Genomic DNA, 128,615 nt, shown 5'->3' on the forward strand with positions numbered 1-128,615 from the left:
ATATTCAAGCCACAGCATGTCTGCCCCTTCAGACTGACAAGGGAAAGGACTCTGCCACCCAGCCGTTTTCTGTTGAGGTTGTGGCTGCTGGATGATGTCCATTTTTTACCCATTGATATCTTGGGCGTGGACAGCTGTTTTCCAGTATTATACACAGAGGACCCTTTTGAATTTGGGCTCAGATACATGCAAGAGTACAAATCTTTAAATGTGAGAATTTAATGTAGCTTGCATGTTCCCTTCCTATGGTTACTCCATATGATAACACACTAAAATTACAGACTCCCAGCCCTAGCCAGTGAGTGAAACTTAAACTAAATTAACATGTGTCCTGTCAGCTGATTTTTACTGTAATGGTGTGGTGTCATATGTCCTGCAGTTGAGCAGTTTAAGTCTGGTAGCATGGCTCAGCGCTTAAGATAAATCTGGTAACTCTCGTCCTGCTTGATGTTAATGTGAGCATATGTGGTTTTAGTTTAACAAGTTATTTCAGAGATATCTTAAGTTTAGTCTGTGTTCTCTTCTCTTGGGAGCTCTTTCTCCTGCCAAAACCCTCTGTGATAAAAAGGAAGATAAGACGAGATAAGAACCCAAATGTAGAGCAGCCTTAGGATGTGAAACCAGACAAGAGAAAAAAATGTGAGGAATTGCATCAAGGGTAACACAAGAGAAAATTAAAATCTGTTGTGTCTTAATATTTTGCCTGTTGTGCCCCTTATAATAGAATAGCGGGCCATATTAGATGTCCCAAAAGTCATAACAAAAATCTCAAGGAAAGGATGAACATGCTGATGTCCAAAGGTTTAAAAGCCATAAAATATGCAGAATAAGTAGGCTTTCAAAAAAAAAGTTGGAGAGCAACTGGGTAAGGGGACAAATGGCTTTGTAAGCATGCGCATGTTTGTTTGACACAAACAATTATAATTTTCACATTGACGATTGTTTTAGCTCAAATGTTTACCCTATTTAATTGTTTAATGCAATGCTTCATTAGAACTTCAGCATTTGAGGACACATCAATATTCTGCTTCAGTGCTGCATTCATGTTCATGTACTAGCTGTGAAGATTTTAGTTTTTTATGGCTTAACCTTGAAACCCTTAAACCTTTTATAGGTTTATGGCTTTAATCTTAAAAGCATGAGCTTAAATTTACTAAAGCATAAGTTGTATGATACTGATGGTCAGAGTGGTTGTTACTAAAATATAATTTAAGACATTCTAAAGCTGTGAGTAGACTGACATTTACATGTTTAAAAGAATACATATTTTTAAAATTTTTGCAAGAAGCATTAATGGATTTGTTTTTAATGCAAACTCAAATGGAGATCATAAATTATTACACAATCCTGGCTACCAAGGAAATGCCCGTACACCCCCTTGTGGTGCAACCATAGCACTTTGTTGTCGTAGCCACTAATCAAGGCACGCCCAGTAGTTTTAATTATTTAGGTTTTACTAAATGAAATGTTACTTTGAAATATATATAAATAAAATAGAAGTTAGAAAAGTTAGAAATTCTAAAAGAAAACGCAAAACAGTTTGAATTATTTGAATGGCATAAAGCATTCATATGAAGTAGACTTAAAAAATACGGATGGAAAAATAATAATAATAATAATAATAATAACAAAAAGAGAAATAAGATCCCGATATGTTAAATATCTATAGACCCTTGTTATAGATTTCTTGAAAATTTACAAGGGGCACTTGAAGGCAACAATCAGCGCGCCGCCGCGGTTGCCACGTTCAATGTGACGTAGCAGGAGGTGTCGTCCGGTGGGAGGAGCCGTGAGTAACCAGCGTAAGGAATCACACAGCTACAGGCATTGATGGTCATAACCCCAAGAAGACCCCATCGAGAGGTAAGAGTTCAATAATTCTTTAATTTTATCTGAATTGTTATCACTGAGCCAACAGTTTTCCCCACAGTCTGCCAGATAGCAGCTAAATGTGCCGCTCGGATGTTGGGTCGCTTCCTGACGGTCGCGTGCCACTTCTGCTGAATACAGATACTAAAAACACGGATTGATAAATGAAACTTACACATTTAGCGCGATTGTAGCAAACAACGGGGCTTTATAGTCGTTTTCTGTGCTGTTGGTGAGCTTTCCTGTCCTGTGCGTGAAGCGAGGCACCTTGCTATTTTTTGATGAAGCCAAATTCACATCCCGTCAAAACACTTGACACGTCCTCTAGGACACGTCAAATTTAAAAGTTTCATGAATAAATGAGGTCACCTTTATATGATATGTATGACTGACAGCTAAGTGATGTATTGTGGTAAAATAACATCAGACCTCAGCATCCCATTTGAAGAAGAGATCCCCATTTCAGTAATATAATTTATTTCCTGGTACATTATGGTGTATGGTGTGTGTTTAAACAGTGGTTCAGTTTTATTCACTTGCAGTCTAAAACATATTTGTGGACTGTGCCATCACCGGTTGTGCTAGTTTTTTTTTAACCACAGGTATAAATACTTTTGATATGAGTAATTATAATTTTTTTTTTCAGAAAAATTTCATTCAATTTAATTACTCATACAAAACTGCTTTCAGTTTGGCAGAGCTGACCAAAAGCACAGCTGATCATGGACCCAAACACCAGTGGACTGATGCAGAGGCTGGCTGAAGCTGGCCAGTCTCACCTCCTGCAGTTTTGGAACGATCTGAGCCCTGAAGAACAGGCAGACATGACCCTTGACCTGCAGGGCATGGACTTGCAGGAAATAAACGGATTCTTCAAGAACGCCATGGAGACGTCCAGCAACAGCAAACATGAGAAGATGGATGCCCGGATGGAGCCGGTGCCCAGGGAAGTGCTGGGAAGTGTGACAAGGGACAGGGAGTGTCTCAAAAACTGGGAAGCAGCAGGTGCGGTATCAGCTGCACTACAGTTTATTAACACACAGTTACTTCCTGTAGCTTCACTTTTATTAGTCCAGAGTTCAGTTAGGTGGAAAGAATCAGGAAAATCATTTTTATTGCATTATGTGGGTGTTACACAGTTCTGTGTAAGCATTTCCCAGTTGTTGGAATTTGGCATTCCTCAAGTTTGAAGAGTTACCCTTTGGGTACAAGGGAAAAAATATTTGCTAGTATCTGGGGGGCATAAGTGCATTAAACATCACATGGTAGCCCAGAAGCAGTGACATGCTGAGATGGGTCAGTGGTTCTGTTCATAATTTTTATTTGTTCAGATAACTGACTTCCAGAGATACATTCAACACAAAATCAGCCATTTCAAGCAAACTTATGGCCAAATCTTAGCTGATCAGCACCAGAAACTCCCCACTTACCCTTTGTGTGGTTGTATAAACTCACAAACTTGTCCCAGTCTCATTCTTCTGTGTTTATTCAAAATACAACCAAGTGGGCTTTCATTGCTGATGAATGATTTGCGCAATCCCCCTGCTGTGGAGTTTTGGACGCTTAGCAATTCTGCTTGATTGTTTTTCAGTGACGAAGACTGCGATCAGCAGACATCTGGTGCTGATTTGTAGCTGACGTAGTTAGAATTGCCTCTTGACCCTCATTCATGAAGTCATCAGCATCTGTTGTGACCACGTCTGTGTGCAGGGTGTGGTGACTCCAGCAGGCTCGCCCAGCCCATATAAAACTTGTCTGTTGGCACCTACAGGTAGAGAGATTGTTACATAGATGTAGCCAGTAGTTTATGTAAGATAAAAAACCTGGAATCGTTATAAACCACTGACCTGTGGAACCACTGTGAAATAAACCAAAGTCTTGGCATGAATGACATTTCAGTTCAGAGGCAATCAGTTAGTATTACTCATAAAATTATGGCTGATGGTTCAGTATACCTAAATGATAAATGCAATCTAAATTTTAAGTTTATTATTAATAATCTAAAATCAGAGTTCATTAAAGTGATCGGAGGAGATTAGATATTATGAAATTGTATTGAGACCTGTCCTGTGTTATACGATAGAATACCTAATGTTTGTCTTGTTGTGCTCTGTTGCCCCTCAGGTCTTCACTGCATCTCTCAGAGCAAAGTGGCCGCCTTACTGCTGGCAGGGGGCCAGGGAACCAGACTGGGGCTCTCTTACCCCAAAGGCATGTACGACGTTGGCCTGCCATCCCACAAAACTCTCTTTCAGATCCAAGCAGAACGCATCTTGAAGCTGCAGCAGCTGGCTGAGCAGAAGCACAAAATCAAGTGCTGTATTCCCTGGTGAGACACTGAGCTTAAGTTAATAAAGATATCTTATTTAGTTGAATCTGTTATTTCTTTTAGAGTTAAATGAATGGCCCAATACCATCAGATACTGCCTGTTTTGTTTCTAATGAGAACAAAAACTGTTCGTTCCCTGTTATGTTTGCATGATGACTAACTGGGTCAGGTCACCGTGAGCATCAAAGGAAACTCAATCAAGGAAGCTGAGTTACTGGCAAATAATTAGTTCCCTGCAGAGCAGAGGCAAGGACGGTTTACACTCTGAAATGAGAAATATGAACATAACAAGAAGGTAGAGGAGGTTATTTGATCTAATTCAGCCTTTATACGCCTCTGGTAGGGTACGTCAGCTTTATCTTATTTCTGTGAAATATCAGAAAAGTTTTCTACAGCATAAGACAATTATGTGGGTTTTATATTTTTTTTATGTTGTCTTCATGGCTTATGGTTTTTATGCTTTCTGTTTGTGTTTAAAGTAGAAAATAAATGACTCTTTTACTTCCTATGTTGCCTTCAGGTACATCATGACCAGCGGCAGGACAATGGAGTCCACCAAGGAATTCTTCTCACGCCATAACTACTTTGGTTTAGACAAGAACAACGTTGTCTTCTTCCAGCAGGGGATGCTTCCAGCGATGGACTACAATGGCAAGATCATCCTGGAGAGCAAAGGGAAGCTCTCCATGGCACCCGGTAAGTACACACATTATAAACTACTTCAGGCTTAATTCACTGCGTAAGGGTTTTTTCTTTTGTTGAATTTTTATCTTTAAAACATCTCTGTGTTTCAGATGGTAATGGGGGTCTTTACAGAGCCCTTGGAAACCAGGGTATCACAGATGACATGCAACGGAGGGGGATCGAGTACATCCATGTGTATTGTGTTGACAACATCCTGGTCAAAGTGGCTGACCCCGCCTTTGTTGGTTTCTGTGTGCAGAAGGAAGCAGACTGTGGAGCTAAGGTTGGTTATACTATAAGGTTGTTGCATATGTATACAGGGTAATTGGGAATAAAACTGAATTATAAGGGCTTGTGGCTCCCATAGCCCTACCTATTAAAGACCTCTTAAAGGAAGCATATTATGCTTTATGGGTTTTTCCATTTCTCTCAGTGTGCTATATTGCTGTTTTGGTGAGCAAAGTTACAAAGTCCACTCAAATAGACTTTTTCTCTTCAGGAAAACACACTGCTACCAAGCTGCACAGCAGCTAAAACATTTGGGCAAAGAGGCTGCTGAAAAGTGGTTCTTTAGGCTGGTGGTCCACAAATGCTTTGAGCTACGAACCCCACGATAACATATGTTGGTGTTTGTATCACAAGGGTCATCCTGTAGCATCCTCTAATTTTAAGACTTGAAAACCGTCAGAATCTTCATAAATAAGGAGAATAAAGTGGTTTTTGGTGGATTCGGTTCACCACATGCCCCAAATCAGCTTCTCTCTGTCAGATAATGCCAAATTTTTTATATGACCTGAGTAATAACTTTGTTATTTATTCATTAATGCATTAAAATATTAATGTGTTCATTTCACATATTCATCTCTTTGCATTAATACATTAATTTTGACAGCCCTAATAAAAATCCTGTATTTATTTGATAAATATCGGCTATATTTTTTAAATGATCTGAATTTATCTTGGAACCCCTGTGGGGGTCGGGACTCCCAGTTTGGTAAAGGCTACTGTAGGCCATCGTCTTAGTTCTGATGCTGTCTAAATCGAAAGTAGCAGCAGACTTGTTTTAATTCTGCTGTAAATTTGCTCCTAGGGTCAGAGTTTAATTTTCTCAGGACAGGAGAAATCAGACACTTGTAAACCTTTATGCTCTCAAAAAGAATAACTTATGTTCTTTATAAAGTGAGCATAGACCTCACCTACTTTTAACAATCAAACTGTTACTGTTTGTGATTGAGTCTTATCAGTCAGTCTAGTTCTTCTAGTTCTTCTATTGGTTCACGTTATTCTGGTGTGTGACTGTCCTTCATTAAAAGATGTGGTTTAACCGTCCGTTCCTCAACAGCTGCAGCTTCCTCAGCTCACCACTGGGTGGAGGTGCAAGCCTCTCGATTTTCTTCTGAAGCCTTCATGGGCAATAAGTTCATCATAGCTTTCAAGGAATTTGGGGGTTGTACCCAGAAACATCTTTTACTTTTCATCACAGTCTCAAATACTATGAATAGTTTATTTATGATAACTTTTTTTCTTTCTGAACTTTGAAAAGTTAAATATTTGAGATGCTGTTCACTGAGCAGGTCCATCACAAGGACCAAAGCTACAGCAATGCATCACAGTGTACTTGTATGAGAACCAAACTTATCGCATGTAGAAAGCAAAGGGATTTTCCTTTACTTCTTTAGTGTTTCAGTCATGATACAGATGAATACAGGGGGTCCCCAAAGACCACTGGTAGCCTGCAAGGCTTTGACTGTACTGAGCCTGTGTGAATTTTAAAAATAGCCGTGTCCATGGAGATGAGTTGAGGGGTATCCACTGAAGTTTTCATCATCTGGATGTTTTTTTTCACATGGAAGCTGCTTTTTGGGAGACGCAAAGCAATAACTTTGGAAACACTGTCCCAAAGTGATTAACCAAGGGTCAAAACACATATCTTTAGTTAAAAAAGAAACAAAAAACAAAACAAGTTAGCAGGCCACACGTTGTACATCTAATTAGCTTTGGTCCATATATATGTACGTTATGGCGTAGTCAGGTCAGTGAGCTGATGGAGCTACAGTAGTGGAGTAGTTTGTGTCTTCCTGGGAGCCTTGATTTTTTTTGTATGCACCATTTTATTAATAAAACATGTCTGAGAAACACCACAATGCAGATGATTAATATTTTTTTAAAAAAGAAGAAAAAACTAGGGCTATATTTTTGTTAGTTACTTTAACTTTTGGATTTTCAAAGGACAAAAGGATTTAGCCATAATGCATCATTTGTATTGAAAAGCTAGCTAAAAGTAAAAGCCAAACACAGTTTCAGCACTGTGCAGTCTTTTTGGTAAGTGCATGGAGGAGGTTCTCAAGAAAAATTGTTTAGGAACCACTAGTCTAGTGTAAGATAACACAATCCACCCCAGACTGAAGTGTGTATAGAACAGAGAAATCTTTGGTCTTTAGCTGATGATGTAAGTCAATTTAATGGTTTCTAAAAGTAGGGACCTGGTTGGGCAACAGTATATGATTAATGCATTCATTAACTACGACATGCCATGGTAACCACATCAAAATACTAAGTCTAGATTTCCATGAGGCTGTAATTCATGACTAGCTTGCTCCACTCTTTCAAAATCACAAACTCCATGTCTCTGTGTTTCTTAGGCATCCACACCGTCAGTGCCAGGACCCAAAGTGTCAGGATGACCTTTTCTGTTGCTTTTCATTTAAGCAACGCTTTGAAATGACTCGTATCATGATGCTTGAGCTAATAAACACTTTCAGGATCAGACCTCGCTCCTGTTTGGCATTTAGAGATGGAAGGATCAGATCAGAGCAGAGTCCCACCCTCCACTCGCAAATAACTGAGAGCTGCTAACGGTTCACGTGGCTTCACCCCCTCCACTTTATTCAACTACCCCCTCATCAGGACTGCTCTGTCATTAAGAACCAACAGATGGGCTGAGGGGGGGAGAAGGCTTTTTTTTCTTTAAAAAGTAAAAAACACTGATTGATTCACATCAGTTTTTAGTGACTCAGTTTTATTAATCTGTAGATATTTGATCTCATGCGTGTGGATTGGTTGCTGGGTTATGTGTATGAACCGCTCTGTCACTGCACTCTATATAGATTGTAAATGTTGTGAGAAAAGGAAGCATGATTAGTTTAATTTCTATAAGAGGATGCTGATAAACTGTAGACTGACTTAAAGCTTCATTGTGCGAATAGTTACGCTGTAGTTGTCTTCATGTGATTCTGTTTCCAGGTGGTGGAGAAAACCAATCCGACAGAGGCAGTGGGTGTGGTCTGCAAAGTGGATGGCCGTTATCAGGTGGTGGAGTACAGCGAGATCACCCTGGCAACTGCTGAGAAGCGCAGCGCTGACGGTCGGCTTATGTTCAACGCAGGAAACGTGGCCAATCACTACTTCAGCTTCTCGTTCCTCAGAGATGTCGTCCAGTAAGAATCAGAGAAGCTGTGAACATTTGTTTTTTTTTTTGCTTGCTCTTCTCTGCCAAACTGTTTTTAATTTGTTTCAGTAGTTCTTTACTTGCACCAAGAACAACATGAGAATACAGGATGTTTGTTCTTTGTTTATATAATAGGAAACACGAGCCACGGCTGCAGCACCATGTGGCCCAGAAGAAGATCCCATATGTGGATGTTCAGGGTCGCCTAATCAAACCAGACAAACCAAATGGGATTAAAATGGAAAAGTTTGTCTTCGACATCTTCCAGTTTGCTAAGTGAGTTACAGTCCACACATTTTTTCTGTCTATAGAGAACACAGAATGTGTGTGTGTGTGTGCCAGTATCAGTAAAAAGCAGCTCATCTTAAACTAAAACCCTTTAAAGCTTTAAGAACACAATGACTAACTTATGCTCAATTTGAGAAGTGGCTGGTTTGCATATGGTCCCCTGGCAGGCCTCCCAGCTCAGGGTTTGACTGGTCCTTGATCTGTTCTTCCCTGCAAGGACCAACCCCCTTTTTCCATCACCGATCCCTATCCTCCAGCCTCAGCCTTGCCCTTTCTCCGAGGTCTGGTCCAGCAGGCAGAGTTTGCCAAATTCTCCGCAGGAGGATGGAGTTTTACGAGCTGTTCACCCATTCCAGCTCCTCAAGTGTTACATGACATCAGCTCTGAGTCAGACCACTGCTAATAGAACTTTACATTTAATGAAAGGATTCCTGTAATGATTGATTGATGGAAAAACACTGCAGACCAGTCCAGCTTCCTTTGAGGGTAATACACTGTTTCAAAATGAAAATGGATGAGAAATACTTTTGGTGTCACTTGGGAAATGGAGATTTTCCCTGGATGGACAAGCTGACAGTTTTAGCAGAATCCAGATGGTTTGATTTACTTTATTTGAGTCTATTTAGTTGTGTTCTGTTCTTTCTCAGTACTGTTTGGTCTTTATCCTTCTAGTCTGGTGTGCAGCCACGTACCACTGTCTTCAAACAACTGTATTTACAATTGTTTAATTTTGGACAGTTGTTTGTTTACTATAAGATAGAAATGCTGGGTAGTCATAAGGACGAGGGTTAAAAATGAGTTGTTTTTCATTGTTTGGTATTTTTTTTCAACATATGTTCAAAGAGTGCATATACCACACTTGACTTGAGTTTGGTGGCTCTCCTTTAAAGTCATTTCACTTTAAGTCACTTCTATACTTGAACTATTTACGGTGTATCTGAGATGCCACTCTTGATACGCTCCACACTGACAAACTTACAGCACATTGAAAAGTCCTTTTAACTAAACCATTATTAGTTGCAACCTGCTCAGCCTGCTAGATTTGGCACTTTGTTCCCTTCCCAACATGGTACTGGAGCTGAATTTGACCCCCCTTTGTGCAAACAGAAGCAGAGGGTGGTAGACCCTCAGTGGACAGTATTTCCACTCATTTTCTTTTCCAGTGTGCTGATGAGATGTTATGTCTCTCCAACAGGACGTTTGTTGTGTACGAGGTGCTGCGGGAGGATGAGTTCTCTCCGCTGAAGAATGCAGACACTCAGGAGGGAAAGGACACGCCCACCACGGCCAGGCACGCCCTCATGTCCCTCCACCACCGCTGGGTGCTCAACGCCGGAGGCCATTTCATCGACGAGAACGGCAGACGTGTGCCCGCCATACCCAGGTGACCGCAGGGTGTCGTGTTACTCTTACAAGACACACAACATGCTTGGTAAAAACACAGAAACGGGTTGCTTATGGTCGCTCCCACCCTCCCAACACCTTTAACACTGGGTACAAACTGTATGCACCGGCTTCGTTGTGTTTGTGTTATCGACATCATGTTCTCTTAGCCTCACTCTCTCACCTCCCCTCCTCTCCTGCTCGGTCTTGCTGCTGTGTGTCCCGTGCAATGTTTCCAGAGACGGAGCAGAAGGCAGTGTCACAGCCGATGGCAACAGAAAGTAACTATCTCTCTGCTGAACTGAGTGCATGGTGATGGGTTTTCTTTCTTTTCTTTTTGTATTTCTTCTTTTTCTTCTTTTTTTTTTTAAGAACCCTCTCGCTCTTTGCTTCATTTCCACTGGAAAGAGGAATCTCCATGGGTGCTGCCAGTCATTTGCCATCTTTTTTTCTCTTTACAGTTTGCTGTGATGAAAGAAATGATGGTGAAGATCAATTTAGTTTTCAACACTTTGGTCAGATGACATACTGTCATAGTGACCTGCTGCCGGATTATTTTCACTCTAATGGATTTTTTTTATACATGTGTGCCCACACATGTATTGCATGCTGGGTAAAGGGAACCAGAGTTCCTGGTTAATAGTTTAACCTGTTGATTTATGTGCAGAATAGCTCCAAGTTCAGCTGGTTACTGCTTACTTGATTACTTTGAGTTCCACTCCACCTGCTTGTTGAACATGCGCTTGACTAACCTTCATGGCATCCATGGTTGTTATTAAGGCTCTTCAATCATTCTTCTTTTCCTTCAGGCAGCTTCTCACTGAAACACCTGAAAAGCCAGATGTGTGGTCTGTAATTTGTTATCTGTAATGATTATCTAGAAGTAAACACGCTGAGTGATTGTAATGGTTGAAGTTCTCTCAATCTAAAAGTATTGGGTCGAGATGCACATTACCTGTCATTCAACTGTTTCCTTCTAGAGGACGTCTGTCTCAGGTCATAGGACTAATGACTGGTTGCGATGACGCTCTAATTCCCCACCTTTTGATCTCTAATCACAAGCTGCAGTAAAAGAACAGCTGTGCCAAGGATTTATAGCTGCTTCTCTAAACAACTGTCCCTCTGCTTATTTTTTACAAGATAGTCATTCTTTCATTTTTTTCCCTCTCTAATCTTCTTTGAATCTGTCCTTTTCTTTGCAGTCTGAAGGATGGGACAGATCTGCCAATCAAATGTGAAATCTCGCCACTAGTGTCCTATGGAGGAGAGGTAAGGCTGCAAATGATGAAGAAACTCCACATGTTGCTGTCTCTGAGCAGCTAAAGTCCAGATGACTTTCTTGTAGGGTCTTGACGAGCTGGTTAAGGGACGTGAGTTCCATCCAACTCTGATGATCGACGAGCACGGAGTGCACGAGCTGGTTAAAAACGGAGTTTAATCAGCCAGCACATCTGAGAGAAAGAGGAATAACCCAAAGACCCACCTCCCTCTATTTCTCAACGTTCGATTGTGGGGAAAAACTGTGATGTCATCGCTGTGCAATAAGAAACATCGCCTTCATGTGTCAATGAAGATGAATGAACGGGCAAGATGAAGTGTGTCGTTTACCCTTCTGTCAACTTTTGTTTGGTTTGTATGCTGATGTCATACTTTGTTCATATTTGTTTTGAAGAGCACTTGAACACAACACGAGATGAAGGATGAAATTCCTGTTGCTCTAACTGGATGATTCAATCTGCAATTGCATCTATTTATTTTGCTTATGAGAATTATTTTTATATGTACTGATAGATGCTGCATAGGTGGAAATTACCATCTACTCATTTTACTTGGTGATTTTTATACGGGAACTGAATGAGATGATCAGAAAGATCTTTCTTATGAGCCTGTAATCAAAATACATGGACTGGACTGTGGGGGGTATTTATAATATTTGCTTTTTTCCTGCTTGTAGTCATAGATGACTAGATATTATTCATCTGAATGAGATACTATGATTTCTCTCATGTTTATTAAATACATTTTCCTACTTTGAAAAACATAATTGGAATCATTTGTGTTTATTTCTTCACTTGCCCACAATGATCCAATCAGCCCACCATGTTTCTGTGCAAAATTTGCAAAAAAACACTTTGACACCGTCATAACCTGCGCTTGGGTTTTATACCTAAGGTGCATGTTCATCTGGTTAGGATGCCTCTGGATCAGTAGTTTTGTTATGAAGCAAAGTATTTGACTTATTTAGGTTTAAAATATTTCCTTTGTTGTTGTCTGTTTGCATGAATAGGTCTGCAAAGTTATAAAGCAAAGAACATGAAAGAAGCTTCTCCTGAAACACCTTAATTATAGAGTAGGCTATCTTCTTTTACTGTGTATTTAGTTTCTAGTTTAGTCCAGTTACAATTGCAGCTTTGAGGCTTAGTATCCTTTTTAACACTTTTTAAACTTATTTATTCTCATTTTCACAACATCCACCGTAGTCATAATAACAATGAAGGTTTCTGGTTTAATATACATATGTAATCCTGTGGAGAGTTATTTGAATGTACGTTTCTGAAGACGTTTCTTCAGAAATTTTGCTTTTAAATATGAACCAGGTCACCATATTTCACAAAAGCCATCTTATTTTATCTGCATCTGTAGCAGTATTTCCTAAACTAGCATCATGCATCTCAGATAGAGAATGAGCTGCTACCTCCAACTGCACTTCAGGAGATAAAGCAGCGTTTTAGACAGTTTAAAAGTTTTTCCTATAATGTGTGATCTGAGAAAAGATGCTTAATTGCAAATTAAAACATGTTAATTTATTATCAAATAAGGTTATAAAATTGAAAATAAGCATATCACGAGTTATTGGGATTTGGGGAGTTGGGACCACCAAGGTTAATAAAATCCATCTGGAGCTGCTCTGGAAATTTGCTTAAAACCACAATAAATGAACCCTGTAGTTAAAATCTGAGGGTCACACTCTGCCCTAAGCTACTACACACATCAGTTTATTTATTAATTTATTTTTTAATTCAGACAAGTCATTTGGATTTATAACCCTGAGTTTTAGCACACTATTTAGTCATGTGTTAAATCTGAGCAGGAATTGGCTAAATTTCATATTGTGATTACACGTAACCGAGGCAACCATCAATATGGTGTCCATTAATGTGATAATCATGTTAGAAAAAGAACATATTTTAAACCAAATCATGATAGTTTTCTCAACCTAACCAAGTAGTTTTTATTTCCAACTTTGACAAAGTAATATTATTACCTAAACTCAACCATGATATATAAAAAATGTAAAGTGCGTTAACTGAATGGACCTCAGAAGTGGACATACAGTTGAAACATATGAAATAGTAGCTGTTTCATGATAATGAATGGAAGCTTTAGCTGTATATCACCAGCGTCCTTATGAGGAGTTTAAGACTTGTTAAAGGAGAGACTTCAGAATGATGTCTGCTCTGATGTGGAAAACCATGAGTTTGCAACCTACATGGCCTGCAGTCATTTTTATTCGATAACTTCTTTATGCAAGATGCCATATTAAAATTTTTATGCAAGAGATTAGTAGTTGCAGACTTTTCTTCCACAATGTTTGCACAAGCACTGCACTTTTCTACTTCATTCCCTGTTGCAGTTTTATTTCTTTTCTATTGTTCTTTCACCTGCAAGTGGTTAGTACAAGGAAAGTACATGGTTAGGGGTGGGATATGTTCTTGGTCTGATCTAGATGTTACAAATCTTACAGGCGTATAGAAAACACATTTTTACTATATAGCTCAACATACACTGTTTACTGTTATTAGTATCAAAATAATCTCATTAAGGCTCAATTCCATTTTCATATATTCCAACTAGCTTTTTCATTTAAACAAACTCTTTCAAATGTATAAATTTATACATTTAAAAGTAACAATTTTTTCTATTATTAAATATGAAAAATATTTAGTTAAGTTGAGACACCTGAAACCTGACATTCCCTCTGGTTTGTATCACAGAGATTTCTGCAAAGTCTTCTGCAGAAACCATTCAGAAATGGGTGGATATAAACAAACAGCCGGCAACTGGATGAAATTCTAGTTTTATCAGAGTGAAATTTGTGATTGTTATTTCTCATGAATCCAACTGCTTGGCGAGGTAAAGAACACAAGTAGATCAACATAAAACATCCCCTTTATACTACAGCATTACAGCTGCTTTTAAATTTCATATCTAACTATGAAAACTAGGTATTTTCTAAAAACTTATTTCATGATTTACATAAATTGACAATTCCAGTAAAATAAAGTAAACCGTGTAGCTGGATATTGTCTTTCCAGTATATGATAAGATAAGATAAGATAAGATAAGATAAGATAAGATAAAAAAAATAACTTATATGAGGAGTTAATAAACACAGAAATTGATCATGAAATTATTAATCTTGTTTCAACTTTACCTTCATTTTAATCTATACTATACAAATGTAAAATTTTGTAGACTTACATGGTTGTGATGCTGTTCCTGCCAGACATGCACACATCAACAGGCTCATAAGGTGACAATCCAGTACCAGTGCTACTGTTGCAGTTAGTAAAAATCTCCATGTAAGTAGGCAGGTACATCAGTGGTTTCCGTATACCTTAATTATTAAGGTATTAATAGATAAATTCCTGCCAGCTACTATAATCACTTTAATGCAGGTCAGAATAACTTTCTCATGGAAAAACACTGCAGACAACTTGGCACGTAGAAAAAACCAAAGAAAATTAAACTCACAAGTGTCTCATCACTGAAACTCTCCCATTTCTAAATAACATTTAATTTCTGCAGTCTGGTCAAATCCTTCAGAAAACAGCAGCAGCAAAAACACACAGTGTATAACATCATTAGGAGGCAACCTCTCTCTGACACTCGACTCACACTTTTCATGGATCTGGTTTGACTATTAAGGCTGGGATCAACTGCTGTGTTAGTGAGTTCAACGTCAGTTTAAATTTTTCAGCATTTGCTGCAGTTTTTCCAACTGAAGATTTATGCCTCTTGTTTTACAACAAGCATGGACAATTAAATGACAGAGGACCGACTCTTGCAGACAGCAGCATAAACATTACCTTCAATCTAAGTTGCTTTAGCCTCTAACTGTCAAAAGAAAGACTCTTTTCAGGGGCAAGAAAGTTTTGTGATTGAGTGTTGGATTTGGTCTTAATTGAAACCGTATGTGTGGCATGTGGAATTCTGGGTCTTTGGCATGCTCCCAAGAATCCACAGAATGTCAGAGGTTTTTTTTTCTTTTTTCTGCCTCTCTCTCCTCTGCCTCTCTTTTTTCCAATGTGTAGGGGCGTCTTACACCAGCCCCGTGAGTCCTGGTGAAGGCAGCTGAAGGACAGAGAGTGAGTGGTCGAAAGAGAGGAAGACTGGGACTGTGACATCCCGCTGCTGGACTCTCATTGGAATAATCTAAAATCATCTGTGAACAAATGGTCTGAAAGGGACAAAACAAACAAACAAACAAAAAAAAAACATCTTAGAAGTAAGTCATTTTTTATTTATTTACTGCTTTTTCACCTTTAACACTTTATCTTTCTCTTTGTTCCGACAGTTAACATGCCAATCTCTCGCCAGAACCTTAAAGTTGTCTTGTTGGGCTTCATTTTGGGAACCCTGAATGCATTTCTGAACTCTCTGTACTTTCTGAGTGAAGTGTCTGGCAGATGGCAACAGAGCAGGGTGATGCAGTGCCAGATTCAAGATCTCCTCTGCCCCAGATGTGGCTGTTTACAGAAGCCATTACATACTGTTTCACTTAGCTGTTAACGTCACACATGTGATTAAGGCTCATTTCTACACTTTAATCTCCTGTTCACTTCAGCATGGAAGAAAAAATGTAAATGATGACTCAGGTCACCTCAACGATTAATTTATTTTAATTCTTTAAATGCAAGAAGGTAAATCTCCAATTACACTTTCAGAAACATATCATCCTTAAACATAGTTCTTAAGTTTGATAGATTATTTTACATGTTATTTCTATCTCTATTGTACAGAATGGCTCTGACTTCTAAAGAATTAATGCACTCTGTTTAATAGCCTTGAACCACCCTCACATTTATTTGTTTGCGTTTGCCTGTCTGTTTCAAGAATATTTAGGAAAATCTGCACAACTGTCCCAGTTAAAATTCTGAAGCTTTGAAGTAACAGCTCTTTGTGTCAGTGTGTGCAATCCTGAGTGTTATGTAGGTGTTACGTAGAGCTGGTATGTAGGTATCCTCTTGTGGTATGTGGGTAAACGATGTCCACACAGAGCACTCTTTTCTACCTTGCTCAGGAGTTGAGGATATGCATGAGCTCACAGCTTTGACATTTGAACTGTGTCGCTCAACGACCTGATGGTCGACAGCAGACTGAGGAGAAAGCTTGGATCAATGGAATTATTGTTACATAAAAACCAAGTTGAAGCAGACCCTGGGTTGCTTTTGCTGACTATCTGTATCTGAATTAAAAGTTGCTCTTTGTTTTTAGTAATAATAAGGCCTCCATATCAGCAGGAGCCAGCACAAACATCAGTGCCTTTGTTAGTCAATTATTTCTGGTAGTTCCCTTTGATAAGAAAATACCATAAAGTTAGTTTATCTGCACTTAAAACCAATTTTAGGGCATGTAGGCATGACTGAACTGTATTAAAAGCTGTGTGTAAAAACTCTAAAGCCTAAGAAAATCCTATTTTCAACATGACTATTAAGTGTTTTTCTTTTTTGGTGAACTCATTTAACTTCTAACCAGACTTACATTCAACAAATGTCATGATGTGATAGGACGAAACATTTTTAAATTGCTATGTCTTCAACCAAAAAGATCAATTGTCTGAATTCAACCACATAACTTTTGCAGGCTCACATATTTCTGGAGAACAAAGTGGTTAAACAAACCAAACTAGGGAATACAATGCAAGGAAGACATTTATATGATTATTTTCAAAGTTTCAAACCAAGTTTAAGCATTACATATTTTAAAAAAGCTGAGCTATGCAGTGGAAAAATATATTATTCGGTTATTAAGGAGGCAAATGAAAGTTCATCAGTACTTTTCACTGCTTTTTTTAATAATGTCCAGTTTGGAAATAACTGACACATGATGTATGCAACTTTGCCTGCAGCTTTACCATTAGTGGAGAAAAACATCCATATGTATAAAACGCTCTAGGATTTGACTTCTTCCTCATATACCATTCATCCAGATGGATGGAGTATCACCATCTTACATTTTGCAATCATACCTGCAAATTCACTTAGTCCCACAAAACCGCTGGTCAGTCAGAGATCCTCTATGGCTGTCAGTGGGCTGAAGTAAGCTAATGAATAAAAGGCAAGACATTCTTTTGTTGCCTGACTGGTCTGTGAAAAAGATTGAAGAGGTTAGTTCTGGAGAAAAGTTGTTCGCCCTGCAAAAAGAAACTTTACAGTTAACCCCTGTGCCTTGGTCAGCTCTAGAATATACCAGCTATCAAGCCAGACCCAGTCAATATCCTCATCAACAACCAGTTTCAGAGGAACTTACCTTCCACCTCTACTGGATCACAGTTCATGTGCGTAGGCCACAGCTGCTTTAACCAAAGCTCATGATTGTGATTTTAAAAATGTCACTAGTATTCAAATGTCTAGCAAAGGAACTTATTTGACAAAAAAAATGCCTCAAGAAGTCAGATTTCCCAGCTGTTTAATTAAGGTTTGTTAGCTGGAACCTCAGTGGTTTCCATTCTCCCCACAAAGGTGTCCTAGAAGGTAAACACATAATTTTCTTTAGCTAATAAAACTTTTAAAAGTTTGATCATTTTTTTTCCTTTCAGTTAAGTCAAATTACTGCTGATCAACTTTTGTTGTTAAGAGCAGCAGCAAGAAAGCAAACTTGATGGCAGCCATGTTTGTTTTCCCCCAAACCGAATGTGGAAAAGTAAGAAATATAGAAATATAATAATATTATAATATAATAATATATAGAAATATAATTTCAAGCTTTTTTGGGGTTTGTTTTTCTAACATCGCTAACATTTAGTTTTTCTATGAAATGGACAAAGGAGAACACTGTTTCAGATATTTTCAGACTTTTATTTTTTGTGTGTAAATTTTTATTTACTTCACTGCAAAGTCACATAACTCAACGTTAATGATTTTGGCTTTTAGAAACAATTATGTTTCTGTTATTTATCCTGTTAAAGACACAATATGTAACTTTCCGACTAGAAAACTCTGCGTCTGATGGCACAGTGAGATTTATTATTTAGAGTACTGGAGCAGTTGCTGCCCAGCAGCGTCCCAATACAATGCTGGAGCCGAGTTTCGCACTACGTACTGTGTCACATGCTAGCAAGGGGATATAAATACACCAACCACTTTGAACGTGCACCGTGACAGGGCCATGACACAGATGGGACCGCATCTTCTCTGTCTCCCCTATTTAACCAAGTTCACGCATTATTTTTTCTATTTTTTTTATAAAGAAATGAACGAAAGAACAATAGGGGAACAAGAAGACAAAAGAAGTTGTAGAGAAAAAATTTTAAATTACACAACTTGAACACAAACTGAGCCCAAGAACACACTGATCACCACAAATTGAGGATTCATGTTTCTACAATATGTTGGTGTGGATTTCTTCCTCTGAAGTCCTCTTTGTTGTCATTTTTAAGAAATATACATGTTGGTCAGCTGATATGAGTTCTTTGTTAGAGCAGAATGGAGATATTGTTGCTTATGAAAGAAAGTTAGATAAACATAAACTGTACAGGCGTATACGCAAACATACAGACTGAATTGATCATGAGGAACACGTTATCACTGCGTCTTTGTGACATGTCGTTTCAATTAGCAACCCCTCCCTCCACAACTCGAATGCTGACTGACGTCCTCACTTACAGACCCTAATCACAGACCACAGCAAAGGCTGTAATTTCAAGCCCACATTCAGAGCGCTGGATGAGAGGCACCCAGGGCTTTCTTAGCTTAGCTGTAACTCGACACTGATGTTGTCTGATTGGAAGTGTTTGCAAATCAATGCTTCTGGCAAGAGAAAACCAGCAGCTCCCTCACCAGCTGGGGTGCATGCTGTAATTTGGTATAAATAGAGCCATTTCAGGGAACATCATGCTTAAAATACTGCACTGTTGACTTTGCCTCCCACGTGTGATTGAGCTCTGACCCTGCCCATACCAACACCCCCTCTCATCACCTACCGTCTGAGAGGGATAAGGTTACATGTATCCTGAAGGACTCTGCTTTCCTCCTTGTCATTTCTGTTTGAATTACTTGTCTTACTCTGACTTAAAAAAAACCTCAAGATGATTTAGCTCTAGTGACAGCAACATATTTCATTTTACTTTTTTAATTAAAATACATTTTTCTTTAAGCATTCAACACTCTTATTGTGGACACAGAAAAATCTTGAAAACTAAATAATTACGAAGGAGCTGTAATACAGAAACCCATTAACACACAGCAGTAGTTAGCATCTGAATCCTCCTCTCTGTTTGTACATGTGGCCTTTGTTTTTGTCTCAGTCATTCTCCCTCTCCTGTTTACACGTGGCAGTCTCTCTTTGTTTGTCTGATGCTCATTATCTGTCCTCCCAACTCGTTGTGTCTCAGTTCCTCCATGTCCTCTGTGATTACAGGCTGTCACAGATGTTCCGCATCAAAGAAAAAGTGTCATGAGTTGCTGCAGGCTGCTGCTGGTACAAATGACAAACTCAGCAATGGATGTGTGAACACGATGCATCTGCCTGTATGGACAGCATTTTCTTCTTACTCCCATCTATATTATCTAGCTTTCTTGAATGTTATTCTAAAGACTGAAATCATTAACAGGTTAAATGTACCTGAATACATGAAGTCTAATAACGTTTTAAATTTATAAAGCAACTCAGAAAAAGTAAACTGGGTGTCTGTTACATTATCCTAATGGCTTTTCAAACTTATTAGTAAATAAAATAATGTTTTGTAGTTGAACTGTTTTAACACTAGGGTGTTAAAATGATCATCTTTATTATAACATAACCTAAACATAAACCAAGTATGGTAAATACAGATACTAACTAAGTCTACATCCATCTGTAAAAATAGGCAAATAGTGCCATAGTTTCAGATTCGGACATGCACAAGGCTTTTTTAAAAAATTTATATAGCTTATTCTATCATACATGAACTCCATCAGTCCATCAAAATATAGAACTAAAGATCGACATGAGAAAACAGGTACATTCATGCCGACAAAGAAAGAGTAAGAAAAGGTTTTAGGGTGTTTAGGGGAGATAAAAGTTTAACACTTTGTTTTTATTTAGAGGCTCAACTTGGAGGTGGCATGAACATACAGAATAAAGCTAAACTGATTATTTTTGCAAACTGCAGATGATGCAAAACTACACTATTGGAGATATGTAAGAAAAGTAAAAAACTGTAAATACATAGGTGTAATAGGTTCCTTTCAAGAAAAGCCTGAATAGCCCGAAGAAACTAAAAGTCTGATTTAGCCAGAGTGAAGCCGATGGTGTTCTGCTTTAACAGGGAGGTGGAAAGAAAGAAGTTTCTTGGCTCATGAAGCTGTTTTTCCCAATCTGACAGTGCAGCTATAAAATTCTGAGCCTGGATATTCCATCAAAATGGATCTCTAGTCAAAAATTTGAAGCCATGCTCCTTACATCACAAACACACACAGTCACTGTTGTTGTGCAATATTCACAATTTGCAGTTTAAACCTTTGTCCAAGAAGTTAAACAGATTTTCCAGGTGGGGTTTGACAGATTAAGCAAGCAGGTTTGAAGTTTCTTTCCTCCTTTAGGCTTCCAGATGCCAGCTGGTAGATTAGAAGCACCTGTTTGAATGGGTCTTGTCCTCAGGCTGTCAGCATGTTCTCAGAGCAAATGGAGGGAAACAAGAGTCATTGTATAAGTGTGGAAGGACACAACTGCCATAGTTTTTCTTTTTTCTTTTTTTTCGTGCCACAAAGCTTGACTTGGTGGCATTGTTCAGTGGGTTGAGTGGTCGTCTTGTAGTCTGAAGGTTGTCAGTTCGATTCTTGGCCTTTCAAGCTCATGTCGAAGTGTCCCTGAGCAAGACACTGAGCCCTAAATGGCTCCCGATGGGTCGTAGTTGAGCGTCTTGCATGGCAGCTTCCATCATCAGTGTGTGTGAATGGGTGAATGTGATGTATAATAAAAACGCTTTGGGTATCATTCCAGGTACAGTAAAGCGCTATATAAATACAGACTGTTTACCATTTAATTTAGAATGAGGACATTTTGATGTAGCACATTGTGTGTGATTGTGATGAATTTCCCCGTCCTTAACCTTAACTAGTTAGTTTTCAATTTACAACCCCAATTCCAGAAAAGTTGGGACGTTGAGTAAAATGTAAATAAAAACTTGATATTTAAACTATGACATTTTGCCATTCCATAGAAAATATGAGCTCATTTTGAATTTGAGTGCAGCAACACAACAAAAAAAAAAAAAAAAAAAAAAAAAAAAGAAAAGAAATTGGGAGCAGGGGTGACAAAAGGCTGGAAAACTACAAATGACTGATTTTCTGAATCCAGATTCCTTAGCAGCTTCAGCATATCTGTGAAGGCTCCATCAATTCTAAAAATTGGTTATTGCCACATCTGCTCCCATGCATATTTTAGAAAGACAATGCTAAACCACCATTTTTATAGTGTGTATTAATAAGAAACGTATTTGAATAAAATATAAATAAAACTCATGAATATAAATACTTGAAAGGAATGCTCATAAAATTATAAAAAAAATATATCAAAGAATAAATTAAATAAAATTAGATAAATAAATAGACATTTTAAAATAATAAAAAATCTAACTACAAATCAATTCAAGATTACCTTAAATTGAAAGAACATAGTAGTAAGAATCTGCATTAAATCAGTAAAATATTGAAGCATAATTAACAGTAACAGCATCATCATCATCTTTGAATCATGATGTGAAGGGAAGACGTGGAAGGAATACACCAAGGATGGTTAATTATTGCCTAAAATTCAGAAGGGAAAAACATGTTTTGTTTAAGTTAAGTGGCATTAAAATATTTAAAAAGTATTGAATTCAATGTTTTGATTGACAGATATTGACACATTGACTCCTGAGTATGGAAACGTCCATCCCTGTTATAAACCAAAAATGAATATGTAAACATGTTAATGGGACAAGGCTCTTTGCTCTCCCCACACTGAACCCCTCCAGCATCTATAGATGTGGATATCTTGGCCTATAAATGATGATCAGTCCTTTAATAACAAAGTTATAAAATGCTTTGAGAATAAGTTTTGTTTTGCCACAACAACGATAAACATTGCATTGTACATTGTACTCCTGTTTTAGCCTGTCTCTCCCTGAGGGAAGCAGTTAAAGAGTAAATGACATACCCTATTACACCATGTCATACACGTGTAGGAGTCACTGCTCAGCATGTTTCCTGTATCAGGTTTCCTCATGTCAGGATGCAGTATTCAGACACAATCCAGACTACTTCACGCAGCACATCTCTGTGGGTGAGTCTGACCACTGAGCTTTTACTTTTCAGAATGAGGCAGAACCTTGCTTTAAACCACAGTGTCATGGAGCAATATTCAAAATCTATTGTGTAGACATTAGGATCAAAAGTACATATGTGGAACAGGAGATCCTGAAAAAGACGAAAACATATGTCCCAATGTGCCTTGTTCCCTCTGGCAAAGGAGGATTTTCTTCTGTGGAGATTTACTGTTCAGTAAGAAACTATAATTACATGTACATGTTCATGTGTGTCTGTGTGTATGTGAGGGTGGGGTGGGGGGCTTTCAGCCCTGCTTCTCCTCAGGTTTTACTGCTGTGTGTTTACATGGCTTCACCTGGGTCTGATTGAGAAAAGTGATTTGGATTTCATGCTTCCCAGTAGAAATAAAACATGTGTAAAACTATATTAGAAACTTAGGGGCTGAGTTATGACGAGGGCAAAACTGCTGCGCTATTTAACATTTGCTGCGCAGTTTTGCTCTGGTTATGTTTCTACGATTAGCGCCTGATCTATTAAGACTGCTCCTGTTATCATTTGCGGAGCAAACAGCAGTATTTAAATGAGGATTTAGCGGCGCTGTTTGCTCTGTCATGTAAGGTTCTGGAGAGCAAGGAAACCGCAAACGCAAAATTAACTTTTATCCGATAGAAGTTGAGACAAATAAAGGAGACAAATAAAAATATTGCGGAAGTCGAGGAAAAAAATCTAAATGTCACCAGAAATGCTGCAATATAGTTTCATATTCAAGTTCAATTTATTTATAAGGCACACTAACAACAACCTTTAAGAACCAAGGTATTGTACATATAAAAACATGCAAGGAACAAATAAGAAATAATAAAGGTTTAAAAGCTATAAAGAAATAATAATAATAATAATAATAATAATAATAATAATAATAAAAGACAGGCATGATAAAGTCTTTAAACTTATCCAGCAATTCTAATATTGCAACGCTGGATCGTCTCCACAATCCTCTTCTCTGGCATTCTAAATATATTAATATAATAGAAAAAAATGCATTATCTTAGTCGCCTTTCATGGTGTCTGTGCCTCCTCCTTAAAATTATTACTGCAGCCATTGCGCGTATACTGTTGTGCCAATTAGCATCTGCTTTTCAGAAACGCTATTTAGAGCAAACATAAACACCGCAAACTATTTGCGGGCTACATGAATCCCACTGCTGCGCAAACCAGATTTATTTGCATAGTCTCCTCCCACTAATGTGCACTTTCTGGCCGGAACGCCCATAATGCATATGCAGTAGCTTCAGAAACGCAAAGTGGAGAGCGGCGCAGTTTTGCCAGGATAACTGACGCAGTTCCATGTTTGCGGCTTTGATAGATAAGCTTGGGCCGATTTTAGCGGAGCAAAGCCGTCTGCACCTGTTTTAGTACACGCAAAGCGTTAATAGATCAGGGCCTTAGTGTGAACCAAGAAAATAACAGAAACCCATTTGGATAGTTATGGTGCATATTTGATTACGCCGTGTAGCAATCAGACCCCGAACCAACAGTGCACATTACACACACACACACACACACACACACACACACACACACACACACACACACACACACACACACACACACACACACACACACATCTACTGTCTATAGCTTAATGAAATGATGTGACATAAATTATTTTAGTTCCTTTTTTTTATTTTTAGAGAATAAAAAAAGAATATGTTACACATATGTGTATGTTTTACATGCATATTTTGTACATAATAACAGCACAACTTTGCTTTTTAATATACACTACCGTTCAAAAGTTTGGGGTCACTTCCTGATTGAATCCCATGGCAAAGTGACCCCAAACTTTTGAACGGTAGTGTATCTGATCACATTGAGAAGGTCAAATAAACAGAAAAAATGGCAGAAAAAGAAAAATACAGACAGAACAGATGCAGTAAATAAATTACTGGACACTGCGACTGTGATTATTTTGTGCTATTGTTTGAGTGGTTACTGCTATGTGCCTTCAAATTCTCGTTTAAAGTCCAGTCGATGACCTACACTAAGAATAAATGTAGAGTGCATTTTAACTTGTGGATGCAGGCGCTGACACTGAGCTGTTATTTTAAAGCCAATTAATTCCCTTATTATTTGAAAAAAATAGGCTCAAAAGGCATAGATGACTTAAAGATAAAAGTATATATCCGACATTGTTCTTTGGTTGAAAAAGTAGAGACCAGCCTTCCTGAGGTAACATTTCTGAGTCAGATCCCTCCTTTTTGTTCATGGCCTGATATCTGCAGATGTTTTCAGCTGCGAAGCTATCAGTTTCTCTCAGCCCTGCGAGCCTCCGCTGACTACTTCCTCTCCTACAAGGCCTCGTGAAACCCCAACTGTTGATGCTGCTGTGTGTTTGCATGTGCATGTGTGAGACAGAGGTAAGGAATAGCGCCAGCTAAACCTGTGTGTTGACTTTGCAGGCTTTCCCAGGCTGCAGGACCTGGTGGTGCACCACCACTGCTCTGTGTGCTCAGCCTGTCACTCCCAAGAAATTCAGATCATTTGTACAAACAGAAAAACCTGGGAAAACAAAATAAAATCCCCATGCTGTTTGCAGTGTGCAAGCATTCAGCAGGAAGACTTGGCACTGAGTTCTCAGAGAATGCATGAGTGTTATTGTAGAGCCGACCATTGTGAGTTTTCATATTCTAGCTTGAATTGTTTTGCCTGCAAATGCCTCCAAAAAGTTTGGAAACTTATCAGTTTATCTTCATTGTATTTGAATGAAATATGCATTTATCTTTCTGTGAGTTTGTGGGTTTCTGAGGGGAGTATCTGTTTTTGACCACTTCCTGAACTTGCCTGGAGGGACCTGATATTTATGGGGAGCAGACCCCTCCCCCCTTCCAAAAACAGAAATTCAATTCAGTAGTTGTTCCATAAGAACATCCTGCTCCTAGTGGATACAGTAGACTCTGCTTACTTTTTTTGTCTTTTGTGTTTGCTTTTGTTCTTTCCGTTAAATAACTATTGTCATTGGTTCATGTGGTGCTTCAGACAAATCTCTGACTATATCTGGACAGAGACGTTATTCTAAGTGGGAAGCTGATGCTTTAGATATTGTGTTAAATGTAAAAAAGAACATGCCATAATTCCCACTGGTAGAAGTAGCATTTGCCACCACATTCAGGAACATTTACCACATGCGGTTTCTGTTTTTATATTTGATCCTTGCTGAGAATGTAACAGCCACATGGTTTCATAGCAGTTTACAAAACATTAATGACATGTAACCTATTTAGTCGTGCTCTTTTTGTTCGTGTTGATAAGCAGGAATGTTAAATTCCAGACGGAAGGCTGGCAGTGGAATAAAAACCTAAACCTTTAGCTAGAAGACTTGGATTTTGTCTTATCCAGAACTTTTAAGAATTCATGTTGCTGTGTTTGTACCCTTTACTTTTGCTTTGGTCAGTTTGAGGAACCAAAACAACAACTAGTTTTAGGCTTTAAATCTACTAACAAAAGAGCCTTCAAGAGAATTCATATAAGCCTGTGTGATGTCATTTTTATCACCATTACCAGTCTGTGAGGATCCATTACAGTAGATCCCTCCTTGTGCTTTCAGACAGACAATGTACTGGTTCAGTCTCAGAACTTTGGTGCTTCCTGATGAACCAACCCGAGTTCATCCCAGTTGAACTACAACCAAAGTGGGAGGACTTTAATCTTAAGAGTAAAGTCTAAGAGTAAAGACTTTACCTAATACTTGAGTAATTAGAATGGTAAATTGCATTAATTTTCTGCATGTGAAGACCAGAGGTGGGAGGTGGTATTTTGGCTTCAGTTGTGGCTGCTGCAGTGGCCCATGTTACCTGGTTTGCTGGTTCATGACCCGTCATGCTGCTGCTCAAAAGATGGACATGTCGCACCACTAGCTCCACTTTTCCCCAAGTCTTTTTACTATCCCAGCTTTTCTTTTTTACTTTTATTAGCATATTGATTATTTGCTCTGCCGTTCGGGTGAATCCAGCCTTTACCCATTTTCTTTTTAGTTCCAGTTGGGAACTTTTCAGGTTCCATGTTTTGGTCTAAACGGGCCAGCTGGTTCAAAGTTTGGGAAACGGCACAAAGCCCTTCAGTGGCTTACTGCCACCCAAACACTGGCTGCCTGGGCCAGGGATATTGCTTGGATTACTCTCCATTCAGAGAAACAGACTAAGAAAATGAGGAGTTCAGGAGCAATACTGATGCTAAACTTGAGGAGTGGCTGAAGGAGATTAACACCTTATTTATGCACTTCAGACTAATTAAAAGAATATGCTTGGAAAGGGTCAGCACAATCTTATACTACTGTTTTTTGGGGTCAACTAAATAAATATGCACGTATGTCTGCAGCAGGGCTCAAATTGCATAGGGTTTTTTTGGGGGAACCTTTTTTCTAGCATGCATCATGACCTCACAAGTCACAAGTCACAAGTCACATGCATATGCGTATTGTATTAGTGCATGGCAGCGCAGTCAAAAACAGGGTTACTGCCAAAAATATTGTGCCATTGAATGCAGCTGATACAAACAGAAATATCTCTTAAAGGGACACAAATTTCTTTTAACAACCACAAAAAGCAGCAATTGAAGTGTTTGCTGTTTGGATGCCTCTGAAATACACAACAAACAAACAATGCTGCTGTCTATGGCGATAAAAAAAACAGAACGTATCACCTGCGTCATTCAGAAAATTTAATGTATTAAACTAAACACAAACACTGACAAATGACTTATCATTTAAGAAACATCAGCATCCTTATGGAAAATAAAAATATATTAATCCTGGAAGTGGAGTATTTTTGAGCTCCCCCTTAAGAATCTCAGGTAAATGTTTTTATTGTACTCATCAAGCTTTCAGAGGAGCCAAGATCCCCTTAATGCAAACTTAGTCTGGAGAGTCCTGAACATGGAAGAGATGAGATTTCCACCCTCTTCTGAGTGCAAAGGCCCTTTATGGTCCCAGTTTTCAGCAAAGATGGAAGAAAAGCAGCAGGAACAAAGAAAAACTAGAGCTTTTCATCCAACCAAGTCATTACAGCAACACCTTACACCAGTTGGTTAATTTGTTTTTCAGTTTACTTGGAAGAATACTGAAAAAATCATCAGCAGAGTTTGATTTGTAAAACATCCATGTGATGAGCTTTCAATGTTAATTGGGCCTTTTACACCATGACAGATGAGGGAAGACTTCTACTGTCAAAACACAGTATATGAAGCCAGTCTTTTGTCATTAGATGTAAAACTTATAGTCTGGAGTTAAAGCTCAGGGTTGGAACCTGATATAAAACTCAATCATTGCTCTGTGTCGCATCATCTCCCTGCTGTTCCAAACTGGTAAAATCATGCTGTGTACCTTCTCTATTTGGACTTTGGATTCTTTTACAGAACAACTTGTAACACTTACCGGTTGATGTTTGATGAGAGATGCTCCACAGGACACATTAAAATGAGTAAAAAAAAAAAAAGCTCTACCTTAGTGGGCGTTGTTTTGATTAGTTTCTACACTTTTTCCTTGGGTTTATTTTTTGTTCCTGTTCTGAAAGCTTTTAGAGGTGTCAGTAGTTTATTTTCACATATGTGACCCTGAAGAAGTGGTCTTTACTCTGGTGTAGACTTTCATGAAGGTTAGATGTCTCGAAGAGTAGGAGATCAGAGATTAGATTTTTTCCCTTCAGTTCATGCTGGTAAAATGTCAGAATTACCAAACAAATGTACTCTAAATATTTTCTTTCACTTACAGTGTGGAAGGTCCAGTGAGTCTGGATAGTAATAATGAAATATTTGTCTACTTTAATGTAACCTCTATCTGTTTTAAAAGTTAAATCCCTAAACAGCATCTTTGCTCTCCCTTCATCCCCATCTTGACCTACTCACACTCAGCCCTTCACTTCCTCTCACTCTCTCCTGGATTTCTCTGAACCTCCATCTACGTGTTTACCCTGGATTCCTTGTAGCGGTTTGCCAGTGCGAGCTAAGCACTCCTCAAAGATGGATCCACCTTACCTGGCCAACATGGTTACAGTTGAGAGCAGACTTTACCTCAGACTGGTGTTATTCAAACCAGAGCTGGGCTGTTGGTGTCTGCCAGTTTGCTAGGTTGAAAGGTTGTTTGTAGCAGTGAAAGGGCTGACATACTGTTCCTGGAAGGAGACCTTATTTCCATGATTTCATTTGAGTTGGAAAATAATAATAATAATAAAATAAAACCCTTTGCAACATGACTTAATCGTTGTTTTCTGTAAGCTTCAACGTGTGCAATGACAGGTGGCAAGAAGTCAAACCTACAGTAAGTGTCTGATTTGCTGTTGTACAGGTGGGAAAACTCATATGACCCAGATCTTCCATTTTTACCCCCATTAAACCCTATGAGCAAAAAATGACCATAACTACAGTTTGTAAATCTGGTCTTTGTGTGTGTCTCTACTTTGAACATCTTCATACTTAAATCAGTGCAGCTTACATGATTTTATTAGCTCAGAAATACAATAATATAAATAAAATCAATAAATATTTGGAAGAGCAAAGGTAAAAAGTCCTTCACGAATCTGACATGAGTAAGTTTTTCCTGCTGTGCTCCTGTAAGAGGAGATTCAGGAGGGAACAGAGCTGAGCTGTCAACATGTGCCTCTCCAGTGTTGTTGATGATCCATGTTACTGCTGCAGAGGCCAGAAGACCAGCTGTTATCTTCATACAGGTATGGACAACACAGCTGGGACCAGAGGATCCAACTGCACAGCACCAGATACTCAGGAAATTTGTCTAGATTTCTTTGTTGAATGCTGCTTACTCAACGTTTAATGAACTATTAGAGAATTTAAACAATGCCTTGTATCACACAGAGGAACTTAAATGGCTTATCATTGTTTTCTCAAGACCCATGCTTGCCGAGTTTTTGTTTCCTGGATTTGAATTTCTAGCAGCACAGTTGTATTTTAAGTCTGATTTTTATCCAAGTTTCTGCAGTAAGATGATAAACCCAGAGCTGTGGTTGTTTAAGTACTTCACCATGTAAGTCCATGTAGCAAAATGACACAATATCTGTTATGGAAATGCAAACAACCCTTAGGTGAAGGTTTGTACGTGCAGCAAATAGTGTTAAGATCATGGGAAAAAATAAAATGAACTAAAACTCTTGTGCTGGACTGCTTTAGATGTCATAGGTGTTCTAAAGCTGAAAGTAGTTGCTTTATGAGTTTCTGGCATTCTTTTTGTAACTTTCACTCCTGTCATATGACATCAAATTACAAGTGGTAAATGATATTAAATACAAATTATGTGGAATGTAGACACACTGTACACCAAATGGCTGTGGAAATGATACTATAATGATAATGTATTAGATTCAGTTAGGGCTGCATGGTGGTGTAGTGGTTACTACCTCACAGCAAGGTCCTTGGCTGGGGTCTTTCTGAGTGGAGTTTGCATGTTCTCCCTGTATATGTATGGGCTCTCTCTGGGTACTTTGGCTTCTTTCCACAATCCAAACATGCTGCTTATGATGATTGGCATTTTTAAAAATTCTCTGAGTGTGAATGGTTGTTTCTCTGTGTTGGCCCTGCAATGGAAGTCTCTGCTTCTTGCCTTGTGATTGCTGAGATAGACTCCACCCTCCTGCGACCCTGCAGGGGGCTATCTTGGGTGGATAGATTATTATATCTATATAATAATCTGTCCATCCAATATCCAAGAAGCAGATATTTTGATCAGCTTTGATCAAAAGTCCAAAATTAAGTAGAGATATTGTCTGGGTGTTGCATATATCTGTTGTTTTTTTTGTTTTTTTTTAATCAGCAATGTTTCATTAGCAAGATATTTTAAATTGAAAGCATTGTAGACTGGCTGATAGCTGATAAACGGTCATGGAAAATGTATGCTATTTGCAGTAAATTAGGCTAAAGCACGCAAACACACCGATATGGTCCTCTGAGAGCCTCGAAATGTGGAAGTAAAGGTCAGTTCTCCTCCCTTATACAATACAGGCAGTCTTTACATGAATGTTCTACAGTTCATGGTAAACATATTTTTTACTTCCAAATGCACACAAGCCATCAGGTATTTATGTTTCATTAGCAATGAAAAGGTACGAGGAATTAAATCTGGTAAAGGCGTCTCAGTAGGAAATGGTTTTAATGAAAGGCTGCAGGAAAAGTCAGAATGTAATTAGAGTCACAAAATGCAAAGACTGTCCCCGCTGGCTTTGTAAGATAAGATGGGGTTTGCTTTCACAATTTATTTGTCAACATTTTGCTCTGAATTTAAGAAATATAAATATATAAAATATCTAAAAAAAAAAAAAAAGAAAAATTATGCAGAAAATTTTGCTTCAAGGTTGTAATTGTAAAGCTGTATTCACACCACGGGCGCAAACATTTTCCTTTGTTCAACCACTTTTTGGACCATCGTTGTACATGAAAGGACAGGGACTGGATGAAACTGGTTTCTCTCTGCTTTGGGACTGAGTGGTCAGATGGAGGTGGCTTGTTGGCGCTGCATCTGTCCAGCTGAAGTCATGTCTATGACTCAGTGTCTCAGGGTCTCTTTTTTCTCCTTCGTTCATTCATTTGTCAATTCATCATTTCCTCCCACAGTAAGCAGGCATTATGTAAAATAGTAAAAAATTCTATTGCACATAAACCGAAGCTTTGCTGGCTCCTTTGGTTGATACCGAGACGTCACTTTAGTGGGAATTTAATTAGCTTTTTTTTTTTCTCAGAGTGATAAAGAACCTTGTAAATGGAAATTCCATTGTAAGGCAGCAATTATTGTGTCTTTTACTGAGTGAAATTAAAAACATTCTTCCAAATAAACTTCTCCTAAACAAATGTTTGGTTCCCATGAATACAGAGTGGTAAATAAAAATGAAATGTGTAGGCAGTGTACTGGGCTTTTTTCCCCTTCAGTTTTAACCATCTGGTCACGCAACATGAAACCTTCTGTCAGACATTGCGTAACCTGCTGTTTCCACCTTTTTCTTTTAGGCTGAAAGTCTGCCTCTTCGCATGTATTTGGGATGAAGCACCTGTTGGACATTCACTTCTTCCTGCTCAGCCTCCTTCACCTGTTAGGAGCCGTCACATCACAAGTCAACCCAGGTGTGTGCTGTCAGCCTCTGTAGGCTGCAATGAGTTAATGCTCAAGAGTTTGTGAATACTTTTAAATGATTTCTGGGTGTTTTTTTTTTTTTTTTTTAAGATTTACTGCTTCAGCCCAGCAGTCCAACTGCAATTGATTCAGATTTGGGATAAGTGGTGCTTTGTGAGAGCCATATGGTCCCCCTCACTCTGGTTTGGCTTCTTTGATCTCAGCATGCACGCCTTTCTCCAGCTCTGCCCCCTCCATTTGGGTGGTTTTTGTGATGTCAATTAAAAGGGAGCAGTGCATCTTTTATAAGGAAGTAGAGTTGCAACATTTACAAGGAAAAGAATCAAATAGAAACTAAAGTGAGTGTTCCAGTTGTTGCTGAAACAGCTGAAAAGCAGATATTTGCCAATAAAAACCTTGAGCTGGCTGGTGTTTATGATTTCAGTGTCAAAGCCTCTGTCAGTGGGCTGAGGTTTCTTTATTGTTGAAACAATAGTGACTGATATACTCAGATCTAAAGAGTGATGATTGATAACTTAAAACTGAGTTAACAGGGCACACTAACTCTTCTCTGTCAAGCGGCATTAGAGGAGAAACAAAGTTTCAGCAGAAAAATAAGTGCCTCATCACTTCTGCATCCGTTGGCCCAACTCCACCCCACTATATATTTATATTACATTTTTAAACCAAGAGACTGAAACCTTTTGAGAGAAGCTGTTTTCTACAATTAATTGTCATTAAATAAACATACAAACACATCTCGTGTACACAACCAGTCACAGTCTAACCCTCATTGACTGTGTGTGCCAAAGCAAAGTGAGTTTTACAGGGATTTTAATGAAACTGGGGGTTTAAAGGGGTTCTAGAGCCCATAGAATATGATGCAGTTTAAGTGAAATATGTGCAAGCCATGGTTACTTTCATGGTCTGTGTCCCCTTATAATAGCTACAATTGTGACCTATTTATCCACATGTGAGATGTTTTAGCTTTTAGGATCCCTCATGCAAAATGCAGAGTGTGATTTCTGAAAGATCTTTAGAATTTTTATTTTTAATCATCTTAGTATTTAAGTACCATAAGACCTCTTGGTTTTGACTCTTTATTGTTATTATGCGTGCATAATCATGTGTGTTAGCGCCTCTGCTTGCATGCAAACACCCGCACACGCATGCATGCTGTGGATGGAGCTATCTTACTGGAGTCTGTGGCTAATGCATACCAGACATTCTGACAGCAGGAAAGTCCATTGAAATAGGTTCTGTCTTTCTTTTGTGTGTGTGTGTGTGTGTGTGTGGTGTATGATTCCAGGAGCTGACCACTCATAAGTCATGGAAACGACTGTTTGTGCATCTGATTGTGGTCAAAGCTCAAGAAGTTTAGCATTTAACACAATGTTTTGTATTTCTAATCTGAAATTAGAGAGTTCAGAAACTACGACTTTTTTAGTCAAAAGCACCTCCACTGTTGCAAAAGCTCAAATCTCAACCTGCTCTGATAAATTAAAGCAGGATGTGTCCACCTATAACTCTGTCTAATGCTTTGGTTCTGCTGCATTGAGAAGAGGGTCATTTTTCCACAGTCTGGAAATATTCATAGCTGGATTTAGCAGAGATGTAGAGTAATGCCAATTTTCCCCTATTTAAAATTCCCAAGCAATGGAGTTATACCATCCCTGTCTTTCCCATTTTACTTGTGAGTGGGCGAACTTTAGTACAGACCTGGGCGGAGCAGCTAAATATCACGGAGTTGTGTTGTGTGGACTTCCTCCTGGAAGCATATTTAGGAGTAAATCCTCAGTGAATGAACAGATGAATAAATGAAGAAATGTAGCATAAGTTTGCTACTGAGTTATTACAACCAGAAATCACTGAAATGTCTTTACTTTGCATTGCATCATGGGGTTGAACCCCTGTAGTGAGAAGCCATCAATCAAAACAAATAAACAGAATACTGTTCATATTAATTCTGCTTTGAATGGTCAAAATCATTATTAAAGAAAATAAGTTATACAGGCAAACTTCTAGATGTGTCTTTATCATTGCACAGCTTCACGACTACATGTTTGCCTGCACTGATTCAAGCTAAGTTTGTCCCAACATTGTGTGTACAATGTCAGGAGCACATTTCCAACTTTGTCTTATTATGAATATCCAAGTTACTTGTGCTCCTCCTGTTACATCTATCATAAGTTAATTATGAATCAAGGAGTGAAAACTTTAAAATGTAAAGAAAGACTAATTAAATGATTAAAAATTAATTAAAAATGATAAAATATTAGTTAAAAATTAAATGTTGCAATTAAATCTGTCATTTTCAGTAAAACTTCCCTTCTGTCCATGACTTTTTGACTGAACCTCCCAACAGACAGATAACAAACTCACTAGGAACAAATGTAATGATCTATTTATTTTATTTAGACCTTTTATTTGAATGAATGCCACAACTTAGGACATAAGCTTTCCCTCCAATTACTTAAATTTACTGTAGAAGTAGACATGATAAAACAATAGAGAAGTAATCCTGAACTGCAAATGCTGTGTGATAGTTTGTGGTAGTTGACAAGCTGCAGTTCTGGGTGAAAATTCTTGACAATTCAGCGCTGATATTGCAATATTCCAGGACTGGTGATGATTAAAATATATATATATATATATATTTATATATTTTTTAAAGATTTAGTTTTGACATTGATGGCAGATGCCTGGTGAATTGTCCAGGGCGCACCCTGCATCTCACTTTGTAGCCACTGGGAAAGGCTCCAGCCCCCCGGCCACCCTGCACTGGATTAAGTTGTTATAGACAATAAATGGATGGGAGCAAGTTACACCAGAGGAGACAGTTATGATAACAGCAAATTTATGACTAATGAGCCCAAAACTGACCTTGCATGATAGACACATAAGTAACAGGTATCTGACTATAAACTTCCATGCCTGCAGTGTGTTTGTGTATCTGTGTGTGTGTGTTAGAGTGTATTTGGAGCCAGTGGTTGAACAAGTCTGCCTTTCAGTAGTCAGGGTGCGGTAAAAATCGAGAGGAGAGGGAGAAGCGTGGTCCATTACTCCTTCATCTCTCCCATCTTTATTCCTCCACCACACAAGGCGACTATTTTTCCACCTTTTTCTTGGGGGATATTTTTAGATGTTGCGGCCAAATGTGAAGCCTGAGAGGTGGTGGTGGTGGAGTAAACCTGTATATGTGTGTGTGCATCAAAATGTGCAGTCTGGACTGCCCCCACAGCTCGCCCCAGAGGTCACCTTTGAGTGGGTTGGGTGGATAAATAAACATAGCAAAAACCAACATTTGGAAGAGCGGTCACACATCCGGCACGACATACTGAGAACCTGTCTCCTCCTCTCTCTGACTCTGTAGGATGTGGTTAAAGATTGTGATAATGACTCTTATTTTCATCAGTACTGTCCCAGATATTTTCTGTTTTTCATTTTGTTTTCCACTATTGGTAATGTTGCAGTGTTTGAATCTATATATCACTTTAGAAGCTCCCTTGAAATCTACATCTTTATGGGCCTTTTCATAGCTGAAGTCATGCAAAAGCCGGCTGGTGTGTTCTAAGCACCAGCTGATGGGTGAAAGGTAATAGGAGAACTTCCTCACTGCAACTTAAAGTAACACTACATAATTTTCCAATCTTAAAACTTTGTGCTTGTGATCCATTTTGGTGGCACGTTACAGTTTCTTCTTACTTACAGCTGTGCATCACACGCCAGCACCTGGATAACACACTGGTCATTGTGGATGTGCACCATGGCTGATTCAGCAAAGGAACACAAGAGGACAGTATCAGAGGAAGTGAGGAAAAGAAAGACAGAAAATGACAGAACAAAAGATGAGACAAAAGTCCACCTTGGACTAACTTTTACTGGCTGGAGAGAGCTCAGAGAAGAGGCAGTATGCAAGTATGGATGCCATCTTAAGTCTGGTACACATATAAAGATTTTTGGCTGTTTTTGTCCTGATTATGCCTCTTTGTGACCACGCCTGATTATCTTGACTCTTATAAGATTTTTCTGTCCAATTATCATTTGGTCTGTGGTGTGTTACGGGCCAATTTGTCCCAATAATCCGCTCCAAAATGGGTTGTAGCCGACAATCAGAAATATTGAACATGTTCAACATTTCAGAGTCAATTTCTGAGGAACGCCAACAACTAGTGCATGACTGAATGTAGCCAATCAGAGAGCGAGCTGGCTGGGGAACAAGGAAGTAAATAAAGTCCGTGTTCACGCTGTCTCCAGTCTGTTATTTTTTCCAGCTCTGGCTTTTTCTGTTAACAATAGTCCCAAGACCACCATCATTCCCTCGTCCTATATATCCCCTTCCATGCTGTGTGTTGTGTTTTCCCGTTGTTCTTTGTTTTATGGGGGTTGTTGCTATGGTTCTTCTTCTATGTTTTTTTTAGATCATGTTTGGCCACGTGAGATGTCTGACTCGGAGGACTATGTGTGTTGTTCTGTGATTAGATTATTAGTGCACACCACACACACATGTTCAAAACTGTTAAATGCCTGATATTTTATCTTCACGTGTGAGGTCTCAAACCGATAAAAGACCTCATAAGGTTAAAAAAATCATTATGTGTGTACCAGGCTTTAGTCATCATTAAGAGGCCACCTTTTAAAAATCTGACTAAATTTAGTAGTGGTTAAAGCTTTATATTTGCTTTATATTTCCTTGTCAAATATGACCAATACCAGTCATTACCATTAATACCCCCATGACACCAAAAACCTTCGAATTAAGTACCTTAATATTATGTCTGCAAGGTCTTTTTTTTCTTTTGAAAACTATCTACCTCAACCTTAAAGATTTAAACAAAACATTGAATCGCAAAACAAGTGTAGGTCCTGGATTTTATCATTCACCCTTAAAGCTTCCCAACCCCCACTTCCCTTTAAGACCTCAGAATCAGAGTACTATGCAGAGTACTATATCTATGACATAATTGCTTTTTAAAATAATGCTGCTAAGGATAATACTAATGTTATGAAAAGTAGGGAGATTGTTTAATTGTCAAAGTGATTTGAAGCACAGAGGGCAGATCAGAACAAAGGTAATGTTAGCAGAGGACAGATGAGCAAGCTTGCATTCATGTGCGTATGACCACTTTCCGTGCGTCAGGAGTGTGTACGTGTCTGTGCCAGACACATGAACAGTGTATCTGCTCATCAGGCCAAGCTTTCACTCATTTCCACATCTTGACTTTTAAGCAAATATCTGAGAGGAGATCAAGAAAAGAGGAAGAGAGAATCACGAGGAGAGGAAGGGAATGAAAGAGCAGGCAGAGAGACGGAAAGGTCATGAACCTCAAGCTCTGCTGTTACTGGCGTCTTCTCAAAGGCTTTCTGTAAGACAAGGGGCCAGGCTAGCAGGGTCACGCTCCCTTTAACTTCCACCTCCAGCTGAAAGAACTGAAAGCTGCAACTAAATGCTTTCAAATACACAGAAACCAAAGGCTCTTTCATCCATTAAAGAGGTTTAACTGTTGTCATATCCTCTTAACTTGAGTTATCAGTTTAGGATCCTCACTAATTCAAGAAAACTGCTCTTATTGTTTGCCCTGAGAAAAACTTATGCATCAGTAAGTTCATTCAGAGTCTTGTAAAAGATAATACCTGCCATGCTGGCCATGTCATGCTCAATTATAACGCTGCTTTACTGAGTCTTAATGAGGTAAGGATGAACTAAATCATACAGTTGCCTTTGATGTAGTCATTGAGAGTAAAGAACGCACATGAGGACATGACAGGAGACAGGAATGAAAAGAAGATGAGGAGGTGGAGCGGCATGCAGGGCACAGAGGGGATGCTTCTTCTAACCGCACAGTCGGGACATGATGTAGTTGTACCAGCCACTTTACCCAGACACACTGCTTCTAAAGAGTGAAAAGATCCATCTTATTATGAGAGCTCTGAGTGTGTGTACAGTATGTGTGTTGGCACATGTAGCGTCCTCCCACAGTGCTTTCCCCACCCCCATCACCCAGTGCTATTCATCAGGTTTTTCAGGTTTTTCTACAAAAGCTGGGAATGAAGGAGATCTTTCAGGGAAATGTCTGAGAGCATCTGGTGAATGTTTGAGTATGGTTTTAAATTTTCAACACAAACCACTGCTGTGGTTGGTGTGAGCAGAGAGACATGTTTCAGTGTGATAACTGTGTGTAACAGCAGTGGGTAGAAAAAGAAAAGCATTTATTTCATAAAATGGCTGTAAAAGGGCAAGTTTTTACTCCAATAAACATAAACACATGGGGTTCAAGCAGATGAAAGTGTATGAAAGTTTCTACATGATTATTGAAAATATTCCACACATAGAGATTTATAGAAAATTTTAGCTCATTGTTGAGCTGTCTGGCTTACCTTATGGCCTTGGTTCATTGTCATGCTCTCTTGTTGTTTCCAGATGCAACAGTCACAGGAATGTGTGGGTGTGAAATGAGCACAAACATCTAGCACCACATGGTGTGGTGTGTGTCATGATTACAACTATGTACTGGCATTAAAAAACACCAAACATTTCCTCATTTTTTAAGTTAAGGGTAACAAGCCAAGGATCCCTTTCTGAGAAGTTGTAGGATTTTATACGACCAGAAAAATGAATAGGATTGTTGTGTAGTTTTCAACTGCTAATGTAGTTTAACCGTTGAGGTCAAGACTGTTCAAACTCACAAACTTTACTAAACATAACTCTTCTGTCTCTCTCTTTTTCTGGATTTCCCCTTAAACCAAACCAAACAGTGATTAAAAAGGAAAATAATTAGCTAGTCATGGCTCGTCTACTACCTGTAGCAGACCAACCAGAAAGAAAAGGTTCATGAAAATAAATTCCTTGGGGTAATAATAGATGGTCAGATTAGCTGGAAATCACAAATTGAATATGTAGAAACCAAAATATCAAGATTAATCTGAATTTAAAAAAAAATTGAATTGTTTTTTTTTATTTTATTTTTTTTTATTTTAAGTCAGTAACAGATACCATGCCATTGTCTTACTTTACTTCCACAACTGTGGAGTAACATGGGCAATAACTACGTGACATCAACTAAACCATTAATTGTTCTTAAAAAAAGACAAAACAATAAGGATTATTTACAGTGTTGGTTATCTAGATCATACTCACTCACTGTTTCTGCTGTCAGACTTGTTAAAATTTACAGAAATAGTCACATTTCAAACAGCACAAATTAGGATAAAATTAGTATGTTATTACACAACATACAGAACATGTTTAAGAACTGGGAGGGAAGTTATACATTAAAAGGAAGGAATCACTTTAAAATGAAAAATATTCATACAAACAGAAAAATGTTTTGTTTTCTATTTGTGGGATCAGACTGTGGAACACTTTAGGTGAGGAGTTAACACAAAGGATATATGTTCACAGGTACACGGCTGAAATAGGATTTAGAATTGCACCATTCATTCCTATTATTTTTGTTATTGTTGTGGTTAATTTTATTATACTGTTATTATCATTATTATGGTATAAGTATTGTTATTGAGGTGTTGGTGTTCTTTTGTTATTATGGCCATTGTTGTTCTTACAAGTCTTAATTATTTTGCTGATTTTTGTCTGTTATGTTAATTTGTTAAATACGTTTATGATTAATCTTCTCTACAATGGAGCAAAGAGGATTGTGATAATATTTATCATTTGTACACATACAGAAAATGGACGAAATGTGGGGAAACAGGATAAGAAGAGGTATTGACACAGGGAGAAGGGCTGTGATTCAGTAAGCTTAGCCTTCTTCCCACTCCTTTTTGAGCACAGATGTATTTAATTAGAGGATGAAAAATCTTGTTTTCATTTCATACTGTTCAAATAAAATACACTACTACTACTACTTCCTCACTTGAACCAATTTAAGTGTCCTCTACAAAAGCAAAGCTAAACTGACTTTCTTTGAACATTGTTTTTTACTTTTTGTTTGCTTTTGTTTAAAAATACAACAGATTCTAAATGTCTGTTAGCTACATTTAGCTTAGCTTAGCAAGTCTGCTTGCTTATTTCTTTTTAAATAAATATAAACAACATGATGTTTCTACTTTTTAGTCGCTAACGTGTGTATTTTGTCCACTTGGCTTAGCTTCTTACTTACAGCTAAGACAGTCTTAGTTAAAAGATGGTTGGAGTTTTGTATTACACAAGTAGTATATTTGATTAGTCTAATATACCCAATCATCCATCCATTATCTATACTGCTTCGTCCAATTAAAGGTCGTGTGGAAGCTGGAGCCTAACCCAGCAATTAGCAGGTGAGAGGCAGCGTACACCCTGGACAGGCCACCAATCCATCGCAATAGTCTAATATATTTAAAGTAAAATATTTTGTCTATCAGCGCATGTTTAAAATGACCATTATTGGTTTTTAAAATCAGAATTTTGGTAGATGGGACACAACCGGTGAGAACTGTGAGGAAACGGTATATTAATTCTGAAGTGGCTGCAAATTTTATTGACATTTTAAATCGAACTCCTGCTCAGATTTTATCTGCATCATGTGATTTTACTGTAGATAATTTTAACAAAAGACTGGCATCTGCCATTGACTCAGTAGCTCCACTTAAAACAAAAACATTAAAAACACAATCAAAAAATCCATGGAGAAATGAAGAAATTAGAAAATTGAAAAAGGCTGCAGGAGAGCTGAAAGAAAATGGAGAAAAACCAAACTCACAATACATTATGAAATCTTGCGTGAACAACTCAAAAATTACAATAAAACTGTTAAAGAGGCAAGAACACACTACTTCTCAAACCTAATTACAGATAACAAAAACAACCCCCAATTCCTTTTTAAAACCATCGACCTTTTAATAAATATTGGGGGTAACAAGTCCACCATGTCGCCATCAGCCAACGCATGTGAGAACTTTGCATGTCACTTCGGAAGTAAAATCAATGCTATTAGATCCAGTCTTGTATCACAACAAAATTTTAGTTTTAACAGATCTGAAGCATTGTTTTTAGCCAAAGAAACACTGGAGAGTTTTGTCCTGGTTGATGCAGAGATGCTTGGTCGAGTTTTCTCCCAGCTAAACCCAACAACCTGCCTTTTAGACCCCATTCCCACATCTCTTTTAAAAACATTTTATGGTTTCTTCGAGTCTGAGCTTTTAAATATTGTAAACTGCTCTCTTCAGACAGGTGTCTTCCCATCTGCCTGTAAAACAGCTGTGGTGCGGCCTCTTCTGAAGAAGAGTAATTTAGACTGCAACATCCTTGACAACTACAGACCTGTATCCAATCTACCATTTTTAAGTAAAATTATAGAAAAGGTTGTTTATACTCAATTACATGGGTTTTTAAACAAACACAACATTTTAGAAAAGTATCAGTCTGGTTTTAGGACAAACCACAGTACCGAGACGGCCCTTTTAAAGATTGTCAGTGACCTTAGACGTAATTTGGACTCTCAGAAACTTAATGTCCTGGTGCTACTTGATCTTAGTGCTGCTTTTGATACAGTGGACCACCAGATTTTATTAGACAGACTGAGAAGTCTGGTGGGCCTCTCAGGTACTGTTCTTAACTGGTTTTACTCCTATCTGGCTGATCGAAAGTTCTTGGTGAGTATGGATACATGCTCTTCAGGAATCTATGACATAAAATGTGGGGTTCCCCAAGGCTCAATTTTAGGCCCAATACTTTTTAATCTTTACATGTTGCCACTTGGGGACGTCATCAGGAGACACGGCATTGACTTTCACAGCTATGCTGATGATACACAGCTTTACATCGCCGTGTCTCCTGATGACCTAGAGCCAGTTAACACCCTTTTAAACTGTATTCTAGACATAAAGTCATGGATGGCAGTGAATTTCTTGCAGCTCAACCAGGACAAAACTGAGGTTTTAGTCATCGGTCCTGAAGACAAGAGAGAGATAATTTCCTGCAGACTGAAAAACTTCAAACCCTCTCAGTGTGTGAGAAATCTGGGTGTCCTTTTCGACTCTGAGCTGAATTTTATTTCACACATCAGAAATGTCACAAAGACAGGCTTTTATCATCTTAAAAACATCGCCAGAGTTCGCCCATTTCTCTCTCTTGCCAGCACGGAGGTGCTAATGCATGCTTTTATTTCCAGCAGGCTAGATTATTGTAATGCCCTGCTCTCTGGTCTTCCCAAAAAGTCTATTTCTAGTTTACAGTTACTGCAAAACTCGGCAGCACGAGTTCTGACGAGGACCGGGGGGCAGGAACACATTACACCGGTTTTAAAATCGCTGCATTGGCTCCCCGTGCGCTTCAGGATTGATTTTAAGGTTCTCTTACTTGTTTATAAATGTCGTAATGGTCTTGGGCCTTCTTATTTATCTGACTTGTTTTCAAATTATGAGCCCTCGCGGACCCTGAGGTCCTCTGGTACCGGCCTTTTAACTATTCCCAAAGTTAGATCTAAAACACACGGTGAGGCCTCGTTTCATCATTTTGGTCCTCAACTGTGGAACAGCCTGCCAGAGAGCCTCAGGGCTGCAGAGACTGTTGATGTTTTTAAGAAGAGGCTCAAGACCTTCCTTTTTAGTTTAGCCTTTTGATTTGACTTTATTCATTTTCTGTTATTTATCTCATCTTATCTTATCTGTCTCATTTATCTATTTTATTTTATTATATTTTATTATAGCTTCTTAACTGTTTCCCTATTTTATCGTTGTTTTAACTGTTTTAACATTTTTAACATTTTTAACTCCAGTGTTTCTTTATGGGGATCCTAAACTCTGGGAGTCAAGCCTGCTTGGTCTGCCCTCTGCAAACATGGCTTGACTGGCTCCTGGTGTAAATGGGTCCCCAAAAATGCCGTTTCCTCACAGCAGCGCCAAGCCAAAGACAGATATTAAGAGTTTGTGTGTGTGTGTGTGTGTGTGTGTGTGTGTGTGTGGATGGTTGAAGGGGGGGGGCGGGGGGGTGGGAGGAGTTTAATCTGTCACATAACTGGGTGTGTAAAGGGCTTATTGTTTTTGTTCTGTGATTTTCTTTTTTTTTCATTTTAATATGCATTCATTTCTACTATGTAAAGCACTTTGTGTTGCCTTTGCATGAAAAGCGCTTTATAAATAAAATTTGATTTGATTTGATTTGATTTGATTTGAACTAAAGATGTCACATCACTAATGACGGTCAAATAATTTTTTTTTAAGGAGCTAAAACCATTAGGTACACTTTAACTCTCCATTTCAAGTTCAGTGACATTTGCTCCGATTTGACTGCCATCTTTCCCCTGTAAAAGTTTTTTTTCCTCATGTTGCCTCATAGAGAAAAAGAAACCAAGGAAAATATCAGATTCTCCATGTAATATCTTAACCACCCTATTGTGTAATTCTGGACTTCCCTTAACAGGATCATCAAAAATATTTTTTACTGTCAACGCTAGTTATAAAAATCTTAGCAACAGCACTGTTATTTTGTTTTTCTTTTTTCCTCCATCAAGTTTCTTTATTCCATTTGTCCACTTAACTACTTATGATTGGAGCTTTTTATTAAAGCATGTTTTGTTTTAGATGTCTGTCGGTATCCTCTGGGGATGTCAGGAGGACAGATTCAAGATGAGGACATCTCTGCCTCCAGCCAGTGGTCTGAATCTACCGCTGCCAGATATGGCAGGTATGTTTCATATGTAGACAAACTCAGACACATTTCATGGCATGTTTACACTGATAATGAATGTGTGTATGCGTGGTTTATCTTGCAAGGTACCTATGCCTATGTTTATTTGTAATAAACCACAAACTGGGGTAGTTCTATGTGCAGCCACACGATTAAGGTAGCATGTGTGTAAATGCGCATGTGTGCTATAAAACTTGGGTGGCCCTAAGTATCAGGAAAACGATGTATTAGACTTTCCCTATCCATCCTGGCTATATTTTCATACTCGCCCTGATCCCTCTTGCCCTTGCCAGGTCCTTACCCTAAATTAAAACTTAAGACGAATTTACGATGCAGCCTTTCACCAAGGTGTTTTTATAGCAGACTTTAAGACCTGAAATTCACCACTGCACTCAGTTTTACTTTCCTCTCGCCTTTTTCTCATCATCCTATTCTAATTTTTATTCTCCCTCAATATTTTTCCTTTCCTGCCATAATTTTTATTAAAATCCACCCACTGTTACTTCATCCTTTCCCCTTTCTCTCCTTCATTCTTTTCTGCCTGTTTGTCCTTACAGGTTGAACAGTGAGGAGGGTGATGGCGCGTGGTGTCCAGAGATAACAGTCGAACCAGACAACCTGAAGGAGTTCCTTCAGATTGACCTGCGCTCGCTCCACTTTATCACTCTTGTGGGAACCCAAGGTCGACATGCTGGGGGCATTGGTAATGAGTTTACCCAGATGTATAAGATTAAATACAGTCGTGATGGCAGTCGGTGGATCTCATGGAGAGACAGGCAGGGGAAACAGGTAACTTAATAATCAGTGCTTCATACTGGCAGGGCTGCAGGTTTTTCTGGCTTGAGTATTAAAGTATAATTTATTTTAACCTTTATAACTAATGTCTCATAAACAGGAACTACCTTTCCATTGCATTTTTATGACCTGTCATTACTCTAGCTTGACTAAACAGATAATAATAATCAGTTCACTTTCCAAACTTGGTCATTTTCACTCATAAGTTAACGTTCTCATGAGCTCAAGATATGTTTTTTTTACTTGTAGGTGATTGAGGGAAACAGGAATGCCTATGAAACTGTGCTCAAGGACCTTAAACCTCCCATCATTGCTCGCTATGTTCGCTTCATGCCTGTAACAGAACACTCCATGAATGTCTGCATGAGAGTAGAGCTCTACGGCTGCGAATGGCTGGGTGAGTTTCAGACAGTGGAAAAAAAAAGGGAATAATATAAAACATCACCTGCAAGGAATCATGTGGCAAATATCATAAAAGAATCAAAGCACCAGCTCTCACCTTTGAGCTCATAAAGATAAAGCAAATCTGCTGACTCTCACGTACCTTAACATGTCAAACAGTGCACTGTTTAAACTACTCCCGAGTACTTAATTAGCTTTAAAACAAAATATCAAATAACTGTTTGCTACCATGCTTAGGCCTTTTCCTTTTCAATGTTGCCTGTTTCTCACATTTCACCAGATTCATGCCCGAGGTGAGAATTTTAATTGGAACAACTGACAGGATTACTTTTCATCTGGGTCTCCCATTAGGTCTCTTATTTTTTAATACAAAAATGCTGTGTGCAAACAAAGCTCAAACCCTAACTTCAATGGAGAGAATATTATGGAAAGTAAGGAAGCATGGAAACTAATTAAACCATAAAATATAGCATCCGGGCATGATGAAACTGTAAACAGGAGAGGAAAGATCAACTTAGTTCTTGCTAGGAGTTAGTTGCTTCAAAACTTAAGTGCAGTTTTATTCATTTTCTTCATTCGCCATGCTTCCCGTAAGTCTTTCATGCCTCAGCAGCTGACTTCACATTCTCTGACAAATGAAACTTTCTGGGCAGCAAACAGATTGTCAGTCTGGAACAAGAACCACAAGGGCCCCTGTTAAAACTAATTTTCCCTTCACTTTTTCTCAACATAACATATATATTCTCTGCCTGTTTGTCCTGCTGCTTTGTTAGGACAATCCTATATCACTTATACTTTTTTTTCCTCTTTATTTCACCAAACGGAAATTTCCATCCAACTCACGTGCAACTTGACACGTTTGTAACTATGGTGACCAGAAGTTCTACATATTTAAATAAACTATGTGGTTTTAAACAATGGTTTTCAAACCAAAATGACTGACAGACGAATAAGAAGTCCTCGAGGGACTGATTTAAAAATGAACCTTTTCTCTTTACAGATGGTCTTGTTTCGTATAACTCTCCAACAGGAGAACAGATGAACTTGCCTGCTTACACTCTTTACCTGAATGATTCTGCCTATGATGGCGCCGTTATCCACAGGTGAGAGAGCTTTTTGTGATTCCCTACTCACCGTCTTTCCTCTTCACTTTGTTATTGCCTGGTTACCATAGAAAAAGCAATGGGACAAATGATGATGTGTGGGTCATGGTGCTTTACTGTTGGGTAATATCTCACTGGAATGACTGAGTCAACCATTCTCTAAAATGAGAATGAATCAATTGTGGTATTTTGTTTATAGTTATGCTTTGATGACGCCACAGTGAATAATGTCCTCCATGACACAGAACTCTTTTCTCAAACCATGAAGAAGGAAAAGAAAATGGCCCATATCGCAACATCACAGCCCAAATCTAAAAGAATTTGTGTGGTAATGCTGCCACCTTGTGTTGAAGGGCTGAACAGTTCAGCCTTCTGACAGATGAACTAAGAGTTAGGTTTTCTCTCAGTATGACAGAAGGCTTGGGCCAGCTGACTGATGGAGAGTGCGGTCCAAATGACTTTAAAGAAGATCTCATCTACAAACTATGGCAGGGGTATGACTATGTGGGCTGGAACAACGAAAGCTTCCCCAGTGGATTTGTTGAGATAATGTTTGAGTTTGATCGTATACGCAACTTTACCACAATGAAGGTGAGATTCCAGATAAACCCCCATTCTCAGCTAGTGCTCAGTGCTGTCTCCTGTTAAGCCTGAAAATGTCCCCGTGTGCACAGGTCCACTGCAACAACATGCTTCCCCTGCACATCAAGGCCTTCCGTCAAGTGGTTTGTTACTTCCGCTCCGATTCAGACTGGGAGGCCATACCGCTCTCCTTCAGACCTGAGGTGGATGACAAGAATTCAGATGCCCGGTTTGTTACTGTCAGCCTGGCCAATCACATGGCAAGTGCCATCAAATGCCAGTTCTACTTTGCGGATGCCTGGATGCTGTTCAGTGAGATCACTTTCCAGTCAGGTACACAGTGAAAAGCACGATAATGTGCAACACAACACTTGTACAAATTAGAGAAAAAACTTTGCCATCAACATTTTAATTTTAATGAGATTACGCTTTGTGCTATTTTAGATACAGCCATGTACAATACAACACTGGCTCCACCCAAGACCGGACTTCCACCGAACATACCGCCAGGTAAGTCACACAAAGCAACTTAGTTAACAAATCACATTACTGTCAGTTAGTATCTTCTTTACTGGGCCTATTTTTGTCTGCCTTTCAGCTTGAAATGACATACCCAAAATAAATTAAGTATATCTGCAGGACTACAAGGGCTGTATAATATTGGTCTCAAAAGAAAGCTGAGACATAAGGCGACAGAAGAGTCAGAATCAAGATATATTTTACTGTGTCAGAATAATTTCACCTGGAGCCCCATTGAAAGTTTTAATGATTAAAAGAAAACCACATTACTTTCAGTGTAAACCAGAGGGTAGCAACCCAATTCAACTAAGAACTAGTAAAGTAATGTCTGATGAGTAACTGTGCAAAAGTAGAAGTTAAAAAGGTGAAACTGAACAGTTTTACAGATGTTTTAATATAGTTGTTACACAGGTAAATATCTCAGGAAGCCTTCAGCTGATGCCGATAATTGACATCTTTATTTGTTTTTTAGAATCATGAGAATCAAGGGATAACCCCACAAATTCACCTTTGCTTCCTAGTGTATGCAAAGATCTTCTGTACTGCATGTATCTCATGCAGCCCCCTGTACAGGGCACTTTAGTGAAGAAGAAGTTAGATTAAATTTGCCATGTCACAATGTTGACTTGTTGACAATGTTGACAATGTTGACAATGTTGACACAGTGTGCTAATTCTCATCCCTGCCGCTTCACACTCGGCTCCGCTTAGCCCGACGATACCCATCAGCTGCCTCTGGAGTCCCACAGGCCAAAAAGGCCCGCTAGGACTCCTTCAGCTTTACGGCATCCCTTACTACCGGTGTCCACCAACGAGTTCAGGGGTTACCGCCATGACAGGCACTGACGACCTTATGGCCACAGCTGTGGCTGGCCGCCTCAACAATAGAGGCACGGAACACAGCCCACTCAGACTCACTGTCCCCCTCCTCACCCGGGACATGGTTAAAGCTCTGCCGGAGATGGGAGTTGGAACTCTTTCTGATAGTGGACTTCGTCAGATGTTCCCAGCAGACCCTCACAACACGCTTGGGTCTGCCAGGCCTGACCGGCATCCTCCCCCACCATCTGAGCCAACTCACCACCAGGTGGTGATCAGTTGACAGCTAGGCCCCTCTCTTCACCTGAGTGTCCAGAACATACGGCCGCAAGTCCGACGATAAAACTAAAAATTCGATCATCGAACTGCAGCCTAGAGTGTCCTGGTGCCAAGTGCAAATGTGGGCACTCTTATGTCTGAACAAGGTGTTCGTTATGGACACCCGGGAGCAAGTCCAGAATGGAAGAGGGTCCAGCCCCTCTCAAGGACAGTGGTTCCAGAACCCAAGCCGTGCGTCGAGGTGAGTCCGACTATATCTTGCCGGAACCGCTCAACCTCGTGCACCAGCTCAGGCTCCTTCCCTGCCAGAGAGGTGACATTCCACGTCCCTAGAGCTAGCTTTTACAGCCGAGGATCAGACCGCCAGGGTCCCCGCCTCGGTATCACACTGCACCCGACCCCTATGGCCCCTTGCAGGTGGTAAGCCCACGGGAGGGGAGGCCCATGTCACCCTTTCGGGCTGAGCCCGACCGGGCCCCATGGGCAAAGGCCCGGCCACCAAGCGCTTGCCTCCATGCCCCACCTCCAGGCCTGGCTCCAGAGGGGGGGCCCAGTGACCCACGTCCGGGCAAGGGAAACCCTGGTCCTTGCTTTGTCATCATGATAGGGGTGATTTGAGCTGCACTTCGTCTGGTCCCTCCCCTAGACACCTGTATGCCATGGGTGACCCTACCAGGGACATGAGCCCCTGACAACATAGCCGCTAGGATGGTCAGGACGCACAAACTCCTCCACCACGATAAGGTGGCGGCTCAGAGAGGAGCTAAAATAAGCAGTAGCAGTTTAAACCTTTGAAAGACACATCTGTTGTTGTTTCTCCTCAGAAGATGATCCCACCCACAAAGTTGATGATAGCAACACCCGGATTCTGATTGGCTGTTTAGTAGCGATCATTTTCATCCTGGTGGCCATTATTGTTATTATCTTGTGGAGGCAGGTGTGGCAGAAGATGTTGGAGAAGGTAAGCCCACATCTTATTTCTAACTCAGTAAATATAATCACGTCTTTTTTGTACATTCCTATTGAAGTTTTCCCTTTGGGAGGTGGTCAGATTTGTTGCTTCACTCCCCCACCTCCTTCATTCTAGGCGTCTCGTCGGATGCTGGATGATGAACTAACTGCTAGTTTGTCAATACAGAGTGAGACATTTGGCTACAACCACAACCAGTCGAGTGCAGCCAATGAGCAGCAGTCTAATTCCACCTATGAGCGCATCTTCCCTCTCAGTCCAGACTATCAGGAGCCATCACGCCTCATATGTAAACTGCCAGAGTTTGCACAGAGCCCAGAAGAGCTTGGTAAGCCAATATTTAAAGTGATATCCACAGAAAATCCTCTCCTCCTTATGATACTGTGATTTCAATTACAGTCGCTTATGTTGTCATCTAGCTTCAACTAGCCCCTCAGCCTCTAAATCCACCACTACAACTGTGGCCCAAGATGGCGTCCCTCATTATGCAGAAGCAGACATTGTCGACTTGCAAGGCGTTACAGGAAGCAACACATATGCCATCCCTGCAGTAACTATGGACCTGCTGTCAGGGAAGGATGTTGTTGTGGAAGAGTTCCCCCGAAAACTGCTCACATTCAAAGAGAAACTGGGAGAGGGCCAGTTTGGAGAGGTGTGTATCCTTTGCTCATCTGCTAGAGTTAAAGCTTTAAGCTAAATAAAAACACTACTAATTCTGACTCTCACTTTCTCTGCATTAGGTCCACCTGTGTGAAGCAGAGGGAATGCAGGAGTTTATGAATGAAGAATATCTGTTTGATATTCCAGAGGACCAGCCAGTCTTAGTGGCTGTGAAGATGCTCCGTTCAGATGCCAACAAAAATGCAAGGTGCTGCTGTGGCTGGAGATAAAAACAGATCACAGACATGGAATTAAAATATTGCATATTCTGACTGACATCACTTTAAACTTGTACAAACGTTTTTTTATTTGTAGGAATGACTTCCTCAAAGAGATAAAGATCATGTCACGTTTAAAGGACCCCAACATCATTCGCCTGCTAGCTGTGTGCATCTACAGCGACCCTCTCTGTATGATCACAGAGTACATGGAAAATGGAGATCTCAACCAGTTTCTGTCCCGCCATGAAGCTGAGGGACAACTTGCTTTGCTCAGCAACACACCTACAGTCAGGTGAGTATGTGGCTGTTGTCTGTAAACTTGGTTCAGAGCACTTGGTAATATTGCTCCTGTGTCCTCTGCAGCTTCACTAACCTGTGCTACATGGCCACTCAGATAGCCTCAGGGATGAAGTACCTCTCCTCCCTGAACTTTGTCCACCGAGACTTGGCCACACGTAATTGTTTGGTGGGCAAAAATTACACAATAAAGATTGCTGACTTTGGCATGAGCAGGAACTTATACAGTGGCGACTACTACCGGATCCAGGGTAGAGCGGTGCTGCCTATACGCTGGATGTCATGGGAGAGCATCCTACTGGTGAGGATTGATTCTTAATTTGTATATCTGGCAACATATTTGCAGCTACTGCAAGAAAAGATGTTTAGCATGTTTTCTTGTGCAGGGTAAGTTCACCACAGCGAGCGATGTTTGGGCCTTTGGGGTGACCTTGTGGGAGATACTAAACTTCTGCAAGGAGCAACCCTATTCTCAGCTCACTGATGAGCAGGTGATAGAAAACACAGGGGAGTTTTTCAGGGACCAGAAACGACAGGTGAGCATGTATACAAACATTTACTGCACCTGTAAGCTTAATTTAAAACCAAGACTTGATTTCTTGCTCCTTGTTGTGCAGATCTACCTGCCCCAACCTGTGCTGTGTCCAGACTTGCTCTACAAGATCATGCTCAGCTGCTGGAGGAGGAATGCAAAGGAACGGCCCTCCTTTCAGGAAATACACAAAAGCCTCTTGGATTTACAGGCTTAAGCCAGAGCAAAGTTTTAGACAGTTATTCCCTGTCTGCTCATCTCTGAAAAAGTGGTGTTTGACAAGAGTGGCAGACATGCCAGGTTTAAGCTATCTTGTTTCAGCAGAGAGACAGGGTGAGGGGATCACCTGAGGGCTCTGTGCACATTATCCAGATGGACTACCAAGGGGATTTTTTGTGTTTCAGTTTGATTAAAATTAACTAAAAGTTTCATAGAAAAACAAACAAAAAAACAAACAAAAAACAAAACAAAACAAAAAAAGAAAACAAACAAACAAACAAAAAAAAAACTACACCATACTTTAAACACAAACATGTTTAAAGACATGAACTTTGGTTGGAACATGTCTTAAGCAGCCAAAACTTTAATGTAGCAAGTGATATTTGGCACTTTTGAAACTTTTGAATATTCATGTAAATTTATTGTTTTAGTTAAAGGTTTTCCATGTTATATCTAAATGATTGATAAAGTCATTGCTGAAGACCTTACTTGTGTTTTCTTTTAGAAGACTGCTTGAATGTAGAGGGGAAAGTGCAGCAAACCATTAATTACAGTTAAATTTAATATTTTTCAAGTATCTCATTTTCATTTATAGAAAGACATTATAAGACAAAAATATCAAATAAATCTGTCTTTTTCCATCTCCTGCCATTTTCCTACAGGAACTTCAGCAAAAACTGTATATAGCTGTGTATTTTCAATAGACATGTTTTATCATGTTACTTTTCTTAATTATTACATTTTTGTTGTTTTTTTCTTCCTTCCACAAACGTTTTGAAGTTGATCACAAATTAAGATTAGCAGTGAGTGCTTAAAAAGATTATTTTGCAGGATGTTTATCAGGAATCCTGGCTGTGTTTAGGTCATGTTGCTGTGTCAGATCAGCTGTATGTGTTTAGAGTTGGCTTCATTGGAAAGATGTCAGTGACTGTGCTGTGGATGTTGATAGCTCTATTTTAAAGTCATGAATGTATATGAAATGCGATTTTTCACCTAGAATGATGCATTTTATTGAAACATTTAATTAGTATGAGTGATGCCAATTATGAACAATGGAACTCAGCTTATGACTCATCTGCAGTGTTTAGCAGTCATCATTCATTTGGAGCTCTTTTATTGATGCATTTTGGACCTTTGCTACTATTCTGTTCTATTTTGCTACTCATCTGTGCTTTGTGTTCTTAATTTTGAACACTTATTTCATAAATTAGAGATGGTCATAGCTGCTTGAAGAAAAACCATCTTCATCTGTTGTTTGGAGGACATCATCAGGGCAAAAAACAAAAAATTTAGATATTTGATTCCAGTGCAAATTAATAAGGCAAGTGTTGATTTCCTTCTCAATAAACTTTTTAAATGAAGTTTTCGACCCTGTCACCATTGCTACAAATGAACAAACACATATAGCTCTGCAAATGTAAAGTCACTCTGTCAAAGTCTTTCTTTAGTGTTATTACAATTTTGTACTCAAATGATTGTCTGTCAGTGAATTTACTTTTTAGATATATTTGATATAAACAGAATTTAAACCATAGATAGACTAAAAGAAATTCAAACAGGGAAATCTGTATCTGTCAGAGCTGTCTGTCCACTTAATATTTTATTGATTGCATGTGTGGGCGGTTCTATGAAGCTATGCTGATCGGAATCGGGATCCAATTGGCTGAGTTGCTGCAGCAGTATCCAATCACAGCAAAAGGGTGGAGCAAAGAAATGACTCCACAGGTGAAAACTTCCTGAGCTAGACAACCGACCTGTTGCGCTAAATTTTTATCTGGATCTTTAGTTGTCAATTTGAGCGCCAACATTATGAAGAAGGTGGTTTTGGTGACTGGAGCAAATAGGTAATAACTGGGCTTTTGTTGTTATTACAAACTTTACATCTGACATCTTGAATGTCTGCAATGGTAGTAAGTCTGCATCTCTAAATGAATTATTTTAGCCATTAATTATGTATTTATTCTCTGATATTTGTTCCATTGACCTTTAGAAATCTCTGTGGTGAAAAAAAATACAAGATGCAAATACAACAACGTATTCAGCATAATTTAATTCGATCAGTTAAAGTCAACTTTCTAAATGCTAATGTATTAAGTAGTGATAGTAATATAACATAAGGGTTTCCTGCAGTGGTATCGGCCTGGCGCTGTGCGAGCGTCTCCTCTCGCAGGACACAGAGGGCGTGCAGCTGTGTCTCGCCTGCAGGAACATGAGAAGGGCTCAGGCTGCTCGCGCTGCTCTCCTTGCCGCTCACCCCACAGCTCAGGTGGACCTGCTGCAGATGGACACGAGCAGCATCTCCTCCATCATTAGTGCTGCTCAGGAGGTCAAAGTCAGGTGGGATTTAGGAAGGCTGATATCCTCAAATAGTCAGTGGCTCAGCTTATGTTCTGCTGCTAAATCCTTGTGTATATTAGAAAGCGGCAGAAATAAAAGTCATATTACCTGCAGGTATGACCAACTGGACTACCTCTACCTGAATGCAGGCATCATGCCAAACCCCCAGTTTGATGTAAAGTCATTTTTTAAAGGCCTCTTCTCCAGGTACAGTGGTGATTTCAGGCTTTGCTGATCCCACAGTTAATTTACAGTACAGCATTTATTTACATTTTAGTATTTGCATTTTAACACAAATTATGTTAAAAGTCTCCTTCACATAGGCTACTGCATTTATAGCTTAAATTTCCATAATATCTTCATTGCAGCAAAGTCATCAATATGTTTGCCACTGGCGAGGGGATTCTTACCCAGACGGACTGTGTCACCCCTGATGGCCTGCAAGAAGTTTTTGCAACCAACCTCTTTGGTCACTTCCTTCTAGTGAGTCACTGATACTTATAACCTCTAAATCATCTGGCCAGTTTTGTCTGTCTTCATGTCAGATATGCTACAAAAAACTGCAGTTTTCTGCAGACACAATTATTTTGGTTAGCTGTTTGTCTTTAAAAGACTGTGTGTTCCTGAATCTGTCTGTCACCAACTATGCTCATTAAAAATTAACAGCACTCTTTTACCCATGAGGACACTGTAGGCATTATTCTGCTCACTCTGCACCTGCAAGTGAATTTGATATGGTATAAAGTTGTTATTAAAAAGTGACCTTCAAAAGCCTCCTGTTCAGAGTTATGAATCCATCTTTGCTGCTGTGTGATAGAATTTAATTTTTGTTTGAAAAATACTTTAACCCTTCAGTTTCAAAAGACAATTTTTACACACATTCATAAAAAGAAATTTGTAAAATACTGTAATTTCATCCATTTCTCAAATAGAGAAACAGAATAACCTGGATTGTATTTCATCAAATGAACAGTTGGCATCGTTCATTGGGCTTGTTTTAACTCAGATGGTAAATGCTTTGTAAAGAAATGCATTCTGTTGTGATCCAATATGTGATGGTCCAGGTCAGAGAGCTGGAGCCAGTCCTTTGCCATGCAGGTCAGACATCACAGCTGGTTTGGACCTCGTCTAGTAATGCTCACCACTCAGCGTTTAATCTGGAAGACATACAGCACCAGATAGGCTCTCAGCCCTACAGCTCCTCCAAATATGCCTCAGACCTGCTCAGCCTGGCTCTCAACATGCACTACAACAAACAGGTCGACCCTCATTAGCTGAACTTCACATCAGAAAGATTAACTTTTTATTTATTTATATTTTCTTTCATAAAATGTTGATTAAAGTGATCGTGATGCATCTTTAATTTTAGGGTTTGTACTCTTCTGTCATTTGTCCTGGTTTTGTGATGACAAATCTGACGTATGGCATCCTGCCCTCCTTCCTCTGGATGCTGCTCATGCCTATCTTTTGGCTAGTGAGTTAAACTCTGTGCTGGAGAAAAAAGACTTTTTTATAAAATTATTTTTATCTAAATGTTTTTCTTTTTCATACTGACAGATAAGAATATTCACAAACACTTTCACGCTGACACCTTATAATGGAGCGGAAGCCCTGGTAGGTTAAAGATATGTATAATTTATCATTTGTAGATTAAACTCAGAAACTCTTACACTGACGTCTGTTCTTCTTGGCAGCTTTGGCTATTTAAGCAAAAGCCTGAATCACTGGACCCATATGCTAAGTACCACAGCTTAACATCTGGGTTTGGAATCAACTATACACAACCACGTAAGGTGTGGCAAGTTCCTTTTTTTTCATTAAGAGCAAGATTTAAATGATCTGTAAAGCACTTTATGTATGTTTTTGTGCCTTCTGTTATTTGCAGATGGATATTGATTTGGAGTCCTCTGAGTCGTTGTATGAGAAATTATTGCAGCTGGAAAGGGATGTGAAGAGCAAACTGTAGGAGACATAAAGGGAAACCCATTTCACAGAAGACCTGCTAGATCTGAATAATCTTACACATATAATGCAAGATGGAAAGCCTTTTATTTCTTTCTCTAAAGTCACATCATGCAAAGGATTTGGCTGTCAGACCTCTCAAGAAATATTATTCCTCTGCCTTACACAGCATTATGCATGTCTTAATTAAGAGCAAGGTCAGATTACAGTTATTCTGAATATTTATTGCATGATTTGCAGTTTCTCTGTCAGAAGGTTATAATACAATCAACTGTATTATGCATGTTGTGTTACTTTGGAAGAACTTTGCAATAAATATTAGCTATGTCTATTCCAATAGTCTCAGGTCAGTGTCTTTCCAAATGACAATGTTAAAACTGCAGCTTTGCGTTTATGTGTAAATTCCCCTGCATCGCCGTCCTTACAGTTTATACGGTCCCGGTGGGGGGTTTTCCAATCTGATTATTAATCCCAAGATCCTCACGACAAAACGCAGTGCAGTCTGAGAGCAAACTGTCAGTATCATCCCAGAACTTCACATAAGTGGTCTGTGTGAGCCCCTCTGCAGTATACAGCGGTGCAGGCAGACGCGCACATTCGCAGCTGAACTCGCGCTGTGGAGGACCTCGGGCGCACATCCAGCAACGGTCACCACGTTCCGCGGTTTGTCTCCCAGCCATGTATTCCTCGTCCGCTCCACTCAATTTCGGGTTGCAAAAAGCCCATACCATTCCGCAGAAATAGATGAAAAACGTGCCCATGACCATGACCATTAGAGCATAGGACTGGATCATTGCTTTGATGACTGGAGATGTCATGTTGTGGGTGCGCAGGGATCATTTGGAGGGGAGTGCGTTTAAAAGGGCACGTCAATACAAGCGACATCATCGGGGGCTGGACCGCTGTCCTGTCGCACATTTCATAATGCTTCATATTGACAATCAGAAAAAAATAATAATTTGAGCAATTTCCTTACAAGCATGAAGCATCTGTTTAAAAAATCCAGCTGCAAGATATGAAGTAGGCCTGTTGTATTCAAAATTATATTAGCGTATTATCATGAGCCCATATTTTCATAAAAAGTACCTGGTCTACCTATCAAAATATGCCAACTTGTGATTGCAGGTCTGTGCACAAGTCTTGAATCACTTTTCTTGTCTGTATATTTTACCAACAATGATATAATTTTTCTTGTAATCTTTGAAAGAGGTCTTGGACAACAGTTCATGTTTTATTTTTAAAGTTCCTTAAAGGTTTTTCCTTGGATAGTGTTTGCTTTTTCACAGTTTTTCCACCCAGTCCTTAACACTGAGCTATTAAGTATTTAGGCATTATAAAAATTGGATGAACAAGTCAATGTTGTATCCACACAAAACTAGTATCTTTACTTACAGCAGCCTGATGGTGGGTCTTTTGAGCTGGCATATTGTGTGATAGTTCCTATTACTTAAATTTAATCAGTTTTTGTTATATCTGCATATGTGTACTAACATGGGTGGAAATTAAATGTGCACTATTGTGTAAAAAGTGATGATTACTTGTGTTTTTTTGCCCTTTTTTTTGTCAATTTTGTTTCTTAACAAGCTGTTTTTGGACCAACTAGAATCTCACCTGAATTAAACATTCTGTTTAAAAGATGCAAAAATCATTGGACACTTACAACAAGTTTGGAAATATTTTTCTTGATCATCTTTATTATTTTGAATAAGCTGGTTGATTTGCAGTTGATTTTTGGGCATTGTAATGGAGCTCGTGTCCTTTGACCTCTTGGCACAAACATTTTTCATTGAGTGCTAAACATAGGAAGTGGAGAAAGAGAGGAAGGTATAATGCAAAATACCAAACTAAAAAATATGGATTTAGCAATGATTTGTTTAAATTAATTAAGAGCTAGGCTAACAGTAAATACAAAAGGCCCTTGCACATCCTTATTTCTAAAGCCAAGCAAACAGCATTTACCAACAGCAGGAGGACACAGCAGATTTTGTAGCATCAGTTTTTGTAGCATTTGGATTCCTAATACGTTATTTAATAACATTTCACTGTTGTGTACAGATATAGATAATATTTTATTACTTCATGCAGAGGTAATAGACAAAAAAACAGTAGGGTTAAAGTAGGGTTTACGTATGGCCTAAAGTTGTGAGAATTGTTGACCCAGATTTAAATGTCAGTGTGGATTTGTCTTCCTAGCACATTTTCATATATTATGTCACAAAGGTTTTATTTATTTTTTGTTCTTTTCTTATTAATTAAAATACCTGTAGAAGGTCAGAAGATCAGGATCACCTGCTATCTGTTTTACGGTCTTCAAATAATATTAGCCTACAGCAGTGTGAAAAAAGCACAGTGACTTACTGGGATGTTTTTTGGGTTAAGAACTATATTAAATATTCAGCTTGACGACACTGACGACCGAAGGGTCTTCTCTAAAGAGCCCAAACAAGAGCATAAAGTGCAATTGAGGGTAACCATGCTTCCCTTTACAGTGCCTCGCATTAGCGGGGACACTAGCATTATGGGTAACTGTGTTTATCATTCGTGGACCTAGTAAAGGATGCATTGCCATGCTCATTCAAAAGAAACTACACGCACCACCCGCGCAAACTCCGAGGTCCCGGATGTCACTCGCGCCGGAAGAGAAGAAGGTCCTTTTCCAGCCATCTTGTGGCTTCATCTAGCGAAGTGTTCGCACCAATCCTCGTAGAATCGGAGGAAAATCCTGCTGAAGGGGCGCCATCATGCCCGGACAAATGCAAGAAGGTTTTGGCTGTGCCATAACCAATCGGTTCGACCAGTTATTTGACGACGAGTCGGATCCGTTTGAGCTGCTTAAGCAAGCCGAAGTTAAGAAGAAGAAGGAGGCTGCTGCCCCTGGTCCCGCCAAGACTGCAGCCCAGGCTGCAAAGCAGCCTAAAAAGGAGTCCCAAAAAGACAGAAAGACTCCCCTGACTGACAAGAAGGAGGAGACCCAGGCACCTGTTTCACTTAAGAAAGATGGTAACTTATTCCTGGCTCTAAAACTTTGTATTGTCAAGCAGCAACTAAAAATTTAAGCTAACAGGCTAAGTTGCTTGCTTACTTGCTAGCAACGATTCCTAAGCCCCGTGACATGAGGTCCGCGTGGCTGCTTTAGTACGCATTTGCTGAAACTGTGACATTCATATTGAAGTTTGCCATTGAGGTTTTAATTTTTATTATTACTATTTTTATATTTGGGCATATGTTATTCAGTGATAAACAGTGGGCCATTTTGTTTTGGCGTGCCCCAGAGGCCCGTTGGAACAGGGGCAAGCCTGAGAGCGTAGCTAACTGGAGAACGTCGCGTGCATGTGCCAGTAGAAACGTTAGCCGATGTCTACATGCGACTTTAAATGAGGTCGCATGTTGCCATTTTCACTCAGAACCGCATGAAACTGAATATGTACTAACAATTATTACTATCATTTGTCGAAATAGGACATCGAAGCTTGAGAGGGGTTTAAAACGTGTGAATATAGTTGATCATGTAATAAATGAAACTAGGATTGCTTCAAAACATTAGTTTAAATATTAGTTGCGGCACCACACTCGTGGTTACTAACCTCGTGGCTGTAGCAATGTGGGGCGTGTTAAGACAGCCTCCACGCTTACTTCCCGTTTGCGCATACTACGTGATCGACGCGCCTTGGTGTATTTACCTTTTACTTTGGCAGTTAGTGGCCATGCTCATCTAGATGACGGTATATAATTTGAGTCCACCAAACATAGCAAAGTATACATTTGGATACAATTTACCTGTTTTTAAAGTTAATGTGTATAAATACAGTGATGCAACCAGTGACGTGAATCTGTAGAGTTTTGACTCAAAGTTAATTTGCCATCATGTCAGGTTGTCAAGTGAGCACTGTCTGCTTGCTTGAGAGAAAATGAGACAGGTGGCAGACTGTGGTGCAACCAGTTGCTGCTGTGTAGTGGAGGAGATCTATTTTGGTATAGGGTGATTTAGTCAGTGGGTGGAGACTAGTTGTGTCACATTAGGCCTGTAGCAGTTAACAGCATACCAAGTCAGCTGAAACATTGGCTTGATGTAAATTGTAATTAAGGGAGGACCCTTTTGATTTAACCAATCGATGCACTTAAAGAAAAAAAAATCATTGTGGATCATCAAAAAAGTAATTTTAATCAAATTAATTCTAAAAACTTTTGTCCTATTGAATTGTTTGGATATTGCAGTGACGCAACAGACCAGCTTCTGTTTTTCACATTAATTGGAATTACTTGCTCCACTTAAACAGAACAATTACCTTTGTTTCTCTTTCTCAGACTCAGCAGTGGTCCTGGGTCATTGGTGTTATTGGTTGTCTAATCCTCCCGTTGTGGTCAATCCTAGGTGCTGGTATGAGGAGAATGGGCAGGAAGCCAGAGGGCGAAGGCTCCAGACCTCAGGGCGGCCAGGGAGAGGGTCGTCCCCCAGCAGACAGACGACCTGTGGACAGGCGGCCACCTCGCCGCTTTGAGAGACCTGCTGGTGAAGCTGGCGAAAAGCCTGAGGGCGATTTCTCAGTGGAGAAGTGAGTTAAATTTCTATTTAAATATTTAAAGAGTGATCAAATTTGTGAGGTCAAATTTATCATAACATTTTAGGGCACTCTCTACCTAAACATACGGCTAAAAGGTTTATTTTCTGCAAAATGTTTTAATTTATTACACTGGACCTGTAAATCCTGAACTATATCTAAAGCAACTGCATTCTGATTTTTTTATAATAATGCAAAAGCACTGTCAGAAGTTGAAAGCATGTGCTGGATGAGAAAATCATTAGCTGTTTTTGCAGTGGCTCTATAGCTAAGCATCAAACAGTCCACAATTTTAGGAAACCAGCTGGAACACATTTAGCAGCACAACAGCCAGAGATTTCCTTCAGGGCTGTGTGGTGGTGACAAAAACCTTAGCTAAAAAGAATATTGGATTTTGATGTTCGGCAAATGTTGCTCTGAAACGACTAGATGTACACAAACATGCCTATGCCAATTGTTCTTAAGATTTTTTGGTAATTGGACATCTCTTCAGGCCCATCGGTGACAGGCCAATGAGGGGGCGCGGTGGTGGCAGGGGAGGCCGTGGAGGCAGAGGACGCGGCATGGGTCGCAGCGATGGCTTTGATTCCCGAGGAAAACGTGAATTTGACAGACACAGCGGCAGCGACAAATCGTAAGTACTTTTTGAGCTCTTACATTGAATTACAACTGATTTTTTTATTCACACCAGGTCATGTCAAGACCTTTGAGTGTTTTTTAATGCAGTCCAATCGTTTTGATCGTGCCTAAAGCAGATGTTGTTTCAGTAGTCTGAAAGGTGAGGAGAAGCGTGGAGGAAGTGGATCTCACAACTGGGGCACCGTAAAAGATGAACTCAAGTGAGTACATGTACATGTACAAGCCAGAAATTTGACACATTCAGCTTCTTTAAAAGCTGGGGCAAAGTGATTGAGTAGAACAGAAACCAGTACATTCAGAGAAGTTTTGGTGAACTGGAAATTGACATCTGATAAATTTTTTTTCCTCTCATAGTGAACTTGACCAATCTAACGTCACTGAGGAGAACCCTGAAGGAGAGGAGCATCCACCTGTTGACTCTGAGAATAAGTAAGTTTTTTTATTAATTACCTTCCAGTACATCTAATATTGCCTATAGCAGAAATGACTTTTCAGAATATTTTTAGTCTTCAGATGAAAATGTTGCCCAACAAATGATAATTATTTTGAGGCCAAGAACACAAAACATAAACACAGATTTTTGATAAACAGCGGTTGCATTGAAATATGGCGTTGTTGAAGGTACTAACATTTATCTTATTTGGTGTGTTGAAGGGAGAATGAGGCTGAGGAAGTGAAGGAAGAAGGCCCCAAGGAGATGACTCTGGATGAGTGGAAGGCCATGCAGGACAAGGAACGGGCAAAGGTAGATTTCAACATCCGTAAAGCCAACGAGGGAGCTGATTGGAACAAAGGATTTGTGCTGCACAAGTCCAAGGCAGAGGTAAGTCATGATTGTGATGGTATAAGAGAAAACTATTTTTGTTGCGTGCATTAGTCAAATGCCAAATATTTATTACTTTGCAACTAGCACTAGCTAATTGCTTACTTGATTATATAACATTTATTTCACAACCAACTATTAGCAAAGTCAAATATGTTTCCAACATGAAACTTGAATATTGTCCATCCTCAAACAGTAGCAGGTTTCTAACTCAACAAAAACTTGATAGGTAGTGATGCTATTATGAGGCTTTTCATATAGAGCACAGGTTTATTACAGCTGCTATTCATACTACGTTTATTACAAACACACCACCGAACAGTACGTCCTGCTTCACTAAAGGTTTCAGATCCACGAAAACAATGAGATAAAATTAGGTTGCAAATGAAAGTTGAGCTGCATTTTAAGCCACAGTCTTAGACAAATTAGACTTTTTGAACCTATTTCCTACACCGATTTATTGGCCGATTATACATAAGAGACTTGAGACAAACAAATTTACTCTCTTTATTCAGGTCAGTTTCATATATGGTAATATGTAGAAACAGTTTTCACTTATAACAGTACAATTCTTAAACTAATGAATAATAGTGATGTTCAGTTTCACCTTTTTTTCCTCTATACATACAATTCTTTTGATAACAGTAACAGTAGCTAGTTTATTCAGATTCATGTTTATCAATATAAAAATGATATAGCCCAGTGAGCGAAGGCACTCACTACAAACCCCTGATATTATGTCTCACCAAAATATTTAATCCTGCAGTTCTAGGGTCTGAATACAGCTCCATACCCGATAACTGTCATGAAATTCTTAAATCACTACAACAGTTTACTGTGTTAGCAAGCTACAGATTACCGGTAGTCATTATGCTGCTCACTCAGCTAACTGCAAGCTAATGTGTTAGCATGAATTTATTATTCACTTTAAACAGTTAAGCACTCAGTTTGCTGTCTAACAAACAGTTTCATTCATGAAAGATGAAAGATGGAACATGATGGGCTTTCTGGACTAGAAGTTTCCTCCAGTATTTTTCAACATTGTCTAAACATTGTATTGTAGAAGCAACTCGATCGCAGGTACTGCCAATGCCAACACCAAAAATGGTTTTAACAAGGATGAATTATTCTGATGTTGTCAAGGATGGACATACTTTGGAGTTTTATTGATGACAGGAAATAAATGACGTAGCGTTATTGACAACCTGGCTAGAAACTTACTGTGGAGGCCTTTTGTCTCCACCACTTAACTATTGCACAGTAGTTCACTGAACTACTGTGCAATAGTTCAGTTCACCACTACTAAACTGTACTACTGTTCAGTTCAGTAGTGGTGAACTGAACTACTTTCTTCAACTGAACACCTTTTAAAAGTTTCATGTCAATTTCCAGGAAAGTAAAATAGTTCAATATCAAGACAATAGTCTATATACAGATTTAAATGGCTTTCTTAGAGATTAAACTAATGTAAAACAGCCTTTAGCCAATTTCCTTTAAATACAGTGGCGTGATTGAGATCCAGATAAGCATCCAGTGTCTGATTAGCCATGTGTTGATGACTGGCCTCATTTCAGCCATCTTTATACTAATACTTTTGATTTATATTTTTGTTTTTAATATCTATTTAATTGAATTAAAATGCTTTTCTTTTATTGGTACGGGCATCATTCTTCTGTTGTTAATGTGGGCACTCATTTTTTTACTTTAAGCAGGTGAAGAAATGCGATCTGATTGACCCCGAGGTCGAGGAATCCAAGGTAAAATTCTAGCATTATTAGTTGTATCTCAACGCAGATCAGACACATAAGCACAATAAGAAAAGCTTGCTAACACTAAAGACTAAAACGCTAATCCTGTAATTCAGGGAGAAGATGAGCATCACTTCCGGAAACCAGCCAATGACATTACGTCTCAACTGGAGATAAACTTTGGAGATTTGGGCCGTCCAGGCCGTGGACGTGGTGGGCCACGCGGCGGCCGGGGAGGTCGCGGCCGAGGGGAAACCACTAGGCCAGTCCGTGTAGGAAGGTCTGACAAGGTACATAGCTGGAAGCAAAGCTAAACTATTGTAAAGATGGACATAAATGGCAAATGTTTTTATTTCCAAGTCTCATTATTCTCTTATCATACTGTTCAGGATATCGCCAAGAACGGTGTTTTCTAATAGAAATGCATTAATGAAGTAATTTAAAAATGTTCCTCATTGATTCCTCCTTGTTTACTTTTCTTGACAGTCATCTGCGTCTGTGCCAAATGTGGACGACCCAGAGGCCTTCCCAGCCCTGGCTTAAGCCCTGGTTGCAAACTCTCAGGCCTACAGGAGCCTTCTGAGCACCTCCACTACGAGGCTTGCATGTTCCTGGATCCTTCAGCAAAGTGAAATGATGGAGTAGACTGTCATAACTGGCACTCGATGTGAGGACTGAGTTTTACCCAATAAAAACAACAAAGATGGAAAAAAAATATACATAACAAAAACAACAAAAAAAAAAAAACAAAACAAAAAAAGGACTTCTTGCTACTCTGGAGCAGCTTATTGGTAGAGGTTTTGTACTTGGAAACAAAGTAGCAGGGATGTTTTCATACAGTATTTTTTTCAGAGGTTATGCATTGTCCATTAAAAACGTTTTGTATTTGCTGCTTGAAAATACGCATTTTGAAATGTAAGCAAAAGAGCATCTTTTAGCGTGGTGTGTGCTGCTGCTGGCTCGCTTTAAAATGGCTGCCGGGGAGCTTCAACCCAAGTTTGTAAGCTCTGCCACACCAGGTATTTCAGATGAAGTTACAGCTTCACTCATTGAGATTTATGATTATTTTTTTTTCTTTTCTTTTCCTTTCCTTTTTTTTAAATATTTCGCACTGGTTTATTTTATATTTTATACAGGAGGTCTATTCTTGTATGATCTTCGGCCTGTAAATCTCAACTATTTTCATAAATTCTTTCAGAGACTATTTCACACGGTGCAGATGAGACACATCTTTGATGGAGATACTGTCTATATGTGAATGCGTTGTTGAAATGGCATCTAAATCAGAATTTAAAAGTTTTGTACTGAAATGTTTTTAAAGGAGCAACAATTGGCCATTTTGGAGAAACGCATCGGTAATGACTCGAATATCAAGCTGATCCATTTTTATCAAAAGGATTGATTTAAAGCTGACAGGATGTGTCCGTGTGTTCTTATTCTTCTTGTATTTGAGGTGATATTCACCATCCAGTGTTTCTTCCCCTTTGCCCATTTCATCTTAGGTCTTTAACAAGTGTAAGTCAGTTAATGCCTTTCTTGCTACTTCAGAGTGATGAGGAGAGGAAGTGTTTCTACACAGCTGAGATGCGGCTGGAGACCTCTTGAAGCCCCCAGACCCTCTCCAACTGTTTACACACTCCGCAGGTGGAAACTCAGCCCAGCTTCAGTTTGTTTCAGCAGTCTGTTCTGTGCTGATATTTTCCTCCACTGTTAACCTGCTCTGTAGCTTCCACGCTGGCGCCACTGCATAATTGCTCTGAAAGAAATACAGTTGTCCCCTGTGTGGACAACTGAATTGCTCTACAATGTGTGAATTCTAGCCCTGCTATTAGACCTCTGTCGGTAAATAAAGGTGGTCGACAAATTTTTTTGCACTGTTAGCTTATTTTGTTTTTACCTTACCTGCTTCAGGCAAAACATATTTACATGTGTGCCTATGTTTTCTCAAGCTTACAGCCAAATCACCTCTTATGTTTTTATGTCATACTTTAAGAGCAAAGATTTTTTAGTACAGACCCGAACTTGGCCTTGCAACTCTGGTGCATCAACCTGACTATAATTCTTCCTCTTTTACTTTAGTGAGCAGCTGAGGTGAAAATTAGACTTTTTACAGACCTTTCTCGTATAAATTTTCTGTTTTGTGGCTAAATGCAGAACATGAAATCTTTTGTTTTTGAAATAATCAGATCTTCAGCGCTTGACTGCTTCCAGTGAAAAGATTAAGTATGTTTTTGTTAAATGAAAATGTAAAGCAAAGTTCTGCACATGGAGACAAGTTTTTTCTTCCAAATACACCACCCGTCAACAGTCACTTATTTTGTGGAACCTTTAGTTGTGATCATGGCACATGTTCTCTGTGGTATCGTTTAATTACACTTATGCAATTCCACATTTATTTCCATCCAGAGTTGCATAAATTTTTTTGCCAAGATTTTGTAGTAATGGGAAAATCAGACTGCTGAACAAAGTCTTCTCCAGCACGTCCCAAAGATTTTCAATAGTTTTAAGGTCTGAACCAGTGATGGGCACCTCTGGGCCTTCAGGGCTACTACCCTGCAGGTTTTTAAGGCTTCCCTGCTCCAACTCACCTGAATCAAATTAAATGGATCCGACAGCTTGTTCTGCATTGAGTCGGTTGAGCAGAAGCAGGAAAAGAACCTGCAGGACCGTGGACCTTAAACAGACTTTCCCATCCCCTATCCCTGGTCTAGACTGGTGGCCAACCCATGTGTGAAAATAGTGTCTCATGCTCCCTGAACCTCTTTCACAATTTGAACCTGATGAATCCTGACATTGTCATCTTGGAATGTGCCAGGTCATAAGGGAAGAAAAAAAAAAGATGGAATAACCTGCTCATTCACTAAATTCATGTTGGTGAACCTAGACCTGACCAAGTGCAGCAACCCCATATCAGGCTTGTACATAGGGCACTAGGTATGATGGCTGCATCACTTCATCTGTCTCTTCCTACGCTGATGAGCCCATCACTCTGGAACGGGGTAAATCTGGACTGACCACTCAGCCTTTTATTTTTTCTGATAAGCCTCACTAATAATCGGTTTTCTTAAGGCTACTTAGCTGTTAAGTCCTAATCGCTTTAGTTCCCATCACATTGTGTGTGTGGAAATGTCTAAGTGATCGCCAATCACAACAATTCAGTATTTTTTTTAATCACATTTCTTCCTGGAAGATGATGGTTTCCTATTATCCCTCCAGCTTTAAATAATGCATTGGAGAGTCCTTAACTCAGTTACAGTACAGTAGTTCTGCATCTTCTTAGATCTTTTTTTGCTTGATGCTTGCTGATAATTTGAAACGGACGAACATCGTTTCCACAACCACAAGATGCGCCTTCTAATTGGTTTAAGAAATTGGGGTTAAATAACTTCTTGCCAGCTGAAATATAATCTATGTAGTAATTATCCAATGAAATTTTTTGATTTAGTTTTAAATGAATTAAACTGAAAATTGCACCGAAAAGTAATAAATGGTAAATGGACTTGTATTATATATAGCGCTTTTCCAGCCAGTTTGACCACTCAAAGCGCTTTACACTACTTATCACATGCACCCATCCACACACACATTCACACCCCGATAGGCACATCGGGTTAAGTGTCTTGCCGAAGGACACTTCGGCATGTAGTTCGTGGAAACCTGCAATCGATCCACCTACCTTCCTGTCGAAAGACGACTGCTCTACAGCCGCTAATAGAATAGTAATAGAAAAAAAAAATTTTTTAATGGAAAAATGATTTTCAAATGTTTTTTTTATAATTTATTGTCATATCAGTTTATTTATTGAGCCATTTTTATATTTCTGTATTTTTTTATTTTTTATTTTTTGGCAGTTTGAGTCCTTCATAGTTGCCATTCGATGAGAAAACACTTGATTATTTCTGCATATCTGAAGCCTAGACTTTAACAAGAGAGGTTTAGATACAGTTCAGGCTTCAGTAAGCGAGGAGGTAGTTCATGCATCTCAGCCAGGAACTTAGCCAGAATAAAACAAAAAACAACTGAAACCCGTCTTCTCCAGTCATTGCTTCTGGTCTGCTGAAAGCAGTCCTCTCTGAGTTGTGATTCCAGTCGTACTACGTGCTCTCAAAGAACTCACTACAGTCAATTTTCACTGCATCCAAAGTCAGCTTTCCTGTAGAAATCAGTGGCTCAAAGAAGAAGCTGTTACTGGGGAAGATGCTCGTGGGTGAAAAGTCATCCCCATCCGAAAACTCATCGTCCTCATTTTCCATTGTGTTTGGTGAGATGTAGCCAGCGGTTGTGTTGGTGCCCAACGAGGTCTGCGTGTGGTCTGAGCTCTCGTCTGAGTCGTGGGAGATGCTCTTAAGGTAGGTGGTCAGAATGGGATACCGCTTCTTCTTTGGGCTGGGATTGGTGAGAGGAGGGAGCAGTGAGTGGATTGTGGGTTTGGAAGTTACTGTGTCTTGATTGGACAGCTCTTCCACATCCACTAGGATGGTCTCTTCATTATAAGTTAATGTGGAGTCAACAGCTGGGGACTGGAGGTTCATCTTGCCCTGTTTGGAGGGAGAGACGCTCAAGTTTGATACAGTGAAGTCTGAAAGACAGCTTGAATTTTTATTCTCTTACACAACTACCTGGTCTTCGATGCATTTTATCACACATTTGCTGTTTGCAGGATCTGGCACAACGTCAAGCATGAGGCACTGGAAAAACTCCCAGAACCTGAAAGGAATGTGTAAGACAAACAACTTTTAAATTTTAATATACAATTGCAATACATTTCCAGCAGAGCTGTAAATGAACATAAGTTTGCCTCTGTAAAGTAGAGTCGCTGTCCCACAAATACCTCTGTTTAATCGCTGAACTCTGGCACAGACACAGAAGAAACAACACCACCAGGGCAGCAGCCACACACACTAGCAAGAGGGTGAGCTGGGTATCGCCTGCACCAGTGTGAGAGAAACACACATGAGATTACAGGCCACATTTGGCTCCTCTAATTCAGGTATAAAATGTTTTGAAGTTGATAAAAGAAGCTATTTTCATGAGCAAAAATGGTGTGATTTCTAAGCACATTAAAGACAGCTTAAAACCTGAGAAAGAACTAGAAAGTGTACCCAACTTTCACAATGAACTCTTGAGATATATTTTATAAAATGTATGTTTAATCCTTTAAAGCCTGGCCCAAGTAAAAAGGGTGAGAAAATGATATTCTTTGTTAAAATCTAAACTTTTTATTTGGTCCTCTAACAAAAAAAAAAAAAAAAAAGCTGCTCACGCTCTATAAAGATCTTGATGTTTTGGCCTGCAGAGCTTTCTCCTTTGGCAGTTGAAGCAGTCATCCACAGGTTGTAGTTGTCAGGAGACAAATCTTTGATTTCATACGTCCTGTCTGATGCTCCCACAGAATCTGGAAATGGATTGATACAAACAATGGCAAAATTACTCATTTCCACCTCTGCATGCAGTGGAGAAGCAAATTCAAGTTTGAAAACATACAACTTAATAGACGACAGTGTATTTCAGTTTCCATCAGTCTTTTTAATCAGCATTCTCAGTTACTGAGGAAAAACAAAGAAATGCCCTCCTTTATCTTCTCAAAATGTATTTTCTTCCAAAAACATCTACATGGGTAAAACAGCCCCTCTGTATTCATGAGTAAGAAGAGCTTAAATAAATCCGTGTTGTCAACAAGTGGCAAGCTCTGTCTTGGTGAGCTTTTCCACCACAATGTTTTAACCTGATACCACATCCTTTGCACACAGAAAAACAAACTACCATGATGGCACACATGAGATTTTTTTCTTGTCTGCTGTTTATGTAGCTGCCCTTTTGTTATTTTTATTTTTTTACAACTTGAATTGTACTTGCTTTTCAGTGAATAACAATAACATGCATATAACATGCGGGGAAATAAATAAAAAACACACACACACACAAAAAGACAGAAAATATCTATTTAAAAGCAGTAATAACTAGAGGCACTCAGAGAGCACAGACCTCCGCCAAGCAATAGGGGTCACTCACCTGAGAAAAACCCCAAAAGGCCCAACAGCCCACCCAGTTCCTACTATATCTTGAACCCCCTGGATCACCAGATCCAGATATTAATACCATCCGGGTCAAACAATGTCAGATTACAACATCTACCATGATACTCTCTTGTATTTTTATTTATTTATTTATTTAACTGTGATTCTGGGTATTATTTGATCAGTTAAAAGCTGTAATAGTAAAATTATCCTTATTTCCCAATAGCAAAGAATCATTTAAAAAAATTCCTGGATCCAGATGGTGATCTGGATCACCCCAAAAATTAAATAATAACTTGTTCCTTTATTCCACTTTTGACATTTTCTAAAAATTTTATCAAAATCCATCCATAACTTTTTGAGTTGACTTTGAGTTGAGCAGAAGAATGAATGCAGAATAAACTCTATTCTCCAAACCAATGAATGAGGAAGACTCAGAAGAGGGAGAAATAGTCAGCTCCTCTTAATCCAGTAGGAACAAGTTAGGAGTAAACATCCTTGACAAGATGCAGTATTCATCTCGAGCTGCAACTAGAAGATGGGTCGTTGCAGTGTTTTCTAATGTTTTGGCCTTGGCGGAGGTAATAAAATACTTTTTAAGTTCTAAAGTAATCTCACAAATATGAAATAGATACATATGACAAGTCTTATTTTTGTGCTGTCTAAAACGACCACAATTAAAGTTGTTCTTACAAAACTTTTGCTCTTTACTGCTGTTCTCTAGATAGATGGTATAATGGGTGATGCAGCCTCTGCGCTGACTCCTGTGAAGCTCTTCCCAGGTGATATTCACCGCGTTTCCTTTCACTCTTTCTTGGACTAATGGACCAATAACTGGAGCTGCAAACAAGAAGAAAAAGCCTAAAACTCAAGACAAAGCATTAAAATTTCATACCTCAACCTCAGAAATAACTTATGGCACAAAGTGAGTAAGACTGTTAAACTCCTTACAGAGCTGTGATGAAAATTTGATTCGGAACAGTATAAGTTCAGATGCCTACATGCAAAACAGTTTTATATTAAAAAGCATTTTTTAAAAGATCACTATGTGTAAAGAAAACTTCCACTTCATGCTGTGCAGCAAAATCAGATTTGACTTTGCACCAGAGAAATATTTCTGCTGGCAGATGTACTGAAATGTTCTGACAACGTCTGCTTTGCACAAAGATAACGGCGACCTCGAGCACAAAAGTTTGTTTTTGAGATTGTAGATAAAACAGCACATCTCCTGTTAGTTAGAGCTTACGCTAATTTTCGTGGGACATTGTGTGATCTCTCCTTATGCATAAGATTTCTAATAACCTCTCGGTAAAATTATTTCCACCACAGAGCATACCTGATTCCTGAGTGGCGACCCGTTCAAATCTGGTCCTACTCACTGAGCTCTCACTATAGATGGAATACACCGCCCCTTCATAGCACTCAGATGGTTTAATATCTACATAAAGACAGTGAAGACAAAGTAGATGGGGGGTATAAATAGGGGCATAAATCACAAGTGTGATTAAAATACAATATATTGATACAGTGGATAAAAATTCAATGTTTGCCATTATAATTTTTCATATGGAAACAATTGTACAACATGCATTGTTACACGCACCTATTCTATATTTGTTTTGAAGGGATCACCTAACTCTTTCAACACTGATTCTGCTCTGTAACTTCCCACCTGAGATGACAATGCTGTTGTTATTCTTGCCCAGCCTGAGCCATCTGAGCTCCTCCAACACACGGCCTTCTGGGTACCACTCCAACACATACATTATGGGTGCAGTTTCAGGTTTTTTCCAGGAGATGGTGATAATGTTGTTGTCTGCAATTGCTCGCATATCCGGAAGAGGCTTGGCTGAAATAATAAAAAAAGAAAAAAAGTAAGTTTATATTTAAGTACTGGACAGATGTGCATACACACTTAAGTTAATAATGCATCATAATCTGATATCTTGTGCAGCTTAGAGTAATGCAAAACCCAACACGGGTTCAGCTAAGCACTTTTTGTTCCTTTGTGGGGTTTAGTATTCTATTGTATTTTTTACCATTTGTGCGAAGGGTTGTCATGGTGGCAGGAGGGGAGAGACCTTTGGAGTTGCGAGCCCATACCGTCACTTTACAGTCAGCACAGAATGGCACAGAGTAACTTCTGACATCACTGCTGACATTAGAGAGGTTGCTCAAATTTGGGCTGTAAACTTTGACCACGTACTCTATGATCCTCCCTCTGGAGATGGACATGTTAGCCTCCTGCAATCATAGGAATGTTCTAAGTAAAACAAGTAAATCCTAACTTTATCACCACACATTTGTTTATGTTGGTGACTGCAACTCATGATGCAGAAAAGAAGGAAAAGGAAGCGATTACACGAGTCATGGATTTACAGGCCGCTCAACACCAAACGCGTCGAGATGAGTGTGTAAGACACATCATTTCTGTTCAGCTCCTCTTTTTCTTGTAAACTGAAACTGTGGTGTCTGCTGTCAGGTTTCACTTACCTCTCAGTAGCTGTGTGTGACATTAAGAAAATGTAGGTGTGTGTGTGTGTGTGGTAGAGGATGCAAACGCATACATGTGTGTATCTGTTTGAGGATCTTACACATTAGAAGTGGTCAAGGTTTGACCTTTAGTTTGCACAGAACAATAAAGCAAAGCAGACCTGAAAATCCCCAGGTTCATGAAATCTACAGCAGCTTTACATGTACACAGTGTTTTGTGCTGCAGAGTTTTAACAATGGTGAAGGATGATGGGGATTCAAATTAAAATATACAAAGTTTAAAAGACTGTGAATCCCTTAAATATATGTTTTTTTTTTAGAAGAACTGATCTAATATCTAATTGGATTTTCATCAGTTAATCAAATTAGACTAAATGATTTTACTTAGTAATTCATATGGTGGCAAAAATAATTTAACATTACATTCCTATGAGCTGCAAAACTGCACAAGCCTCTAGAAGTAGCTAGAAAGTGAAATTAAAGTCAGGTGACTACAGTAAGAATCCTTTATGAGTGGATGCCCTGTTTTATTTAAAGAAAGAAGATGCATAAAAGTGTGACAATGTGTTTCTGGGAATATAGCATAAGCAAATTAAAAAAAAAAAAAAGAGAATCATTAATACGCTCCCTGGATCAGCAAGCATCACTCCAAGAACAAGGCAAGAAATAACCTGCAAGAACTTTCTTTTATCTGTGAAGCATGATGCTGGGAGCATCATGATGTGGGCATGCTTTGCTGCAGCTGGGTCTAAAAGGCTCCCTGTGACTTATAGAACAATAGATGTTGAGTTTTACCAGAAAATCTTTAAAGAAAATGCACAAAGATGAGTTATTCTACCTAAGAATGATTAAAAATAATTATGTTAATGTGTTTGACAAGTTAATTTAAAGTCCTGATGTTTTTCTTACAGCAATATTGTGTAAAAACCTGAACTAAGCCGTGCATGCGGGAGGGGAAACTAATCTGTAAAAGTAGAGACTAAAATACCTAAGCTGATGTAAAATACTGATATTCACATGACACATTAAGTTCCAGTTATTGCTGATAAGATGTTCACACAAAATACTGAAAGCAACGGACTAACAGGTGTGTTAGTTTGTTCTCATTATTCATTATATCCTAATAGGATTTATTTATCTACTTAAAAGATTTGTGCAGAGTCCTTATGATGGTTAAGGTCATATGTGTGACAAAATGAGTCAGTTAGCAAACCCAGGTCCCACTGTGTTATTTAATCCCCTGCAGCGTAGATGTAAATTTATATGTTTGAAAGGTTTTTTCATTAGAAAATGAATTAAATTAAAACCTACCTTCCAGTAAACTGTCATGGATTTAAAGTTAGATGCAGGGGCAAACCACACATCCAGTGCTTGGGCTGGAGCTTAGATACAAAAAAAAAAAAACATATTTTAATGTCTGTTTTTTACAAAAATTCTGCGTGTTTTCAGTGAATTAATGCATCTGTACCACCAGTGCCAACCTTTCCTGTGAGGTTGTACAAATCACAGACAAAAGACGTTGGAATCCTGTGAAACCAACAAACTTGCAACATGAAGCTGTGAGTTAAAATCTGACATGGACATACAGAAAAGTAGGCATTTCATGTCTTATTTTTCTAGTTTTAACTTACTAAAACATGGTGGAACTACTGATAACGTCTACAAGACAGACGTCAACACAAATGTACTATCTGTGAATAGATGAAAGGGCATCTTTACACTCAATCACTCCAAACAAATAAGTGTAAATAACGCATTTGAGAACTAAAGTAATGGCTGATGGTAATTATAGAAAATGTTTTCATCCGTTTCAGCTGTGACGTCTGTTACGGTTTGCTTTAAGTGGAAACTGATGACCTATCACAGCTGCACATTCATAGCTGACATACACATACACAACTAAAATACATATATGTCTACATAAACGACCTGCATATCTTCACACCATCAGTTGCACAAAGATGCAGCAACATTTCCTATGAAGCATTACTTTCCTGTCTGCAACCTGTCTTCACTCTGGCTCAATGTTTAATTGATAGAATGTGTCCGAATACAGTTTACTAGAGATATTTAATACAAATCTCAGTCCAATATATTGTACAAAATGCTTATTGTTGATAAGTGGTTTTACTTTCCACACATAACCCAATAATACTTGTTTTAGTGGCTCTTAGGCATCATTCTGGTAGCCAATGATGAGCTGATAATGGCCTCAAAACACCCAGAGAAGGAAACAGGAAACAGACAGTAGTCAGATAGCTTAAAATGATAAAGTGACACAGAGATTTGCTAGTGAACACAATAAGCTGCATTTTAAATCAAAACGTAAACACATTGTTGCTTACCTTCTTCTTGAGTCCAACTGGAAATGTTTGAACTCCACTGGCTCCACAGGCCGGTGCTGAATTTGGACCTGACTCTGAAGTGGTACAGCCTGTAGGGCTCCAGAAAGGCCACGGGCCAGGCTTGGGATGAACTCTCCTGCATGACCTGTAGGTCATTCAGTTATATAACGTTTTGTGTTGTGTTTTGATATTAATAGTTTGACATTTTGCTTGTGGCAATGAGCCATTGACGAACATACAGTAAGAAACACATGAAAGAGCAGAAGAGATGAAATTTCACGACTTGAGTGCCATTATGAATTCACATCACACATCAGCTGTGACACTTATTTCTGTTCCAGCTCTGAATCAGCAGACGGCAGGTGTGAGCCGATCACCCAGTACCTTTATTTTTTACAGGTTCAACATCTAAGTTTTTAAGATCTGAACTAAACTTAAAGTCTTCTTACCAAGTCTGGATATGTTGTCCATTGTTCCTGATGTTCAGTTTTGTATTGAATCTGCAGGCGCTGATTCCTCACAGGCTCCTCTGTTTTGATAATGCAATTCCTGGATGTGCAATCGGGTGGACCAAGAATAGGTGTTGATGGCATCACTGCTCAGAGCAAAACAAGGAAATGGGACAGATTACCATAAAAAATGTCAAAGTCACAGTCAAAGCAAAAGCTGCAAAGGTCATACAACATGAATTTTGTATTATTATAGGTAGTTACTTGGAAAGGAGGATGCAGGGTGAGTAATTATCCACACAAGCATTAAGGTTTGAGTAAGAAAGCAAAGCTTTTACTGCTAAGCTGCCTTGAAATTCTAGGCATGGCATCTTCAATTTCACACTGTCAATGCACAGATAATAATATGTTCACGCAGAAGTGGTATGTCACTAACTTCCTTACCAATGTCACTGAGCGTGTAGTTGAAGATGGGGGATTCTACAAGGCCCAGTATATTTTGAGCTTGAACCCACACTGAGATGATTTGGACAGATCTGGGAAGACTGAAACTAGCTGACGGTGATTCAGTTTCTTTTATGGGTATATTGTATAAAGCTGGTCCTTCTGAGTGGTTTCCATATACAGATCTAACCCTAAAACACACAAAACCAAGGTTCAGTTGAAAATATGTACATACACATAATGTATGATGATATGATTGATTCACAGATTAATGAAGAAATTCAATGTTTTGGCAACTCACTGGAACATGAAATCACTCTGAAGATGAGTTTCTCGTCCTCTTTTCCAACTGCAGAACACAATTCCACTGTCATTTTTTAGGATTTTGTAGATGCATGAAATGTTTTCTGGGAAATCTGGGGGGTCTGGACACCAAAGAAGACAAAGAGGGGTCAAGTAAACTAAATACTGACTGGAGAGAACAAAAAACCAAATATATATGAAAAATATACATGAACTGTGATACATAAGTAAATGATTAAGGACTTGGTTTAGTCCTCAAAAAATACAAATATGCTATTGAAAAAAAAGAAAAAATATTAGATGCAGAATCTGGTTGGACATATAACTTTTAAAAGCTTGTTCATATTATGTGCATGCTTTAGTTTAAGGAACTGTCATGTCACACGCCAGAAGAGGAACACCTCTTTGACCAGAAAAAGCAAACATATTAGGCCTTCTGTTAGCTGTGAAAAGAGTTGGCCAAGCAAAGAAAAGAAAGCAGAACCAACTTTGCCTTCTTTAACAGCTTTAAAAAAACTTAAAGCCTTGAAATACAAAGTCTAATCATGTGCTGCATGAGTTCTTGGCTAAAGGAGTTTGTAATAAACAAGACAGACACAGTCATTGTCACATTATCATCAACAATAAAGCAGCTGACACATCATATAACTAGAAGCTTGCATTGATCTAATTAAAAGTTAAACTATATAACTACATCTGTTTTGCTCACTTACATCCAGCTGAGATGTCCAGTCCACAGGGGTCAAGATCATGGGACATACAGTTGCAATGACAACTGTAAGTTATTTTTCTTTCTGTTATGTTCACCACATTTAGATATACAGTTGAAGAATTCAGTTCTTTGTGTGTCTGCACTGTGGGAAGGTTGCCGCTGTACATTAATCCCTTGCAGTTGCAGTTGAAGGTGCAGTACACCTTGAAACTGGAACCCAGCCTCACCACAGGTCCAGCGCTGGACCAGAGGACACAGGATGTCTCACCTAGAGGAAATTATTGTTCATAATAAAGTTGGGTTTGTTGTGTAAAGTTCAAAGAGTTTGGTTTTTATTTTATTTTTTTATAACTATATCTAAGTTATAGGAAGCATAATATATATATAACATTTAATAATATATATAATGGAAGCATAAGAGCAGTCAAATAAATAACTAAATAAAGATCTGTTCCACACAAATGTGTGAGCTTACCGACGCAGAGGTGCACAGACAGCACCATAAGAGCGCTGATAATGGACCATGACCGGAACATTGTCGCCATGAGTCTCCACAAACCGCATCTGCATCTTACATCGTGACTGACAGATTCCCTTTATGGAAGCAAAATACAACTTATGACACTTATGATTCATATATAGTTATTTTCAGATTTAAGGATAAATCTTCTTGCGTTCAGCTCTAAGAAACCATCCAGCACTTCAATTAGTTCAAATTAGGTCGCATATATTTTCTTTCTATAGGCTATATATTAAAATAGAAGTTGTGTTAATACAACGCCCCGCATGGCTACAGCTGCGTACAAACCACAATGGACGAAGACTACAGGAAAAAAAAGACATCAAACTTATCAAAACGTCGCATCCTCACCTCACACCAAAGTGGGACTTCCTTCTGAAATGGTTGTAGCTTTATCTGTCGTCGTATTTGATCCTAAACATCTTTATTTAGAGCAGCACGTCCACACTGACACTGCGTGCTGACTGACGGCCGCCTCTGCTGTGATGAGACAAACTTCAGCAGCTCCAGTACGTCACAGCTCATTTATGACGCGCACACGCACTCAGAGAGGCTTCACGGATATTTTCCACAGTCTACTCTCTCTCTCTCTCTATGCACTAGGAAACTGAAATATAATTGTCTGTCATTATTTCTTCGTATACTATTTGCACTGATTCTTCACACTGATGCTCTGATTGATAATGACATGAAGGTTGAAGTGTGCCAACGTCAGTAACAGCCCTCATTCACTGTCCCCATGTGGTGCAGAGGACACTACATTCCTACAGCTACAAACACAACATGACTTAAGATGAATGAAAGATCTGCGTTCACTTGATCACAGACGATTCTTCAAAACCTCTAGATAACTGGAGACTTCTCACAACCCTCCTGAAACCATATGATCAAGAAGAAAGTAAGAGAACTTTCAGGAAATAATGAAAAAATGGTGTTGAACTCCAGGTGGCATAAATAAGAGTATCACTGAGGGTTCAGCAACACATTCTGTACAAAGGCTGAACCATCAGCTGTAGCAGGGAAAGTCCCCACTGATGTTTGCCTGGGTGTGTTTTAGAATAATTTCACACTTGATGCCAGTTCACTGCTCATAAACATACTGGCTACCAACATAAGAAATCTATAAAGGTCCCACCTAAATACGATACAGAGCAGCTGATTAGCCTCACTATACAGTGATCGTCATAAATAGCAAACATGTTTCTTTCTTTGTAAAAAATAAACAAACAAACAAACAAAAAACATAATGTGAACATAACAAAGCAAATATTGGTTGCCAGGTTTTAAAAACTATTTGATGGATATTCATGCCTTTATCCTTCAGAGCAGCACATCCACACTGAGACTGTAAGCTGACCGATGGCTATTTCTGCTGTGTGACGTAACAAAGTTCAGCAATATAACTCATACACACAAAAACTCATAAAGTCTTCAATGACCCTGTCCACACCTCGGGTATTTGTCTGTCAAATAGTGTTTCATGGTTTCCTATCCTTCTTTGTTATATTTAAAATTACTAGTGCAGGTTTTGACCCAGGATTTGCTTGTTTGTTTACTATTGTTAGTTATTCAAGTATAGTTTATATTCTCCATGGCATCATTTCAATGAGATTTTGCAATGATCCAACATTCACTTCTACTCAAATTGCTAGATTTTTTTTTTATCAAGATCTTGTGTAAATCATGGGGGAGTGTGATGACAGCGTAAAGCCTTCTCTGGTAGATTGAGGTTTTTAAGGTGCACACTCTGTGGTGGCTGATTTATATACATGCACCATAGACCACTCGTTTTTACTAGAAGAATGTGTTTGCAGAAAAACCTAGTCATTCTGTGTATTCAGGTAGCCAGAAAACCCCTGTTTTTTAGCCACATTAGTTACTGAACTTACACCTAATCAGCTGATGCAACCCTAGACGATTCTGTGTTAAATTCACATGGTAAATACATGTTTTGAGTGTATTTCAGAGTAAGTTTTTAAACTTGCCAGTCCTTCAAGTATGTAGGATTGATCAGTGTTTGAATATTTTTAAGCCTAAATAATTTTTTTAACACTACAGATGAAGAGATATAGCTATGTTTCCATTTATTCACACAAGTACATTGACAGTGATTACATACATTTTAATTGTATTACCCTGTTGCAAATACATATAAACCAAACCCAGACAAACAATATATACACTTTTATTTGTTTAATAAATTCATCGTTGACAGTGTTGATTAGAATTAGAGCTAATATGATGCACGTTTTTTCATCTGATAACTAAAAGTCACTGCGAGTGTGACAGTGGTGCTTATGTAATGCTTTTTGAGACTTGGTTTAGTAGTGCAGTTTGCATTGCTCTTTTTGTCCCTGCTACTTTTGTGTTTCGAGTACAGTCGTGCTGACAGCTGCTACCTGAGGAAAATAACCTCCATTCAGTGTTGCCTCACCTGCATATTGAGAAAAGCAACTTTCAGTTGTGTGAGGAGTCAGGATATTATCCTGCTGTAATTCCAGAGAGAGAGAATCTGCCTCTTCGTGTTCCTTACTCCCTCTCCTCTCTTGTAAGAGGACTTTATGCAAGAGACTTGTTTCAGCAGTTTTAGGCCACAAAAAACCGGTGACAGAGCCGAGAGTCAGACCCCGAGATGAATCAGAAAAATCCACATCCACACTTAACAGTTTCAGTAATCCTTTGAATACACTATCTTCCTCTGCTGGAACATCCCTGTGCATCTCCTCTGTGTCCTTTACCTCCTCCACTGGGGGAATCAAGGCAGTAATGTGGGGTTTGTAGTTGTAATGTTCAACAATGATTGTCCCAGTATCTGTCACTGATGTATGTGTTTCTGCTCTGGTTTGTTCTGATCCAATCTGAGACATTTCGACGTGAATGATGGGATACACTTCATCCCTCTCCTCCTGGGAGATCACACTGATGGGGGACAATGGAGGATCACTGTCAGTGGATGAGAATACTGGCTCAGTTCTGTCATCCTGGGGACAAAAAAAATTGATAAATTAATTAAAACAATAAAAGCTACAAGTACATCTGTAGTAATCAAAATATTGCACATATTTAATTCATTTTATAATGTTTACAATTGTGTAATACATGATTTACAAATGTGCAAGCAATTTTTCTACGTAACTTTTGGTACTTGCAAATGTGTTTGCATCTACACACAAATATCAAGCAATCTGCAAATGCATTCAATAATTACACAATTACACATGACAAGCTGCAGAAACATTAATATTTCACGCAGATTTTTACTTTCAACCCCCCAGTATGATCAGTTTAATCTTCAAAAAGGTTTCTTTGAATCTAAAAGCATGTGCATGCACTTCCTGATGCTCATGGAGTGTGCAGGTGGACTTTTGACAATCACATCTATCCATCCATCCATCCATCCATCCATCCATCCATCCATCCATCCATCCATCCATCCATCTATCTATCTATCTATCTATCTATCTATCTATCTATCTATCTATCTATCTATCTATCTATCTATCTATCTATCTATCTATCTATCTATCTATCTATCTATCTATCTATCTATCAGCTGTGATGACTTTCTATTAGAGTGAAAATTCATGACATCCTTCCTATTATTGATGGTGTCTTATGTACAACAGCTTTAGTTGTCTGTAGAACCTGATTTATTTTTGGACCGTTTCTGCTCTGTACAGCTCTCTGAGGTAACCAGAATAACAGCTTCTTCTAAACATTCAACTTGTACTTTTAGAGCCCATCCCAACCAAACTGTTTAAGGAAGTTTTTTTCTCTTAATTAATACAACTACTGGATTTGATCAACATATCTCTTTTGATAACCCTCACTCAAAAAACTGACTCTTCCTCACACACCAGAGTAAGTCATGGAGTTCCTCTGGGTTCTGTACTTGGACGAATACTTTTCATGTTCTATGTGCCTTCCTTAGGTAATATCGTCAGACAGGATAGTATGAACTTTTATTGCTATGCAGATGATACTCAGATATGCTTTTCCATGAAGCCTGATGAAACCAATCAATTTGTTAGATTACAAAGATGTCTTGAAGACATGAAGACCAGATGACTGAGTTCTCTCCTTCTAAATTCAGACAAGACTGAGATTGTTGGTTTGGACTCAGGAAAAAGTTGTATAGCTATGTAATCTGATCTGGGCGGCATTAATATGGCTTCCAGTACTACATTGAGAAACCAAGATTTGTCCATTGGCTCCCATTTAAAACAAATTTCTAGAACCGCCTTATTTCACCTAAATAATATTGCAAAATTAGGGAGATTTTGTCACAGAGTGATGCAGAAAAACTAGCACATGCTTTTGTTACTTCAAAATTGGACTAGTACAATTCCTTATTATTGGGCTGTCCAAAATATGCCCTGATCATTATCATTATTCAACTAATTTCAATCCAGTCACACGAATTAGACACTTATGCTCTGTTGTCAACAAAACGAAGCAGCTGGATGTGTCAAAGTGAAAGGACAAAACAATCACATCACTTCCCCCTTCACAGTTTCTAGAGATTTAACTGGTATAAATTATTTGTGTAATATTTTTTAGGATAATTCTCTGTGTTGCTGGTTTTGATGTAGCTGCTGCAGCTGCGAACTGTTGTTATTTTGGTGACTCTAATAACTTCATAGAAAAAGAGAGGAACACGAAAACAACCCAACCTCCTCTGCTTGCTTTATTTACCTCCAGTAGTCTGATGGCATTACTGTGTCCTGGTTTTGGTAAGTTTTCGACAAGCCATGCCGGGCCCCATGAAATACATTTCTGTTTAATCCTAAAAAAAAAAAAAAAGAAAAGAAAAGAAAGATAATCAGGATTTTATTGTTCAACTTGGACGAAATTGAAACAAAAACTGTTGATGTAAAATTAGTGTCCCAGCACATAACACCACCAAATCCACATTGAGGTTTGGGTTTCTGTTCATGTTAATTAAGAGGTATTATTTTTGCTCATTTCCTCATGCTGTGGTGTGGCATTTAAAAACAATCACCCGCAATGGCATTAATGATTCTACCTAGTAAAACAAAACTTATCGTTTAAAGGAGAAAAAAAGAAAACAACCAAGCTCTGCTCAACTTCACCAATGACTTTCACTATTAGATTGTATGTTGGTCTGTTAGGATGACTGTTGCTTTCCATGGAACAATGAGATTTTGAGCATGACTAATATTAATTATTACCTTTCCCGCACACAGCTCCAGCACATCAGGTTCACAACAATCATTATGAAGACCGTAAGGAGGAACACAATCACAATCACCTGGTCAACTAAAGGATATAAAAAGTTAACACACCATATTCACAGACTTCTTGATAAAAGGAAAAGTAAAGGAAAGAACATTTAGCATTTAAACTTTGGAATTTAATGCGGAGAATAGGACAGGTGAAGACTGACCTGCAGGAGCTGCACCCTGAGAGGAGATCAGTCTTCCTCGAGGTCCTTCTCCTGCTGAGTTGGACATGGTCAGCTGCAGAGCCAGAGCTCCTTCAGGGCAGTCCAGCCACATCTGTCTTAGGCTAGATGCAGAAACTGTCACTGTAGACAAAAATAATGACAATAAGGTCTCTCTTTGCCTAAAAAAAAAAGGATAATTTATTTTTAGATGTAAATCTTTAAAAAATGCATAGGAAGAAAAACTGCCCCACTGTCAGCCAGTGAGCTAACCTGTGCACCGCATGATCTAAAGATATATATTCTGTGGGCTGTGACTATAATATAGATTTCTGCATGTCATGTTTTAATAATCTGTTCATCAAATGGTAAACTTCTATTGGTATGTAGGGTATAAGATGTGAATGATGCGAGCAGTATTTGCACATTATTCCGTGGAGGAATTTAATTATGAAACTGATATTAGCCACAGATAAAGCACAGAATTTACTGTCAATATGGACCCACAAACTGAAGGATAATAATTCAGCATACCAAATAAAAACTAGTCTTTCTGCCTTTGTCCTTCCAAACATGAAAACTGGAAAACTGAAAAAACGCGAGTGTGGCAGATAAGCTGCACCTGACTTGAGTCAGGCATGATCTACTCTACACTGCCTGTGATTAGTTTATCCAAACGCTAACCGATCATCACCCAGGATCATCTTGACTACAGCTCAGCATTTAATACTATTGTGCCCTCCAAACTTGTTACCAAGCTCAGAGACCTCAGGCTGTGTGGATGGGCGGCACCACATCCTCCACCCTGATTCTGAACACCGGCGCCCCCCAGGGTTGTGTGCTCAGTCCTCGGCTAAACTCCTTGTTCACGCATGATTGCGTAGCCACCCACAGCTCCAATACCATTGTTAAATTTGCTGACGATACAACCATCATTGGCCTGATCACCGGTAATGACGAGACAGCCTACAGAGAGGAGGTCAGAGACCTGACATCTGGTGCCAGAACAACAACCTCCATCTTAGCGTCAGCAAAACTGTGGAACTGATTGTGGACTTCAGGAGGAGGCAGAGGGAGGAACACGCCCCACTTTCCATCAATGGGGCTACGGTGGAAAGAGTCAAAGACTTCAGGTTCCTTGGGGTTCACATCAGTGAGGACCTCACCTGGATTCTTCACACTGACTATTATTATTACAAAGTCAGCCAGACAGAGGCTCTTCTTCCTCAGCAGGCTACAGAGGCTCAACATGGACTCAAGGATGCTCTGCAACTTTTTTAGGTGCACCATAGAGAGTATCCCGACAAGCTGCATCACCACGTGGTACAGCAGCTGCACCGCTCTCCACCGCAAGTCTCTACAGAGGGTGGTGAAAACTGCTCAGCACATCATTGGGGCATGCCATCCAATGACATTAAATTATTCATTCACTCATGATGGCTCACTTAAACAATCCATCCAATGAGGGAAAATAGCTCTAGTCTGCCAAACAAAGTCAGTATCATCTAGGAATTATTTTTATATCTGCAACTTTCTGCAGAATGTGATACACACCAGAGGGTATACTCAATATTGTGCGAAAAACAAATTGATAATTGGATTTCTAAAGGAAAGTAAAACTCAACGCTTTCCAGCATCTTTGCTCCCAAATTAATATTAGAAAGAGTGAAAGTGTGGAGAGTGGCATAGAAAACTATAAAGTAATCTGAGAAAAAATAAATAAATAAATGGGAAATTACAATATGATATGATATGATATGATATGATATGATATGATAGGGAAATTTGTCTTGGACTCAAATGCCTTGACAACATCAATGCACCACACAACACAAGAAACCAAACATATAACCAGCAGAAATCACAAATATATTGCACAACACCCATTTGGGATGAAAAATAGAAAAACATCTATGCATCTATGATTTTAATTGTCAATCAAAATCCTAGATGCAGCATCATCCAGGCTAAAGAGAACAAGGAACGTCTAATTTGTAATCAGTGTATAGATCCCAGTCTTGAGGCCTATTTATGCTCCCTGTTTGTCAGGTGCCTGCATGCTAAAATAATTTCAAATCTCCAGGCTGCTGCACTGTCTGGAAACGAACATTATAAACAACTCTGACCCCAGAGGTGTTACTAACTGGATTTGTAAAAGTTAAGTCACACCTTGGGTGATAAAAAGAAAGAGAACTGCTCGAAATTCAGACAGAAAAAAAGACAGGAGAACTTATTATTCTCTACAGGAAAAAGAGGATGCACACAGTAATAGATACAAACAAAGCAGGTTACTGTTTAGCACAACAAGTAAAGGAAAAAAAAAACTAACTGGACAAGTGAACAAGAAAATTAAAAATATTATTCACAAGTTTTAAATTACAGGTTGACACTTAAAATAATGAAATACTGAGAGCAGCATGACATTTCATATGGAATAACGGCCTAATGTGCTTGTATGCCTTATAGACCTTTTTCAAACCAATAATGAACATTTGAAAGTTTTACTGAGATTGTTCCTTTGCAAAGAACTCACAGTGTAGCATGTTAAAGAAAATCCAACATTCAGTATACACACGAGACTTAAAAAAAGAGGAAGGTTTACTTTCAGGTGCTCTCATGCTGATGTTCCACAAATAGCATATAAGGCAGGCAAGCTAGTAACAGCTTTTACCAATGCATGTGAGCATGTAGCCACATAGCTTCCTGTTTGTGGCCAGAGCCGGTTCTAGAAAACCCAAAGACTAAAACGATGACAACCCATGCTTGACATTTAAGTTTGTTCTCAAGTGAACATCTTCTCAGACATATTTAAAAAATTTCTCTAAAGACACATAAGACAAACAGTCTTGCAGTTGGACATATAAAAAGTTTTATTAGCAAAAAAATGGAAAAATAAAAAAAAATTTAAAAATCAGCTCTAGTCATGTTGGGTTTTAAACCCTTTTTTATATTTAATCTTTTTTTAAAAACTGCTTCAGTGATTAATAATCATTAAAAAATGATCAAATAAATCAATAATCACCTGACAGTTTAACATATGACTCTCACCACATTACGGGAAGTCAGAGCTGAAAAACCCTGCTGATGCACTGAAAACTTGAGGGCGTGGAGTGTAAATGGAATGCTGGTTGCACATTTTTCATTATGTAACTGTGGCTTGTGTTGAGAAGCAATTTTTGCATACTGCTGCATGTATAATTTACCACATATGTGCACATGCAGGTATAGGAAACCTTTGCCTGACCAAGGTAAAGTACAGTCACAATGCACGGAGCTAAAAGGAGGACCAGAAAGGGCAGAACTGGTGATGAGCAAGAACAGGAAACCCTGCAAAGTTGTGGTGCTTCTCTCCGAAACCTCCTCATCAAATCAACGTAAAATTTTACACTAAAAAAGAAGCTTAACAGATCCAAAAAGGCAGCTTTATATGATGGGCCTAAATTGATTCAAAGAGCAGGTTTAATTTTTAGTTACTTACGTGAGCTGCCTCAAACCCTTACTTAATAAATTATAAGCTGCATAAAATTCTCATTTATATTTCAAACTGATATTTAGGTGCTTACCATTAAGTTCTGTTTTGCTGGAGTCTAGTGTCTGCATATAGATGGTGTACTTTGTGATGAATCCCCTTTGCTGGTCTACAGGCAGCTCGTCCCACTGGATCTGGATCCGTCTAGCCTCATGGAAAAGGACATACACATTGGGCCCTGAAACTGGCTCTGAAACACACACAAAGACACAGAGAGAATAATGGGTGCAGGCTCAGTTTGTTCATATCATATCAAAAACAAAGCTGAGATTTTGGTTTGTGGGACAGGTGGAATCTGTTAATCTTACTCTGTTCTCTGGAGTAGATAAGACTGGAGTTTGGAACACTGACACCTCCGGTGGTTACAGCATACAAAGAGACATTATACCTCACACCTGCTGTCAAACCTGAAACAATAAAATAATCTTCATCTCATTAAAAAGAAACATGTTTATTTAGTAAACAACAGTGTTTGATCATTACTGTAATCTTGTGACATATAAATGGTTTAGCTAACTCTCGCTCATGTCATTATTTAAATTAAATGAATGGATATACAAAAGAAACTTCAAGTGAAAACACCTATTCATTTCATGAGAGCTTTTAAAATCCCAAACCTTATATTTCTTTTCTTTATTTTAGCATAATCAATTGCGAATGTTTCTCAGGATTGGCTCGATGTGGTGTTAACATAACTCTATGACAAAAAAAAGGATTATAACTGCATCATTAATGTTACATGTTCCTTTTACTTTAGATTATTTTTCCCAGTTTTTTTTTTCTTTTTTTTCTTTTTTTTTAGAAATCTAAATCTGATCTTTGGTTCTGATCTTTGGTACAAATTTCAATCCAGTTGAGTGAAACATGAAGGCACCTCAGTTCAAAGCAGAAACCTGTAAAATGCTTCACTACAAGAGCAACTGGGAAAGGATTTTTAAGATTTTATACATTTTTCCAACAACTTTTTACAAACTCCACGATGTCTTGTGACATTTCATGAAGTAAAATCTGTTTTCTCCATTTGTGTTTTTGTATTTATCTTGTCAAGAAACACCCAGGTCTGCTGTGTATGTATACCTCTGTGTGTTTGAGTTGTGCTTAAAGGCTAAAAGTACCTGTGAACGATGTGCTTCTAGCATCCTTCGCCAGCTTCTTCCACTGCAGCGTTGTTGCAGGTACACTTGCACATTCGATCACATAGTACAACATTTCTGCTCCAAATGTCGACAACCAGGAGACTAGCACAGCATCACCATTAGGTGCAGGAACCAACTTATACAGATGAGGTCCCAAAACATCTAAACAGTGAAGACAAGTTATTTAGTCTTTCTTCTCACACCTTTAGCATGAATTAATTTAGGCTTATGTGTGTATTGTTACTATACCTGAGTGTCTTAGTTCCACATTAGCTGGTGGAGACATCCCATATAAAGTTACTGCACAGACATTCAGAGCCTGAACCCCTGCTGGTACCTTAACTGAACACTTGGGGGAAGCAGCACCACAGGTCTCCTCATGGCTATTAGACAGAAAGATCTTGTAATGCTGAACATCACCACTGTAATCCTCTGGAGGTAGAGACTGAGAGAGAGGCCAATTCATCACTTATTATTTACTCTTTGATATGATCCAGCAAATGAGTTAAAGAATAGATTTGCAGTTTGGAATATTTGCTCATGGACTAGACTAGAAGACTTATGAAGGGCTTGATGCCAGAAAAGTTTGATACTTGAAGTTCAATCCATATCTGTGCAAAGCTATTCCTTTACTCCACAAACACGAAACTTGTAGCTATCATCTACAATTCATCAAAGAGATACACTACCTTCCACAAAACAGTAATAATCCTCATCCCATTTTGGTCCGGGTCTGATAGGATTCTCCACACCTGCAGCTGCTGTGATGGACCTGATAATAAGACAAACCACAAGTTGTGGGTTTTCACCGAGTGCCAACAAACTCACATTAAGCTTGTCTTTGTTACTCAATAAGTAAGAACTGTGAACTTGCTTTTTCCGGGGCTGGTCGTCTTCACAGATGGGCTCCATTTGCTGCAGAGCGATCTTTGGCTGTCGTTAGTTATAAAGCTGGGTGCGTTGGTACATGCCAGTGCTGATGTTGAGTTACATGTCCTCATCTGGAACTCATATTCAGTCAGAGGCCTCAGGTTGTCCACTCGGATCAGACCCTCACTGAGTTCTGTGCCCTCTCGTTCTTCCTAAAAACATCAGAATAAGTCACTGCCTGACAGAGCTTGATGCTTAGAATAATCAGTATCATGGATTTCTTAACATCATATTACCCAGGAGACATTATCTGCATGCACTCTGATGCAGGGCACAAGACGCACAGAAGACTCAGCAGTTTCCCAGTGCAACATGGCTGCGATGGATTTGGTCTCAAACTCTGCATTAATAATGTGAGGGGTCTCTGGTATTACTGAAATGCAAAATTACACAAAAGAGGTGAGGATAAGCGATGGTGACTTAACAGAATGATGCACAGTATTACACAAACTATCAATATAAAGTGAAATGATTTTCCCTGGGAAGCAAAGGTTGCTGAAGTGGATTAAAAAACCTAAAGAGCCCGTGCCAGCAGTGACAGAGGTGGGCATAAAGCCGAGAGTTAAATGTTTATTTTGCAATGATATAGCAATAACAGACAAAACAGTTTGCTGATAGGCAGATTAGTCAAACTGTGAAGACAAAATAACTGACTTGGCATAATACTTTGCAGGATGACTCATTTCTAAAGATCAATCTGATAAAAATGATGAAGCAGAAAGTGGATTTGGTACATATACAATTATTAATTAGAAATATTAGAAACTTACCTATATCTTTCACACAGAGGACAAATGGATCAGACTGCGATGCCCCAAAGTGGTTGGAAGCAGTGATCATCAACAGGTGTTTAGTGTTCTCGTCTAAGACTGCTCGTGGTATGGTGATTTCCTCAGCTTCCCGGGTTTGATTGAAGTGTATTTGGGTTCCATTTTTACTAATAATGAAAAGATGTATCAGAAATTTCTTTTTTTTTTCAAACATATAAAAAAATAGGTTAAAACACACATTAATCAGTGTTTAAAAGAGAAAGAAAGAAAAAGCAATATAACAATACCTGCTCACTGAAACACTGTAGGATTTAGGCAGGTGAGTTTCCGTTCCTCTCTGCCATGAGCACCGTATCCCCTTTGAGGTCCGTGTTGTTTCACAGATGATATTTTTAGGTTTATCTGGAGGTACTTCAAAAGGCAGAAAAACAGGAAGACAAAATACATTAAAATATATTTATTTGTAATATCTTTATTTATTTTGTATGTTTTATTTTTCAGCTTCTTAACTTCATTTTCTTCAGATCCTGATGAATAAACGTGTTTTTCTTTGATGAAGTTTTATATGTTTTTTATGCTGTATACGCTTCCAGTTCTTCTCCTAGAAAACCAGACTGTAACCAGTATTAGTTGGTTACAGTCTGGCTTTATAATTTAAATTCTTAGTATTTCTATTCAATTTAATTCATATCCACTTACATAAGTTTGGTTTATGTTGTGATAAACCGGCTTTGGTTGGACTAGTTTGAGACGGGTTTCTGACGTCAGTACATCTGCTCAGCTTGCACTGACCCATGATTTTTAAAACTAAATTTATCTTTATTTTATCTAACTTATCACAACATTATTATGACCACCTGAGAGATTGCCGCCCAGATATATTTGATCAGTCACTAAGCTGCATGTAGCACCTGGCAAGTTGTTAACAATAAAGTTTTAAGTTATACATAGTTATATATTTGCAGGTATGTATCTGTGTATTTCTAAATGGGAATGATCAATTTCTACATTTTACTGTAAATTAACAGCAGAATTTCAACAGTTTCTCCATCTATCACATTATAATTGAAAGTCACATTTTAAACTGTCCAAAGACATGATGTTAGGTTAACTGGTCACTCTAAATTCTCCGTAGGAATTAAGGGTTGTTTGTCCATCTGTGTAGGCCCTGCGATGGACTGGCGACCTGTCCAGGGTGTACCCTACCTCTCACCTGCTAATTCCTGAGATTCTGGCTTCCCTGCAACCCTGAACTGGACAAAGCGATATAGAAAATGGATGGATCATGCAACACTACAGCAGCTTCCTATCTTGTAATCTGCAGCTCCAAAACTTGTCTTTGTGTTTCTTCTTTTTAGTTTTTTTTTAATTTATTCAAAAAGCTCTTTTAAATAAAAAAGAAGCTGTATTTTGATTGTATTATTTCTTATATTAATGACATGAAAGTTGATGCTGTCCTGTTTAGTTTTGTAGTTTTATAAAATACAGTAATATGATGTTAAAAACAATTACAACTATAAAATACTTGAAATACACCCAGTGTTTTTAGTTTACAGTAAAACTCTGTAAAACAGTGAAATGTACATACGCCCGCCCCGTAGATTTAGTCCATTGACAACACTCAGAGCAGACAGCTGTTCACGCTTCATCTTGCAGACCACTGAGGACTGTGGCATCCATACATGGGGTAGAAAGAATACTGTTGTGGTGCTGTTGATTCTCTTTGATAGTTTCACATTCTCCTTATTCAGCTCCAGGGACAATTTGGACCTGAAGGTCAGTAATACAATAGTTTGTTAGGCAAATTTAAAGAAAAAAAAAAGATAGAGCACAACTTTTTTGTTTAATTTGTCATATATTTGTCATAATATAACCTATAATACAGCAGGATATGGAAGTATATTATGTTGATTTTCTTTCATCCCTACCTTTTTTGATTTTCATTGACCTGGCAGTACACTGTCAGGTTTGAGCCCAGAAGGAAAAGCGGACCTGGTTCCACTGCCAGCTTGCCAAGTGGGATGAAGTGCAGGCAGTCAGCAGGGAGCAAAGGAAGGCCTGTCAAGAAAGGTAAAACACCTAAATTCTCCCCAGCTAAAGCATTAGAGGTTATGTAAATGTGGACGTCTGAAAGTATGATGAAAACCCACAGTACAGAAAAACATCTTTTTTTGCCAACATTAATTTAAGATAAAAACAAGTATTTACAATGAGAATTTAACATTTTTGCCTCACGTTGTGGTAAAAAAAAAAACATCAGGGCTCCGAGCTAAAAACCACATTAGATACTAGAACGTGAAAGGAATGGTAGAAAGTGTTAGAGAGAAACAGAGAGCTTTGGAAAGTGCCACCCACGTTTGAAGGAAGAAGCAAGAAGAATAATGCATATCCAAACGGTGAAGGGGAGATTCATCTCAGCTCTGGTCTCTTCAACTGGAAGAACCAACTCAGCAGCTGTGAATAAAAGTTACATCTCTTAGAAATTACAGTTTTTTCTTTGTTCAGACTGATATATGTACATATTTAGATCAACTGTACCTTAGCCATCAGAGCTCAGGAGTAAGACGGTGTTCTGGCCAACATGAGGAGGAGGATCACTTTTTACTTTATCTTCTCACCATTTTCAGAGCAAGGTTGTGGGTGATGACATTTCCAGAAACGCACGCTACACTCATCATATCAACTTTGGCAAAAGCACCGTGTCAGATAAGAGAACAGATGTTCCTCGCTGTGTTGATCTGCTCACAAAACTGATGTTTTGATAAACACAAATGGTGTTAAATCTGATTCTAAATGACATCCTGAAAACAAAAATGACGCAATTACTTTTTTCCTTTTTTTTCTATCAGAACCAACAACCCAGAACAAATTAAACTCACCAGAATGGATTTCTAAAGAAGTCTCAGCAAACGTCTTTCTCCTTCAGAGAACCTGCTTCGTGAGATGCATCTGACTAAAGTGATTTTTGTAATGTGAGTTGCTTATTCTAAAGAGGCCATTGACCTACTTTGGTGGTAAAGCAGAAACTTTGAAGTTTAGTTTGGGAACATCTGTGGCCCACTTCAGCCTCCTGTTTTTCGTCACTACAAAGCTTCAGTTGACTTTAAGCATGACATTACAGAGCATTTGCTCTCAGAAAGTGTGCTGCTGTTAGCAAATAACTAACCCATTAACCCAGCATGGACTGTCAGTTTATAGAAAAATGAGCAAAACATTGCTTCACCGCAACCTGGTTACCTTTATTTCTACTGTTACAAGCTTTTATGAGGTTTTTATTTAAACCAAAAATCTTAAATGTACTGATGCAGTCAATGTTTATCATGATGTAGAAAAGTCATTATTCTAATCAGAAGCTTTAAAATACACAGTAGCTTACCTTGTTTCCTAAATTGACTGTTAAACTTTATGCCGTTTAAAAGGGAGGAAGGGAAAACAAACTTACCTTTTAACTAAGAAAGATGGCAGAATTGCAGATTTCACCCACAGCTCGTCTGGCTGCTCATGCTTGTGGCTCCTCACAGAGTTTGGGGAAAAGTTGTTTGAACTAAAGGAGAGACTTTCTCAAGTTAAATGTTAAAAAAAAAAGAAAAAAAAAAGTTTCATTAGTTATTTTCCATATCTAACCCCAAAAGCTGCATAGGGAAAACCCAGATATGTGACAGGACGCACGCTTCAAGATCAAATAGACCTCAAGAATGAGGGCTGCTAATTTTCATAATTACTCCACCCTCATAAAAAACCTAAAGGTTAAATTGGGGTAATTAAGTCAAAATGTTACTACATGTGTGTAAATGGACAAAATTTATAGACTGCACATCATGTTGAATTAAAAAGTTTGAGTTAATTGAGTTTATTACACAAACTTTCATGCTTCACAAAGCTTGAGTAAATGTGACTAAACACATTCAACAGTTTTTGACAAATGCAGTGTGAAAGACTTATTGAATACATAGTTTGTTGTGGAGCACTCTAAGAGAAATAGCAAGACAGAGATTAATAGTGCTCAGTTTAGGACGTTTGGGAGATTAACTTGGTAAGGTGCAGAGGTGGTAAGGTTTAGTACAGTGAGTGCCTCCTAACTCTTACTACAAACTAGACTGCTCTCCCACTGGTGCTGAGAATGAAAATCTCTGAAGGAGGGAGGTGAAAAAGAAGAATAACTCCATCCTGGCCAGCTGTTCCCCAAGACACGCTCACTTCCCTGAGAACACACAACATAAACAAAGTCTTTTATTAACCCATTTACCAAATATTCACTTTAACCACAGAATGTTACTGTAGCTATGGAACAACCTAAAGATGTGACAGAGACAAAGGGCATGTTTACATAGACAGAAATATTCCAACATTAACCTGATTAAGACTTCACATTCAGGAAGACACTGCAGGTCATATCCTGCATAAACAATAATCCAGTTAATGTTGACTGTATGCATCTTAGTCACATTATGTTGACATGTATACACCTTATAATATTTTGTTCCATTAGAGTTTTTGCAGGATGTTTTGACACTGCTGCAGGAGCCAATGCAAAACATGATGAAAGTTGATCTACTTTTGGAGCAAGGGAGAAACTCAAGTAATACTTTACATTATCAAGGATATGTCTGCAATGTTGTCTTGGATGGGTATAATGTACATGTCTCCTTTAGGAAATATTATTGTGGCATAAATTTTCATTGTTACACAGATATTACTTGTCTACACAGATGAAACCAATCAGTTTGTTTTATATTTGAAATTTAGACAAGAGGTTGTTGTCATTGGACCTGAGAACCTCAGGACAAAACTTTCTAGCTATTAATTACTCTATTTAACCAGGACGTGTCTTTTGGCTCACATTTAAAACAGACTTCTTGGATCTCCTTCTTTTGCCCATGTAATAATGCTAAACTAGAATACATCCCTTCAAGATAGTCCATGGTTTTACAACTTCCAGTTTGGACCACTACAATTCCTTATTATTGGACGAGACCAAAAATGTTCTCAAAAGTCTCCAGTTGATCCAAAATGCAGCAGTGAGGGTTCTGATGAGAAAAAGCAGCAGAAATCATATTTCTCCTACTTCTTGTATTTTGTAAAGCACTTTGAATCACCCTGTCATTGAATTGTGCTATATAAATGAACCTTACGTTAACTTCTCTTCATTGGCTCACTGTTTGATTAATAATAGAATTTAAAATTTAAAATTTTACTGACCATTGTACCTTTAAAATCTTGTATTTCCATATTTTCTCCAACAGAGCATTTTGCTGTCAGGCTGCAGGTTTACTTGTGGTTCCTAGAGTCTTTAAAAGTCAAATGGAAGGCATCCCGTGATTAACTGAGCACTTCATTCGATTTTAGTCTCTTTGCTCTTTACTTTCCATTAATAAAATATATGACAGTTTTGGTTTAATTTACTTTTGTTTCTCTTTTCTCTCTCAGCAAGTATCCCTGGCTAAAAGTTGCAGCATTTGCAGATCCCTTTGTCCTCTCCTCTTGACCCCCAACCGGTCCAGACAAGCCCTCCCTGAGCTGGACTCTGACAGAGGTTTTTCTTTTCTTAAAAAGAGTTTTTAAGAATCTGCCTATGGCACCTATGGCACCATGCAAGTTGGCACTGTGGTTTAAATAGAAAAGAAGATTAGATACCATCCTTAAGCATTCTTATGCAAGGCAATTTCTTTCTTTTAAATGAATAGGCTTGTATGAACAGATTATAAATGGAATTAAAGTAGATGTGTTTTCATTCGATCACAATAAATTGTCTTGAACTGATATGTCTGTAAAGTGCTTTGAAATGTCTTTGTTTTAAACTGGCATTACCATAACAGCTCTGGAGATCAACCCACAAACAATAAAAAATTTAAGGATTGGAAAATTAAGGTTTTATTATAACTCAGGTTTTTCTAGAAGCAGTGTCTGGCTCTGGCATCTGGCTCTTCAGCAGAAATAATGAGATCTTCTCAAGAGAGCTGCAGGCGACAGGTAAGCAGATGATAATCTGCAATGTAAACTGGATGGTTAACAGGGCTCAAAATACTCGGATTTAGACAGGGAATTTCTAAAGGGCTAGTGTTCCTTTCTATCCACCTAACCAAGGAAAACAAGCTCTGCTGGGGCAGGTAGGTACAAAAATCCTGAGAGGGAGAAGGTGAGAGGGAGGTCATGCACAAAACAGATTGAGTAGGGCTGGTTACAAACAGAAGAGAAGTAATAAGACTGCTGCTTAAAGAAGGAGCAACCAAGGTGGGGAGCATCAGCAATCAGTGCCGAGGAAAGATGCCTTCAGAGGTTGCTGGGAAAAACCAACCTCAGCCCAGGACCATGATAAAATAGAACTGAATACAGGTGATTATTCTGTGCAAATTTATAGAACAAACACTGTTAATACTTTTGTGGTAGACGATATTTGGTTAAATAATTAATGGCAGGTAAACATATGGAAATTATTTTTGTTGTCTCTTGAAAGCCTGTTGGATAAAACAGCATGTAACTCAGGTTTAGGATTTTTAAATATGACTCACCTGCAGAAAAATGAATGAAGGCCTCTCTCCTCGTAAATTTACCACTCAGAAAGTGTTGAGGATTAAAGGTGTGTGGAGTTTCCCACATGGACTCATTGTGTAGGACCAAGTTCAGTGTAGGGAGGACCATGGTGCCCTGAACACATATTACAGATTAAAAGGGTTATCAACATAGATTAATCTGTAGTATTTGTTCTAATATGCCTGCCGTAAATGTCCATGCCTTTTAACAACTGCCCCAATACAATTCGCAAGACTGTAAGGTGCAGTTCAAGTCCTGTCAGTCATTCAAGAGATATCAGATTTTTTTCCAGAACCAAAAATATTGGGCTGTGCTACCAAAATAAATAAATAAATAAAATCCCCCCTACACCTGTTTTTGCCTCTGAAAAAACAGACTTGTGCTACAATACCTATTACTCACCACAGATGGTCACAAACTTCATTCCCACATCTGAGCTCAGGAGGGGTTCATTATGGTCAAGCTGTTGCATAGTCAGATATTAAATGTTCTTTGTTTTGCCCCTCACCTGCTGTAAAGCTGCCATAAGTATGGATGGTAAATGAAGTTTTGTACTCATTATTCTGTTCCAACTCACTGCAGCAGAACATTTGATACAAAACAGCTCCATCTGCTTGCTGTGCATGTGTTGATGCATTTAAGGGGAAGCCCTGACGGCACTTCATCACTTCACATCTGTCATCATCTTTGTGTTATGTTCTCAACCTTGCATTATTATTTTAATTAATATAAATGATGAAACAGAGCTATTAGGTTTTTTGATTCAGATAATACTATAAGATTATGATGTAATTTAAAGGATACTAATCTGTAATGACAGAAGCACAGGTATTTTCAAGTGTATGCGCTGTGTATGTCAGTCAGTATGTGTATTAGGCCTGTGCTTGTCCCTAAGTGTATTTATGTATATTTCAATGCTAATGCGAATGTAATGCTTTTCCTTAATATGTTTCCCATGTGAAATGTCAAATGAACATTAGCTAATTTCCTCCTGTCAAAAACCAAGGATTTCCATGACGACACCCCGTTTAAATTATTGAGATTGAGAAGCCCCTTCAACATTCAACCTGATATGCACAGATGATGTCACAGGGCCTCAGTTGGTGTGACCATGTGACTTTTGGCATGATGAAGCAACATATTGAAACAATGATCTATCACAACCTCCCTAGCCATAAGACAGCCTATTAAAAAGACACAAAAATGTTTAAATGGGAGTTACTTTAAAATAATATGAAAGTACACTTTTGACCCATGTACTCTGGATAACTCTTGATTTGAACATATTTGAATGTTCTTCTGTTTACAAAGGAACTTTACCTGTACCCACACACTTCCTTCCAAGTAAATTACATCACCGAAGTACCGAAGAATAGTCTGGTACTGCTCGTCGTACTCTAATCGATTCCCAAAGACCAAGTAGCAGACGATGTTGGACACAGCGTTGTTTATCAGTGTCTGGGAATTTTAAAAAATTATCTTTATTACCAACAAAGTCGGCAAACAACGTAAAAGTGGGACAATATATGAAGTCATCTCCTCGACTGATCAGGGCTTCTTTCACAGCCTTGTAGCCATGAAGCATAACAATTTTTCCACCAAAGAGATAAAAGCTAAAAATGTTTCCATATTTCTCTACAAACTGAATAGACAATAACATGGGGTTCAAATACTTTTTTAGTCAGCATAGTTAAAAAGCAAAAACAAACAAACAAACAAACAACAAAGCTGTTTACTTTTTTTTGTGGTTTTTCATTTTCTTTACCACAATTACTCAAATCCTACCACCCTCTCTACACTAGAGAGCGATCCTATCTTGCACAGGTGCATACTGTACATGTTTGGTAAGTGCAAGGGCAATTTTGCCCATTCACATCAGTTTGGTGTAAGGTTGCTATATAGCTTAGGGCTCAGAGTAGAGATAAAAGGTGGCACACTAGATGGATCTAACAGTCCTCCAAATGTTTTCAGTCTTGACCTGAGGGCTTTAGTTGGAATAAAAAAGTATTAATAGTTCTCTGACTTATAGTATGATCAGTTATGGCCAGATAGATGTGGTATTGATTTCAGCACAAAGATTATACATAAAAATGTCTCATTCCCAATGCCTGATATGCTGAAAACAAAACACAAAAATTACTACCCACCATTTACAGTCTATCCAAACACCCTTGTCACATTTTCACAGTAAATCTCCAGCAGAGAAGCTTTCTCTGTGAAATGCAGCTGCAGGGAAAGCCTTTAACAAACTGAATATTCCTTAGAAATATTTTTACTGTTACCTTACTTCAGCACAGAAACGTAGAGGTAGAAGACAATGCAGCCATAATGTCAAAGTCTGTGTGATCAGAGATAAAATCATCCCATTTCAGTGAGCAGAGTTACACAGCCAAGGAAAGAATGACTCCATGAATGTTGTTTATAGAGTCTAAATTACTAAAAACAATAATAAGCATACTGTTATTACAAACACAATAGAGAACAATCTCAAAATCATAATATTAACTTGAACATGAACATGTTATTCTGTAAAGAAGCACAACTTTAGTTGAGTTTTGGCTCGTACAACTTTTCACACTCATTTCAGTCATTGTGAACTGTGAGTTGTTTATGGTAAATGGTCTGTAATTTATATAACGCTTTACTGTATGTGGGATGATACCGAAAGCGCTTTACACTATACATCACATTCACCCATTCACATACACATTCACATTCACACACTGATGCCGGAAGCTGCCATGCAAGGCTCTCAACTACGACCCATCAGGAGCAATTTGGGGTTTGGTGTCTTGCTCAAGGACACCTCGACATGAGCACGACAGGCAGAGGATCGAACCGGCAACCCTCAGGCTACAAGATGGCCACTCTATCTACTGAGCCACGCCGTACGCCCTTTTACCTGTATCCTGTGACCAAGTCATGTTTACATAGGCAGATTCAAACAGGTCACAGATGACAATGACTGGAAGCAGATGTTTTTAAAACCACGGTTTCAGTTTCACATCTATCCACTTCCCCAGGCTGTTTCAAGAATAGACTGGTACAGACAAGCAGTGCCAGCCAATTCTTCAGAGTCTAATTAGATCATTCACTTAGAAGGAAGTGGCACATGTAAACAAGAGTATAGCTTTAAATGAACACAAAGGTCAAAAGCTGAGAATAGCAAACTGAGGAAGTCTTAGTAGAATTTACTACGAGGAGAATCATGAGACAGCTAAAGTTTTGGACTAAGGCTTTATCACATGTGAAATAGAATGAGGGAATATTGTTTATATCGAGATAGCTTGTTTTGAGTTCAAGTATCTTTCCTTTTTACATTTTGCAAAACATTTAATTTAATATACAGCTACTTTAATTCTAGTCAACTGTTTTAATTAACATGTGCTGCTTAATAAAAGTGCATTTAGCCCTCAAGGCTTTAAATTAGAACTGCTTCTTTGGTTAAACTAGTGAAAACACACAACTTTTTACATGTTATAATGTTTTGCTGCCACTTGAGGGAGTCTCAGAAATATGTACCTGTCTAAAATGGCCCAACGGGTATTGCAAAGCAAAGATCTGCTGTTTCAGAGGCAAAAATGCAGAGAAAACACATCAATTAAAGCCTTGTAGCTTGATAGAAATTTACTCTTTTTGTGGAGTCCAAGATTTACAATTGCAGTTGTCTACATACCTTCTCCATTTCTATTAGAAAAGTATCAATGTAGTCCCGGGGATTGTTGTGGTCCAGGTCTTTCTTGTGCTTATCTACTTTCTGACTGAGGAAGTCTCGTATGCTCCCGTAGTTGCTGAAGATTTTGTTGTGAAGACCTGGCAAGTGTTGCATTACCCCAGGAAATGACTCATAGAGCTGTTCAGAAGAAAAGAGGTGATTAAAAAACATCAAACATCTTCTTTCTATATCTGAAATAAATTTCTGACATTTCTGTGAGGGAAAATTGTTTTTTGACTTACGATACCCCATATGCTCCCCTCCAGTAAAATCCCCTCATTCAGACTTTTCAGCTAAGGAAGAAGAAGGCACTGCTTCAAAAGAGACTGTTGCTTGTGCAGGAATATGAACTGGTTATTTGTTATATTCAGTGTGAAACACCTTTCTCCTTTTCTATCTCCTCCTGCAGGTATTTGATCTCCTCACAGATACATTGTTCCATGGTGTTTTTGCCTAAGCCGAAGTTGCGTAAGGTAGACAAAGCAAAGCGTCTCTGTTTCTTCCAGGTTTCACCGTTGCTCATGAAAAGACCATCTAGATACAAACACACAAATGTGAATACTTGAACAAATTATGGAAACCAATGTCTCTACACTATGTGGCTTTTAAGAGATAGATGTCATACTTGATAGTCCAGAATAAAACTTGTCAGCAATTGCACTGTATGGTCGATCCGCAAAGTTCTCAGCTTGTGTCACTATGGCCTCCTTCACCATCTTATACCCTGACAAAAACACCTCAGTTTGTCTGCCGAGGCGAACACTGAAGACATTCCCATAGACGTCAGCCAGCTGTAGACAACATTTAACAAACACTACTGAAACAAAATGCATCAGTGCATTATTTGAGCTTGATAAGTTGTGAATTAGGCAAGGCAAGGCAAGGCAAATTTATTTGTGTAGCATATTTCATGTACAAGACAATTCAAAGTGCTTTACATAAAACATTTCAGCAGGGTGCAGAAAGCAATAATAAAGGAAAAAAAAAAGATTAAAAAGATTAAAAGAAATGCAGTTAATGAAATAAAACAGATAAAATGCAAGAAATTAAATTTCAGTGTGGGGAAAGACAATAAAATAATAAATTACATTAAAATGATTAAAAGCAAGATAAGTTAAAAAGTTACCGTGCAGATTTCATGCATAGGCGCATGAGAAAAGAAATGTTTTTAACCTGGATTAAAAAATGTCTACATTTGGTGAAAGTTTAATCTCCACTGGCAGATTGTTCCACTTGTTTGCAGCATAACAGCTAAATGCTGCTTCTCCATGTTTAGTCTGAACTCTGGTCTGGACTGGTTGACCAGAGTCTTTGGATCTAAGAGCTCTGCTAGGTTTATATTCTCTGAACATATCACAGATGTATTCTGGGCCTAAACCATTCTGCAAAAATAAACTGAGGAAACCAACATAAAGCATTTAATTACAATGAAATGGAAACAGGATATCATTTCACGTGTTGTCAGGGGCCTTCAAGTCAAATTTTCCAGTCATATTTACAATTTGACAACTAGATGCCAGCAACATACAAAAGTTAGCTTTCTTTAGTGGTGATAAAGACACAATCAAGAAAGCACAAAAAGAGCTCAAAACAGTAATCAGACAGAGTATAAAGAAATATAAGGGTAAATTGGAAAGCTCTGTGATAGATTGTAGCACCAAAAGTCTCTGGGACAGTATGAAAACTACGACTGGGTATCCAGATGGGAAGAGGTTGAATGTGAATGAGATGAACCAGTATTTTGCTAAATTTGATCATACTGATTTCACACATGAACACGCCCAAATAATATCATCACTTGCTGCACAAAATGTTGAAATCTCCTCTCCAGAAATTAGTTTTAGTGTTAGTGATGTCCAACAGCAGCTAAGGCACCTGAAGCCTAATAAGGCAGCAGGCCTGGATGGTGTCCACCCTCGTGCCCTGAAAGTCTGTGCGGAGCATCTTGGGTCTGTTCTTCATTTTAAATTTTTGCTGTCTATGTCTACAGCCAAAATACCAGCTATGTGGAAAACTTCTTGTCTTGTACCCATCCCTAAGAAAGCAAATGTGAACTGTACTTTGTCTAATCTCAGGCCTATAGCATTGACATCACACATTATGAAGTGCTTTGAGAGGGTTGTTCTAGGCCACCTGAGAGGAAAGGTGGCATCTTTTCAAGATCCATTACAGTTTGCATACAGGAAGGGCATGAGTGTGGATGATGCTCTACTGTACTTGCTTCACACTGTTTATAGGCACCTTGAGAAAACTGGTAGCTCTATCCGAATCATGTTTTATGATTTTTCTAGTGCTTTTAATACAACACAACCACATATTTTAGCTCATAAGTTATCGAATTTTAATTTGCATAATAAGACTGTTGCATGGGATTTAGACTATCTTTTAAACTGTCCTCTGTTTGTAAAACTGGGTGACAAATGTTTAACAAAAACTGGAGCTCCACAGGGCACGGCTTTATCTCCTTTTTTTATTCACTTTGTATACAGCCGATCATAGACACAGTCATGCATCCTGTCAGATGCAGAAATTCTCTGATGATACTGCCTTGTTGGGCCTGATTTCTCAGGATGGTAATCTGGTCTACAGGGAAGAAATTGACTCTTTTGTTGGTTGGTGTGAGGCTAATTTCTTACAGCTAAATGTTGACAAAACGCAAGAGTTAATTATTGATTTCAGGAAAAAAAGGGGAACAGTCTCTCCAGTGGTCATCAAAGGCCAGGCTATTGAAATAGCTGAAAGTTATAGGTATCTTGGAGTTCATCTGGACTATAAATTAAACTGGAGGAGGAACAGTGAAGCTGTCTTCAATAAGGCCCAGTCCAGACTGTTCTTTCTGAGAAAGCTTCATTCTTTTGATGTGAGCAGGAGGCTCCTGTCTGTCTTTTATCAGGGAATCGTGGCCAGTGTCTTATTTTATGCTGTACTTTGTTGGGGTGGGAGCATCACCTCGGAAGACAAAAATCAGATGAACAAACTGATTAAAAAGGCCAGCTCAGTCGTGGGGCTGAGCTTGGTATCTGTGGACATTATTGTGGACAAGAGGATGAGGACCAAACTAAGAACTGTTGTGTCTTTCACAGACCATCCTCTCCACAGTGTTCTAAGTGAACTTAAAAGCTCTTTTAGTGGGCGAATGGTGATGCCTCAACTGAACGCTTAAGGAAGCTGCTGTGCGCTTTTATAATTAACACTTTTTATGATTTTCATTGTATTTGTATGTTTTATTGGTTGTGTTCTGTGTTGCAATGATGTTGTAATGGTGTGTAGCAGAGTCTATTACTGTAGTGTTGATGTTGTATGTTTTTGTGTTAAGTGTCCTTTGCAATGTAGTTTCCCCCCTTGGGATTAATAAAGTTATCTTATCTTATCTTATCTTATCTTATCTTATCTTATCTTATCTTATCTTATTTTATCTTATCTTATCTTATGTTATATGTCTAAACATGTCTAAACTATGTTATAGCATAAGTAATAATTATTGTTATAGTCTTATAAGTTTCTTTTAGGAAGGTTTTGGTTTTTGTCAACATGCAGGGTAATTTTTGGCAACTGTGCAGAATGTATGAGAGATATTCAGCTTAATTCCAATGAATTGCAAGTATTCGACCAGGAACTAGTTTTTAAAAAGTCCATATTTCTCAGCAGAAACCACACTTGTATGAAGAATTTATGAATGTGAAAAGCAAAGCATAAATAAATAACCCTGCATCTTGCCAAAATTGATTTGAAAACAACTTTTAAAAAAATATTTGCTGACTCACAAACCTCCGGAATAAAATAATAAAACAGCACCTTAGTGAAATATTTGTGTGGGAGTTTACTATCCACACTCAGGATATTCCCAATCAAAGGGTGAGCTGTATGTTTACGTTTGGTTTATGCCTTAAAAAAAAAAAAAAAAAAAAAAAATTAAGAAAAAAAATAAAGGAAAACTGTGCCCAGCCTGCATAAAGGGGAAAGCCTGCTTGCATAACATGCTGCAAACCACACCTACTTGATCCCTGCTCAAACTCTCTGTAGTGCACACATCACAAAACACTCTGTGGTGGACAGAGATAAAAGAATAAAAACTTAGTACCCTTATAAATGATAAATATCACAAGTTTCTTAAGTGATGCCACTATCATGTGTCAAAAGCTGATCTAAACAAATAAGTTTTCAGTTTTCCTTAAACAGGGGCAGGGGTGTGAGTTACTGTGGTATATTTTTTGGCTCGTGATGCCATTGTGTGCTTTATTTTGTGGAAGCAGGTGTTGTGGAGAAATAGTTTGTGGTGGCATTTTGCTGTTTATTGTTCTTGAAAACATTCTAGTTATTGAAGCCATCATCTGGTTGACAACTTCTCCTCTCTTGTCGGTGCCGTACTGTTGTTTCTTCTTTGGTGTCCTTGGTGTCTTCATGGTCGTTTCTGTGATAAAAATACTTTCAGGTAAAAGAAGCGCTCCGAACATCAGCTTCATGTATAAAAAAAGATGGTTTATTACAAAAAATGACATCTTAAACAGATCTCTGCAGAAGATCTGGAGGTCTGGGATCAGAGCAGAGACCTCCAAATCAGATGTGGGCTGTGGTCTTTTGTACTCATTAGACAAAGGTCTGAAATAAGCCAATCATAACCAGACATTTGTTTACATATAGGATGTGCATGTGTGATTCTCTGAATTTCGTGTTTACATCCTGTGCTGGGAGCTTCTCCAAGTTGCAGCGTACAGTCCCTTAAGACAGACCCTTATAAGGAAACAATCTACTGTAAATGTGTCTTACACAATGCTATGTTTAGATACCTCATAATTCCCCACTTCGGGACTGAAATTAACAATCCCGACAAAAACTAACAAACAAACAAACAAACAAACAAACCAAAACAAAAAACGAACTACACACTGATGAGTCAAAAAAGAAAACCACGCCCACCATCGCATATGAAGGGATGTGAGCTTATATGCTGTAGATTTGCTAGTTTCAGACTTCTATATAAAAAAGAAAGTTTCAGACTGTGAATGATGAAACATTCCTGCAATGGGACGGATTTGTGCTTATGAGTCAAACTACAAACCCCTCACAAAAAACATGCTCTGTCACAACCTACCAGACTTCACCTGCAGCTGACAGAAGTAGGCTACAGTATGATTCCGTATAAAAGTGGGAATAATTGCCATATAGTAGTTTTTTTCTTCTTTCTTTAAGTGTTGGATAAACGACTGCTTCTCAAATGTGCTAATTTACCTCGCATATCATTTCTAGCGTTAAACAAACCCGAGTAAAATTCAGCGCATGTGCATAAAAAATAAATGCCTATTTTGGATCCACTTACCTCTGTGAAATGACATTTTCACAGATGAAAATAATCAAATCAAAGTACAGGAGTCGGAAAAGTGGGAAAAAGTAAATTAAGAACTGGAACAAGTTCAGACAGGATCCAGTGTCTGAACTTGTTCCACTGCTTTGTTGGGTCCTTGGCCACATGAGACCAGGTCATAATAATAATAACAACAACAACAACAATAATAATAATAATAATAATAATAATAATAATAATAATAATAATAATAATAATAATATTTAATAATAATAATAATGTTAAAATCTGGACAGTGGGCTACTCTGGGGTTGTGTGTTTTTGTTGACCTTTTATCTCTGCACTGGCTTAGAAAGATGATATTATAATGGACAAAGAAATTTATATTGAAGGAATATGGAGTTTTTCTTGGACTTGACCACTGTCTTGCTTCTCATCCACACATCTTAATTTTTTCTGGTTTTCATGCACCTTCCTCGTCATGGTTAACTGTTGTGGTTGTCCTCTGTTCATGTCAACAATTTTCAGCCAAAATGCTTATTGTGTTTGGCTTGTTTCATCTAACCTGTCTTGGTAGCCTTCTGCACTGGTTTAATTCATAACAACAAATGCCAAATATCAGTTACACACAAATACATCTGTGTTCAGTTTGCAGAGGAATATGGGAATATTTTTAGCCTTCATCTCTTTGGTGAAAGGGCTGTGATCATTAATGGCTACAAACATGTGAAAGAGGCCCTGGTCCAACGAGGAGAAGACTTCACAGATCGACCTATTATACCAATGTTTGAAGAATTTGTTGGAAATAACGGTATTGTTTGTTACATTTTGTTTAGAAAAGTTGCTAAATTTACCTGCATCCACAACCAATAATCTCAATGTTTTTATAAATATTTCTTTAATTTCTTGTAAGGTCTTGCAATGTCAAATGGTTATCCATGGAAACAGCGGAGGAGATTTGCTCTTCATACACTCAGAAACTTTGGTTTGGGCAAGAAGACCCTGGAAGTATTCATCCAGCAGGAGTGCCGATATCTCATAGAGGCCTTTGCAGACCAGCAAGGCATGAATGAGTTTACTGGAAATCATTTGATATTTTTCTGTGGCTCATCACACACTTACTATTTTGATGTAAGATTTTACTTAATCTCTGTTCTCTTTTTTATTTTACAGGCAAGTCTTTTAATGGCCAGACACTGATAAACAACGCTGTTTCTAACATCATCTGCTGCTTGGTGTTTGGGAATCGATTTGAGTACAATGACAAGCAGTACCAGTCTATTCTTCAGGGCTTGAATGACGTTGTGCGCTTACGGGGAGGTTTTACGACACAGGTGAGGCATCTCTAAAGACAGCAAGTGCAGAACTGGTGATTAGAATTATTCGGTGTATTAAAGGTATCAATCCACCTACCCACCCCACCAGGTGTGCAGTAGAAACTTAAGTGAATAACAGCTATAGTGTTCACAGACTGAGAGGATCTGGTATTTGTCTCCATGCTCTGTAGGTGTACAACACAATTCCTTGGCTGATGAAGAGGATACCTGGACCTCATCAGGAGATATTTCGTGTGTTACAAAAGATTATTGATTTTGTTGAACTCAAAATCAAAGAACACAGAGCGGACCTTGACCCCTCATCTCCAAGAGACTACATCGACTCCTTCCTCATTGAGATGGAAAAGGTGAGTGTTACCTGTTTTTTTTTTCTTTTTTAAATCTAAATACATTAAATTCTTACATCTGTCTCTTCTTTGCTGATAGACGGAGGACCAGGACTCAAGTTTTACCCTCAGCAGTTTGTGTTTTTCCACCCTGGATCTGTTCTTTGTTGGAACTGAAACCACCACAACTACTTTACACTGGGGGCTGCTATACATGATCAACAACCCTGATATACAAGGTGTGTGTATGAGTAATATCTGCCTACCTGATTCTCTTATAAGCATCTTCCCTTGACTTTATATTGCCAGTGGCCTCTCACATGTCAGTCCTTTTGTCATCTTTACATCGTATTTTGTCCTGTTGTCACTGTGTGCAGAGAGAGTCCAGGCTGAGATAGATGCTGTGATTGGTTCATCCAGACAGGTGTCTGTGTCTGACAGAGAAAACATGCCCTACACTGATGCCGTCATTCATGAGATACAGAGAATGGGTGACATCATCCCTCTAAATGTAGCTCACATGACAAACAAGGACACCACACTGGACAAGTACACTATTCCAAAGGTAAATAATTCTCAGGGATCACGTTGCAATTAAGAAATAAATAGCTGGTAATACTAAGTTAATGACGTCTCTTGATCATACTTACCGTGTTATTCATACTGACTCATGTTTCAGCTGATATAAATGTTTAATGATGGCTTCATTCTGACCAGGAACTCAGTATGATGTGTTACTAATTACATCATAGTTAAAATAAATGCCTGAATTTAAATAAGTAAATAAGTGAGAACCTCCTAGTAGAAAAATGCTGCAGATTCATATGTATCAACTAGAAATAACTTATTTAAACCTTCTCAAGGTAACTTTTCATTCCTTAAACTGTGATCATGGAAATGATGTTATTCATTCACAATAGATCTACATCAAGTAGACAAAATAAGTGATTTCTGAAAGTATCAAAACTTTCCAATGTATTATTTTGTACAATCATTGAAGGAATTTCAGGTGATACAAGTCAAGATGAAAAGCTAAATTTAAATTTTTTTTATTAGTTGGATTTTTTTTTTCTTTAACAAATATATGATAAATCAACTAAGATAAATGACAACATTTATTTTACTCTTGTAATTGTGTGTTTTCTTCAGGGCGCTATGATTATACCAACACTTCACTCGGTCCTACATGATAAACAGATGTGGGAGACTCCAAATACCTTCAACCCTCAACATTTTCTGGACCAGGACGGTAAATTTAGGAAGAGGGAGGCCTTCATTCCTTTCTCTGCAGGTTAGTTACAAACTATAATCCTCCTACTGTCAGCTTTTTTCTTTTGAGAAAAGAGCTTTAAGAAGATCAAATAAAAAGATGAACATGCAGATGCAGTGCTAAGTTAGCTTCAAAATGACTTAGAAACAGTGATTGTTGTGCATTTTCTGTTGCACATTTTTAATTAATTTCTATTTACGCACATAAGGGAGCATTAATGGGTTTGTGTTAAGGCCCATGTTAACTTGTGTGTTAACAGGTTAGTCCTCCATCAAGACAAATGTCAAACAGCTAACCAAAAGAGATTTCTCTTTTTCTTATTACCATCATTATTATCCTAAACACAGCATGTAGGCTACATTTTAATGCTAATCACTTTATGTGTTATTAGTGACATGCGTGTGCCATGAGAGGAATATGAAGTTGTATCTCTGAGCTCTGATGTTAACAGGTTTCCCACTGGAAGTAAGAAAGTCATCATCTTGTTAAATAGGTGTTCCTGTGTTTTGAAAAGCCCATTTTAACCCTTTACTACTGTTGTAAAAACTGTAACACTGTACATATGGAACATACAAATATCTCTGGTTTGTAGAATTTAAAAATTGTAAAAAAGACATTTTGCTGGAAACTGTGCTGGAAAATTCAGTCAGATTTCTCATGAATTTTAGCAAAAATATTTGCAAGGCCAAGTATGACAAATTGTGCTCTTATCAGACAATTACCTGCCACTGTTGGGATTTTATTTGTAGTTATGTTATTTCTGGCATACGTGTATGTTCTGGCTGGCAAACTGAACCTTTGACCGTAACAGCCGGAGGAGGTAATCAGATTCATTGTCTGTGATACTGTTTATGTCAGCAAACAAATAGTTTTTCTATAAACATTCTTCCATCAATATATGTCAGGTCAGCGTGTCTGCCTTGGAGAACAGCTGGCCAGGATGGAGTTATTCCTCTTTTTCACCTCCCTCCTGCAGAGATTTTCTTTCTCTGCACCAGCAGGGCAGCAGCCCAGTTTGGAGTTCATATTGGGAGGCACTCGCAGTCCCAAACCTTACCTCGTCTGTGCAAAACCACGTTAAATGTCCAGTCATCCCAAATTAAGAATCTTAAGAGGACCAAACATCATTTTGTTTAAATTTTGCTCCTCATTCAGCTGCAATTTGTTCAGTTAGTACTGCATAAATGACAATATGCACGCAAAAGTGCACAACTAGTAGCACAGGTGTGATTGATGATGGATCCGGAGAGTGATTGGCTGTCGTGCAGGACTGGAGTGACTGTGGCAGGGTAAGAAGATCAGGAAAAGGTGTAGATGATCAAGGGAGTAACTACTGTAGAGTTTGGCTGGGTAGAATGTGACGAGGACTGGTGCGGGTGTGACAGTACCCCCCCGAGAACACAACAAAACAGGGCACTGGAGGACATCAATCTGCTGTCTGTGTTCAGTTTGCAGAGAAATATGGGAACGTTTTCAGCCTTCGTCTCTTTGGTGGAAGAATTGTGGTCATTAATGGCTACAAGCATGTGAAAGAGGCCTTGATCCAGCGAGGAGAAGACTTTGCAGACCGTCCCAGCATACCGTTCTTTGAAGCCTTACAGGGGAATAAAGGTGTTGCTCTTTTCAGTTTATATCAGGAGTTCAGCAACATTTCAGTGTCAGACTGACACTATACAAAGAATATTTGCAGCATGTTGTGACTTTTTTCATCTCCAGTTACTCAATCCAATATTGCTCTGTGTTTTAACAAGGCATCGTGCCTTCCAATGGTTACCAGTGGAAACAGCAGAGGAGATTTGCTCCTGCAGCCATCCAGCATGAGAGCCAGTACCTCACAGATGTTTTTGCAGATCAGCAAGGCATGGAAACAAAAAGTGCTATTTTAGCATCACACGTGATTATTGGTATTAACTGTGCTTTTATGATATGGTGTCATTTTTGTTCCCTCCTCTAACAAAAAGACACATTTACATTATATCAATATAACAAGTCATATGTTATTTAAACCTCACTATTTTCTTTGGAGTTAAATTAGTTGATCATGTCAGAAAATAATTTAAATAATGCTAAGTTATTATAAGTGTTAATTAAAAAGTTACGACAATAAGCATATTTAATTTGTTTTGATATGTAACTTATGCACCAGAACTAGCCTGCTTGGGGACAGGCTAACGTTCAAGCTTAGCTTAGCTGTGTCTCAAAGGTCTGATACAGACTCCCAAAAGAAAGTTCCACCTGGTAGAATGCTGCGCTCCCGCCACTCATTCCTGTAAAAAAGTAAAAAAAAGAAAGACTTATCATTACTAAGTAATGACATTACTTTGACTGTCTCAAAAAATCAATATATCCGTCAGTGCCAATGTAACTAAAGAAACACAACTATACAAGTATTTAACATGAAATTAAATGAAGAAGAACATGGTATTCATTAAAACTAATTAATACCTTATTATCCCCCCTCCCTAATTTCACGAACACCCGACCTCCACTGCCTCTGGTTGGCTAACAGTAAAACTGGGATCAGCTGAGCCCTGTCCATACAGGCCTAGGGTATTTAAAGAGCCAGATAGATAATATATTCACAAAATATGCTGATGCATATTGATTATTAGGTTATTAATAAACTGAGCAGAGCCAGTACATCTTATACAGCAGTGACATGCGGTCAGGAGAGGCAGGTGAGACACGCAGTACTCTGCCTCACCTCAAGGGGGCATAGTTGCATACTGTTGGATGAATAGTGAAATAAGATGCTCTTTTCATTTCGTAAAATTGTAAATCTGACTCCAGAGGAGTCAGTGCTTCATCAGCCATGAACTCCACCGCATGTCGCTGATCTCCATTAGCATTCTTTGTTCAGCTCCTGAGAAAATGACAGTTCTTGGCTTGTTCTCTTTTTCCTCTTTTCCACCATCCACTCGTCAGGGCTTCCTACATTCCTCAGGACCTCCCACATAGCCAGGCCATGTAAGCCCCGCTTGAATTAGCCTCAGTTAGATGCAGGTGAAGTGAAACAGATAATTGAACCAGGTGAGCTTAATCAGGAGCAACGAGCACAGGACAAACAAGGATGTGACTACAATTAGACAAGAAACCAAAACACAGAAGACTCAAGTACAAAAGAAGCTACAGAGCAGAAATAACACAGAGACAAAGACAATAAACCATGACACAAGTTGGATCTAGTGAATAAAACAAACTTGGTCGGGCAGATAAATCACTTAGTGTTACTGGTGATTTTAATAACCCCACCAAGTGTGAACAGTCTTTTAGGAACTTATAAACCAAACTTATGGTAAGCGTATGAAGCAGAGATGGAACATCTTTAAAAACCCAACAAGAAGTCCAGTGGCCTTTACACAGCGATTACCTTGACCCTTGACCTGTATATCATTACACCCACATGACCAGTTTTAATCCAGCAGGAGCTCAGGCAGATTTGCAGATTTTCTGTATATTTCTTACACAGGCCTTAGCAAACATTTAAGTGATCCTAATTTGCCAACTACAAAAACGACACTGCCGTTACTGTTCTGTTCCTTCATAAATAAGTTGTGTAATTAAACCGTGGTAAGATTAATGAATTATACACAGAAAATACCCACTCATGAAAACAGCTCCACAAGCCAAATTAAATGTGCAATTTCCCTTTGTCAGAGAAAAACTCATTTTTGACTTAAATAACTTAATTTTTAACTTATTAGAATAAAATCCAAAGATCACGCTGAAAAGCCATAAAACTGATTTCTCAAAGAAATATACACTGCAAAAATGCAGAAACTTCAACTTACCTTAACAACAATGTCACAACAGCTGCATCCATCTTTTTGAAAAGGGTGGTTTAGTGCTCCCCATTTCCACTTTACATCGACCCAGTCCGGTTTGCCATGGCGAGACCTCCTCATCCTGAGGTATTCCCTGAATAACGTTCATTATAGTACTTCTATTGGTTGTCAAAATGGTGCATCAAAAAGTAAAATATCAGCACAGATGTGATAAAAGAGGACATAACCAATGTTTGTTAATCCTTTTGAGTGATCACTGAACTTCAGTGGCAAGAAAGACTATTCCATTCTATTCTTCATATACATCCTACATTACAGATAAAAAAGACTTGACCTGCGCATCGTCATGTTGTTGATCTTGATCCACTTTTGTGTTCCTGGCCTGTATAAGTTTTTTTTATAGCCCGTGGCAGTTTTTTGGGTGGGCTGAAGTACTTAGATTTGGACTTTGGTTTACCTGCAGAGCTTGTTCCATTGTTCTTCTTCATCATCATGCCTGATGGAACTTGGCAAACTCTGATCTGTAATTTGTATTGGCAGGCTGTTGCATAATGTGTTCAAGATGCCTTCCTTGAATTGAGGTAAACATTTTTTATACAAACTGCAGATCTTAGAAACTTTTCCTTGAAGAGAATGGAGTGCTTGACCAAATTAAACCACAGCTCAACATGGCAGTTGGTGTCCCTGGATTTATGTCTTTCATCATTTTGGCATGTAGGACCAGAATGGCAGGACAAATCCTCCAACAATACACCACTTCACAGTGGGAAGATGCCCATATAGTGTTTGAACAGCACATCCATGACACAGTGACAGTGGTATTGGTTTTTTGTTCCAGTTGCATCATCTGACAAGAAGTCACATGCTGCTTGGTCCCGTCTGACTTGAAAAAAGATGTATGAAAGGTGACTAAAGGTGACACTTGTCAAGGAGCATTTTGCTCTGCCTTATAAGATCAGTACAGTCTTCAGCATCAAACAGCATACACGTGATAAAATGTATCAAGGGCCACTTGCATGTTAGTGCAGTTTAGAAGGTGAGCAAAACAAAAGGTTGCATATTCCTGTATGCCCCTGTCTTCAGTTTGTTTCCCAAATGCCTGAGAGACAGTCTTCACAATATGTGCAGATCAGAGATGCAGCACTGAGAAGACTGAAATGGGTTGCATTTTTCCTGAAACAATTTGAAATGCTCTGCAGAGACACACAGAAATATTTTCCCTGTTGAATGATAGAAGTACACTGTTGATGAGAGTCTGCCTCAACCTGTGCTGTTTTTAGTGGTGTGGGACAACTTTCTTTTAAATTGCATAAGCTAATGGGAGATTGATGAAACTGAATGGCTGTTGGGGATCATTTCTATGACAGGCATGGGAAGCTTGCCTTTATCCATCGCTGGCAAAACTACAGCATAATAGAGGACTTTTTTGTTTTAATCAGGGATCTTTTGTACTTCACCTCCAGTGGCATCCAGGGAAAGGGTGACCGGTGATGAACAAATGTTCTGCCACAATCTTGATTCCTGTTTCTGTATATAAATATAGAGAAAGGGATCTTTATGTAGGTGCTGAAAATAGCCCTTTTATGATGATTGTCTACAGCTTTCTTTGATTACTTTTTGGGTCAGCATAAGTTACAGCAAAAATATTTTTCTTTTTTGACTGTCTCAACTTTAAACTGGTACTTAAAAGCTAAAGAGCAGCAGTGATTCTTTTTTCTTGTTAAACCTCCTTTTAAAGTATATCAGTCCAGGGAGCAGCACCTTGCCTGGGTCTTATTTGCTTCCACTGTTTCCTTTTTATTACAATTTTGAAAACTTTTAGCTGTGATTTGCCACTTTGCTCTTGTTGACCATTTTCTTTGTTTCATTGTTCTTTTCCTTTCCTGTATTTACTTGTATCAAGGTCTTTTTTTTCATTCTCAGATGTTTTGTGTTTATAAATGTCTTATCTGTCCGTTTCTACATCTTTTGTGTTAGAATGTGGCCGTTCAACACATGTTGACGTCGTTTTTACCATCTGTGTCTTCTTCCCCTGCTGGTGTGTCTGTTGTGTTCACACTGCAGACCTGAATCTCTTCTCCATCTGAGTTATATTTTACAATCTGTCTCTATCGCTGCCTGTACTACCTAAAGCAAAAATATAAATCCCAACTGTAATTTACATGTACAATTTAAGCACGGCACAATAGGCGTACATTGTACTGAAGCATCTTGTATGAAGTGCAGCTGGGAGAAAATACCTGCGTGAAACACGGCACTTTAAATGATTTTTTTTCTTTATTAGTTTTAAACACGGTAAATGAAACAGCTGAGCATTGTTCATTATTAATATTAGCCTCTGTTAAACCATTAAAACTATTATAATAAAAATAAAAGATTGAATGACTCGTTGTGTACTGCCAGTATTTTGCCACAGGTCGGTATTTTTTCCTTTGGTCTTTTTTGTATCGTGCCATGTTCAAATGCGACTGGGTCTTTGTCGTTGTCAACCTTCACGCTTGGGCTAACACATCTCACAAGAGAAGAAAATGGCTGACAAACATAATACTTGAGGGTCAAATGACACTACCTTTGACAATTTATTTATTAATCCTTTCATAATTTTGTATTATTTCGTAACGAGCGAATACAATCATCTTTATTTGTAAAGCACATTACTACAACAGCTCAAACAAAGTGCTGGACACAAAACATATAACAATTTTTATTTCTTGGTAGGATGGGACTAAAATACAAAAGCAGATATTAAGCAGAAAATGAATGTAGTGGATCACAGTGACTTAATGAGTTTGAGAAACTGGCATTTTCAGTTAGGGATGGTTGGAAGTTTAACGTGGCATGGCACAGAGGCGGTAAGGTTTGGGACAGCGAGTGGTTCCCATGTTGAACTCCAGACTGGGCTGCTCCCCAGGAGAAGCTGAGAAAGTGAACCTCTGAAGGAGGGAGGTGAAAAAGAGGAATAACTCCATCCTGGCCAGCTGCTCCCCAAGGCACCCACGCTTACCTGAGAAGAAATTAATTTTATTCACAATATATATAATATTAATAATAATGGCTAGCAGTATATATATAAAATCTAATGGGTAGCAGTTTATACATATATATGTTAGTTTTTTTTTTTTTTTTTATAAAAGTGGTGTTTGTAAATTATGGAACCTTAATCTTTAAACTTTAGAATATCTGTTTGAAGACTGAATAACTGCAACATCTTACTAACCTGCAGAAAAAGGAAGAAAGGCCTCTCTCTTCCTAAATTTACCATCCTGGTTCAAAAAGTGCTGAGGGTTGAACGAGTGTGGAGTCTCCCACATCAATTCATCATGTAGGACAGAGTCAAGTGTTGGGAATACTATAGTGCCCTGAAGAAATAACACAAATATAAATTTGGGGTGATACTTAAACGCGTTAATTATGATTAATTCATTACAATAAATAAATAAATAAAAAATACCTCGTTAAAAAATTATTGCATTTAATCACAGTTTGAATTCCAAACATCGCGGAACGTTTGTCAGTGCACGAGTTCCTGGTATACCGATTAAACTGGTGCACACGTCAGAGCTTGGCTAACAACTTAGCAACTATATTTAGCGAGTTTTCAGACCCCTCTAGCGACTCTATTTAAAAGAAATCAACTAGCGATAACTCTAGCCACTTTTTGTTGTTGTTATTGGGGACTTATGGAGACTGAAGTGAAAGCACGTAGTTTTTTTCCTTCTCAACTGCTGCAGGCCCCTCCTCCCAAAAACGCTTACAGCTGCAGTCAGAGCAGCAGATGTTCACCTCTGCTAGTATGAAGTGAAGACAGAAAATAAAAATGAAATGTCTGTTAATAAAGAGTGTAATAGTTAAAGTACCTAGAATGAAACTTTAACTGTAGATCTGTTCAGTTTTGGCTAGGGATATTATTTTCTATTTCTTTTTCTGTTTTGAATTGAAATGCAGTTAAATGCATTTTTTCAGACATTACCGGAGCTTGAGTTTACAATATTTTCTGTCTATTATTTGATTAAGTCGTCCACTGAATTCCATTTAAATAAATTTTTTAAAAAAAGTTGCTTTTGGGGGCAAATATTGTTATGCAATTAACTGAAATGAATTAATTACAAAGCCTCTATATAATTAGATATTTTTTTAATCGAGTCCCACCCCTAATAAAAATATATTAAGTATGTCATATATATTACTAAGAAAGTATATATGAAATAAGTCAATATATTAAGTTTTACCTGTGGTTTTGTACCTTGGGGATAGTATACTTATCGAGTGTGGTGTCCTTGTTTGTCATGTGGAACACATTGAAGGGGAAGATGTTGCCCATTCTCTGAATCTCATGAATGACAGCATCAGTGTAGGGCATGTTTTCTCTGTCAGACATGGAGACCTGTCTGGATGAACCAATCACAGCATCTATCTCAGCGTGGACTCTCTCTGTGAAAACAGGACTAATTTTAAGTCTGTGTGAATGGATGACTGAGAGTGAAACTGCACATCTCATGCAATTTTTCTTACAATGTTGGACTGATCAATGAGGGTCCACTGGCAACAAGAGGTCATAGCTATAACTCTTACACACACCTTGTATGTTGGGATAGTATATCATGTAAAGCAGCCCCCAATGTAAAGTAGTTGTAGTAGTTTCAGTTCCCGCACCAAATAGGTCCATGGCACAGAAACACAAATTGTTCAGATCAAAACCCGGAACATCTTCCTTCTATCAGACACACAAGAGATGACTGTGAGAGAGTATTCCCATATTTAAATAGAAATACGAAAGCACCGACCTGACAAAGGCACAGTAAAGTTTTTACCTCTCCCATCTCAATGAGGAAAGAGTCGATGTAGTCTCTTGGTGATGATGGGTCAAGATTTTCTCTGTGCTCTTTGACCTTGATTTTTATGAAGTCAATGATCTTCTGTATGAGAATGAATGTTCTCTGATGAGGTCCAGGCAGCCACTTCATCAACCAGGGCATTGTGTTGTACATCTACAGAGATTAAGGACAACCATCTTATATTTCTATCTGATTCAACACTTTAAGTGGATGCAGTTCACTAAATTGACATCAGCATTCAAAGAGAGATCCATAATGCTGTATGTCACTTTAGTCTACTTATTGACCATCGTTCAGCCCTCAGATGGCTTTTTTCTAAAATACCATCGCAAGAAGTAGACAAAATTGTCATGAACCCATAGGCAGCAAATTCAGCTGTTGAGAGGTCAGTTCTATATGTTCTAAATATATTTATACTCTTATTTGTGTGAGAATATTGGATGCTATATTTAAAAAAAAAAAAAAAACACAACTCACCAATACAGACAAATTTCCCTGTATACGCATCATCTCATCAAAGTTTTGAAGTACGGACTGGTGCTGCTTGTCAGTGCTCTCAAATCGATTCCCAAACACCAAACAGCAAATTATGTTGGACACAGCGTTGTTTATCAGAGACAAGGCATTAAAAGGCTGGCCTGAGAAATAAAAGGAATAAAAAAAATGTGAACAATGAATTAGAACAAATTGTAAAGCATAAAATATGTGAATAGTTACATATAAAAGGAGTATATATGAATTCAGTTTCAGCAAATGTTTTAGACCAGCCTCTCTCAAATTGGAGGTTCCCTGATAATTTCAGGGGGTCACTAGATCACTGAAACTAAACAATAAGAAACAAAAAATCCTACATTTATCAAATATATTTGGAATTTTTATTAGGACTTTCAAAATTAATGCAGAGATCTGTAAAATTATTATGTTATTTTTAATGCATTAGTGCATAAACAACAAAGTTATTCCTCATGCCACATTTAAACTCCAAAAATGCATTTTCTTGGCAAGAGAAACTATGTTTGGGCATGTAGGTACTTTGATACAGCCGAATCCAGCAAAAACCACTTTATCATTCTTATTTATTAACTTTCTGATAGTTTTAAAGTCTTACAGTTATAATTTTTATCATCAGGTGTCCAGAAACAAAGTTATTACTACTGCTATTTTAAAAATCGCAATTTGTCCCTAACTCTGCAAGAGCTTATTTTTAGCTGATAGGTGTTCTGTCACAGCTGTTCACATATTACACCACAAACCACTTTATCCTCCTTATTTATGAAGATTCTGACCATTTTTAAGCCTTAAATTTAGAGGATGGCCACAGGATGACACACTTGACATATCACACTGTTAAACACCCTGTCATCGTGGGGCGGGGGTTATGAACATCAATGTATGTTGTCTTGGGGGTTGTGGCTCATAAAGTTTGGGAACCACTGTTTTAGCATCAGCCTCTCATACCAGGAATGTTCTGGATGCACATTCTTAGGTTTATAACCCAATGCACTAAGGTGTCCAAGTAGGAAGGAAAGGGAAATTATTTGTATATGGAATCAAGAAAGAATCAACATTCAAGATAAAAGAAGCACAATGTGTCAGGATAGACAAGTTTTTTTTTCTTTGCCTTGTTGATCTGCAAAAGCCTCTGTGAGATATCGGCACTCCTGCTGGATGAATAGTTCCAGGGTCTTCTTGGCCAGACCAAAGTTTCTGAGTGTACGAAGAGCAAATCTCCTCTGCTGCTTCCATAAATTGCCGTTCGACATCACAAGACCTTTTGGGGTAAACAAAACAACATTACTTGGAAGTCCTTAGAGTCTAAAGTTGTAGATCTTACTTCACCACCTTTATTCAAAGATGTTTTTTCAATCATTGGTATGCTGGGCCGATCTGTGAAGTCTTCTCCTCTTTGGACAAGAGCCTCCTGCACATGTTTGTAACCACAAATGACCACAATCCTTTCACCAAGGAGATGAAGACTGAAAACGTTTCCATATTTCTCTGCAAACTGAACACAGGCAGCAGAATGGTGATATGCTTCATCACAAATGTGATCTATAGCACAAATTCCCAGAAAATAGGGATGCTGTGTGAAGTGTAAATATAAACAGATTGAAATGATGGGCAAATCACATATAACCATTGTTTATTTCAACAACAAATCAGAGACATAAAAGGTAGCCATAACCTAGAAGCGAGGAAATTAGAAAGCTGAAAAGAAATTGCAGGAGAGCAGAGAGAAAATGGAGACAAAAATAACCCCAAATTCATTTTAAAACCATTGATCTTTAATAAATGCTGATTTTAACAAGTCCTCCATGCCACCATCAGATGCTGCACGTGAAAATTTTGCACACACTTCAGAAATAAAATCAATACTATTAGATCCAATCTTTTATCTCAACATTATTTTGATTTTAACATATCTGAACCTCAGCTTTTACCCGGGGAAACACTGGAGAGTCTTGCCCTAGTTGATGCAAAGATGATTGGTCGAGTTTTCTCCCAGTTAAACCTAAGAACCTGCCTTTTAGACCCAATTCTAAACATCACTTTTAAAAACATTTTATGGTTTCTTTGAGTATAAGCTTTTAAATATTGTGAACTGCTCTCTTTAGATGGGTGTTTTCCCAGATGGCCCTTTTAAAGATTGTTAATGACCTCAGGTGTAACATGAACGCACAGAAGCTTTCAGCCCTGGTGCTGTTGGATATAGTGCCACATTTGATACAGTAGACCACCAGACTATATTAAACAGACTTAGAAGTCTGGTGGGCCTCTTAGGTACTGTTCTTAACTAGTTTTATTCCTGTAGCTTACAGACTGACAGGTTTATGTAAGTATGAATACATGCTCCTGAAGGATCCATAAAATTGAAGTGAAGTTCAATGAGGTGTGTGTCTTTAAATTATGTGAAGGCATTTTAAATTTTGTTTTTAATATGCATCATTTGTTTTTATCACGTATAACACTTTGTGTTGCTTTGTGCATGAAATGTGCTTCATAAATTGAATGTTTGATTTGATAAAATATTAGCTGATTTTGAACTTGAATAAAGTTATATTGGTCAAGGGTGTATTCTTATCTGTTATGTGCGTAATGAATTACAGTATGGGTTGCAGCTGGTCTACTGGTTGCTTTCTTAATTGATTGAAGTGCCTATAAAATCAAATCTTATTTGTTTTGTTAAAGGAAGAGCCTGATCCCTCAAAGAGATCAAATGTAGTTCTCTTTTTGTTTTCTAATTCTTATTCATTATTGCTGTTGTTGAATGTAAATAAGTTATTTAGACATGACAACAGGTAAAGTAGCTCTAACCATGTTGCTGATAATACTTTGGTGCTCAAGTCCGTTTTAGCGTCACACAACAGGGTTAATATTTTCCTATTATACGGACTGTACATGACATGCTGCTTTTACTTGCAGGATTTTTCTATGCTTGCTTTATTCTGACTCACCAAAAATATGTTGGAGTGAGAAGACATTTTCATTTTCACAGCTTTTTTTTTTTTTTTAGTATTACATAATAATAAGGACATTTGTTTTTAAAAGTAAAGACTCATACAAATCTAGAAGCACTCAGAGAGTGCAAACCTCCGCCAAGCCGTTGTCTTATTTTTATTTTATTTTTTGTGCCAATGATTGTGGGCATCACAATCTCTATCTCCCAATAAAGAATTCTTTCAGAACTTCCTGGATCGAGGCGGCGATCCGGATTACCCCCAAAATCTAATCACTTGCTCAATTTCGGAGATTTCCTGAAAACTGAATCAAAATCCATCTATAACTTTTTGAGGTAGGACAGACTGTAAACGCGGAAGCGGGGAGAAGCTTTTCTGCAGCTTCGCGGCTGATCGCGGCAACTCTGGTGAGGGTGCTTCCGCCTTGGCGGAGGGAATAATGAATAATAAGAAGATTAGGGCATTTTTAGTTTAGTGAAGATTTCATACCTCTTTGAGCACTAGGTGAAGTCGGGCAGGTTGCATGCGATGAAGATCGCCTATAAAAGGTAAAGCCCAGGGTCCAGGGGGGAAGTTTCTTGGCCGCCTGTTCCTCAAAACATCACTCAACAACAGAAAAACAAAGACAAATATTAAAATACTCCTGCTGTCTATCCATTCCAAGCCAATAACATTGTATATTGCCTCCATGTCTTTGCTGTAAACCACAACCGGTCTGTGGTCAGTCCCACGATCATGTTGGCCGCAGTTCCACAACAATAAAAGCATGTATGATTAAAGATGATTTTATGTGAAAACAACTAAATCACAGTGGAGAAATGAGCTTTTTAATGTAAATGTTTTATCACAAATTGGCTCAGAATTCAAAATGCATATTTTGGACTAACTTATTCTGCAGCTAATCTGGCAAATAGTTGCAACATGGTCTCATAACTTCCCTTAAAGTGACAGATTTCTAGACATGACCTGCCGGTTTTCTTCTGTAGCTGTTTATTATGTTTTCAAGTTTTTTTTTTTTTTTTTTTTTTTGTCATTGTATTATTTCTAGTTTCCTGTTCTATTTTGTAGAGTTTTCCTCATGTGTATTCTTTGAGCTTTACTTCCTGTTTCCGGCTTCCCGTCACCAATTCTCACACACACTTGCCTCTTCTTTTGTAATTATTCCTTCTGTATATATGCTCCAGGTGTTACTTTTATTCAGATTCAGATTTTATTCCTCATCTTCAGCTTCCACAATACATGACATTTCTTGCACAGTTATGGAAACTTGATTCATTACTAGTTTGTTGTTGCTCTTCTGAAGTCTTATATGAAGTAATAAGGCTCACTGGCATCATCTAAACTTAGCACAGCAAGTAAGGAAATTAAGGCTTGGCCAATTATTTCTCCCCTTTAATCATGCCAATTATTTTATTATACATTATTGAAATGCCTGGTTAGTCACTTTGCAACCTTTATAGGTGTAACCTGCAAGGACCATGTTCCTGTGGAATGAGCAACACTGTTAGTCTAGAGATTAACCCAAACGAACACTTGTGGGATCAGCAAGGGCGTGGTGACATAATGCATAAGGAGGAGCTGCCAAAGTTTTGTGGCTGTGCATGGATCATCCACATACTACTAGGTTCCTGACAAAGTAAAGTAAATAAAGTGTAAAAATGACCAAAATGTGTTGTTCTTTTCTTTATTGCAGTGGGAGAGTACAATCATCTAATCCACCAGTTAAATTAAAACAAGATCACCAACATGAGAACATTACAGAGGATTTTGGCACATTTTTGGTGGGGTATTACCCACATGTTTAACAGTGTTCATTCCACAGAAACACAGACCTTACATGTTATACCTCATTGTAAAGGTGACAAATCAGGCTTTCTAATGATTTAGAATAAAACAGCAATTGGTTTTATTATAGAAGAGAAATAATAAACCACCATCATTCTTGAACACAGATGGTTGGTTAGTGTCACATTATACCGATAGTCTACAAGCCATCTCCAGATGAAGATCCAGATGACTAATGTCATTGTTCAATAAGTAAACATACACACAAAATATAAAAATTACAAGAGTAACCAATAAATATGGACTTTGCATCAAAATGCACCCCAAATTCCCACAAGGGGGCAGTGTTGGACAAGCTTTTGTAAGACAGGCACAAACCATGAGTAATCTGCTTTTAAAGCAATACTATTTAAAGCCTGGTGCACACGTGTCAATTTTTTGGCTATTTTTGTCCCGACTTTTCCTCTTCCCGACCTCGGACGATCATCGTGAGATTTCCCTGTACAATTATCATTTGGTCTGTGATGTCTTTCGAGTATGGGATGAGAACACTGCCATAATCTGAAACTGAAAGAAAATGTTTTGAAACTTTGAAAGTAAGTGTTTGAAAATGTAAAACTTGAAATAAAATTTTGCAAGTCTGAAAATAAGTTTTGAAACCTTGAAAAGTATTTTGAAAGTCTGAAAAAAAGCATAATTTTGTACTTGAATTTTTATTTTTCATAAGTTCAACATGCATATTACAGAGTTTCAGCCTCACATTTTCAGATTCAAACCTTTTGCAACCTTGCTGTTTTCAAGTTTTCAAATATGGCATTGTTTTCCTACCACATTAGTTTGCAAAAAACTTTTGAAACCTTGTAATATGAGATCTGAAAACTGCTGTGTGCATGTTCGCAAAAAAGTTTTGAAACCTTGAAACCCCAGTTTTGAAATGTTAAAATCTTCCCAAAACATCATTTTGTAAGGATTAAATTTTACTTTGAAACCTGGGCGGATGGACTTTTGCACACGAAACTTTGCAACATCCACTTTTCGGAGTTTCGTCTGCACCGCTGCAAGTTGCTATGGGGTGATTTTTGGCAGTGTTCTTTCGCTGCTTTGGTTTGAAACTCTGAAACTCACACTAGGAAAAAAAACAAAAAAACGGCTCCTCTTCTAACCAATCGATTCCTTGGTGAAGTATAAGTCCAATCACATGTAAGGTCAGGTGGGATTAACAGCGTCATGCGCCAATGGACTGACAGAACGCACAGTTCTCGTCACTGTTGCCGGACGCCGAGACAGCAAGCTCAAATTGTGGCAGTGGCCATTTCCGGTTGTGGCCATGACTTGTCACGGACTGCCAGAGCCTGTCAAAGCGGATGCCACAACTCGCCACAGCCTAAACGTTTATAACCATAAACAAATGTATTTAGGCACAGAAATGTTGCTGGATGTAGGCTGCTTCAACCCTGCTGTGGCAACTCTTTGGAGCTCACCAGGGGACAAGGAAAGTGCCTGCAACCTGCACCAGGCATGAACCAGATGGTAAGTGTGGTGTATTAACCATCCTTACGGACATTAGGAAACTGATGTGTGGGTATTACCGGAAGCGGAAGTTGCATCTCATGTCTAGTGTAAGATGTCCGATACAAGAATAAAGTTGGTTGCATGTTATTCCTCCCTCGCTCTCGCTAATATATTACAACTGGCAACGAGGATACTTGGCGAGTTTCTACTTGAGGGGACGGAGGACACTTGGTGTTGGTACTAGTGAGTACGATGGCCCTTTTTGGGAGTTCAAACTGGAAACGAGCCATGATCGGCATATACTGAGCAGCTGGAACAGTTCTTATTAGTGGCGGAAATATTTTCCACCAGTGCAACCAGAATGCTAACCACTCGGTCGCGCTGTAATTAAAACAGTATGCGGTCAACTGTGAGTTTGGGGCGAACTTAAACTCTCCCCTGCAGGATCGTTTTAACAGTGGGATAAAAAACAAAGCCTGTCAACGAAAATTACTTTTTGAAAATGATCTCACCTTCGCCAAGGCGTATGAGATTGCACTGAACATGGAGACGGCTGACAGAGATGCACGTCAACTCAGAGGGTCAGAAAGTGAACATGTCGGGGCTGCCAGTGTTCACAAGGTGAGGCTACAAGGGGCAAAAACCTGCTACAGATGCAAAGGAAAAAAACATCATGTTAGTGAATGTCATTTTAAAGAGACTAAATGCCACAATTGTGGAAAGACTGGACACATTAAAAAGCATGTCATTTCAAGACACAGGGCACAAAGGAAAAGTCTGCACATAGCTGGAAGCAGAAAGGGAAAAATACAAAGGAAGTCGAAGAAGAAGCTGATCTTGAAGTTTTCACTATCCTGACCATCACAAGCGAGGAGGTGGAAAGGTATAAAGAGACATTGTCAGTTGCTGGTGTTGAGTTGGAGATGGAAATAGATACTGGTGCAGCTAGAAGCATTTTATCACAACAAATCTATAAAAAGAAATAGTCACACCTGCCAACTTTCCAGATGCCTGTTGCCAGAAACCAGTGACACGGGGACAGCCGTGACTTCAGCTATAATCCACTCATCGATGACCGAACACTTCCAGGCAGCACTGCTAAACGCCACACAAGTTGCCACATCAACACGCACGGACAAGGAGTTGTCGCGTGTGTATAAGTATAATATGGAGGGATGGCCGGCACAGGTTGAAGAGAATCTGAAAGTTTTCCACACAAAAAGAAATGAGCTATCCGCAGAGAGAGGCTGTGTGTTGTAGGGAACCAGAGTCATCGTACCTTCAAAACTGAGACATTACTAAATGAAATTCACACAGGGCACCAAGGCATCGTCAGAACAAAAACCTTAGCCCACAAATATGTGTGGTGGCTCAACCTTGACTTGGATGTGGAGCAGATTTGTAAAGCATGCGAGATCTGCAGGACCATTTCTGAACAACATGATTATTGTGGACTCTCAGACCAAGGGTTAGAGGTGTTTCGCATGTCACAGGTGAAGTCTAAAGCAACCATTACCAGATTGTTTGCTGCTTGTGGCCTTCCGGCACAGCTGGTGACTGATAATGCCACCACCTTCATGTCAGAGGAGTTTCAGTCCTTTGTCAAACTGAACGGCAATCCACTTGAGCTCCGGAACACCTGGCGACTAACGGTCTGGCTGAGAGATATGTACAGACTTTCAAAAAGGGGTTAAAAGAAACTTGCGCACACGTCCTTGAGCACTGAGGATAAGATCTCGCTGTTCTTGCTAAAGTGTCGGACGACACCTAACTCCACAACCGGGCAATCTTCAGCAGATTTATTTTTGCACAGACATGTCCGAACAAAGCTGGACTTCCTTCAGCCGTGCACCTGGGAACTGGGGCGCAAAAGCCAATATCACCAGAAGGACCTCCATGATAGCAGAGCTGTGGACCGTTCTTTTCAGGTGGCTAATGCTGTGTACCTGCAGATCACAAGTGGATTCCAGGGTAAGTGACCAAATGTACTGGCCCAGTGTCATACAAAGTGAGAGAGCAGGATTCTGAGAAACGACATAGACGCCACGCTGATCAGCTGTGAGCTCGAGTAACAACAGTGCCTAACACAAGGGATAAAAGCTTGTCGACTGAGCAGGCGGACGACGCTGAACATGACATGGCTTGGGACTGCTCAGAGCCTCACACTGTTTGCTCACCTGAGCCCCAAACGCTCCGCTCGCCAGAGTCTCTGTCTGTGATCCTTAGGCGCTCAAACGTTGTAATTAAACCACCTAAACGATATCTGCAGTAATTATTACTGTATTCTGTGACCATATTAAACATTTAATTTAATAGTTTAAATGTTGGTATAAATGCGATGTTTAACTGAGTCAGTGGAAGTTATGTTTAGTTGTTATTTAAATTTGCTGACTAGTAGTTGCTGTTGTTATTCAGTCTTTGTTGAAGTAATTTTTGGTACAATTAATTCTGATTACATCAAAGAGTTGAGTTAAGTAATTTTCAGTTAAGAAAGGGGGTGATGTGGTGTATTAACCATCCTTATGGACATTTGGATACTGATGTGTGGGTATTATCAGAACCGGAAGTTGTATCTCGAGTCTAGTGTAAGATGTCCAGTACAAGAATAAAATTGGTTGCATGTTACTCCTGCCTCAGCCTCGCTAATATATTACAGTAAGTATAATGAGAAGATTAATGTCATTTTATTTTCAGCCTCAACTTGTATTTGTATTGTAAACGTATAGAGTCCTTGTTGCATAAAAGTTGTTAATAGCCTACCGTTAGACCATGCTGTATGTCAGCGATCACTTAAAAACATTTTGGGGAGCCTTATTTTCGTGAGAGCACCACGACTTCCAAGTCATGAGTACGCTACTGAAAGAAACAGAATGGATCAAGTGCACTATTTGAAGAATTTGACAAACTGAGTTGATAAACATACAATGTTGACAAAGTAATTGCATTTTTCTAATCTAAAAAGCATCGGAAACTTCATGGAAAATTTTATAGTCTGAAAATGGACTGCCACAGCTTTCCAGAGCAGCTGCCATTGTTGCCATGAGCTGGCCCAGCCAGCATACAGCTGGTTTTAGTTTGTGGAAACTGGTGTTGATAAGATTAAATAAAGAATACTTTAATTTAATTTAATTATCCAATTATTACTAGTGTAATAACTAATCACTTAACCTTTAATTAGTGCTCACATTTTTGCTTTTGTTTTGGGTTTTCTTGCTCCCAGTCATATAAACTATGCTGTAGTTTTAGCTATTCAAATCTTTTCTGTACTACACTCAATAAAATAAACATTTTATTCCCACAGCCCATCATATCATCATCATGAAGTCATAATACATTGTTTTACATTGTTTTGGGGTAGCCAAACCCTTTCTGATAGTTTGTTCAGTGTGGTTGTAATTGTCCCAGTTAAAGTTTTTTAAAAAATTATTCTGTAGTGAATTCATAACAAACCTTTTATTTAAAGAAAACATTTAACCTGTTAGTTCTTTTTGTTATTAGTTCTTTTAACACTTGTGCTTTACACACTAAAATGTTTTGCGTGTGTCTTTGTAGGCGTTGATTTGTTGAGTGTGGCCTCCTTTATTGAAATTCTGGACAAATAAAAGAGAGATGATACAGCATTTAGCCAGAGTGCTGTCTTTAATAACATTTTTATAAAGAAAAAGGACAGCGTCTGAACAATCTGCACTGGAGCTGGTCAGTTTGCCAAATGCTGTGTTTTATTATGATCATTGAACAATCTCAATCATCTTCAAATCTGGCAAAAACTTTTTTTTTGTATCAATGATTATAACGCAGAAAAACTCTTTTTCTTTATTTCTTTCAAAAATAAAAGTTAAGAGCTCTGCTGGAGAACTTTCATCAAGTTCCTCCTCCCAACTTTGCAAAGCCTCCTGTTTCTCTTTTTGTTTCTCTTTGCTCATTGATAAGACAGCTGGAAATACAACTTCCACTGAAGGTTATAGTTCGGCACCAATCAGCTGCAGCCATGATCACATGGTAAAATGTTCTCCTGTAAAAGGGCACAATTAATTTTTTTTTAATTAGTTTTCACATTAACTAAGATGAACAAAGATGGATTTTTTTTTTAACAAATCATATTTAATTTCTTTGTGGCCTTTAATATACAGTAGGTAGGTAGGTAGGTAGGTAGAGAGGAAAGTTGGAAAGTAATGAATTGCTGTTTCTCAGCAACAGAACCAGGCAATGACAGCGTTTTGTCCAGTCGCTGGATGCTGCTTAGTCAAGCAAAAACAAATAAAATCAGTATATGTTGATAGAAGTTATTGATAATATAACAGCAATCTCACTGGCATATATGTACCTTAAAAAGCATGTTTTTCCATCTACCTTTTCTCTTAGTCCTCTATATATTTTTAATATGTTAATAGGGTATGTCATTATGTCACTTCTTTCTGCCTAAAACAACAAAACATACTACATACATCACATCACTAAATATAATCTGTGAAAATGGCGCACTGCTCGGTGGCTGCCTCAGTCTGCCTGATCCTGTTTGTTCATATGTTGCTGTTGTCTACTCTTGTCTACTGGTTTGTACTAGAAAAATCTTTTGTTGCACCTATTGCAATGACAATAAAGTTTCATTCATTCATTCATTCATTCATTCATTCATTCATTCATTCATTCATTCATTCATTCATATTGTTTTAGTTTCAACTAAAACAAATGTGAATGTAAGACCTGGAGGAGATCAGTATTAGTTCACATCCTGCTAACTGTGCTTTGCCCAGGATCTTCCCTGCAACTCAATTTCACAACAAACCATGTTCATTCTTAGAAAAGTCAAAAATGTACAATTACAATGCTTTAAATGCTGAAGCAAAGTAAATATATAAATATAAGGATATAAATTAAATGTGTATGACCAAAACACATTCATGTTTTGTAACCTTGTAGTTTGACACGTTTTAGTCATTTTTACTTTTTAAGTGTTTATTGTAGAAACAGTATCTAATAAAATAATTGCAATAGTTAGATGGCTTTTAAAATTCTTAGTTAAACAGGCAGGTTATTTGTGGGCGTGGCCTGTTCATGTAAATGAGCAGCTTCAACTTTTGTGGGAGGAGCATTTTTCTGAAAACTTTTCTGTTTCTCTACAGATAAGTTGACAAGAAATACTATTGAATATCAGTTGAGATGGCATCAGGAAACAGATCATTCAATTTTTCTAACGGTGCTAGCAAAGCCTCACAGGCTCAAACAACCAGCCTTGTTAACAGCTTCAGGTTTAGCATCGAGACACCAAAATCTGACATAAACCCATCTAGTCAGAGCAGCAATTCCTTGAAAACCGACTGCAACGGCTTCAAGTTTTGCGGTAACATGAAAGGCTCAAACTCTGATGAAAACCAACCTTGTTATACCACCAAGAGCCAAAAATATGAAGAAGAATTGCAGAAGTCTGAGGAGAACAATCTCGGTGAACTGACAGATACGACACCAGAATCAAGAAGTCAGAAATTAGCCGAAGAGATGGCTTTCCAGAAAGAACATAAAAGGAAACTGTGGGAGAAAAAAGCCAAATCTCAGACATGGAAATACCTCAGTCAAATTGTGAAGGTATATTCACCAGAAACAGAATCAGCTCTGAAAGAGAAGAAACAAGTGGAGGGTGAAAACTCACAAATCCAGAGAGAAGTAAAAGATTTGGAACAGACAAGCAATAAGGCTTTTGAAGACAATCAAAAAGTGGCAGAAATCAATAAAGAACATCCGAAAGAGAGAAGCAAAACTGAAAAACAGAAGATGTTTGAACGAGAAAGGAGGGAAATGGAGGCAGCATTTGGAGCCACTGATCAGGAAAAAATAACACAGGTAGAAATTTGGCTAACAATGAAAAATCTGATAAAAGAAATATCACAAGAGAATAAAGTCCTGATGAACAAGATAAAACACTTTGATAATGAAAGGAAAGAAATTGAGACCATGAAGACTGATTTAGAGAAAGAGAGAAAACACCTAGAGGACCAAATCAGCAAGGTGGAGGAGAGAGGAGGAGAGATTGACCAACAGAAAATTAAACTCAGCAAGAGAAAATCTGTCTGGAACAGGAGAGAAAAGGAACTGAACATGGAGGCAAAGAAACAGGAAAAGGAGAGAGAGGAATTGGAGCTGCTGAGAGAACAGTTGAAGCAGGAGAATATATCTATTCTGCAGAAAGGGATACAGCTGGAAAAGCAAGTTCAGGAGCAGAAAGATGTGAAAATAGACCCTGAAGTCGAAATCAATGACGAGGGAAAGAGTAACAGAAAACTTGAGCTTGAGAAGAGAAAATATAGAGAGAGACAAAACATTTGGAGCAGGAGATATAAAATCCTGGAAGGTGAGCTTAATAAAGCAGAACAGAAAAACAATCAGCTGTTGAAGGAAAACAATAAACTCTATGAAGAGAAGAAACAGCTGGAAAAGGAGAGACAAGACTTGGTGGAGGAAAAGACAGCAGAAACTCATGTGGAAATCTTGAATCAACTGAAAGAGGAGAAGAAAAAGTTGGAACTGGAGAAAAATGAACTCTTAGAGAAGGAACAACATCTGGAGCAGGAGAAGAAACAGCTGGAAAAGGCAAAAAAAGACTTGGTGAAGGAGGAAAAGAGAGTACAAACTCATGTGGAAATCAGTAGGAATCAACTAAAAGAGGAGAAGAAAGAGTTGGAGTTGGAGAAAAATGAACTCTTAGGGAAGAAACAACATCTGGAGCAGGAGAAGAAACAGCTGGAAAAGGTGAGAAAATACTTGGTGAAGGAGGAAAAGAGAGTACAAACTCATGTGGAAATCAGTAGGAATCAACTAAAAGAGGAGAAGAAAGAGTTGGAGTTGGAGAAAAATGAACTCTTAGAGAAGAAACAACATCTGGAGCAGGAAAAAAATCAACTGGAAGAAGAGAGAAAAGCGATGCAGCTGGAAAAACAGGTTGAAGAGGAAAGAGAAGCGATTGAGCAGGAAAAACTGGAAGCAGAGAAAAATCATGTGA

General features: G+C 38.5%; 8 protein-coding genes across 18 annotated transcripts; 5 read left to right on the forward strand and 3 right to left on the reverse strand.

The window, feature by feature from the left end:
* Nucleotides 1–1,766: 1,766 nt before the first annotated feature.
* uap1 (UDP-N-acetylglucosamine pyrophosphorylase 1) lies at nucleotides 1,767–12,036 on the forward strand. 2 transcript variants are annotated; one of them, XM_042005814.1, is made up of 11 exons: nucleotides 1,767–1,863; nucleotides 2,560–2,874; nucleotides 3,994–4,198; nucleotides 4,719–4,894; nucleotides 4,993–5,165; nucleotides 8,126–8,319; nucleotides 8,466–8,606; nucleotides 9,814–10,002; nucleotides 10,241–10,282; nucleotides 11,204–11,270; nucleotides 11,347–12,036. In XM_042005814.1, the coding sequence occupies exons 2-11, from the start codon at nucleotides 2,592–2,594 to the stop codon at nucleotides 11,437–11,439; spliced, it is 1,563 nt and encodes a 520-aa protein (XP_041861748.1). In that variant the 5' UTR covers nucleotides 1,767–1,863; nucleotides 2,560–2,591; the 3' UTR covers nucleotides 11,440–12,036. The 2 variants fall into 2 exon arrangements, with proteins under 2 accessions (XP_041861748.1, XP_041861749.1); XM_042005815.1 differs by lacking the exon at nucleotides 10,241–10,282.
* Nucleotides 12,037–15,331: 3,295 nt separating this feature from the next.
* ddr2a (discoidin domain receptor tyrosine kinase 2a) lies at nucleotides 15,332–52,066 on the forward strand. Of its 4 annotated transcripts, none has more exons than XM_042007275.1 (17): nucleotides 15,332–15,510; nucleotides 31,520–31,633; nucleotides 43,143–43,245; nucleotides 43,806–44,037; nucleotides 44,293–44,440; nucleotides 45,446–45,548; nucleotides 45,956–46,139; nucleotides 46,223–46,463; nucleotides 46,575–46,640; nucleotides 48,574–48,707; nucleotides 48,834–49,044; nucleotides 49,136–49,368; nucleotides 49,457–49,584; nucleotides 49,692–49,889; nucleotides 49,961–50,195; nucleotides 50,281–50,430; nucleotides 50,512–52,066. In XM_042007275.1, the coding sequence occupies exons 2-17, from the start codon at nucleotides 31,552–31,554 to the stop codon at nucleotides 50,641–50,643; spliced, it is 2,580 nt and encodes an 859-aa protein (XP_041863209.1). In that variant the 5' UTR covers nucleotides 15,332–15,510; nucleotides 31,520–31,551; the 3' UTR covers nucleotides 50,644–52,066. The 4 variants fall into 4 exon arrangements, with proteins under 4 accessions (XP_041863209.1, XP_041863207.1, XP_041863210.1 ...); XM_042007273.1 differs by having other exon boundaries at nucleotides 15,333–15,510; nucleotides 48,571–48,707; XM_042007276.1 differs by having other exon boundaries at nucleotides 15,333–15,510; nucleotides 48,571–48,707; nucleotides 48,885–49,044.
* An 82-nt stretch (nucleotides 52,067–52,148) lies between these two features.
* Nucleotides 52,149–55,394, forward strand: hsd17b7 (hydroxysteroid (17-beta) dehydrogenase 7). Its single transcript, XM_042005847.1, has 9 exons — nucleotides 52,149–52,489; nucleotides 52,776–52,982; nucleotides 53,097–53,189; nucleotides 53,351–53,465; nucleotides 54,047–54,241; nucleotides 54,352–54,456; nucleotides 54,540–54,596; nucleotides 54,677–54,775; nucleotides 54,868–55,394. The coding sequence occupies exons 1-9, from the start codon at nucleotides 52,455–52,457 to the stop codon at nucleotides 54,946–54,948; spliced, it is 987 nt and encodes a 328-aa protein (XP_041861781.1). The 5' UTR covers nucleotides 52,149–52,454; the 3' UTR covers nucleotides 54,949–55,394.
* Nucleotides 55,395–57,566: 2,172 nt separating this feature from the next.
* serbp1a (SERPINE1 mRNA binding protein 1a) lies at nucleotides 57,567–64,578 on the forward strand. 6 transcript variants are annotated; one of them, XM_042005844.1, is made up of 9 exons: nucleotides 57,567–57,944; nucleotides 59,317–59,497; nucleotides 59,997–60,137; nucleotides 60,274–60,342; nucleotides 60,497–60,571; nucleotides 60,794–60,965; nucleotides 62,675–62,722; nucleotides 62,830–63,003; nucleotides 63,200–64,578. In XM_042005844.1, exons 1-9 carry the CDS (start codon nucleotides 57,686–57,688, stop codon nucleotides 63,254–63,256), a joined length of 1,176 nt encoding a protein of 391 aa, XP_041861778.1. In that variant the 5' UTR covers nucleotides 57,567–57,685; the 3' UTR covers nucleotides 63,257–64,578. The 6 variants fall into 6 exon arrangements, with proteins under 6 accessions (XP_041861778.1, XP_041861775.1, XP_041861777.1 ...); XM_042005841.1 differs by having other exon boundaries at nucleotides 57,568–57,944; nucleotides 60,271–60,342; XM_042005843.1 differs by having other exon boundaries at nucleotides 57,568–57,944; nucleotides 60,271–60,342; nucleotides 62,678–62,722.
* A 1,909-nt stretch (nucleotides 64,579–66,487) lies between these two features.
* Nucleotides 66,488–76,489, reverse strand: il12rb2 (interleukin 12 receptor, beta 2a). The gene is made up of 16 exons (XM_042005200.1): nucleotides 76,348–76,489; nucleotides 75,952–76,070; nucleotides 75,478–75,744; nucleotides 74,763–74,886; nucleotides 74,462–74,652; nucleotides 74,018–74,163; nucleotides 73,569–73,713; nucleotides 72,535–72,605; nucleotides 70,770–70,974; nucleotides 70,403–70,579; nucleotides 70,067–70,168; nucleotides 69,424–69,570; nucleotides 67,977–68,108; nucleotides 67,545–67,641; nucleotides 67,333–67,420; nucleotides 66,488–67,251 (listed from the first exon to the last, which is right to left on the reverse strand). Exons 2-16 carry the CDS (start codon nucleotides 76,019–76,021, stop codon nucleotides 66,808–66,810), a joined length of 2,406 nt encoding a protein of 801 aa, XP_041861134.1. The 5' UTR covers nucleotides 76,022–76,070; nucleotides 76,348–76,489; the 3' UTR covers nucleotides 66,488–66,807.
* Nucleotides 76,490–78,069: 1,580 nt separating this feature from the next.
* On the reverse strand, nucleotides 78,070–98,090 carry il23r (interleukin 23 receptor). Of its 2 annotated transcripts, XM_042006662.1 has the most exons (21): nucleotides 97,973–98,090; nucleotides 94,275–94,410; nucleotides 91,852–91,966; nucleotides 90,645–91,309; nucleotides 90,304–90,515; nucleotides 90,121–90,219; nucleotides 89,694–89,823; nucleotides 89,354–89,535; nucleotides 88,053–88,176; nucleotides 87,766–87,932; nucleotides 87,232–87,368; nucleotides 86,940–87,147; nucleotides 86,755–86,837; nucleotides 86,315–86,510; nucleotides 86,045–86,227; nucleotides 85,238–85,336; nucleotides 84,964–85,119; nucleotides 81,404–81,544; nucleotides 81,189–81,276; nucleotides 80,692–80,782; nucleotides 78,070–78,977 (listed from the first exon to the last, which is right to left on the reverse strand). In XM_042006662.1, the coding sequence occupies exons 6-21, from the start codon at nucleotides 90,176–90,178 to the stop codon at nucleotides 78,354–78,356; spliced, it is 2,667 nt and encodes an 888-aa protein (XP_041862596.1). In that variant the 5' UTR covers nucleotides 90,179–90,219; nucleotides 90,304–90,515; nucleotides 90,645–91,309; nucleotides 91,852–91,966; nucleotides 94,275–94,410; nucleotides 97,973–98,090; the 3' UTR covers nucleotides 78,070–78,353. The 2 variants fall into 2 exon arrangements, with proteins under 2 accessions (XP_041862596.1, XP_041862594.1); XM_042006660.1 differs by having other exon boundaries at nucleotides 90,304–91,309.
* Nucleotides 98,091–101,542: 3,452 nt separating this feature from the next.
* On the forward strand, nucleotides 101,543–107,445 carry LOC121653079 (cytochrome P450 2J4-like). Its single transcript, XM_042006291.1, has 10 exons — nucleotides 101,543–101,549; nucleotides 103,058–103,128; nucleotides 103,962–104,124; nucleotides 104,227–104,376; nucleotides 104,487–104,647; nucleotides 104,821–104,997; nucleotides 105,077–105,215; nucleotides 105,354–105,541; nucleotides 106,126–106,267; nucleotides 107,152–107,445. Exons 1-10 carry the CDS (start codon nucleotides 101,543–101,545, stop codon nucleotides 107,325–107,327), a joined length of 1,374 nt encoding a protein of 457 aa, XP_041862225.1. The 3' UTR covers nucleotides 107,328–107,445.
* Nucleotides 107,446–110,805: 3,360 nt separating this feature from the next.
* Nucleotides 110,806–119,068, reverse strand: LOC121653289 (cytochrome P450 2J4-like). Its single transcript, XM_042006664.1, has 9 exons — nucleotides 118,814–119,068; nucleotides 116,709–116,871; nucleotides 116,488–116,637; nucleotides 115,344–115,504; nucleotides 114,843–115,019; nucleotides 114,610–114,745; nucleotides 114,275–114,462; nucleotides 113,249–113,390; nucleotides 110,806–113,035 (listed from the first exon to the last, which is right to left on the reverse strand). The coding sequence occupies exons 1-9, from the start codon at nucleotides 119,012–119,014 to the stop codon at nucleotides 112,860–112,862; spliced, it is 1,494 nt and encodes a 497-aa protein (XP_041862598.1). The 5' UTR covers nucleotides 119,015–119,068; the 3' UTR covers nucleotides 110,806–112,859.
* Nucleotides 119,069–128,615: the final 9,547 nt, after the last annotated feature.

The sequence above is a fragment of the Melanotaenia boesemani genome, chromosome 14 (genome assembly GCF_017639745.1).
Source record: "Melanotaenia boesemani isolate fMelBoe1 chromosome 14, fMelBoe1.pri, whole genome shotgun sequence".
NCBI lineage: Eukaryota > Metazoa > Chordata > Actinopteri > Atheriniformes > Melanotaeniidae > Melanotaenia > Melanotaenia boesemani.

What these genes read in the sequence shown, in the direction of transcription:
- ddr2a (XM_042007273.1), top strand. Translation starts at nt 31,552, where the DNA reads ATGAAGCACCTGTTGGACATTCACTTCTTCCTGCTCAGCCTCCTTCAC. An exon ending in ACCGCTGCCAGATATGGCAG is followed by an intron (nt 43,246 to 43,805) that starts GTATGTTTCATA and finishes TTGTCCTTACAG; the next exon opens with GTTGAACAGTGAGGAGGGTG. An exon ending in TCAGGGACCAGAAACGACAG is followed by an intron (nt 50,431 to 50,511) that starts GTGAGCATGTAT and finishes CTTGTTGTGCAG; the next exon opens with ATCTACCTGCCCCAACCTGT.
- hsd17b7 (XM_042005847.1), top strand. Translation starts at nt 52,455, where the DNA reads ATGAAGAAGGTGGTTTTGGTGACTGGAGCAAATAG. An exon ending in TCTTTGGTCACTTCCTTCTA is followed by an intron (nt 53,466 to 54,046) that starts GTGAGTCACTGA and finishes GTGATGGTCCAG; the next exon opens with GTCAGAGAGCTGGAGCCAGT. An exon ending in ACTATACACAACCACGTAAG is followed by an intron (nt 54,776 to 54,867) that starts GTGTGGCAAGTT and finishes TGTTATTTGCAG; the next exon opens with ATGGATATTGATTTGGAGTC.
- LOC121653079 (XM_042006291.1), top strand. An exon ending in AGAATTTGTTGGAAATAACG is followed by an intron (nt 104,125 to 104,226) that starts GTATTGTTTGTT and finishes ATTTCTTGTAAG; the next exon opens with GTCTTGCAATGTCAAATGGT. An exon ending in ACAAGTACACTATTCCAAAG is followed by an intron (nt 105,542 to 106,125) that starts GTAAATAATTCT and finishes TGTTTTCTTCAG; the next exon opens with GGCGCTATGATTATACCAAC.
- LOC121653289 (XM_042006664.1), bottom strand. Translation starts at nt 119,014, where the DNA reads ATGGAGGCAATATACAATGTTATTGGCTTGGAATGGATAGACAGCAGG. An exon ending in GGCTTTTGCAGATCAACAAG is followed by an intron (nt 115,505 to 116,487) that starts GCAAAGAAAAAA and finishes TTTATTTCTCAG; the next exon opens with GCCAGCCTTTTAATGCCTTG. An exon ending in CTTTCTTCCTTTTTCTGCAG is followed by an intron (nt 113,036 to 113,248) that starts GTTAGTAAGATG and finishes ATTTCTTCTCAG; the next exon opens with GTAAGCGTGGGTGCCTTGGG.
- il23r (XM_042006662.1), bottom strand. Translation starts at nt 90,178, where the DNA reads ATGAATCTCCCCTTCACCGTTTGGATATGCATTATTCTTCTTGCTTCT. An exon ending in GACGACCAGCCCCGGAAAAA is followed by an intron (nt 86,838 to 86,939) that starts GCAAGTTCACAG and finishes TCTTATTATCAG; the next exon opens with GTCCATCACAGCAGCTGCAG. An exon ending in TATCTACTCCAGAGAACAGA is followed by an intron (nt 85,120 to 85,237) that starts GTAAGATTAACA and finishes TGTGTGTTTCAG; the next exon opens with AGCCAGTTTCAGGGCCCAAT.
- uap1 (XM_042005814.1), top strand. Translation starts at nt 2,592, where the DNA reads ATGGACCCAAACACCAGTGGACTGATGCAGAGGCTGGCTGAAGCTGGC. An exon ending in CGTGTGCCCGCCATACCCAG is followed by an intron (nt 10,003 to 10,240) that starts GTGACCGCAGGG and finishes CAATGTTTCCAG; the next exon opens with AGACGGAGCAGAAGGCAGTG. An exon ending in ACAGCCGATGGCAACAGAAA is followed by an intron (nt 10,283 to 11,203) that starts GTAACTATCTCT and finishes TTTTCTTTGCAG; the next exon opens with TCTGAAGGATGGGACAGATC.
- serbp1a (XM_042005841.1), top strand. Translation starts at nt 57,686, where the DNA reads ATGCCCGGACAAATGCAAGAAGGTTTTGGCTGTGCCATAACCAATCGG. An exon ending in CACAGCGGCAGCGACAAATC is followed by an intron (nt 60,138 to 60,270) that starts GTAAGTACTTTT and finishes ATGTTGTTTCAG; the next exon opens with TAGTCTGAAAGGTGAGGAGA. An exon ending in GTGTAGGAAGGTCTGACAAG is followed by an intron (nt 63,004 to 63,199) that starts GTACATAGCTGG and finishes TTTTCTTGACAG; the next exon opens with TCATCTGCGTCTGTGCCAAA.
- il12rb2 (XM_042005200.1), bottom strand. Translation starts at nt 76,021, where the DNA reads ATGGCGACAATGTTCCGGTCATGGTCCATTATCAGCGCTCTTATGGTG. An exon ending in GTCTGTGCACCTCTGCGTCG is followed by an intron (nt 75,745 to 75,951) that starts GTAAGCTCACAC and finishes AATTTCCTCTAG; the next exon opens with GTGAGACATCCTGTGTCCTC. An exon ending in CAGAGTGATTTCATGTTCCA is followed by an intron (nt 74,653 to 74,762) that starts GTGAGTTGCCAA and finishes TGTGTGTTTTAG; the next exon opens with GGTTAGATCTGTATATGGAA.